The 135,396-nt window shown below is 41.5% G+C and overlaps 5 protein-coding genes across 5 annotated transcripts; 3 read left to right on the plus strand and 2 right to left on the minus strand.

The window, feature by feature from the left end:
* Positions 1-1,016: 1,016 nt before the first annotated feature.
* LOC306932030 (protocadherin Fat 4) lies at positions 1,017-11,800 on the minus strand (the record flags this gene model as incomplete). The annotated part of the gene is made up of 5 exons (XM_079513735.1): positions 1,017-1,061; positions 2,748-3,974; positions 9,397-9,743; positions 10,224-10,310; positions 11,428-11,800. 5 exons carry the CDS (start codon positions 11,798-11,800, stop codon positions 1,017-1,019), a joined length of 2,079 nt encoding a protein of 692 aa, XP_079369861.1.
* Positions 11,801-14,643: 2,843 nt separating this feature from the next.
* hmgb1b (high mobility group box 1b) lies at positions 14,644-17,700 on the minus strand. The gene is made up of 5 exons (XM_079513920.1): positions 17,547-17,700; positions 16,108-16,269; positions 15,838-15,983; positions 15,572-15,746; positions 14,644-15,199 (listed from the first exon to the last, which is right to left on the minus strand). Exons 2-5 carry the CDS (start codon positions 16,258-16,260, stop codon positions 15,065-15,067), a joined length of 609 nt encoding a protein of 202 aa, XP_079370046.1. The 5' UTR covers positions 16,261-16,269; positions 17,547-17,700; the 3' UTR covers positions 14,644-15,064.
* Positions 17,701-19,874: 2,174 nt separating this feature from the next.
* On the plus strand, positions 19,875-24,932 carry tex26 (testis expressed 26; the record flags this gene model as incomplete). The annotated part of the gene is made up of 6 exons (XM_079513737.1): positions 19,875-19,887; positions 19,969-20,050; positions 20,338-20,500; positions 22,276-22,420; positions 22,874-23,018; positions 24,899-24,932. The coding sequence occupies 6 exons, from the start codon at positions 19,875-19,877 to the stop codon at positions 24,930-24,932; spliced, it is 582 nt and encodes a 193-aa protein (XP_079369863.1).
* A 114-nt stretch (positions 24,933-25,046) lies between these two features.
* Positions 25,047-40,602, plus strand: wdr95 (WD40 repeat domain 95; the record flags this gene model as incomplete). The annotated part of the gene is made up of 29 exons (XM_079513738.1): positions 25,047-25,114; positions 26,139-26,397; positions 27,824-27,907; positions 28,039-28,104; positions 28,570-28,776; positions 30,292-30,377; positions 30,483-30,575; positions 30,652-30,697; positions 30,810-30,856; positions 31,994-32,111; positions 32,248-32,317; positions 32,923-33,163; positions 33,254-33,359; positions 33,465-33,616; positions 33,721-33,823; positions 34,150-34,256; positions 34,343-34,422; positions 34,517-34,571; positions 34,653-34,698; positions 35,050-35,109; positions 36,619-36,781; positions 37,159-37,239; positions 37,329-37,387; positions 38,252-38,390; positions 38,524-38,560; positions 39,119-39,207; positions 39,674-39,828; positions 39,971-40,071; positions 40,281-40,602. 29 exons carry the CDS (start codon positions 25,047-25,049, stop codon positions 40,468-40,470), a joined length of 3,108 nt encoding a protein of 1,035 aa, XP_079369864.1. The 3' UTR covers positions 40,471-40,602.
* Positions 40,603-44,458: 3,856 nt separating this feature from the next.
* Positions 44,459-108,346, plus strand: b3glcta (beta 3-glucosyltransferase a). Its single transcript, XM_079513567.1, has 15 exons — positions 44,459-44,652; positions 50,583-50,626; positions 62,995-63,034; positions 74,826-74,935; positions 90,755-90,831; positions 93,046-93,157; positions 94,972-95,108; positions 95,255-95,318; positions 96,680-96,811; positions 97,547-97,616; positions 99,396-99,509; positions 105,430-105,529; positions 106,055-106,174; positions 107,357-107,501; positions 107,746-108,346. The coding sequence occupies exons 1-15, from the start codon at positions 44,589-44,591 to the stop codon at positions 107,911-107,913; spliced, it is 1,497 nt and encodes a 498-aa protein (XP_079369693.1). The 5' UTR covers positions 44,459-44,588; the 3' UTR covers positions 107,914-108,346.
* Positions 108,347-135,396: the final 27,050 nt, after the last annotated feature.

The following is a 135,396-nucleotide window of genomic DNA, read 5'->3' on the forward strand; positions in this document are numbered from 1 at the left end:
AGAACAAGGTGATGGGATGCAGAAACCTGCAGAGCCACAACTTGACTCGATTAGAGCCAAGCTAGGCCATACCTCCACCACTTCACTATATCCACTGACAGGCAGATTGTAACCTGTCATCTTGATATAAGCCACACATCCAGAGAGCCCTGTCATTTAGAGAGAGAAAACATGCTATGCATTAGTATACATTGATGATGGAATAATGCAATATTAATATATTGTAACAGACACAGGTTCAGGTTTATATCATACCTGAAAGTTGTAGCTTTGAAACCCCTGGTGGGCCTCCCCCAAGAACAATCTTATCCACATTGACAGGTGTAAAATCAAGAGTTCCATTTGTGGTGTTCATGACTTGTTGTCCATCTAGAAGCAGAAGAGTGTGCTGTCCATTATTGACCAGAGAGATAAGGTGCCAGAGACCATCTGCTACTGGTGTGTTCACAGTCAATTGTGACATGTGTCTTGACGTGTTGTCTTTGGACACGTACATGGGTTTTCCATCCTTTATCTGGATGGTGGAGAGAAGATAAGGGCCCCGTGTTTCAGACCACAACCATAAATGATACTGACATAAATACACTGCCACAATAAGTATATGTTTCAGTGTGCATGCCCACCCAAATGATGGAATATCCTTTGCTGCTGTCAATAAACAAAAGCACTCCATTATCACGAGTCTTGAACTTGATGTCAATATCTATTACATTTTTGGCATTTGAATCTTTACTAATTTCGTCTTTCATCAGGTAGTCTCTCTTGAATCGCTCCTTAATGACATACTGAATGTTACCATTCCCACTGAGTCGCAATGCAGACTCCTCTGGAATTTCTGTTTAAAAACAAACATAGATATTCATTTTTGAATTATTAAAACATACTCATGGGGAGAATCTATATGAATCAACCTCATTGATCACTTTATCTTACCTGTGGCACAGTTGCTACCACTGTACCGACTCCTGCAATTGCAAACATAGTGAGACCAAAGGTCATGGCACACACCACCGTTCTTACATGGATTGCTGTGACAGGGTGGAACTACTGCACGAGAGCACCTGGGAGAAAAACAGGGATACAGGGAAAATAACTAAATAGATCTCCTTGTCATAGTGATTGATATCTTTGTATGTATAGTATACACAATGTTATATAACGTTACCTATCGTATTCGTACTGTACCTCTCAAAGATGTTGAATGTTGCCAAGGCCATGGAAGGCCTCAAGATCACACCATTCACATTTAGATTTCTAACACAACCAACAAAGTCATGGGTTTTTATCTGAGCTGGATGCAGTAATATAGATTCAATTGACCTTATTCCTCCGAATGTCATATTGGTTCTGCCAACATCTAATCTCCTAAATGAAATGACAGACAGAAAAAGAGAAGCAATAATATTGTGAACAATGCAAAATCACATGTTGAATAATGCAACATTAATGACTCATTGCCACCTTTTTGAGTTAATTCCGTCACTTTGAGAGAAACACAATTTGTTATTGTCCACATCTGCACAATTGTCCACAAGTAGAGAGCCAATCTGTTAAATTGAAAACAAACAAAAAGAAAAAAAGAAAAGAAACATGAAAATGCCATATTCAAAATATGTAAATGACAAATTACATAGCCCATTAAGAAGTGCTGTTAACCACTTAAAAACCATAACATCCTGAGATTTGGTGTAGAGGGAATGAACCAACTACAGAGCCAACTCAGTTCAAGTTTAGTAGATGGTTGTGTGTGTGTGTGTGTGTGTGTGTGTGCGTGCGTGCGTGTGTGCGTGCGTGCGTGCGTGCGTGCGTGCGTGCGTGCGTGCGTGCGTGCGTGCGTGCGTGCGAATGCGTGTTTTTTTTTTAGAACTCACGTTGCCAATCCTTCTGGTAGTGATACGATGAAAATGGCCATCTGCCACTTGCTTTTCTGTGTCCAGCCTGACGGGTCCTGAGCCCAGGTCATATGAAACGACTGCTTTTCCTTCCAGTATTTCTATTGCAAAAAATTCCTGGCTAGATACTGCTCCTGGATTGTAGAGGAGCAGGCAATTTTGTTGCACTGTTGCAAATTCCATAGAGATTATGTTGCTTCTAGGATCCAGTGGGGGGAACTCCATAAAAGACAACTCCTCAAAACCATAACTGTGCTCCTCACAGTGGATGCCGCTAAGTCCTAAAGATGAAGCAAGCAGTATGATGTTTTAATGAGATAAACTTATATATATACAGTTATAGGAATTATAACAGGAATTACCATTAACTTGATCAAAATTATAAATCAAAAATAATTATTCTTACCAAAAGGACAATGGCAAGAGAATCCTGTTAAAGAATTAATGCATCTTCCATGGACACAGGGGGATGATGTACAGTGGTCTATCAACTTCTCACACATTTTCCCTAAAAGTATAAATTTCAGAATGATGATTCCTGTTGTGTTTTAATGCATAATAGGATTGTTGATCATGTCAAGGTCTACCTTTATATCCAGGACCACAATGACACTGAAGACCTTCTGGCATGTTTACACAGGTCCCTCCATTTTGGCATTTCACCTGCAGGCATTCAACTACATCAGCAGAGCAGAAAGGACCAGAGAAGCCTCCCTGGCACTGGCAAAAGAATCCTCCAGGATTATTGACACACCTGCCTTTATTTTCACATGGATTTCCTTCACATTCATTGATGTCTGCTTCACATAGTCTTCCGGTAAAACCAGCAGAACAGGAGCAATTAAAGATCTCCACCTGTGGTGACACAAAGATGACCGCAAAGCTTTCCAGAACAGCAACGTGCTGGCCTATGTGAATGTTTTTATTGCATGTTGCCCCATTTTGACAAGGGCTGACAAAACATGGGTCGCTGGTGATACGAGATATTGTCACATTGCTTTGACTCTCAAGTGATTTCTTGTGGACTGCAGATATATCAGTAGCAACCTCTTTACTGAGATATTGTCCGTTGTATCTTTTGACAGCAGCCAGCAAAAGTATTTCAGTGCCAGTAACTTTCATTCCAAATACATGAGTTTTAGAGGCCTGCAAGTTAAAAAGACTATCCAGAGCTTTCGTGAACCGCAAATACTTGTGAGATAAGAAGTCTTCCACTGAGGAAGAAGACACATAGAATAGTATACAGCTGTCCATAGAAGCATTGGTGAAGCCTTGGTAGTGTACATGGACACTGTTGTTGACTGGGAAATGAAGCTGGTCTGTTGCTTCAATTGTAATGTTGTATTTAGCCTCTCCTTGAAAAGGAAATGACCATAACTCACATGTGCTGTAAGGAATCGTGAACATATTCAAATTCCCACTTATGATGCTGCAGTTAAATGTGTCAGATTCATCCTGATCTTCGGGACGGACATTACCAAGCATGCCTCCTTGAAAAGAATTGCCATAATATTTCACCTCAATGTAGATTTCTCTCTGAACTGGAGGGTTATCGTTTTCATCCAGAACACTTATGTGGAACGTTGTTGTGGAAGATAATGCAGGGATCCCTGCATCCCTAACAGCAATGAGGACTTCATATAAAGTTTTTTTTTCCCGATCAAGAGCCCTTGTTGTAAACAAAATGCCATCCGCCGTCAATGAAAAAGTATTCTCCAGTGTAGGCATCACAAGCCAGTAAGTAAAAGGACCCTGGTTTGAAGGCAAATCAGAATCGGATGCATTTAACTTGGCCACAATGGTACCTTGGGGCTGATTTTCCTTTACATTAGCCTCAGTCAGCATCAATCTGGGAGCATTGTCATTAATATCCCCAATTGTCACAACTACATTGGTGGTCCCAGTGGCAGGTGGAGAGCCATTATCAGTGGCTGTAATGGTCAGATTGTAAAGAGGGCACAGCTCTCTGTCTAGTGGAGAGTTTACTGAAATTGTCCCAGTAAATGGATCAATAGCAAAAGAGGAGTTACTGTTTCCACTCGCTATACTAAAGGTGAACTGATTCCAGTCCATGATAGTGTCCTGGTCCAAAGCATTCACTGTTATTACAGATGCGCCCACACTACTGTCTTCACTCAGATTAGTTAAATAGAGAGCAGAGGTGAACTTGGGGGCATCCTTTGGCTCTATAACAATGATCTGAACAGAGGCTTCATCTACATTTTTACCTGTGATAACACCCCAGTTTTTCACCAGAATCTTTAAAACTGTATGACTATTGTCTTTATTTCTCAAACTGCTAGTTGTGTATATTTCTCCAGAATGTCCATCAATTTCATAGCCTATGTTTTTGTTTGGGCCAAATAGTAAATAAAACACTTGTCCGTCTTTGCCGTAGTCAAAATCTGTAGCTGTTACTTTTCCAATTCTAGTGTCAATAGGCACATTTGCGAATACTGAAAAATTGTATTCTTTTGACTTGAAAGTAGGGATGAACTCATTGACACCTAAGATTTGGATAATTACATTTGCCAAAGAAAATATAGGGTGTCCCATGTTGGATGCTTTGATTGTTATATCAAAGTTCTTCTTCTCTTGTTCAAAATCAAAAATATCTGTAGTGGTGATTGTGCCATTTCTTGGGTCAATTGCAAACTTTGCAACATAACCTGCCACTAAAGAATAGGTTATATGTGCGTTTGCACCAGAATCTGCATCAGTGGCCTTCACTTGGAGGACAGTTGTTCCAATTCTGGAGTTTTCTGGCACTGAAGCGATGTACTTCAAAGCTGGAAACATTGGTGGATTGTCATTCACATCCATAACATTCACTGTAATATTTAATGTTGCTGTTTTAGATAGCCAACCTGCATCCATAGCACTGACTTGAAGATGATATTTGACTTCTTTTTCAAAGTCAAGTTCTCCTATTAGTGTGAGCAACCCAGAATCCTCCCCTATGGAGAATGGTAAGTTCTTATTTTCTGTTGTCATGGAATATGTTAGGACACCATTGGTACCATAATCTTCATCTTCTGCTTGAATTCTTCCAATAACTGAACCTACTGGCAAGTCCTCCGGTACAGAAAAAAATGCATCTGGCTCTCTAAAGTGTGGGGGAAATTGATTTGTCTCCGTAATCTCAAACGTAATGGTAGTCTGTGATGTCAGTGGGGGAAATCCCTGATCCTTTGCCATAACTATTAATGTTAAAAATCCATTGATTCTTTCACTCAAGCTTTGATTCAACATTAGTTTTCCATTGTCAGCCTGGATCCAAAATAAATCAGAAGCATTTCCTCCATTCAAAACATACTCAACATCAGCAGTGCTTTGATTAAAATCCGAGTCGATTGCTGAAAACTGGACCACCTCACTTCCTAAATCCATGTCATAGGGGATGGCCAAAAGAGCCTGAAAGGGCAAAAACGTTGGTGGATAGTAATTAAATGGAACTAATTTCACAGTGACAGTCGTGTTGTCATACAAGGGATTCGTGCCACAGTCAAATGCAAAAACTGCAAAGCTAAAGGTTTCAGAGTTCGAATTATGCAAAGTCATCGGCTGCTTGGTGTAGATATCACCAGAGGATGTATTCACCCAAAATGCTTCATGTTGGGGTTCAATAAAATATAGAATGTGACTGTTTGGTCCCATGTCTGCATCTGTAGCTAGAACTTGCATAACAAACACATCTTGCGCTTGGCTTTCAGGGAAGTCAGTAGTATAGAAGTGATTGAAGAATATTGGTCCATTATCATTGATGTCAGTAATAACTATGGTGACATCTGTGCTAATGCTCCATGCCGAATCATTTGCATTTACTTTCACCACATAATGGTCCTGTGTCTCTCTGTCCAGAGGTCTTACAACAGTTATATAACCACTGTAACTATCAATATTGAATGGCAGATTCTCCGTTTGGTCAATTATTGAATAGGCAATCTCAGCATTGGCATCAGTGTCATCATCATTTGAGATTATTTGTATGACAGTGTGCCCAATATCTACATCTTCTGGTATCTCTTTGAAAAAAATGTGCGAAAATTGAGGTGCGTGGTCATTTCTGTCTAAAACAACTATAGTGACAGTAGCTCTGTCTATATGGAGAGGGTTATCTTGTTCTGCTGATTCAATTGTTAAATTGTATTCAGGTATATACTCTCTGTCTAAACTTATAGTTGTGCTCAATATGCCATTTGAGTCAATATTAAAAACACCATCAACATCTCCCTCTATAATGCTGTATTGCACCATGCCATAACTTCCAAAATCTGCATCAATGGCAAGAACATCACAAAGCCACATTGGTGCAGAATTTTCAAACACTTCACACCTGTACTCTTTTTGAGTGAACTGAGGATAATTATCATTTATATCAGTGATGTTTATATGAACTTCAGCAAACGATGAGAACGGTGGAGCACCAGCATCTCTGGCTTCTATCAATAAAAGAAAGTCCTTGTTGTTCTCATAATCCAGAGGATTCTCAATTGTTAGCTCGCCACTTGATTGATCCATTTGAAAAATGCCATCAAAGTCTCGAGAGATCAGATAAAAAGAAACCGGTTCACTTCTGGTAGATTCTGCTGAAACCACTGCCACCAATGTTCCCACCGGCTCATCCTCAGAGAGTGAATAATTAAGAACATCCACATGTATCACCGGGAATTCTGAGGCATTTTGAAACCTGATGCTAATTGTTGTCATGTCAAATTTAGGATTTTCTCCACCATCTTCCACATGTACATTGATTGTAACATCTTCTGTCCCCCTGAGACCAGTTGAAGTAAACAAAGTGCCACTGTGTGGATTTATGGAAAACATCTCTTCAATTTGTCCATATAATGAAAAATGAAGTTCTGCATTCATGTCAGTATCTCCATCCGTGGCTCTGACGGCACAAACAACCGAGTCTGCAAAAGATACCAGAGTAAACAAATGTGTAAAGTGTCACTAACCTACAAATCTACAACTGTCAAAAGTGAATACCCTCACCTGGAGCCACTTCTGTGGGCACATAGGCCACATACGGGCTGTTTAGAAACTGGGGCCAGTGGTCATTGACATCTCCAATGAGCACAGTAACAAGCACTGAGCTTGATAGAGGATGTGTAGGATGCTTATCACTGCCAAAGACTGTCAGTCTATAAAAGGCTATTGTCTCCCTGTCCAGAGTATCAGTTGTAAACAGCTCTCCAGATGATTCTTCAATGGAAAAGGGTGCATCAGTGTTCTCCATGTAATACCTTAAGTACAATCAAATACAACAATATCACTTTATTCACACACAACAAATAAGTATCCTTGAAAATGCATTGCTCAGTGGCAGTGTTTTTTGATTTCTCCTTATACTTTAACTAATGATCCATTCTAATGTGTACTAGTCAAGTTAACTATCCTCCTTCCTTTCCACTGTAATTTGTACTAGGCTATAACACACATTGCAGGCACTAGAGATTTGCAGAAAATGCTCTGTTTAGTTACTTTAGGACATGACAGTACAGTACCTACCTAATTTCTCCACTTATGCCATCATCAATGTCAGATGCTGCTATCATAGCAAAAACTGTTCCTACAGGGCTGTCCTCGGATACTATAGTGTTATAGACATCCTCAGAAAATTCTGGTGTGTTATCATTCACATCATCCACAATGACATGTATCAATGCAGTTCCTGTTAGATGTGGCAATCCTTAAGATGACAAAATAAGATTGTGAAAAGGCGTTTATGTTACAATAAACTACTTGGGTTTTATTTTATCTGCAATGATCCCTTAATAGTAAGAAATACTACATTCTTATATAAATTATAATTACCTGAATCAACAGCATTAATATGTATGATGTACAATGATTCCTTCTCCCTGTCAAGATTGTGTACAATTTGAAATGTGCCATTTGGAGAGATGGAGAAAAAACCCATATCATTTCCTTTGTGTATGGAATAGGTTAGCTGAGCATTGACACCTAAATCTTCATCCACCGCTGAAATCTTATCAAAGAAGACAAACACAATCACAAAAAAGAAAGAAATGCAGAGGCTTTAACTACAAATATACCTGCAATGTTGCCACTGTTATATACTGTAGTGCATATGACAAATAAATGAATACATTAAAGGGATATTTCATTTAAAAATGCATGCCAGGGCAAAATCCACAGTGAGAGAGTGCAAAAGTGCTGGGGGACAGATGGCATATACCCCCATAAAGCTGCCTAAGCTGGAGACCTCTCAAAGCCAGACAACTACAGAGGCATCAGCCTCATGTATCACTGGCTGCAAAGGTTTACAATCGAATGATACTAAACAGATATGCATGCCATCAAATGGCATTCGAGAGGGGGGAACTACCGTAGCACAGATCTTGGCACTAAGGAGAATGATCGAGGAGGTCAAAAAGGATAACCTGACTGCTGTACTCTGCTTCATCGACTTCAAAATGGCATTCCTCTTCATCATAGTCCTGGATTATGTGCTCATGAGGTATTGTGCTGAAGGAAGTCAAGAACTTCCAAGTAGCTGGGCTCATCACAGTCAACTCAACCGAGCAAGATCTGAAAGTGAGGAAGGCAATTGCATGGAGGGCCCTAAACAGTGAACAGTGAACCAGTGTATGGAACTCCAAAATCCCCCGTCAAATCAAACTCATCTTCTTCTATGCAACGGTGGAGTCTGTTCTTGGCAGCAAGAGCGTACATGTTACATCATGTACGCTCTTTGGCAGGACACTGCCAAAGACAATTGAAGTTCCAGACCCACAGGAATGCACCCAGGGTGCCGACCCAATTCCGGCGAGCCGCCACGCGTCCGAAACAGTTGAGAAATGACAGCTACCGTGTGGGGGTCCCTCTACTGTACCCTGTACTGTACTGTACTGTACTGTACTGTACTGTACTGTACTGTACTGTACTGTACTGTACTGTACTGTCACTGTACTGACCCACAGGAACGCACCCAGGGTGCCGGCCCGATTCCGGCGAGCCACCCCGCGTCCGAAACGGTTGAGAAATGACAGAGTTACCGTGTGGGGGTCCCTCTACTGTACCCTCTACTCAGTACTGTACTGTACTGTACTGTACTGTACTGTCACTGTACTGTACTGGCACACCCGAAATCACCATATATACAGTTAATATGTGCGTGTGTGTTTGTGTGTGTGTTAGGTTGCGCACAGGTGGTGAAAAACAACCATGCTGTTTTCGTGCTCAGACGCACCCAGCCACCCACACACATAGCTCCGTAAGGGAGTGGTTGCACCACTCAAAAATGGAGTTTGAAGTTACAATGGGTTTGTATAGGAAGGGAGCATGTCTGATCAAATTAATATCAAATATCTAATTACTGAATTTACTTAAAAACTATCCAGGGTGCTCCCAAATGCCTGAGTAGACGATAAAATGACCCCAATGTTTTTTTAAGTGAAATATCCCTTTAAATATAATAAAATACATATATGAATAATAAAATATAATTTGACCAAATTCAGTTAGACTGTAATACCTGATGTGTCTCCTGAGAGAGGTCTTCTTCATTCTCTCGCACATGCATTACCAGCATTGCCGGAGAAAAGAGAGGCGTGAAGTCATTCACATCCAAGACAGTGACACTGACAACAGCAGTGGCAGATCTGGGTATGCTTCCCTGGTCTACAGCCACTATAATGAATGTGTAGTTAGCATTCTTCTCCCTATCCAGTTTATCCATGACTCTGACCTCACCTCGGATAGCATCCACCACAAACGGAGTCATCAAAGACAACTCGTACCGCAGCTGTCCATTAGGTCCGATGTCTAAATCATGCGCTTCAGCCTGAAATAGACTAGCCCCTCTGGGAACATCCTCTCGTACTGTCAGGTTGAAGACACCCTGAGAAAATTCAGGGTCATGATCATTTGCATCATCAACATACACTGTGAGATTCATAGAGGATGCCATCTGGGGTGATCCGTTATCCATGGCAGCTACGGTGATGGTCAGCATATCAATCCTTTCCCTGTCTAATGGCTCCCGAAGATATAGATTTCCACTGGTGTTATCTATACTAAATCCACCAACTGATGTGTCCTTTAAATAATATAAAACTTTTCCATTGGAACCAAGGTCTGCATCCTCAGCATGTACAGTCATTATGACCGAATGAATAAACGTGTCCTCTGGTATAGTGATACTCCTGGCTGACACGAAGGATGGAGCATTGTCATTGACATCAACAACCAAAATCATTACACGTGTTGTGCTTGTGAGCTGCATAGAATTTGGCTGGGCACAGTCATTAGCTGTAACAGTCAGATTGTATGATGATCTTCTCTCTCTGTCTAACTCTGTACTCAGGCATAAAACACCAATATGGTTCATGAAGAACATGTTCTCCTCATCTCCACTGATCACGCTCAGGTCCAAATCACCATTTTCACCTAACAGAAAGGAAGAGAAAAGGCTTGTCTTGGACTATGATACTGCAGGGGACAGGGGTGCAAAATCTCTTCTAGATCTGCTATTTTTGATCGGGAAAAAATGAAAATGTGTTGCAAATCTTTGAATATATATTCTTTCACGCTGAACGTTTTTAACTGAAATACCCTGGAACAACATATTTTCAGATGGGGGTCTGGTGGCCAAATATATACTGATATAGAAACACATTAAACTGTTAGGATTTAGAAGACATTTGTAGAATCGGATCCTCAGCGCTTGTTTTTCTTACCTCAACATCCTTAAAAGTGAACAGTGAAATAGCTTCTACAGTGCTTTTTATTTTTTACCCCACTTTGAACAAAATGTGCAATGAAAACATTTGTTAGAGTTTCAAATAGCCTATGTATATGGGGTTAGTGGACATATTTTGATGCTATATTAACCCCTGGAACCCTCTCAAGCAGAGCCGGACTTACCGTTGGGCTAGGGTGGGCTGAAGCCCGGGGGCCCCCGACTAGGGGGCCCCCGGGCTAAAGTGAAATCCAATTCAAAAAGTGAAATCCAATTCAAGTGAAATGTGTGTATTGTTATTGTATTTAGTTGTATTATGGTTAAACCATTGAGAGCTTCTGCCTGCCTGCCTCTCTTTTTAGGGGCCTGGGTACCCCAAAATGAAAACAAAATAGCCCAAAATTTTTTCGGCCTCGCGGCTGCGCCGCTCGGCCAAATCACGGGAGGCGCGGCTTCGCCGCGCGCCCCAAGGGGGGCCCTGAAATTTGCTCCAGCCCGGGGGCCCTCAGTAAGGTAAATCCGGCTCTGCTCTCAAGGACCCCTGGGGATCTGCTTTGAGAACCACTGACCTAGAAGTTGGTTATTGTTCAAAGTTAAAACAAATGTAGTTTTTCTACAGAAATTTCGATTGGTTTTTCGAAACGTACGTGATAGGAATATATAAAACCGAACCATGAATTTTGTGAACCGTTGTACCCCTATTATATACTGTATACATACTAATAGTATGTATTTTATTTGTTATTTTCTTTATATTTATCACATGACAGTTCCCGGTATTCTAATACTGTATGAAAAGTTGAATACTGTAGGTGTTTCACTTACCATCATCTTTATCTGACACATTAAGGGAGAGGAAACAAGTGTCAGTAACTGTGTCTTCCAGTAGTGACACAGAATAGGTGTCCTGACTGAAAACTGGTGGATTGTCATTAATGTCCAACACATTGAAGTAAACTCTGACACTTGATACGGCCAAATCCCTCAGCTGCACCACCACTGTGAGAATGTAGAATCTTTGTGTTTCAAAATCCAGAGTGCGGGATAATAGGAACTCCCCAGAGTGTGGACTGAGTAGGAACAGGTTTTCTCCATCATCCTCCTGCACCAAGTATGTGATAGGCGTGAGACCCTCGTACATGGCCTCCACCTTTCCCACGGCTGTTCCTGTTCCATATTCAGAGGAAAGTTCATTCATTCTGTTACAATTCATAGTAGCATATATGTTGTTTAAAAAGTTAAATGAAACAACACAAGGCAAAAGGGTATTCAACAACATGTGTTTTTTAATAATGAACTTTCCTATTCTGAATAATGGGGGAGTGAAGAATATTTCCATGACTTTCCATGTACAGTCGAGTCAATAGGCTACACTTGGTCTAAAATGTAAGGAATAGCACCAAAAAAGTCCTTGTGGTCTTGTTTCCATGTAGGCCTATATGCAATCAATTCATAAACATGACATATAACATATAACAACAAATTTCACTTATCATAAATAATAATAATCAATCATATAATATTGTTGTCTAAGAATCTTGAATTAATTATTCCAATTAACGGTTAGCATCTGCAATTGTGATTGAGATATTAATCTAAGGACTAAATTGCATTAAGGTCACATAGTTGACGTCACTGTGGCTTACCTGGAACTGTGTCTTCTTTCACTTCAAATGAATAGACAGATTCTGTGAAAGACAGCTGGTTGAGTTGTCTGTCATGAGGGTGCACACTGGCTGTGCCATACTCCACGGCATCACTAGATGTAGCATACCAAGTGGAAAGTGCATTCAGCCCCTGGATGGTATCAGGATACTGTTTGTTGTAGTTTGCATTTACAACATTTGTAGATCCAGTTCCCATAGAATATATAGTGTTTAGCACCTGTTGAAGTACACCATAATAAATTAATGTTATAGGAAGAAGAAAATAATAATAAACAAACAAACAAACCTTAGCATAAAGATTGTGCAGTTAACTTAAGTTGTTCTCACTTGTCTCTGAGATTCTAAGCTTAAAATACATGCCAACATACTGCCATGCAATGATTGCAATCAATCAGATTGCAATAGATGCAAGATAGGGAACGATTGGCAAACTCAAAGATAGATTTTGTTCCATAAAATCCCACATATAACCTAATTGCCGCTGAAAACACACTTGAACATACCCATCAACTTACCAGAAGATGAAATAACAATTCTCTGTATTTTTTCCATTGTCCAGAAATGTCCATCATCATGTTTATATAGCAGATACACTTTCTACTCAAATCTAAACATTCATATTTATATATTCACATTTGAGAATGAAATCCTCTGCATAATATAGTAAAACAAGACAAAAAAGTGAAGTCCCAGGGACACCAGTATCAGTATCCATGCAAGACCAGTGAAGGCAAAACTATAAAAGCTGTATCCATAGCAATTACTCAATGCCGTTGCCTGTAATCCTGAGTGGCACGCCCCTTTGACATCACCCGACACAGATCCTGTGTCACAAAACGTTCCTTCAGTAGCCCTAAATGAAGCAGTTGACTTGAAGAACATTCATTTGTCACCATTCTAGACTCATTAATCTCGCTTACCATCAAACTGGCAAACACACATTTGCAGTTAAGAATATAAATCAGCACGAATTGCAAGTATCTGCTATCAAAATGAAAATAATGATGTTGGTTGAAAATAAAGTGTTTCCCTCCCTGGATTTTGCAACTTCAGCTAATGGGTGTCCTAACATTTTTAAAAGTGAGATAGCCATGGGTGATCTTTTCTTGCTGCATGTGAGCAAGGAGGTTCATTCATTCAGACAGAGCTTGCAAGGCATTCATTCAGTTGGTCAAAGGAGAGAGTAGACAAAGAAAACAACTGGCACAGAGAAACATTGATTTCAGAAGGGAACAGACAGAAAAAACATATTGCACATGTTATATTGCTCTGAGCAATAATCAACACATGGTTTTAATAAGCCTGTGGTGTAGTTATCTTCTTGGAGCACATAATTAAAAATGTATTAAAACTTAATAACCAACCATGATTAGTACACCTTTTTGTCTTAAATGTTTATGAAGTTTGAGTTCATAAAAATATACACACAAGCATCAGCTGAAAAGCTTTATTGTTCAGTCATATTTGCAAACACCTTTAGAAGTATACGGGATGTCTTTGTATAGCAAAGGGCAACGCTACTGGGGGAAAATCTGATCAATGAATAGCCTATGTGAACACCCTTTATGTGATTGTGTGAGACTACTCTGTGAGAATATTCAGTTACAGGGAGAAGAAACTCTATCCCACCAGTAGCTAAATAAAAGCACTCTACTCAGCAGGCTTAGAGAAAAATGCTTCTCTCAACACTTTGGCAACATTAAATTGTTTGTTTGGTAAATGTCAGTAAGCACCACCATGCCTTAATCACTTAACCTTTTTTTTTAAAAGCATAAATGAAGTGTCTTCTAATAGTTATCTTCAATTATGGCGCCACCTTCTGGATTTCAATTTATCATGCACCAATAAACAAAGGGGCACGGTCAGTTTCTAACAGGTCTAAAGAGCAGCCATCCACATTTTGGCAATGTAGTTATTTTTACAGTATGTAACACAGCATAAGATAGACAGCAATGAGGAGATAATACTTTTAAAGTTGGGGTGAGAAAACCTGCAATTCCATTACATACAGGAACTCTTGCTCAGCACAAATGCAGTCAACTACTAGTGGGTTCTTTGTAATTTGACCATTAACCCTAATCTAATGGTAAATACAACGCATTAGTGTTCAATATTTCTGATTAATACAATAAGGGTACCACCTGTAAAATAGTTCATGAGCCAGTGTGCGACTGTGCGCATCTATTGCATACATTTCTCAAAGAAATTATACACATAGCTAGAGAGCAAAGAGCTCCAATAGAAAATTAAGTGGAAAAATATCCACTGGTGCAGACCACACAGCATCTCATGGATTATATGCCAACAGCAGGGCTGGTTGGTATATTTTTATTTTCTATTCAATGATGCACACTGGAGTCAGACAAATCAAACGTAAGTTTCTTAATAAAGAAAAAAAATCTTTATTGAAGCTGCATCCGATATTAGAGTGGTATTCAAAGAACAATAATACATAAACACATGAAAAAATATTCTTTAAAACAAAGAAAAATACACTACCAACTCTCATGTTCGAGTTGTACACCCTAAAGTCTAGTTACTTCCATACTGATATTATAATCCTCCCAAATTGTTTAAGAGTATGGCAGGAATACAGAACTACCACTAGAAAAAATTCTTAACTTAAGATATGTAGTGTTAACTTTACAAAAAAGGAGGGTAACACTGTACATCTTAAAAACATTAAATATACACATGTTCTTGTTCAATCTGACTTGTTTCAAGAAAACTGCTGAATTGGATATAATAGGGTTATATGGCATAAACAAGAAACCAGACCATGGCACCTCCACACTCTACTCATCATCCTCTTCATCATCATCCTCTTCATCCTCGTCTTCATCATCATCCTCTTCCTCTGCAGCAGCAGCAGCAGCAGCAGCTGGTGGTGGTGGTGGAGCAGCACCCTTTGTACGGTAGGCAATGATATCCTGTTGAAGGTGAGAGACATTTGTATTAATTGTACAGGCCAATTGGGGTGTGAGATATGGCAACCCTAGGCATTCATCAAACTGGCCATAACAAGTACATTAGTATTAATCACATCTACAAAAACTTTCAATATTACCCTGCATCATTAACAATTTGTAATTGGTAATACATTACAGATGATATAATCACTATTGTCAACAACAGAATGTGGAGGGGTGTTGTCCATTGGGTTTTTGGTTTTTTTGACTGCTAGTTGTGTTTTGTTTGTTTGTTTTTCTTGTCTTTCTTTTGTGTAAGTCATGTGTATTTTGTATGCTTTATTGTAAAATCAATAAAAAACTTTGATGACAAAATATTACCCTGCATCCTACCTTATCATATTTCTCCTTCAACTTAGCAGCATTTTTCTCATATGGCTTCTTTTCTTCAGCAGCCGACCTGTTCCACATCTCCCCCAACTTCTTCGCTGTGTCTCCAATGGACAGCCCAGGAGTCTCACCCTTCACCTTGCCACGGAAGTCCGCACAGAACAAGAAGAAAGCTGACCTGTAAAACAAACGGTATACTTTGCTCATACTTTTGACAATTGTGGGCAGCCGTAAGATAATTATGAGGATGGTTTGATTTTGTCACATACGGTGGTCTCTTGGGGGCATTAGGGTCCTTGAAACGCTTCTTCTTTTGGCCCTTGGGAGGAATATAATGTGTCATTTCCCTCTCATAGCGGACCTTGTCTTGTTTTGCCATGTCTTCAAACTTTCCTTTCTCTTTAGGTGACATTGTCTGGAAATAAGAAGAAACAAATTTTACTAAAGAAAAAAATTGCACATGGGAATTCCCACATTTGTAATAAAAACAAACAAAAAAAACAAACATAACATCACAGTAAACATGAATATGAACCTACTCTCCATCGCTCAGAGCATTTCTTGGAGAACGCTGCAAAGTTGACACTTTCTTCGGGATGTTTCTTCTTGTGCTCCTCCCGGCATGTTTGCACAAAGTAGGCATAGGAGGACATTTTTCCCCTCGGTTTCCTCGGATCTTTATCTTTCCCCATCTTGAATTACTGCATGGAAGGGGGGGAAATATTTGAGTGAAACATTTCCAAATTCCAAGTCTATTACTCAACAGCAATGGTTATGTCTAAATATCCCTCTGCCCAATTGTCTTGATCTGCTTTGTCAGTTCCATCTATTGTCTAGGCCGGTGGGAAGGAGCAGTTGGGAGGAGGGGGAAGAGGAGGAGGAGGAGGAGGAGGGAGGGGGTTGACTGATGAGCCATTGTATTAAGAGACCGTCATTGTGCGTAAATTCCCTAAAATAGTGTGCTTTGCTCTCTAACAGGCTAGCATTTTTTCCAGGTGCAACATCTGTGCTGCACAGCGCCTAAAGGCTGGTTAGAAAATACATATGCATTTCACACCAGTCTTGCTGCATCCATTAACATGCACCGTAAAAGCCTCCAGACAGCGTTGTGGATGCACAAGATTTCACGTTAGCATTAGCTACAACCTGCCATCTTTGCTGGCTAGCCATCGTTAGCCATTATGGCTTCTTGCTTTGTGTCTTCACTCACGCCGCTAGTCACGATTGCATTTAATAGGGCTCTAGCTAACTGGCTAATGTTAGCCCGCCTGCACGGCACGTATTACGATGGGGCGGTGGGGGACTAGACAACACTGCGTGTGGCTGGCTACTGGGAACACTGACTGGTATAATATTATAGTTATGGTTAAGACTGGGATAGCTAAAATCACACTGGTTAATGTTCCATGGGCCATTAAAGGGTTACATTACGATTAGTTCATTTATACCAAAGTATGGGGCGGCCCCTTTGCAATGTGTCGACTAAAAAAAAATAACATTTTCAGTTGAAAACACGTAAATGTTATTGTCAGACACGGCTTCGTCTTTTGGTATAAAAATAAGCCGTGGTGTAATTTTGGAAAGATGCTGCAGCCAGCATCATTTAATTCGCCGTTACCTTGCAGGCGGTAGGTAGCTGTTGTCTTTATTTGTCATTAATGGTCAATTAAACGTACAATGACACTTTGATGCGCGTTACGCAAGGGCCAAACGTTCTAAAGTGGTGCTTGGAAGTGATGTTCATCACTGCCGTCCCGTTACTATAGCCCAGTCGTAAGCTAACCCGCTAGCTGGCATCACAGGTACTGTTTAACCTTAACGTATAGCGCTTCACACAACGACCAAAAGCATAATTTTGCTCACACGTTCAAAAATGCACACTACCGAAAATCACACAATTATGCATTTCAACAGCGTATTTCATTCATACATTTTGCGCAATATTGATTTAATTCGCTGTCAAACATTTGATGCTTACCCCCAACGCACCAGGCCAGTTCAATCTGAAACAATGGGATGAAAACCTAAACCTCCCTCTCAATGCGCGCTCTTTTGGCTGTGTGTGTGAAAAGCTCGTGCTGTGTATTTTGGGCTCCAGCTACTAAGGATTCATCAGTGACGTCACCTCAAAGCGTCACCTAGCGGAAGTACTTCAGATTAATGGCTGGCTATGAATAGCCTGGTTTGCGATAGTCATGACGTCACTCGTTTATCCTTGATTACTGGTATCTTTAGATAACAGACGTTATTATGTCTGATACGTAACTCTTGTCTCTCTGCGGCCAGCTCCTTGGAGTACGTGCACTTCATGCGCTCCAAGTTCAGGTTCAGCATGTTTTGATTGGATGTCGACTGAAAACACGATGGCGTGCGTTGATGATGGCGGCAAAAATTGCACGACACAGACACAAAATCACATACAGTTTTACTTTTACGGACTCCTTTGACACCTAATTTTAAGAAATGTTTTGCTTTTGCATAGCGAGCGCTGTTGTTGCACTTATATAAAATGAACACCAACGCAATCAAAAAAGTCAACCAAAGAACAAGATTCCTTTACAGGATCTCCTCACTGGTCAACAAAAACACCTTGAAGACCCTAACAGGAGCCCTCGTACAAGCTAGGTTTCACCTCTTGGTACCACAGCACCTCAAAGGCCCTTAAAACAAGGCTCCAGACTTCCCAAAACAAACTGGTCAGGCTCCTACTTGGCCTCACCCCCCGAACCCACCCCACCCCTGCCCACTTTGACAGGCTGGAATGGCTTAGGGTCGATATGACAGAGTAAAAGCAAAGCAAAGCAAAGTTCTTTGTTTACCCAGGGTGAATGGACTAAGCTCGACGAACTTGTTTACAGCCAGACCCTGCTCATAGAACATTTCATGGTAGGGGTTCAATGCCTTGCTCAAGGGCACTTCAGCGGTGGTAATTTTAACGTGCCGGTCCGGGGATACGAACTGGCGACCTTCCGATAACAAGACCGCTCCGCAAACCGTTCGGCCACCGCTGCCCCGAGTACAGCATCTTGCAATGGGTCTGGTCCACAAGATTCGATACACCACCAAGATACCCATGTTTCGACGAAGTCCACACCCACAACACCAGAGGGAGTGCAACAAACCATGTGCAACCCAGATTCGGCACAAACAAGGGACTAAATTCATTTCGCTCCTATGCCACCAAAATGTGGAAGGCCCTACCAACAGTCATTAAGACATGTGAATCCCTTGACTCCTTCAAAACCGCTCTCAAAGGGCACCTACGGACGGCTGCAATTCGAAACTGGCCCCCGTAAAAAATCTGAATCCCCCACCACCCACCCCTTTTTCCCCTCACTGTATATGTTTCTTTTCCCTTTTTTACCTCCTTTATGATAATTCCTGTTCTGTTCTTTTTGGCTATATAGAAGTGTCTATTTGTACGTCTCTAAATGTTTTGATGATTTGAACAAGGTGGACCCTCTTGTAAACAAGTGTAATGCTTTATTGGGTCGTCCACTCACAGTTAACAGTCTTTGTATTGAGTTGTGCTTGAAATGTACTGTAATTCTGCAAACTGTTAATACATATTTCAATCAATCAATCAATGCAATCCACCTTACTGAAGGGTTGCTGTGCGCCTGCCTGTCAGTGTCAAATGTCAATTGTCACTATTATGGACTGGAGCTGCATGTCCACGATACCTGGAGTCACTCTGGACTCAGAGATGCAGCCGTCAGTGATTGTTATTATAGGCCATTGTCCCATATGTGACTTCAGTCCCTAGCTCATTCTGTAGTGTAGATCCTACCTACTGTAGATGATCATCTCAGAGCTACAGAATGAGTGTTGGCAGGGACTGAAGTCACATCCATATGGGTCTATGGCAGACATTGCATCTATTCTTTCACACTAAAAGTCGCACAATTTATTTTTATTTTAGTGCATTAGAAACTGATTCGATTAGAAACATTGCATGTAACTTTCTAAGTGGGTAGCAGCCACGTACCGGTATGTGCTATCACTTAATTTTGCATGTAAACCCCCCTGCAGAGTGTTCACGTGATGTGGAACTGTTGTAAGTTTCCATAACAACGTGTGGCCTATTGTCCATATAATCTCACCATTCATTTCTGCTTCTGCATGTGGTGTATATGTTGTGCTTTATGCTCAGTAAAAGACAAATTCACTAGTCGTATGGACTGTCACAGCTGTCAATTCTTGTGTTTTATGCGCTGTAGAGTGTAGGCAATATCGTTGGGATCTTTTTTGTGAACAAAACCCAAACCCAAAAACAGTTAAATCTGTTGCAAGTAATTGAAGCTCCATGGCAGCCAGAGGTAATGTTAAAACGCCATGCCACATAGCACTCAATTTTAACTAGTCCATTTGTAAGAAGAAAGTAATTGTTTCTTTTGTAGATGAGAAACCATGGGACCCATATGAAACATCTCAGAAGAGGGACTTCATCTACCGGCCAAACTCAACAACAGAGGGTCTACGGTTTGTAAATACTACTGCAATAGAATGTAGGGTGTTTCTGACTGCGTTTAGAACTCATCATCTAAAATCTGTGTGTGTGTGTGTGTGTGTGTGTGTGTGTGTGTGTGTGTGTGTGTGTGTGTGTGTGTGTGTGTGTGTGTGTGTGTGTGTGTGTGTGTGTGTGTGTGTGTGTGTGTGTGTGTGTGTGTGTGTGCGTGCGTGCGTGCGTGCGTGCGTGCGTGCGTGCGTGCGTGCGTGCGTGCGTGCGTGCGTGCGTGCGTGCGTGCGTGCGTGCGTGCGTGTGTTAGACATGCAACATCACAGGCATATAGAAACTCTTATTCACTATCTGGACCTGTGGGTTCAACTGCATACACTGAGGATTTTTGCTGGAAGCTGACTTCTAAACCTGAATGCATTCGAACAGGATCAGCTTCAGGACAAAGGAGAAACAACCCACATCCAAGTGAGGTTGGTATTTATTTATAATTTTTATTTTATATGTGTGTGTGTGTGTGTGTGTGTGTGTGTGTGTGTGTGTGTGTGTGTGTGTGTGTGTGTGTGTGTGTGTGTGTGTGTGTGTGTGTGTGTGTGTGTGTGTGTGTGTGTGTGCGTGCGTGCGTGTGTGTGTGTGTGTGTGTGTGTGTGTACTTAGCTATTGATTTAACTATTGATTTAGCTATTGATTAACATAGTGGTTTTCAAAGTGCTCTTCAGGGTTCTTTGAGGCAGTGTTAATTTTGTCGACTAAGACTAAAGACTAAGTCGACTAAGGTTTTTGATATTTCGTCGACTAAGACGAAACCCAGATGACCTTGGGATACATCACTGAGGATACGTCCCAGGTGCATCCATGCGATGTATTTTTGTTTTAGTTATTCTATTTATAGTGACTCATAGGAATAGACTACGTGACAACCAGGAATAGTCTGGTGACCACCGGAGAGACGGGTGGCAGCCGGAATGTAGACGGCACCCGGGAGCAGTATGGGTTGGCGCCCCAGCCTGTGTCTTCCGTGAAGAAGAAGCCCAACAAACCCACGGTGAGGCCTTTAGAAGGGCCATTCAAGCCTCAAGCGGAGCCTGCGGCACCACCAAGGGCAAGGTGGAGCCTGCGGAACCATTGCGGCTCGAGAATCCACCATTCCTGAATAAAGTGCCTGGTGCTGGGAGTCTGGTGCAACGCACAGGAGCTGGACATGGTGAGAGCAGGAGTGGACCTGGTGAGACGTAGGAGGGGCCCGGACAGGAGTCAACCCACAGAGCCTAGTCCTTCCACGCGCCAGAATGGTACCTCCCAGTCCCGGCAGAGTAGTTCAGGAGGAACGGATTGTGTGGCCCTGGTTTTTCCCTAATGGGACTGATCGAGGGTAGCTACTGGGACGTAAGTCAGGACTTGATCACCCCGGCTGGGTCACCTGAGTGAGGGTTATGATGTTGGGAGACCCGAAACCCCGATGACCTTGGGATACATCACTGAGGATACGTCCCAGGTTTTCAGAAGACTAAAATGGGACTAAGACTAAATTTGCGTTTTCAAAAGACTAAGACTAAATCATAAGACTAAGACTAATGAATGACATTGTATTTTCAATTTTGAGTTTTTTTTTAGTTGACAGTAGAAGACAATAATTTTTTCAGTTGTTCAGACTTCAGAGTTATGTGTTCCGTGGATCTATTTTTCTATCAGGCCATAAGATCAAGGCCATGTACATGAAACATGTCTTGTTTTATTTTTTAGTATCAAATTACGTTTATTTCTTTTTGAGTCATTTGATACTAAAAAAAGAAAAGAAAATCACACCCGTGTGAAGTAAGTGGTGCAACTCCGTGTGGGACCCAACATGTATTTGACTAAGACAAAAATACCTAAAGACTAAGACTAAAAGACTAAGACTAAACCACTAAGACTAAAAGACTAAGACTAAATTATTTTGATATTTCGTCGACTAAGACTAGACTAACAAAAAATAATTTCAGAAGACTAAATGGGACTAAAGACTAAATGTGTGTTATTCAAAAGACTAAGACTAAATCAAAATATGCAGAAAAAATTTACACTGCTTTGAGGGAGTTCCCGATGGACCTTTACAGGTTACTTTGAGATTGTATGAATGGACCCATACGGGTCCATTTGGTTGGAGTTACATTGGGGTCCTTGAAATTAAGAAGTTCAGGAACCTGTGTGATTTAACATTCACAGTATAACAAATTACCAACTCACAATTCAGCCTATTTTTCTTAAGTCTTTCATGGTGTGGAGATTGCCTAAGAGCTCCATAAGAAGCAGTGCAGATAGAAGGGTTCTACCAATTGAGGGGGAGATCCAAAAGGCTCTGACAGCACAGTACTGCTCCACCTACAGGACAGACTTCCTGGGAATACCCCAAGGTAAGAAGAAATCTGTTGAATTATGTGCCAGACTCAGGAAATGTGTCAAATCTCTGGTGTGGCACCTCTTTAACCCTGGCTGGCATCCTAATTTGGGGCAATTCTGAAATATTTTGTGGTTAAGTGGTAATGTCGTTAAGTAATGACATTCACACATGACTGAATTCACAACTTTGTTTTGGAATATGTTTTACAGGGTTTTATCACATTCACAATACCGGCTTGCACCTTCACATAGCCAGCATCAAGGGCCTCAAATGTTCACAGACACAGAGATGAGACACAGTTACTGCCAACGGGAGCAAATACCTGAAATGCAAGGCAACAAGACCCGATATGGGTCTAATTGCAACCCATGTGGTACTGTAAAGTGAAAACTATAAAAGCATTGTATGTGAACCATAAAACTCTCATTACATTTCATGAATACCAAATGTATTTCCTCTATTACAGTACCCAGTGGTCTTCAAAGTAACATTTGCAATCAGCGTGTCAAAAGGTTGGACATGACTACTACCTATGACATGTTCTTTGGAAAGAAAACCTCAGATGTCACATCTGTGCTGGAGTCTCTGCAGCCCCAGAGCCTGCAGCAATTGTGCAGAACTTTACCTGAAAAGGGTCAGTATCTAATACTTTGAACTGGTGAACACTGACCGCTTTATGATGTTTACTAACTGTTGATTCCTGTTGGACCTTTTTAATAGCGTACTTAAACTGCTTATTGATGTGTTTGACTTTGCAGGCAAAGAGCTTGTACATGCACATTTGAGCAGAGCTGCTCATGTAAACCATGGGGAGAAATGAAAGACTCTTCCTCCTATACCCCATACCTACCATAGTGGATATCAAGTCCTCAATGAGCAGTCAATGTAGCATCGCATCAGAAACCGTTTTTGTGTGTCATTAGATGAGCGGAGCCATGTGAACTGAAGCTACTGATATGCTGTCTACCTAACCTGGCTGTGTATATCACACTGTTTGCATTTTTGCCCACCAGATGGTGCTAAATGTATCATGCAAAATGAGTTTAATTTATGCTCCCATATTATGCATCCCACTATCCACCTATATTTGAGTGGTGCAACCAGTCCTATAGACAGCTATGTGTGTCCCTGTCTGGGTCCCTGGGTCTGTCCCTGGCTGTGCCCGAGCATGGAAATAGCTTTTGGTTGGATTTCACAACCAAGTGTCACTGTTGCGCAGCCTAACACACCCACACACACACACACACACACACACACACACACACACACACACACACACACACACACACACACACACACACACACACACACACACACACACACACACACACACACACACACACACACACACACACACACACACACACACACACACACAGTACAGTACAGTACAGTACAGTACAGTACAGGGACCCCCCCAGAGTTACCCACACGGTAACTGTCATTTCTCAACCATTTCGGACGCAGGGCGGCCCCCTGGGCGCGTTCCTAGGGGTCTCGATTTTCCGGGGACCCCCACACGGAGTTGCACCACTCACTTCACACAGGTGTGATTTTATTTCTGAATAGAGAAGTTACAGGAGTGATACTAGTAGTGTCTTCATCTGCCTTTGCAATGTATATTGCCCCTGCAGGCAGATTAATTGATATTAGTGCCGGCGTCCGCTATGCGAGGCTAAGTAGGGCTAGCTATCCCTCAAACCACCGGTGCTCATGTAAGGGAATAATATTCAAGAGAAAGGAAACATTTTGATTAAAAGGGCACAACAAATTCAGATACTCAAGATAGGTTTGATAAGTAAAAGACCTTTAATTCAATGTGCTTGAAACATTAAAATACACTGTGTCAGGCTGTCAGTCAGCTTGTGCCTTCTTCAGGTTGTAATGAAACAATGGAGACAGAGTAACCTATAATTCATTGTTTCACTATAGCCTGAAGAAGGCAAGCCGTTAAAACGTGTTAATCATAAAAAAAAGAATGCAAAGCCAACCTGCGTTGGTATTTTAATGTTTCATTTATTTTCTATTTCTTCTATTGTTGAAACATTTTGTCAACATTTGTGTCAATGTGAAACATATTACATTATGAATGCATAATCGCTTTACTCAAGTGTGAATTTCTTTGTTTTTGAAAACAAATGAAAATAAACAATGCATGACTATCCAGCATTATCTTTTTAAAATATGATACGGTTACTGTATAAACTATATAAAATATGTTTATAATAGTCTACTACTAATAATCTGTTTTTATTTTTTTTTTCCTCCCTTTGTTGGGTGTGTGTGTGTGTGTGTGTGTGTGTGTGTGTGTGTGTGTGTGTGTGTGTGTGTGTGTGTGTGTGTGTGTGTGTGTGTGTGTGTGTGTGTGTGTGTGTGTGTGAGCGCGTGCGTGCATCATTTTTCCTTTCTTTTTTTTCCTTTCTTTTTTAATTTGAAATGCAAAAATCTCTCTTTGTTTTATAGATTGAGCTGTTGTACATGTGTCTCTTAGTTACCAGAGAGCCACCCTTCTTGCCCAGGTGTAACGTTAGTATCAGTGTCAGGTAGCCTAATATCACTCCTGACAGGTCAAGGTCTGAGGAGTTGCTCTTAGCTTCATCTCATCTGTGTAGGTAAAGGCACACAGAAAATGAACAGAGATGTCATTGGGGGACAAAGTTCGCCCTTCCTCAGCCTCAGGAAAAATAGAAACTCTTCATGTTCCCAGGTACGCTGCTCCTTTACTTTACACCTTTTCAGATTTGAAGTTGAATCTCCTTTTTAATATATTTATTGATTTATTGAAGTGAATTTACAGACTAGTAACTTTAATCTTCTATACAGGGTGTGATGTCAAGCTGATTTAGTTTGAGATGTTTGTTTTTGTGTACAGTATCTGCCATAAGTCTATCCACAAGAGAACATCCTTATCACTCAGAGAATGTTTACTGTTGCCAAGGCAATGTTGAGTTGCCTTCAGTGGCAACACTGACTAGTTAGTTGCTATGAAACATTGGAAGTCTGGTTATATGTAACTCAATATAATCATGATAATCACATAGATTTCCTTGCCGGTTTCTGTCAAACAAACAAAGAAAGAAGCGCACACTGGTATTATGGAAGTGCTGACCAATTGTCTGCTATATTCCGGTAGTTGACTTGATATAGTGGTATACAAGGATGTATGGCAGTACAATGCAGAATTTGTTGTTACATTGGCTCAATGGTGTCAAATTAACTGTATATCTTCACAGATAATTTAGCTATTGTGGACTTCTGGCAGTTAAGCAAAGTATTGTGTTTTGATTGATTGATTTATTTATTGATTGATTGATTTATTAACAGTTTGCAGAATTACAGTACATTTCAAGTACAACTCAATACAAAAACTGTTAACAGTGAGTGGACGACACCATAAAGCATTACACTTGTTTACAATAGGGCCCACCAGTGTTCCGTTCACATCCACCATCTGTTCTCTTCCCTCCAGGTAGGATTGCATCCAGCTCACTGATGTGCTATCAAAACCAATTGCTTTTAGCTTGTTAACCAGTATGGAGTGGTCCACGGTGTCAAAAGGACACACTTTCTCGAATGAGATTACATAGATCCAAATGCTATTTGTCTATGTAAAAATAGGACTGTTTTATTATAGACGATAATCTAAAAGCAACAATAATAACTATTTCATTTAAACCCAGTGTAGACAGCATGATTTGTCTAAATGAGTAAGACATTTTCAAATTCCATAGCATCCTGTCTGAGCTGCGGACTCGGAGCAAGGGTGAGAGGAGAGGAAGTGCTTCTGGTCCTGAGTGTTGGGGGGAGATAGTCAGCAATGAGTTCCTGGCAGCAAGCAACTCTGAAGCTGGCAAACATCCACCTGAATGGTTGGAGCGAGAATTGTTGAACCTGGACAGACAACGACATTCTGTCACTCTTGGTGATAAAGCTCATAATACAAGACGACACCACAGTGCTAATCCATCTCCCAACCTACGCAACCTTAAGGTACAGAATTGTAAAGAAATCTGCCCCTGTAAGAAAGCATAGTGTCAATTCAACCTGTTTCAATTTCAACTAACACATCTCCTTAGTGATTAGTATTCTGCATGCCATCTCTTTGTATTGTGTATGTAGTAGTAGCCTAATGTCATGTGTAATGTTTATTGGGAATGTATTGCCGTGTAACTTTTGTTTAACTGCTTGTTTCCACCTCAAGGTGTCACTAGAGTCACGTGTTACATGTAGTCTGGCCTTGTTAGACAATAGACATACCATTGTATTGACTCAGATCATCATTTACACTACAATTGACACTCATCTCAAGCAGAGCCATAGTGAAATCAAGCAAAAATATTCAATTCACTCGTTACCTGACTGGTGCACTAAACATCCAGACAGCCCAGGCCATGTTTCATTTAAAATGAAAACAAATACAATTACTGTGCCATCTCCTTATACAGTTACAAATTATAGCTTTTAAATTGACAGGAATGACACAGGAGGGTAGTGCACATAATGTATGTTGAACTTTAGGCATTGTCTGTCAATGTCAATGTTAATCATTACCTTGGTTAATCAATTTAGACATTTTCTGCAATGGATTAGGCACACAATAAAATCGTCATTGTTAATTTGATTCTAAGCATAAAAATGGACCTATAGTAAATGGGTCCATAATGGTAAAGTCTTAAACTCAGAGTAAAATGAACACTGACGGTTTAAAGAGGATTTGGATGCTTGGGGTTATATTACCACTTTCAGGTTATTCATTATAACACGCACACTGATTAAGCAATTATCTCAACAATGCATGAGATATCAAGGGAAAACCATGACTCCAGTTGCATCCTGGAAGGATTAGGCTGTTTATCCCTGCTATTTATTAGTGATAGATCAAAGCGTCTTCATGGATGAAAAGGCTGTTGCTAGGAAACTATGTCAAGTTGAAGAGAGACCATTAACAGATAGAGCATGGCATGTTGTCTGCCCTTGCGTGCACTTCTCATGGACACTTCCATGGGGGTCCTTTCATCCTCACAGCTATAGGCTATCAAATCTGCAAATACTCAAAGGTGCATGGGTTAGGTGGCATACAGCCATGTGGAGGGCATTGTTGGAGTCCATTCTTAATCACCTCTCTCTAACCTTGTGTTGTATTTTTAGCATTCAGAATGTATTAACTGGCTGGTAAGTGAATGTAATGGACTGCAAAAATAGGAGCAATTTTTTCTATCAAGCTCGTCATTCTCACACAATGTGTATTCATCCTCTCTCCCCATTAAGATCGATCAGAGGGTATCCCTTGACAACCTACAGAAAATGAAATTGGCATTTGAGGTACATAATATACAGTTTCAAATATTTGACACAATATACTGTATGTATTTCATGGGCTATACGCTGCTAAGTTATTGTGTTTCCCTTCATGGAGGAATTTGAAAAGGGTGGCTTGAAAACCCTTGATGAGACACATTTTGGACTAATAGTGAAGAAGTGTTTGGGGTTGCAAAATTTGGTAAGAAGAAATTAATCTAGCCTTGCTCTCTTTTTGTCTCTCTTTCACTCACTCAGACTTGTGTATCTTTACAAATTTTCAGTTTGAATAATAATCATCTTATTTAAAGTGTTCATTTTTGAATTTCACAGAGCAATGCTCATATTCAAGAGTTATTCATGAAGATTGATTATTCAAGCCAGGGAATGATTGCATGGGTGAGGTGAAATTCATTAATATCTTCTGTATGACATATAGATTACTTTCATTTGGCAGTTTCCAAATGACTTGTAATTGCAGATTCTACAAGTGAAAATGAAGAATCCTAATAAAATGAAAGTGGATTACTTGAACTAATTAAGTTTTAAGGTTGTGCCCGGGCCCGGTACCGATCAAGGTCAAGTTAAACAAGCTAAATTACTTTTACTTCAATTTCAGTGCACATGGAGTTTTGCGGAAGTGTCATCCTTTTCTATTTCTTTATTCTTCGCTCCCAACTTTACTTGTAGCTGCTTGCAGCAAAATTTTGGATATACTTCTCTTTCATGGCCATTTTGATTTACCGTATCTCATGACATAATTTGTGGATACATTTTATATCCTCAAAACAAGGGCTGGATTGGCTGCATTATAATGCAGGGATTTGGAGCTTGAATTTGAATTGCTTCTTCATTATGATGTAGGATGAGTTCTGCACATACATGCAGCTGGAGTACACAGAAAAAGAAGAGTCTGTAATACGCAGTAAGCAGGTGGCATTATCTCTGCCAGCCACCATTAAGACCATGTGTCATGGAGATCCAATTGTAAGAATACACTCCACTCCGGATGGTACCATCATAACGGTACGAGAGGGTGGGACAGTCTGCTACTGGAACCCTGAACTTCAAGTAAAGAGGACCAAAAGCGTGTTTGTATGTTCCATCTTGTGTATATCTACATACTTTGGTAGACATGCATGCCTAATGTTTTGTTCTCTATTCATGATGCTCTTTATTTCTTCATGCATGCATGCATGCATGCATGCAATGATGCAAAGAAATTGTGAAAAATGGCAGGATAGATAAATGTGCATTATTTCTGCTATTCAGTCAAAACAACGTCATTATTTCAAATTGACCTGTGTAATCCTTAATCCTAATCTAATACATAATACTAATACATCTAATATATCTAATACAGCTTTTAGTTTTACTTGCACTAGTTTAGTATTCATTTTGTATACTTGTATAGTTGAAGGAGAAAATAAATTTCAAATAGTAGATAGTAGATTTGACAAAATAAAGGTTGGTGGCACCGGTTATAGATGCTATCGTAATACATATTTGAAGTAGGCCAATAGGCCATACAATGGTTCTTCATGTTTGTTTTTGTACCTTCTCAGATCTCCAAAACAAATGTTGAACGTCATGGACTAGTTTGTCCCTACTTTGTTATTTATTCATAGGCCATTTAAAAGTAGCTGTTGATTGTCTCCACCAGGCCAAAGGCATGGGGGGAGAGTATGTTTTGCACTCCGTCCGTGTGTCCGTCCGTCCGTGTGTGTGTGTGTGTGTGTCTGTGTCCGTCCCTCCGTCTGTGTACAGCTAATCTCCGGCACCGTTAACCCGGTCGATGCCAAATTTTGCACACACACGATGAACCTCTGCCCCAAATTTTCCAAAACGGCCTGTTATAGTGCCACCAGGAGGCCGACTTTTGAAAGACACATTTTCTTTATATTACTCCTCCAGATTCTGTCCAAAAATCCCGCAAATCGTTACACACTATGGGCTCCATTTTCGTCACTGCTAAACCCCTTATCCCTAAACTTCTTTGCCCTTTTTTACTATTTTGAAAAACATTTTTGAATAGTTCAACTAGCCAATCTACATTGACACGTTGTGAGCTTGTAGACTGGCCATTTTAACTACCGGTATTCAAAAAAGGCAAAGAAGTTTAGGGATAAGGGGTTTAGCGGTGACGAAAATGGAGCCCTATCTCTATAGTCATGTGTTCAAGCCCGATCTGTCCGATATTTCATATTCCATGCTAATTGGCTAACATTGGTTTTCAAAGTGACTTTCCTACTAGGCTGAAGAATATATCCCACCCTTTTCACATTGGCCTGTTATAGCGCCACCAACAGGTGGACTTTTGCAAAACACATTTTTGGAACAAAATGCCTCAAATCATCCAATTGCCACCCTTTTCACATTGGCCTATTATAGCACCACCAGGAGGCCACAACCTGACCTGCCCTGGTGGAGACCTGTGCCCCGAGGGGCACTTTATCTAGTTTACCTTGATTCAGATCTTTTATGTAAATTGTGTGTTGCACTTGCCTGCAAAATGTCCTACCTTATTGCACTTGGAGGATATGTGCATTGTTCATTGCACTGTAACTTTTTGTTATTTTATCACAGCATGAAAGACCTCTAAACCGGAAGCCAAAGTGGGCAACTGATTTTATTCCAATGATGCAGTATAACAAGCTAATTATTGGAACGGGGTAATACATAAAGAAATTCTGAAATTTGATCATGCAAACCACATCAATACATTCACCATAATTATAGACAGCAGTTTGTTTATAGCTATGATCCTCTCTTTGCAGGGAGAGAGAAATTCAACTTTATGAGCTTTCTTCTCTGGAGGCTTACTGCCAGATTAGTGCCCTAGACACGGTGCCTCTGACATTAGACTTCTGGTAAGTATTGCACTGACACTGTACTGTAGGTTAATATCCGCCTCCATACAAATCTGATGCTTAGCTGTTTCTACAGTTACACTGGCCCTGATGAATGTTGCATTCTCTATGGTGATGCCCAGGTACAATGTTCCTCTTGTTGACCACATTCATAATTCAGCAGACAGATCACAATTATTGATGACATCCATCTCATTGTGTTATGTGAGATAAATGTTTCTGTTTGTGATCCAGGGCTGCATAAATGTGATATTAATTTCCTGCGTTGGAGAAACACTGAGGTAATTTAGCCATTTTCAAAAACCTGAATTGAATTATGAATTGTCATAGTTACACAATCTGATGATTTCACAGTTATTATTACTTGACTCTTATTTGTGCAGTATGAGGCATCAAAAGTGTATTAAAAGGTAACAAGCATTTCATCACTGTCCGGCAGAAACCAGCTAACTAAAATGTTCTGGTTATTGTCTCCCCCGCATAAATCAATGCCCTTTACGTCTGTGTGTTGGTTAAAACATATTAAACCAATGAAAAGTATTAAAAAGTGATTCTGACAAAACCAGCTAACTCCATTGGACCCTCAAACTGTATGCTAAAGTCAAATAGTGATTATTACCGCACATTTCCCCAGAAAGTATCCAATCTCTAAATTGTTTCCCAAATTGTTTGTATTGTTAGCATGCAGTAGCCTATCGTATGATTATAAAATCATGTTCATCATAATGAAGAAGACTGGAAGCACTAATCATTATGAGGGGTGGCGGTGGCTCAGCGGTAGAGTGGCTCGATGGTAACCGCAAGGTTGCCAGTTCGAACCCGGGCTCCCCCAGAGTTAGTGCCGAAGTGTCCTTGAGCAAGACACTGAACCCCTAATTGCTCCTGATGTGCTGGTTGGTGCCTTGCATGGTTTCCGCTGCCATCAGTGTATATGAATGTGTGTCTGAATGGGAGAATGTAATGCACAATCTATGTAAAGCACCTTGAATAAAGGCGCTATATAAATGCACCATTTACCACGAGAGGAACTACAACAAAGGACAAATATTAAAAAGGCAACTGCATGCAGCAATGGGTGTGGGTTTCAAGCATAACAGCCTTAATGAGCAGCCTTCATGAATCCTAGTTTCCTTAGACTTTTCATGCTGGACACCATCAGAAGGATTAAGAAACAGGTGGTTAATTTTATGCAGGGCCCCATAACCAAAGACATCTCTGCCAATTTCTCATCAGTCAGTCAGTGTCTCTGCATGCATGACCAAAGTTAAGCTTTTTGGCAGAGATATTGATGAATGCATCATGTCCTTGTCTCACTGTGAAGATATTTTGCATCCACAATGTACAATAGTGGTTGATACAAACTCCAGAACTGCATTCCTCTTGCATGCATGATAATATTTCAACACATTTATTTGTAGAATATGGAAGAAATTACCAAAGATAGAGAATGTGCCCAACATAGCAATAGACAACGCAGTGCTTTCTCCAAATGTGAGTTTTACCCGATGGAAGGTTCATGGAGACTGGGTGACAAAGGTGAGATTTTACATTTCCAAGCAATCCAAGTCCAACCATCTGTTTCCTTAAGTTGTGCTGGCAGTAACCTTAAAATGAGCGTGAATATATATAAAGGAAAAGGCAATGCAATATTTCTATTCTACTTTGATTTTAGGTGAAGTATTTCCAAAACATTCGTGCCATTGTTTCTACCTCAAACCATGAAGCGACTGCTCTCGTCATAGGTAACTATTGTAATTGCTCATTCTTTCAGCCTTGGTTTGTGTTTTTATTATTTGAGATATATGTTGATATTAATTCAAAAATGTAAATATAGATCCAAATGCTCTCTAAAAAATATCACATACATATATATACACAGTACAGGTCCCATTTTCTGGAAGGTGCAGTAATGCTATTTGTGTTGATCTGAAGTGCATAGAAGGAGACTCAAACCTTATTTGTACATGTTGTTGCACATGTGTCTCTTAATGAAAATAGCAGATGTACAAGCTCTCAATGCATCACGCTGTGATGCGTTTTGATTTTATAGCTTTAGGCTATTGTCGGTGCGTGACAACAGTGTGCAACTACGTATAAATAAGCACCATTATGACTCATCCATCATCATCTCTAATCTAAAGTCTACCATTGTGTGTGTGTGTGTGTGTGTGTGTGTGTGTGTGTGTGTGTGTGTGTGTGTGTGTGTGTGTGTGTGTGTGTGTGTGTGTGTGTGTGTGTGTGTGTGTGTGTGTGTGTGTGTTGATATGCATTCAGGCATTCGCTTATGATTAATTAATATAACAAACGGAAATGCTGGCTTCAAAATGAAAAACATTTCCCTTGCCAGGTAGTGTCCTACCTTCAACTAACATTGAGAAGGAAATGAAAGAGATCAAAGAAGTCTATCATGATGGCAAGTCCAAGAAGCTCCAATCGGACTGGACTCCGCAACCGCGGGCATCAAGTGACCAAACAGTCTTCCCCATCTACAAAGGTGTGAAGACGTTTGACCTTTGCAAGAAACACAACTTGTTGGTGACTGGAGGCATGGACAGACTCATACGCTTGTGGAACCCTTATGTTCCTGGGTGAGAAATTCTTAGATAGTCTTCTTACAGTAGTTTAAATATTGGGCTGTCTGATATCACATTGTTGTTGGGTTTGCTGGCCTTCCACAGGAAACCAACTGGCTTCTTGGAGGGCCACTCTGCCCCCATATTCTACCTCTGTATTTCCTCAGAGGACAATCAGATCTTTTCTATCTCCATGGACAACACTGTTAAAGTGGGTCAGGTGTCATTCTATCATTCATCACTCATTAATTGCATCCTGTATGAAATTCATTCGTATTACTGTAATTTGAAGCCATTTTATTGAATCTTCTTTCAGATATGGCATATTCAAGATCAGTGTTGCTTGTTTACAGCACACCCGGAAGCCAGCCTGATTCGAGGTGACATATCTGCATCCTTCTATGCTCACTCAATGAAAGCCCTTTACATTGCAGCAGACTCAATGGCTTTGCTCTCTCTTAAGACAAGGTTGGTTATATGGCTATGGTATAAAAACGATTCCAGATTCATATAAATTACAGTATGTTCAAGTGGATCCTGTTATTGACTTTATCTTATCTCTTGGATGTAAGGCCACGGGCCCATGGCCGTGTGATTGTTTCACACAATGAGCCCGTCATGTGTTGTGGCTTTAGCAAAGCCTTTCGTCAAGTCGTCAGTTGCTCTGAAGGATCTGTGAGTAAAACAAATGTATCATGCAATTGACTTTTATGACCAACGAGATCTTTTAAAAAACATTTCTACCCTATTCTGGGACGAATATTCTGTGAAAATAGCCTTGTGAGCTTGTAGATATAAGCTACAGTATTTTCAGAGAAGAGCTTTGGTGTAAATATAGAAATCGTTGACCCTTGGGTCAACGATATAGGCCTCAAGTTGTTTTAAAAGAAAGAATGTAGTCTATGTTAAAATAATACCTAAAATTGATAAGTCAGCTACATTATGTCTGCAACAGTAATATCATTGTGCACTACTGTATTCTAAACAGTGTTTGGCCTTAGGTGGTAAAGGTCTGGGATTTCAATACCGGGCATCAGGTTTTCGAGTTTGGTGGTGCACACGGCCGGTCTGCCATTACATGCATGACATTTGACTTCAAAGGAACGAGGTACTGTACATGGGATTTGTAGGTTATCAACTGTGTATGAATTCTATTTAGCCTCTACATTATGATGATGCTGTCTCCTCTTACAGACTTTTCACTGGAGGAAGAGATGGCTGTCTGAAGGTTTGGAACTTCAACAATGGACAGTGCCTAAAGATACTAAAGAAAGGTAGATATTTTAATGTCTTTATCTCAATACAGCAAGTAATGGAGATACTGTGTATATCCCCCATTTCTATTATAACTTGAAATATTTCTTGTAGATGGTAAATGTCATGAGGTGTGTGACTGCGTCTATCTGACAGTCCACAGGAATGCGTAAGTAATGATGGGGTATCTGTGAGTTACTGACTCATTAGAAACTGTCACTCCTATTAATTGTGTTCCTGTCTTTTGAAGCTATGTGATATCTGTTGGCTGGGATCAGATGATTGACATTTACACTGTAAGTACATACTAAAAGACAACGATTTGTGGACCATGCAGATCATATTTTACTGTACATAATGTGAGAACATCTTCAGTTCTATTCCATATATTTTTCAATTAGACCGCCTCCCACTCTCCATGCATTATCATTAGCAGTTGGAACACAATGTATTAGCAAAACGTTTTAGGTATGTAGTCAAGCAGTGGAAACCCTTGAATTCTGTGAGCTATAGTTTGATTAATATCTTCATCGTTTATTATCACGTTTGAAATCATATTGTCAAACAAGCAAATACAAAGGTTTATACGAAAATAAACAATTGATGTCTATTGTTTGTTGACTTGTACTTTGCTCTAACATTGTTAGGACACACCAGAGGTACCCCATCATGTCCAGAGGCCGCAGCCTGCATGGCAGGATAATCAGGTAGTCACTGAATTTCATGACTAACAATAGGAATTGATTTTGATCATATCTTCCCATCCCAACTCATCTTTTGAAGTGTGATGTATTCAGTCATTATCTCTGCACTTTCTCACATACTGTATCTGTGGTGAGAATACCATGGAGATCATTATAGCTATGGAAATCGTTTTTTCTTTTTCTAATTTAGTATGAACAGGTGAGAATATCTGGAGTTTCCAAATATTCTCTCTGAATAGGTACTGCTAGCTACCTCTGATGTGTAGCACTATCCTCGACAAATACAGTTTCAATTCGAAAATTACTTATTTGGTTTTATGCTATTCAGCTTCAGTCGATCAATTCCCACTATAGACCATACAAATTAAAGCTCTCTCTCATGTTCTTGATCTACTATAGAAAGGGCCACACTACCGCTTGCATTGATCCATCTCATAATGTTGACAGATAAGCCCACCTCTAAGTAGCCCTTCAAGAGAGCAGAAAATTACATTAGAGTGGACTAGACGGAAACGTGATCACTTCTGATTAGTAACAGTACCACTTCTTTAATTTGTTTCTCACTAATGGGTTTCGGCAAGATTCTTGGCCTATGTGTACCGATAACGTTAAAGGTTACTTTAGTAACCACGGTTGTATAGATAAATTGAACGAAATACCTTTCGTTTATGGGTAGGTTTTTTTCAAAAATAGCAGACCTACAAGCTCGTAGGAAACCTACCCATAAACGAAAGGTATTTCGTGAAATTTCTATCTAATACAACCTTAGGAATTATTTTGGTGCTCGAGTCTAGACAGCCTGCTATTGCATTTTACAAAGGTTTTAGCTTTGCTCATCTTACAGCGCCTTGTTTAGCCGCAGAATACAGCATAAACTGTTTATTGATCGATTTCTGTAACCTTTGGCAAAATGTCACCAAATTCGCCTGCTCTGTTTACTGTGGAGAATGGGATCTTTCAGTGGAGGAACTTGTCTGAACAAACATCACAGCTGAGTTAAAAGTGAGACATCAGAGTAAATGTGCTAATTTGATTCATGCTCCTACTACGCACTAGCAATTGTGATTCATTCACAATCATTAACATTATGCAATAGTGGCACTAGAATTGTTTGTTTATTTATTTATTTTGCTTGCTCGCTTCACGCTGAAGGTCTTTTCCTCCATCATCAGTTACAGTAGATATGAATTGTGTATATAATAAAACCAAAGATTTTGCCAATTAAGAGACCAATGTGTATTGCTTCCCTTTTCTTCTATTTGTGCAAAATATTAGTGTCATTATGATTAATAAGACTGAACACAGGTTGGCACCAGATGTACATACTGTACATACTGTACATACACTTGCCAGGGTAGAAATTTTAGGTCTAGCTAAAATCACACAAAAGGACTCTGATGCAAAGACTGACTACCAGGTGCACTGCAGGTGCACTACCAAATGATTGTGTTAGATAACCTGTTAATAACCTTTTATTCTCCAGCTACTCAGTACAATCAATTATGTTTCCAGAAAAAAGGCCATAAGGACGACATCCTGTGCATTGCCCAATGCCCTCCATCTCTTCTAGCCACCAGCAGCTATGATGGTGAGATCATCGTTTGGAATGTGGTATCTGGACATATACTGTGTCGATTTATGAGCCCCATTCCACCTGAATACCAACATGTTCAAGGTGAGTGCATATTTCACATTATACTGACCCACTGCATGAGCATTTTACAGGCTATTAGACGTGTAAAATACGTCTCAATGGCCGTCTAGACATGGGTTATATAACTGGTCTAGAAATTAACGTTTAGTCTATAGGCTTAGATTAGATGTTGAAACAACGTTGTTTCAACAGCTATAGACATTTTAAAACGTTTTAGACCAGTTATAGCCCGGTTTTAGATGGACGTCTAATGTCCGACCATTGCTCAGTGGGGATGTACATAAAATGACTGGTGAAACTAATGGTTTAATTCACAGCATATCTCCACAACTGGTAATAACAAGCTACTCTATCAAAATTCATACACAGTTACTATGATGTTTGCCTCTGATATTCAGGACTCAATACAAGTGTTCCCAGCATCATCTTCCTGAAGAATCTCACATCACACACAGGCCTGCTGTCTTCTGGAATCAACGGTAAGGGCTAGTAATAACCGATGCATCAATTACAGCATGCATGCAGTCCTTCTGATAGAGTGATAATTATGACTTTTCTTTTGTTAAAGGTTACATCAATTTCTGGAATGTGCTCGGTGGAGGAAAATTTGTCAGCAGTTTTGAAGCAGTAAGATGTCTCAGCTATTTAAATTAAGGGATTGATCACTTTTTTACATTCATTAGTCAAAAGAGAGTGCAGATTGCTCTCCTAATTTATTTACGGTGCTGGCTGGGTAACAATTAACTTCCTTGCAGACACACACGGAGATAACGTATACTGTACATCAGTGTTTCCCAAACAGTGGGTCGGGACCCATTTGTGGTTTGCTTCGCCCCACGTTGTGAGCTTGTAGATATGCTATTTTCCCTAGTTTGGGTACTGGGCAAACATCTAATTTCTCTTTTGGGTCAAGAGCTAAAACGTTTGGAAACCACTGCTGTAAAGTATATCTTCATAGTGTACAGTATATCTTCATACTACACAGTATATCTTCATAGTTCAATGGGTAATGAATGCGGCTTACTCTAAGGTTAGGTCTTTGATTCCTGCTGGCCGGGCTTCGAATGCTAATGAAGTAAAATGTTACAGTAAAAAAAGAACGTTAGATAACTGCACCAAGTGGCCTCCTGCTACTTGAGGTTAAATATTATAATTGTCCTGTTACATAACATTTTGTTTCTGGTGTATTCACATCAAGATGAAGGGTGGGGTGAGACGAAGCCTATGACCCAGAAATACCCAATTCATTCAGATATGTTATAAAGTAGTCTTGTCTTGTATTTCCAAATTAATGTAACCTCAACTTTGTTTATTTGCAATCATTAAATAATAATTCCTTCTTCAGTTTTTATTTGAGATATATCTTTAGGACATAGCATGCAAGGTTTATTAGCAGAGGGTGTGCTAGGTTGCAGAGCTTCAGTAAGTATACTGTATAACCGAAATGGATGTAAAAGCAAGAAATAATTATTGTTTTTATTTATTTTTCAGTCTAGATTCCAACAACAGATAACAAAACTGGCAACAACAAAGGCCAACACATTACTATATGCAGCTGACCATGTTGGGTACATCTATATTTATGACATGGTGGCATTTGTTCTTGGTACAGAACTAAGGCCACAAAGAGGTAGGTTCCACAGTATCTTCCCATAACCAGTACTGTGATAAAATATGAACCAAAAGCAAGCTAGCTCTTCTTTGACATTGTTCACTGTTCCACATCAATGAAACACATCTTTCTTTTTTCAATAATTCTGCAGAAAACTATTGGCGAGCCCACACCAGCAGAATCACTGGGTATGTGTAGTAGTAGCCATGGTTCACAACTTCACATGACGCTCGTACAACAGTCATGTTTCAGGGCTAGTGAAGAAATTATTCTGCACTGTTTATTTACACTGTAAAATGTCATAGGCAAAACCAACGTCCATCATACATTTTTACATTCAATGCAGTCAAATTGCCATTCGCTTTTGCTGTATTAAGTTTTGGTTGCACTGTGTTGCTACATTATAGAATAATGCCATATAAGCATACATTATATTCCACCATGCAGGGAGCAGTTGGCTCCAAACTCCTGATGGATACATATATACTGAGTGGAACCAAATCCGTCTGAGGCTGGTAGTAGCAGGGCACAGTGTCACTTGCAGCTGCAAGGGCAGTAGCCAAATACAACACACTATAGTACAGGATGTGTAGGATGATCTGAAATATAGAGGGTCAAATCAGTACAGGTGAGATGCTGACTGAGGTGCATCTGCCAGTGAGTCAGGGAGCCCTACACCACGGCTGTCTTGACATACTGTAAATGGATTTTCCCATTTCATCATGTCTTTTTTTATTTTGGTGCAGTCTGCAGATTGTTGACAATGATGAAGTGGTGCTCACCTCATCCACTGACTGCACTGTACGCCTCTGGAGTGCCTCTGGAGAGTTCATAGGTGTGTAAATATTTTCTGGTCATTACTTCGGCTGTTAACATTATTAATATTAGGACAACAAAACCGTTAGGTTAGGTGATGGCGCGCTCTACTCAGCGAGTCAAGTTGAGTCTCTGTAGCTGATGGGTGCAGATTCTTGAAGATCAATAGAAAAAGGGGAATATCCGCACTCTCTTAATAAAGTTTGAGTTTCTTTATTTCATGAAATCACATGCAGCATGTGGACTGCTCATGCTGCATGTGATTTCATGAAATAAAGAAACTCAAACTTTATTAAGAGAGTGCGGATATTCCCCTTTTTAACATTATTAATAGACCATATTCACATGGTGGTTATTTTGCTCCAACTTCATACACGGGGTGGCAAACCATTCTCCTTCAGGGTGAATATGGGCACTGTCCAATGCATATAAAATTAATGTTAAGAATAGATTACCCACACATGCTGTCCTGTCTCCATCCACAGGCACATTTGGCCAATCTGAGGACTGGAGCGTCCATGTCTGTTCTTCCTGGAAGCATCCTGCTGTTCCATATGAGATTTTGATTGATCCTCTCAGTATGCCGGTTCATGACGTTCTGAATGGAGAAACAAGTTACTCTGAGGCTGAACAAGAGGTGGTGTGACGTGTTGACGTTTTAAGTTGTTTTTTGTTGTTTCTTCACAAATCACAATAGCTTGTCATTGTGCAGGGAATATTCCCCTCTCCCTGCTTTGCATGTTAAACTTGACTGGGTTGTTCCTCTCTTGGCATGATTGCAGTCAGATTCACATAGCAAGCTCAGATTTCATCCATCATCCATCACCGATACTGACATTGAGGAAGAGATCAAAAATGTTTTTCACCCAGAACATGGAAAACGGTGAGTCAACCACTCAAGATATACAAGCTCTCAACACGTTTGGGGGGTCAGGATTTAGAAAAATGTTTCTATCAATTAAATGCTCAAAATAGGGATTCCAGGCTGAAAGGTATTACAACTGTAAGATGTGATTCACCAGACTCAGCCATGAGAGCCAGAGGAGATTAATATCTGACTATAAAGAGAATATGGCCTCTGTTGCATTTCAGATTACGTCACGAAATATTCAAGCACAGCAACAAGACGCCAAATCATGGAGGTCCAAAGGCTTATCACAGTCTGAAGTATTTTGATATCGTTGATGCACCAACTACCTGCACAAGACCCGATCTCTCCCTGGCTGGGATCGATCCCTTCATATCTAGCGTTGTACAACTGGAATCTGATGAATACAATTAAGCAAGACATATGGCATTGTATTGTACCTTATTGCATGTACCTTAGTTTTCAGCTTGTCCGAAGGCAACAGAGTTCTTCTGGCTCAAGACAACATGATCTAAAAGGCTTTCAGGAGTGCAGCCAAAACCATGATTGCCAAAACCATAATTGATTTGGGCTGCGTCCTGTTGCAATTTGAAGTATGTATCTGTAGTGTACATGTTTGTCGGTTGGCAGAAAACATGACACAAAAAAGAGGTTGAATATTTGTTAAAATATTAGGGTTAGGGTTGTAAAATACAGGGAGTCATTTTATACAAAAATATAATAATCATTTGTTAAATAATATCACCATTTAAAACAAGATAGCCTTTCCTGATACAGTAGCAAGTATGAGCTGGATTCTGAAAATCTGCAAATAAAAGCTTGTGTTGTAAACCATGAGGGGATGATTATTAGTTTGTGCAAATAATTTATTTATGCATATATATATATTTTTGCATGTGTAGTGATGCGCAGGAGTGGGCATTGAACCCCGGTCTCCCACTCGCCAGACTGACACACAACCTGTAGTGCCAATAGGGCTGAGCCTGATTGGCAGGGCTGTTGCAGGCCGGGTCTTGGCTCAGTTGGCTGGGTGCTACACATATTAATATTTTGGTGATCTTTTAATTATGGTACACTGTAAAAAGTGTAAAGAGTGTTAATTTAACATGCACGCACACACGCACCACCATAATTGAAAACCGCAAAACAAATTGTAAACAAATATGGTATCATATATTTTGTCACATAATCAAATAAATAATGTTCTATGGTCATGATTCACCAGTATCCTGGGTGGCTTGATTGGACACTCTATGAGTCTGGAACGATCGAACCAGAAAATATGCATTCCAACCATTAGGCAATATACCTGTGTGAATCTAGCCAGAGGGATGCTGTTAAATACTTATTTCTTGATAAATATCGACATAGGACTTGGCTATAGTCCATAGCTCAATTATCCACAATAACTCAACACAGTGCATGCTCAAGGCACTGGCTATATCAATTATTAACCAAACCCTGGAGAATAAGTCTATACGTGCCCTTAGCAAAATCATGCTTCTTTGATTAAAAATATGCCAAATGTTTGCCTCAGAATATGGAAAACTGAGCTCGTGGACTATCTCTTAGATTTGGTAAACGGATCATTATCTGGCATGCAGCAGGAACCACCGTTCTTCGTTCTCAATTAAATAATGAATTACTTCAGCGGCTATTGTTAGCAATTCAATTAATCAAAAGCTAACCAAATCCCTTTGTGACATTCTGTTCATGTACTGCAGTGTGCACAGACCTGATAGCCAGGTGGCACCTGAATAGCCAAGATAATGGATATTCTCAAAAATATGGAAAAGGTTTTTTGTTTGTTTGTTTTTCATACTTACAAACTACAGAGACAACATCAGTCACATCACATCACACTGATGGCCTGGGGCTGCTATCCAGAAATTTGCCAAGAATGATCAAGGCTGCATGGCAACAAACTCTCATCTCCAGAGCTTTGGCCTCAAAATACTTTACCCAGAAAACTTTATTACCTGACATCCTATTTGTGGCATGGAAATTACAGCCTGCAGCTATGTCTCAACACTCAACACTGCAGTTACGCCCAGGGCTGGCTCTGGGGTTTAAAGAAAGACACAAACCATACAATAATTGCGACCGTATGTCGCAGATTGCTATAAAAACCTGCAAAACCTGTCAGTCCGTCGTCCGTCCATCGTTCCGTCAGTCACACCACCATGGCCGTCACCTGTCTCCCTTTGGACTGATACCTGTTCATTCAAACTCTAGATGCCCCAAAGTTATTGCAGCCACGACGGCAGCCGGTGAAAACTAGAGTTCTCAACAGGCCCGAAAATGAAGGCCATCAAACCCTGTACAATCAAGAGACTGCCCCTGCTGCCACCCTTAGAGCTGACCTGTTCTGACATTCCATATGTTGATCTGACCTCATCAAACCCTGTATACTCAAGACACTGCCCCCCTGGCACCCTTAGATCTCCATAGGAGCTGACCTGTTCTGACATTCCATCATGTTGATCTGACCTCATCAAGCCCTGTACACTCAAGACACGCTCCATATGGCCAGTACAGAATTCACTCCATATGTTGATCTGACCCCCCATGCCAAAGCGCCAGTGCTCTCCCAGCAGTCTGCCGTCACCCAGGTGGATGCGACCTCGCCCTTAGGGCGTCTTACTGGTATATAGGCTGTTATTTATTTCGTAAGCACTTTATTTTATGTATTTTTACTTGACATATTTGTATTTCAATGTTTTGCCTGCTATTGTTTTTTGTTTGTTTCTTGCCCTTGTTTTGACATTGTTGACCACTGTTGACCACATTGTTGACCACTGTACAGCACTTTGTAACATTGTTTCGATTGTGCTCTATAAATACAATTGACTTACTTACTTACTTAGCCTACTTATTATGATATATTATTAATTTATTTGGTATCTATAATATATATTACTGAACATGATTCACTTTTAACTGACAATGTATCAACCTCTTTGTTGGGATACTTTGGGCTCAAGTCAACTTCAAGTGAGATATGCAGTATAGGCCTAGCTGTTATTTTAGAAAATATATTCAGCTGTGAAACATCCTCATTATGAAACCATTCTTATTTATATATTATTTTCCTTGGGAAAGACTTAAATTGCAGCAAATCTATGGATCAAAATTCAAAACGGTCCACTGCACTCCAGCAATTTGTAATTTGCACAATGATGGGTGCACACTTCCTTGGTTATTGTCTCCACCATGCCAAAGGCATGGGGAGAGAGTATGTTTTGCACTCCGTCCGTGTGTGTGTCCGTCCGTCCGTCCGTCCATACGTCCTTCTGTCCTTCCGTTACCAGCTAATCTCCGGCACCGTTGGCCCGATCCATGCCAAACTTTGCACACACACTCCCTGGATGCTAACGACGAACCTCTGCCACAAATATTCCACAACGGCCTGTTATAGCGCCACCATGAGGCTGATTTTGCGAAATTATATTTTTCCGTGAAATTATACATGCACATTTCCACTAGGCCGAGCTCGACATATGCCACTTTTTTCCCTTCAAATCAGGCTCACGGTGGCGCTATAACAGGGCAATTCCTGTTTTGGCATCAATCTGTGTACAACGTTGTACGCACACTTAGAGGCCATGGATAAACATTTTTCCTGCATCCCTCCACATCTGCTGGTTATAGTGCCACCATGAGGCCGATTTCTGAAAAACACATTATTATTAGTCGCACAGATTTCATCCAAATCTCACGCAAATCGGTACACATGATCTCTGTAGTGCAGCGGTGGCCGAACGGATTGCGGAGCGGTCTTGATACCGGAAGGTCGCCAGTTCGAATCAGTGGTCCGACACGTTAAAATTACCACCGCTGAAGTGCCCTTGAACAAGGCATTGAACCACTACGATGAAATGTTCTATGAGCAGGGCCTGGCTGGAAACAAGTTCTTGAGCTTAGCCTGCAGATACCCTGGGTAAATATAGTAATCATTTCATTTGATCAAGACGAGTCTGTTGGATTTCTCAGATTCTACACTGATTGGCTAAGATTGCCTTCCAAAGTTTTCTGAGTGGCCCATTTTGTACAAAATGCTGCAAATGTCCTGCTCATCCAGAATTCTATCCTCAGAGATGCTACTTGATCTGCCTCTGCATTTCCTCAACAAAATGAAGAAAATGTATGCAAAAAAACAAACAAAAAAACATGTTTATATTACTCCTAAACATTTTGCCAAACATCACACACACTCCTATCCTCCCGGTGGAGACCTGTGCCCAGAAGGGCACTTTTCTAGTTACTTTCTAAATTGACACTGTAGCCTACTTTTTCCTCCGAGGTGGAAAGCCTGGTGAGGCGAGGTTACACTGTACTGTATATTCAGCCAGCAGAGGGCGCGCCTACGCCTTGTACAAACCAGAACACACTCCCTAGTTGTCCGTGAAATTGTGAGACAGAAAAGCCTTTTCCAACACTGTCAAAAAGGCTGAACGCACTGCAAGGCTGCAAGCAAGCCTCCTTCCTTAGTTCCTTTATATCCGTACAGGACCGACCGGGACTCTTTAAGGATGCTGTGGAACAGTGTTGTCACCGGGCACAAATTGGCACGGTGTATGATTATCCTGTCATTTTGTGAGTATTCAATTACTTTACCCTCTATATGTAGGACAGGCAACACTGAACACCTACAACAATGTGGGACTGTCTTTTAGATATATCATGGGACGAGTAGTGTTTAGCGATTGAACTGTGGGTGACAATGTTTGGGTTGGGCTTAAGAAGAGGCAGCGCTGCGCGGTTTCTTAACTGTTGAGAAGTGGAGCCATGATTCTTTTTAACTTCCTGATGAGTTGAAAGGCGAAGCCCAGTGGAACTGTGGAACAGCACGAATCTTCTTCTTTACCCGTTTTATTTTACGGAAACGAAAGCTTGCAGGTTATTTTGACCGCCAACAAAAAGTGACTGATGAAATCGGAAGTGTATGTCATTTGATGATCAATATGTACACTAATGTTTTGAATTTGACGTGTATTCTAATACCAAACACGCATTACACATTCTTCGCGGACACACAGTGGACACATGCTATTTGCTACTTTGCAGTTTGCACCGTATTTCAGCGGTGATTTCTTTTCTTTTATTCACACATTTTACTCGCTCGGAATAGCCCTGGAAAACGAGGTACACTCTGTTCAAAATGTGTTTTTGGAATAAGAATGACTTTAACTCTGCGAGTTCAAGAATCGTATTTCAGCTGTGATTTGTTTTATTTTATTCACACATTTTACTCACTCGGAAAAGCCTCGGAAAACGAGGTACACTCTGTTCAAAAATACTGCGAGTTCAGGAATCGCGAATAATGAAACGACTGAGAATGAGATTAATGTGATTCAATGTGTTGCACAATGTTGACACACGTGGCTGGCAATGCAAAACAACGGTATCAATACACTTATGTTCAAGGCAGTTTCGTCACACATTTACAGTTTACCGTGAAACAACGATGTTTCTACTGTAGTGACAGCGGAACAGCCTGGGAAGTATAGTGACCAACCACAGGAAACTAGTAGTGAATATAAAGAATATTCATTAATCAACGTCATTATGGAAAAAGGGGGATTGGATTGCAGACATATTAACGGCGGCGATGCACATTGCACACTACACTTTTAGTGCCGATATTGAGGTACCCCCCCCCCCCCCCCCCCCCCAACCATCAAACCATTTGATGGATGCATCTAAACTCACATAAATGTTATTTGCAGGCCATGTAGCATAATTTCCCATCACAGTCATCTCATTTATTTTTTGACTTGCATGATCTGGTTAAATAAGCAAATTGTTTGCTTATGATGTAAGAATATATAGAGCCAAGCAGAGCCACATTATTTATTAGGAAATGAAAAATCTATCCAAAACAATAAAACACTACACATTTAGCTGTCTCTGATGTCAATGGATTCTAAAGTGAATGAACAACATGGTAATGCGTAGTTTAACAGTAACAAACAAGGACAGCGAATAATGAAGTTACAGTATGTACCCCACATTTTTGTAAGATGGTTGTGTGTACTGCGACGCAATCTGGCTAAAGAGCATGATTTTCCCTGGACAGGTCTTTCATTCAGATCCTTTGCTACAAATTGGACAAACTGATAGCTGGAAATACAGGAATACACACACACACACACACACTCACTCAGACCTTTCGCAGATAAAATGTCTGGACCATTTCAGTAAGTACCGGTATTATTGTACACTGTTCAAAAGGGCAAATTAATCACAACACTACTGCATTTGTAGTGCATGCATTGCAAAATAGGTCAATATTGTTTGAGTTAATAAATTAGTCTAACACAAGATTTTGCACTCCTCTAGTCTATACAATCAAATTAGTCTGCTATAAATAGATGAACTAACTAATTTCTGTGAACAAAATTATAATAGGGTTAATAATAATAAAGCAAGAAAGTATGTAGAAGTTCTTTCCCACTGTGCCATTAGGTTTGCTACAACCGACTGTAACAGACACATCACAAGCAATCTATAAGCATCTGTAAACTTACCATCTATTTCTAAGCATTGTAGAGATTCCTGCCATGTCTCACTCCTACCCTAAACAATTTTCATTTTCATCTACACAGTAAAATATGCAGTACCTCTGAGAGTTCTAATGTATCAGAGTGCAATACAGCCGATAGAGTTGTGTTGTTACTTAGCATATGGATCAGATTAAAATGCTTTTTATTGAACATTACGGAAAATACGGGCCCATACAGAATTGTAACATCCGTGGCCATGGGGTAAGCAAGCGCCTTTATGTAGATGTACTACGTAGGGGTGGGTTCAAATAATCAATATGGCGATACGGCAGGAAATGCTGTGTGTTACGCTTAAAAAACCCATCGGTTTCTGATATATGTTACGATATATATGATCACATCTTTTGCATTCATCCATCAAAACATTTATTGTCTCCACCAGGCCGAAGGCATGGGGAGAGAGTATGTTTTGCACTCCGTCCGTGTGTCCGTCCGTCCTTCCGTCCTTCCGTCCGTCCGTTATCAGCTAATCTCCGGCACCGTTGGCCCGATCCATGCCAAACTGTGCACACACACTCCCTGGATGCCAACGACGAACCTCTGCCCCAAATATTCCTCAACGGCCAGTTATAGCGCCACCATGAGGCCGATTTAGGCAAAACACATTTCTGTAGATAACTAATACACATTTTATCCATACATCACACAATTCGGTATACACTATCTCCATAGTCATGTGATCAACACTGATCTGCACCATTTCCTATCTTCCATCCTGATTGGCTAAGATTGGCTTCCAAAGCTCACATGATTGGTCCGTTTCGAACAAAATGCCACAAATCACAAACACAGTGTCCAATTTCCATGAAATTATACACACACATTTCCACTAGGCCGAGGATGACATGCCACTATTTTTTCCCCCAAATCAGCCTCACGGTGGCGCTATAACAGGCCAATTCCTGTTTTTACCTATAACTGCATCGATCTGTATACAACTTATGTATGCGCACTCCCTAGAGGCCATGGAAAAACATTTTCCCTGCATCCCTCCACATCTGCCGGTTATAGCGCCACCATGAGGCCGATTTCTGCAAAACACATTGTTTATGTTAGTCGCACAGATTTCATCCAAATCTCACGCAAATCGGTACACATGATCTCTGTAGTCATGAGATCAAGACGAGCCTGTTGGATTTCTAAGATTCTACACTGATTAGCTAAGATTGCCTTCCAAAGTTTTCAGGAGTAGCCCGTTTTGTACAAAATGCTGCACATGTCCTGCTCATCCAGAATTCTATCCTCAGAGATGCTGTGAGTGATCTGGCTCTGCATTTCCTCAACAAAATGAAGAAAATTGTTGCAAGAAACAAACAAATCACACACTCCTGGTGGAGACCTGTGCCCAGAAGGGCACTTTTTCGAGTTTATTTTTTAAATGTTATGTCTCAAATTAATTTGGAAACTACATTTTCTGACAATATATTCGGCAATCGGTGGTCTAGGACTCTGCAAAAGTGAATTTAGTTGACACATGGTCATTATTTAAAATCAACGTGTATGGTAATACATATCGTATCGTGGCCTGTGTATCGATTGTGAGGTTGTTGGCAATACCGGCCAGCACTGGATGTACGGGGCAAATATGGAGACTGTGCAAAAACCAGGTTGAAGTTCATCCATGATGCTCGTGACCGACAGAGCGTAACTTGTGTGATCCATGGCTAATATCTTTCCAGCCGAGTCCGCATTCCAGTATGCAGCTAGTTAGTGGAATGAGCTACAAAGGTTCTGCTGGTTAACTAACCTCATCCTCTATCAAGGACTCTTCCTCCTCCCAATATACAGTAGTACCACCTTAATTGCCTCAGTCTGTGCCAGTTATAATAAGTGTAAACCATGTTTACAACAAAAAGAAAATCTGTTTTCTGCCAAACCGGTGAACCCGAAATGGATGAAGCATACCAACAGAACCAACTGCCAACAAATGTGCTGGGACAGACTCTGTGTATCCCCAATGCCTCTTGTCAGGCCGTTATTGCAAATAAGAAATTGTTGTGTTAATTAGCAATTAGCAAATCCAAAAAGGGCCATTAGTACCCCTTTCCACAAAGTGCTGCTCCTCGCACAAAATTACTAACACGTGAGTTCACACTAAGGCAAATCACTTGTTCCTGCGTTATTGTGAAAACAGGTTATTTTTTAAATTTTGTGCTAAAATCAAAGCAGCTGATTTGTCCTCTGTGTTCAGGGTCTTTAATGAACAGAGAGAGTACAGACTAGAAGTTTGTGACACTGACAGATGTCGCAGATTGTGTTGTGACTTGTGAACGTGGTTGTATTCCTGCAGGAAGCTTTGTTTGAAGCCAAATGTTGCATTTTTAATCTTTCCTGACGGAAGCTGTGAGACTTCAGACCTGACAAGACCACACTACATGCTCTGAAAAGCAATTCAGCACATTTCAGCTTCTGATCTTAAGCCACTATGGAAGATGATGAAACATTTTTTAAATCCTGTTAATGTCATATTGTACTTGTATAATTCTCCTTTGCCAATATGCACTATATTACTGAAATTATTCTGTGCTGTTGGAGCCATATACTGCGGTACTCTGAGACACTCTGGTCCTGTTTTTAGTCTAAGATGGTTAATTAGAAACATGTATAGGATCATCTGACCGTAAGAATTTCTCATATGCCTAAATGCTTTATTGACTCTGCATACATCAAACCTATTCATTACAGTACTTTGGTCTGACAGCTATGGATTGCATTCATTTTGGAAGGGAAGGGACATGGGGAAAATAGATGTCTACAACCTAGTTTATAATTTTGGCCCCTGTGAAACAAGTGTTCTGTTTCTCTGTTGTCTTGCTGGTATTTTCCTTACAGTCTCCAAAGTACTTTCATTATATTATTCAAATTATGTTTACAGTGTTCTGCAGATTGAGTCAGAACACTGGGGGGGGGGGGGGGGGGGGGTCAGGGGTAGAGTGGCCGGATGGGAACAAGGTTCCCAGTTCGATCCCAGGCTCCCCCAGAGTTAGTGTCGAAGTGTCCTTGAGCAAGACACTGAATCCCTAATTGCTCCAGATGTGCATGTTGGTGCCACTGCCTTGCATGGTTTCCTCCACCATCGGTGTATGCATGTGTGTGTGAATGGGTGAATGTAATGCACAATCATGGTAAAGCGCCTTGGATAAAGGCGCTATATAAATGCACCATTTTATTTCTGTCAGTGTATTTTCATAGTATGCCCCCTTTTCCTAGTAGGATATTATGTTGTGACTTCAGTCCAAACTCTATTGCCCACTGATGACTATTTTTGTGTGATTTTTCTATAACACAAATATGACTTTGCACTGTGATATTGTAGTATAGTATAGTCTAGTACAATACAGTATGAGTAGTACAGTACAGTATGAGGAATACAGTACAGTACGAGTAGTACAGTACAGCACAGTACAGTGTGAGTAGTACAGTACCCGTGCAGTACCAGTACAGTACAGATTACAGTTTTTTGCGTGGTGCTAGCCAACTCCAAGGAACAGCAATGGGTCCCTCCCTATGTATGTTTCCATGTCCGCTTGATTACAGTGGCCTATAGGTGTCACTGTTGAGTCGCCTAACTGCGACTCCCCCCCCCCGCCCCCCTTTTCTTTAAACGCTGCCATTTTGAGGTATTGATTTTAAACCCTGGGAATCCTTGTGTGAAGATTTTCAATAGCAATATAATTGGATAGAGGCTCTCTAGGCTCCAATTACAAATATGCTAATATATGATAGGAATGTGGCGCTTGAGGCATTTTGTACATCCTTTTCCTAAAATAAAATAAATTTGATACAATGAAAGGTTGTTTTTTTCCCCCCCTCTCCTTGCAATGGCCCTATTTAGGACAAGCATGACTGAACTAGCCCTAAGGCTGTATGTATTTCACCTCTCTCTATAGAGCCATATAGCTATATTTGTATCATTGACTAAAATAACATGTTTTCTTCTGCCCTATTTTCTTTCTACAGTTCACATCAACATAGGCAATGTCAACACAGGACAAGGCTCACAGGTAAGAATGTGTGATATTTGGTGGAATTGTGGAATACAGTAAATGTGGAGGATTCTTTTTATGAAAAAGGAATAAATATGAAAGGAATAAATATGATCTCCCAAATAAAGATTATAAATTAGAAATAGATTAATTTGTATTAAAGCAATTAGAAAATTAACAAACTTACTGGGAGCAGGTCACATTCCAGTGTGTGGGCGTTTCTTCTTTTTACCTGCTATTTTCCTATATTTCTAGTGAATGTGTAAGCTCATTTTTATGCTAGCTCACACTGCAGCCTTTGTAACTTTGTAGATTGGCTGTTTTAGAGGTCCAGCTTTGAGGGTCTGTGTAAACAAACATTGAAGACAAAAGTGTGTAAACACAAACATTGAAGACAAAAGTGAAGACAAAAGTGATTGGCCAGAATGAGATGATGTATGATAAGAGCGGCCCTCACTTTACATGGGTGTGATTTTTGAAACATATAATGTTATAATCAATTCAATTTGATTAAAGTGTCAAATCAAACAAGTTGTCTCAAGACACTTTACAAACCAACAAAGATCCACCCAGAGCAAGCAATATTGCGACAATGGTAACGAAAAACTCCCCTTTAGGAAGAAACGGCAGGCAGAACCCGACTCTAGGGTGGGCGGCCATCTGCCTCGATCGGGGGGGGGGGGGGGGGGGGGGGGGGGGGAATAGGAAGAAAGAATAGAAGAGACATAGAACAGGGAAAGAGATACAGGCAAATGTTTGTTGCCTTTGATATGATAGGATAGAAAGTTTTTGACTTTCTATCCTATCATATCCTATCCCCTAACCCCAGAGGGTCTTTGGGGCACCACAAATGAACAGTTGACCAGCTCTCTCCATCCCCCTCTGTCCTCTGCAGCTCATTGCCTCGCTGCGTTTCAAATGAGTCCATTCACTGATGTTTTCCTGTCCTTGTGTGTGTGTTGGCTCACCCATTTCATTATGTTAATGAAATGCCGCCTGGTTTTTTGATTGATTGATTGAAATATTTATTAACAGTTTGCAGAATTACAGTACATTTCAAGCACAAACTCAATACAAAGACTGTTAACTGTGTGGACGACCCAATTAAGCATTACACTTGTTTACAAGAGGGTCCACCATGTTCAATTCATCAAAACATTTAGAGACGTACAGATAGACACTACTATAGTCAAAGAACAGAACAGGAATTCATGAGGTAAAAAGGGAAAAGAGACATATACAGTGAGGGGAAAATTGCAGCCGACCGTAGGTGCCCTTTGAGAGCGGTTTTGAAGGAGTCAGGAGTCAAGGGATTCACATGTCTTAATGACTGTTGGTAGGGCGTTCCACGTTTTGGTGTCATAGGAGCGAAAATAATTTAGTCCCTTGTTTGTGCCTAATCTGGGTTGTACATGGTTTGTTGCACTCCCTCTGGTGTTGTGGGTGTGGACTTCGTTAACATTAAGGAAGTATTTAGACAGGTACATGGGTATCTTGGTGGTGTATCGAATCTTGTGGACCAGACCCATTGCAAGATGCTGTACTCTGTCGTCGACCCTAAGCCATTCCAGCCTGTCAAAGTGGGCAGGGGTGAGGGGGGTGAGGCAAAGTAGGAGCCTGACCAGTTTGTTTTGGGAGGTCTGGAGCCTTGTTTTAAGGGCCTTTGAGGTGCTGTGGTACCAAGAGGTGCATGCATAGTCAAAGAAACCTTGTACGTACGAGGGCTTGGGTTTGGGTTTGGTTTGGGTGGCATTCCTTCCCAACCTGCAAATATGACGTGAGAGCAAAATGGCCACTGTGTGAATATAGTCAATGCCATTCAAAGGTTGTGGAAGAGTTGTGTCTGACTTGAGAGACTAATGACATGCCCAGAATAGGGATGCCACTTTGTCTTCCAGTTTCCCTGGTTTTAGATTGGCAGAGGGACCTGAGGGAGGGAACTTTCAAAGGATATGCATCCTTTGAGAGTCAGGCAGGTTGTTAAAGGTAGGCTAGTACGTAGTTCATGGTTCAAGATTAGAGACTATTGAAAATTGGCAAGAAAATGTGAGACATTCCCTTAAGCAGAATGGACTAAGACTTGGACTCTTGGGGCGGACTCACACATGGGATGATAAGACAACGAAGGAACGATGACGGATCCATTTCCTGTGTTGCCTTGCAGAGCACTGGTTTCCGGTGTGTGTAGTTTGTTTGACTTGTGTTAACGACTGTTTGCTCACTGCTAGAAAACTACTGCACAAGCCAAAATGACTGCAAAGGAAGTTGAACCAACGCTTCATGTGCTGCTGTGCCTACAACAGCATGCTGCAATGGGATGGGATGCTCTGCCCCGTTTCCCCCATAGAAAGTAGTTGGATGAAATCCTACCTTGAGGTAATAATAATAATAATACCTTGAGGTAGTGGTTGACATCAGCCATGTCCTCATCCCTCCCAGTGAACTGTGGGGTGCCCCAAGGAAGCATTCTTGGCCGGTTACTGTTTCTGCTTAACGACATGGATGCTGCCTGTAACTGCAAATTGTTCTCGGGCGAGAACTTGATGCAAGTTGAGGAGGCTCTCAGTTCCGAACTTAAATCCGTACTTGGCTTATCGATAATAAACTCTCACTACACCTTTGTAAAACATAATCTATTCTTTTCGGATCCAAACATTCCCTCAGCAACGTCGATGTAAATGATTTCAAGGTGAAAGTTGATTACATGGTAATCTCCAGCCCATATTTGGGCTGTATTCTTGACAACAAGCTGACAGGTGAAAGCATGGCAACAAAGGTGATCAAAAAAGTAAATCAAAGAACAAGATTCCTTGGCAGAAGCTCCAAACCTCCCAAAACAAACTAATTCGACTACTTCCCGGCCTGGGGCCCATGACCCATCTTTTTGCAACCTATTTTGATAGTATAGGTTGGCTCCGGGTAGAAGACAGAGTGAAGCAATTGAAATTGGGATTGACATTTAAAATTGTAAATGCAGCTTTACCCTCTATGCCCTCAGTACCCGCATACCTGACTAACTACTAGGGGGCAAGAACAACGATCTGGTACCACTCACTTTTAAAACAAACATAGATTCTCCTTCTACAGTACTGCCACCCAAGCGTGGAATGCCCTGACCCCATTCCTCAAAAAATGCAAATCACTGGCGTCCTTTAAAACAGACCTTTCAGCAGGCCAAAGGGAGAGGAAATGACCGCTCCTCCCATAGTCAAGTGATTACCACCCACCTCTTTATGAACCCCTTCCTTTTGTCCCCAACCTGTACATGCTTTTATTATTTTTTGAATGATTTGAAATTTTCTGTTATTTTTCAATTGAATACCCAGGACCTGAATGGAAACAAGGACTTTCTTTCAGTGATATCATTTCAGATTAAGTGTTTGACTGTACTCTGTACTATTTACATTTATGACTAATAAAGTATTCAATCAATCAATCAATCAATCAATCAAAGGAAGTGGATGGGGATGCTGCACGCGGTCACACTGCGTCTGGCCACTGCGAGGCTAGGGCCCAGGCCACACGTATATGGGTCTTTTGCAAAACGCACATTTCTCTGTGCGTTTGGGCCTTTCAGCCACACGCAAACGGCGTTTTCGGCCACTCAAACGGAGGTTTTTTTAAACGGATAAATAAGTGAAGATTTTCGAAAATATCCGGATCAGTGGAGCGGTGTAGTCATGCGAAACGGAGTTTTTCTGAAACGATGATGTCACCGCCACCGCCCACATGCAGCTTGTCAAGCAGAGGTCCTCACAAGTATAGGTAAAAAAAACACTGCCAGCCCAGTCCTCAGCGCAATGGCCCGTTGCGCAAAGAGGTTGAGATTTTACTCGTGCTATATTCAGATAATCTTCAACCGATTGTTATAATTCGAAGTGGTATATATATTCCGTGAAGTTTATATTTTCATTGGGTGTACAAGTCATGTTTTTAATATGCCTTCATCAAATGATATAGAGAGATGGTAGGGTAGTGCCCAAGCCCGTATAGCCATGCAGCCTATATGAGCTGTGGTGCGCTTGCTAGGTCTACACTCTCAATTAGGGATTTTCCCAGAGGTTAATTTCACTGATGTGTACAACCTTTATTCAAATAGTTTCATTTGTATTGAGTGCGAAGCCAATAGGTTCATTGCGGACCGCTACAGATAAACTGTGGATATTAACCTACCAATAAGGACCCAGGCCAAATGCCATTGCGCAGTAGCCTACACCAACAAGTCTATGCGTGGTGTGTGCATAGCCGCATGTGAAACTATATCGTGCTGTATTTTGCATCATGGTCATGCGAGGAGAGAGAGAGAGAGAGGGTGCAGAGAGAGAGAGAGAGAGGTGTGAATGGGATCGCATCGTGCGTGCGCATTATGGCACATCTCTCTCATGTTTAGGGCGCACCATTGACTGCATGTCACTGTGCCTACATGCTGACAATGTGCGTGTGAACTTGTATTAGCCTAAAATATAGCCACTCTACAAGCTCACAACTGGTTGTGGACACTTCTATAGGTCTGACTCTGCTATTAATTTCTGTGCAGGACTTGCCAGGTCGCCAGAGCAATGGTAAAGTGTCTATCATTTTTAAATTATATGGAGAGAAAAGTCGAGAGTCGGGATCTGGAGATTTACGCACAGACATAGTGTGACATGCTGACAGACAATGAAAGAAACATATACTTCCACTCACAATTTAGGTGGCTTTTAAAATGCGGTACTTATTCCTTCATTAAAAATATGATTGGCACCTCATAAGTGTAAATATAAAATCAAATATAATATAGCCTACAATTGAAACCTGCTACTGCAGTGATTTTATCCAGTGTTCAATGCGTTTCTGCGTTTGGGTGTGGACATAGATATCTCTGTCGTATGGCCAGGGATTTTTTCTAAAACGGAGGACGAAAATATCCGTTTTGCAAAAGATCCAGAGTGGTGTGGCCTGGGCCTAAGTTTGTATGCTTCTCATCCATTTTCTAGTTGCCTTAATTAAGGTCTTTATTACCTGAACAACCCAAGTGAAGCTCTGTCTTTTTTAAATAGATGGATCAACGTTTCAATGGGTTCCAGATCAAAAGGTTTTTTTGCTCTGCAATATAAATCCCTGGTGCTCAAGTAGCGGATGGTCCTTTAGCTGGTAGCTGGTATTCCATCAATAATTAACGTTTGTGGTTGCTCTACTTATTGGTGTGAGAGAACTTTGACAGTAAAGCTCTTGACAGAGGTGCTTAGTGTTACTGTAATGAGAAATTACTTTCCCCTGTCAGCTGTTTCTGTCATCTCAATGGGGGGTTCATACCTTCTATTGACACTTTTTCATCTTCCACATATCAGAGAAAAATGCTGTTAGGCACGCACGCACGCACGCACGCACACTCTTCCAGTATTGAATCTAAAAGAGAGGCGAAACACCTGCACTCACTCTCACTTTGCACTGAAAAGGTTCAGAGGTTTCTAATGATGTAGATGTGTTGTAGATGGATTTCTAAAGCAAAATCACTTTCTGATGTCCTTCAGAAATGTCTTTACTAGAAGGCATGTCTTTCCACATGTCAATGGACACAGTCTTAAGAGGTTCTTTTTTCACACGACTACATAGTTCAGACAACATAGTTAATTATTTTTATGCCCCGGAATGTTTCAAAATAAAGGCCCAGCAGATGAAGCAGATTTTACTCTGAAAAGCCCTGCATTCCATTTCCCCCCAAAACCGGGAGCCGGGAGGTATAATGGAATACCGGAGAACTCGCCAGTTTACCAAGTCGCCGCGGCAAAGATTCTTCATCAATGTCTTCATCGTTATGCTAACATTCTGTCTTCATCAGTGTAGTATGTCAAACTCACAGATGTTATAGTTATCCAGCACCTGGCCTACTTAGGGTTTGGATGTGCATATGAATATTCCATAAGCATTACTACATAGATCAGACATTTGAAACTTTTAATGAGGGAAACTGTCCTTACATGAAAAACTTGGAGCAGTTCAATGGCAAACGTTTTGCATTTATCTACCTTTCACAAACTGAACAAATAAGACATTTTCCTTGCAGATTCTTTCAACGCTACCATAGCTGTTTAATAATTTGGGGCATATGATTTTAATATTTCTCAATGGTGGCCGTACATATTTTCATACTACATTTTACAAAATAACCTGCGACTGAGCTGAATAATAAGAAAACCGTAAGATATGGAGAGTTGGAGACGTACTGCTGACTTAAGCCAGAGACATACTATTAGCCCAATTTCAGAGCCGACTTGGCCCTCCTGACTCCTGAGTGTTTTGTATTTTTTTTTAGATCAGGGCCGGCCGGGGCTGAGTGCATTGACGCAGCAGATTTCGGGGCAGTTAGCCCTATCATGCATGGTCAGCATAATCTGAAAGTGTGACAGCTAGGGTTAAGGACTGCCTCTTACCTGCACCAATTAGGTCCTGCAAAATTTGTGTAAAGTCCTATTGTGTGATTTGGAATTAACTGCAGTAAGCTAAGCAGAGGTAGGGTGAAAGTTTGCCATGAGGCAGAGAGAGGCGAGGCGGGTATGCCTGGAGACTGACAGACTAGCCTGTGTTTGTTTGTGAAGCAGTAGCCTGTTTGTGTCTGACCTTTTTTAAAAAGTGTCAGTGGTACATTGGTTCAGCATATACGATTAATGTATCCTATTCCTGCTATGTGTTTTTTCTGGGGAAGAACTGGGCCATTAGTGGCGCAGGAGGTAGAGCCGTCTGGGAGCATGACGGTTCGATCCCTAGCTCCTCTTGGCTGTGTGTCTATATGCGTGCACAGTAACACAATGTGTTCTGCTTTTGTGGCTTGGGTGAATGTGAAGGAGGCTTTTTTTATTGAGGATTCCACTTTTACAAATTATAACCTAAGCCTATTCTTGATTTTACATCTCCTACCTTACCTAACCAACACAACATTAAATTGCAGCAGAAACTGTTTCAAACTAATTCTAACATGGAACATAAACCTAACCTAACTCACACAACAAGAGTGAATGTTATAATAGTGAATAACAGAACATGACGAGATTATGGGCAACCAGACAAGCGCTGCAGGGTGCCACGGGTGTTGACGGCTCTTAAGTAGATGCATCTTGCCTCTGATTGGTCAATCGGCCCTGGAAGCAATAAACCAATCCACAACAGCACTCTGCACAGAGTCTGCAGCATATGAAAATAGGCAGCCAGAGAACAATAAAACAGATTAACAGACCCATACAATAATAAAACAGAAAGCGCATTTGAGTGGTCTACTAAGACTAGACAAAGCAGAAGGCTATAAATGCAGTTCATTTACCATTTAACTGTCACACTGGTGCTGAAAGCCTTCGATGGAAGGACACCAGTTTAGGACAATGAAATAACCGCTAGGGAAGAACTTCCCCAGGCTGATACCTCAGTCTGACGACTCTGACCTCAGGCTGTAATAGCAGCTACAATGGGCCCTGTGAGAAATCATGCAGGAGCAGGCTATGGTCATGCAGGGCAATAGTGAGGAGATACTGTAAGTGCAAGTCTAATGCAATATGTTTTCTTAGTTATATGAATAGGAATTATTGTTATATGTCAAACCAGTAAAATGTTTCCCAAAATATTTCTTTAAATCTGGGTTAGGCCTATAACCGGGCCTCACAGTGCATGTTAAGTTATCAGCATTAGTTATTGTATGAATATGCTTGGCTCCAAATTACTTCAGGGAATGGTGGGTTAAATGGTAGAGGCTTGGAGTTCTCTATTCACCTTAATATGCAGTAGACAGGTATCGCCAGAAACAGGTCAGGTGTAAAGGAGCAACTTGGACACTCAGGCATGAAGGAAGCATGAGTTCAAGTCCGTTGCTCTCCCCATATATGGGGACTAGGTTGGCTGAGGGTGTGTAGAGCCCAGGATCGCATTAGTTAATTGACACAGGGGTGAAAAATGGGTTACAAAAATTGTGGGATAAAAAAAAATATTTACAAAAAAAAATAAGTGTTAGTTGGTTGCAGTAGAAAGAAGTGATATCCTTGGCGTGTTGTTTGCAATAATCAACATGTGAAATATCTGTGTCCGCCAGTATGTTTGCACAAAACGACAATTTAAGTTACTGTATGTCCTGTGACGGTGTGCACAAAAGTACAATACGATTTGGAGTTTGCGAACTTTGCGTGCGAGGCATTCAACTAAACTCATCCCACACAGCCATCATTTTTATATATTTTTTTAAGATATTTTTTTGCGGCTTACGCCTTTTTATTGGTTTTTGAAGGGACAGACAGTAGGCTGACAGGAAACGGGAGAGAGATGGGGGAAGACATGCAGTAAAGGCCGTGTCGGGCTCGGGAGTCGAACCCGCGGCACACTGCGACTGGATTACCAGTCGGGTGCCCAGACGGTTACGCCACCGCCTGGGCCACAGCCATCAGTTTTTACTGAACCTTACAGTGGAGTGGACTACTGAATCAAACTACCGGTAGTGATTACTTACTGAAACAAATCTCGGAATGCAGCGAAGCAGGCTGGAACCCAGGCTAATAATGAATGCCCTTACTGAAAGGAAAGGTACCGTGACATGATGATGTGGTCACTGATATCAATACTAGAGCATCAGGGGCTTCATGGAGTGAAAGATGTAGCATAGGGCAGCAAGCCATCTTTATAACTTACAAGTCAAAGGCAGGGGTCTAATTGTTGTCCCCACAGGTGTCCTCACTTGCATACCAATCATTATATAGACTCAGCATTGTTACTGATGAGTGTGCTGTACAGTACACACAATCAAAGAACTCACCATGGTGCAGGCCATGTTGCCATGTTCCACGAGGGAGCTGTCAAACGTATTAAGATGAGCTGTCTGTCTCCCTGTCTGTGTGTGTGTAGTGTGTATATCATTAGTGCAGTATCTCTTTCCTGCTCAGATCTAAATCATTCAATGAGGAGAGTAAGACTAAAGCTCAATATGGACAGAATAGAGGCTGCACCCGGTGTAATTTATTTTTTAACACCAGTGGGTTTGTACTAGACCTCACTGCAAATGGCTGACAGCTTGCTGTCAAATGGGATTAGGGAGAGCCCTGCATGGAAGCACTACGTTGGTACAGAGGTGTATGTAGGGCAAAAGGAGACGGGAACAATTCATCTCTCACTAATGGTGAAAATGATGCCCAACTTGTTCTGAGTACTGTAAAAATAATTTACAGAGAAAAGATTTATAGACTAACGCCTTGTCAAGCGTGTGCGTGTGCGTGTGCGTGTGCGCGTGTGTGTGCGCGTGCGCGTGCGTGTGCGTGTGTGTGTGTGTGTGTGTGTGTGTGTGTGTGTGTGTGTGTGTGCATGCATACGTGTGAATTCTATGCTAGCAATACAGATGGCCAAAGTGAGTATGAGAGCCCTGAAAATCTGTTTAATTGGCTACGGCTTCAAACCCATTCAGTACATCACATTAGCCACCAGCCACCTTGATTCATTCTGTTGGACAGCAAATTTTGACAGTGTGAAGGACTGCTGTGATCTCCTGAAGACTGCTGATCCGATCCTGTTCCTGCCTCTCTTCCTGTCACAGTTGCTGTCTTTATCTGTAGATAAATGGCTAAACTTAGTATCTACCGATCACCTCAGTATACTGTAGTTTGGTAGTAAATTAATGCATTCTGTTGTCACTAAATATTCTGTTAAATTAACCCTTTGCATTATAGTGTCCAAACAGCTGACATGGTATTTGCCTTTTGGTGCAATGATTGGTTTCATGATGAAAAGTGTGGTTTCAAACTTTCAAAGGAATTGATTATGAAAAGGAATTAACAAATGTATGCTCTCTCATGCTCTGTCCAATTACAGTGGGTTTAATAGTAATTAGTTGCTGCGAGAGTGAGGTCTAGCCAACACGAACTTGGGATTCCTGGATCGCTGCCCTCCACAAATTCCTATCCAACATCAGGTTCTTGAGCTCTGCAGTGTTGTTAGCCAAGCTGTCGCGCCGCAGCACGTCTATATAGGTGGTACGCTTCTTTCCCCTCCTGGCTTTGCCCTGGGTTGGCTCCCATAGGGTCAATTTACTTGCCTCAAGTTCTGGGTGCCTGACACAGTGCCCTGCCAGCCTCATCCTTCTCTCTCTGACTTTGTCCGTGATGCGTGGTAGGTCCCCATAGAGGTCCACATTTCTGATGCGGTCCGTCCATGTGACACCTAGTGCCATTCGTAGCATTCTTGTGTAGACTCCATCCAGGGCTTTTTCCTGTTGTACTGTGAGGGTCCATGTCTCTGAGTAGTACTCAGTGACCATGTTGACCCTGACAAAGGACTACTTCACCACTTTTCAACCTACCTTCATATAATTGGTCCTCACTAAAATGTCTGTCTCATGGGAGGGCTGTGGGCAGTTCAGAAACCCATCCTCCAGTAACATCATCGATGGGGAATCCAAGCTAATAGAAACTGCAGGCTTTCTATTCCTGAAAAGTTGAAATGCGATAATGGAAGCCATGTTTCTCCCGATAATACAAATCTAAAAAAATAATAATAATCTTGTTAAAAAAAGAAAAATCTTCCTAACGATGATGTCACTGGTGGACGGGTTTCTGAACTGCCCACAGCCCTCCTATGAGACACAGACGGAGATTTGTTAGTGAAGACCAATTATATGAAGATATGTTGAAAAGTGGTCCTTTAACTCCTTTGTAGCCAAGACCAAGATCCCGAGATTAATTTAATATTGCACAGGTAGCCAGTGACGAGATCCCGAGATGTGATCAATTAGCCTTAATCCAGAGTTTAAAAACATATTATTTACCTTATTTTAGCCTTGTCGCTAGCCAGCGCTAGCGTCCATGTAAGAAACAGCCGTCTTTAGTGACATCTCATAATGAGATGGAGTACCATGATCGGAACCTAATAAAACATTAAGCAGAAGGGAGAACTGCGCCTCTAGCCTATGGCAGGCCAGTCTGGTGCATCTCAGAGGCAGGACAGGTTACTGGAGAAAGGGAGGCACTGGAGCAACTCAGACAGTTTAAGCCCTTATTTTTATATCAGGGTGCAAGTAAAAACCTTTCGATGTTTCAGTTACATCTTCGTCAGGTACTGACGAAGATGTAACTGAAACATCGAAATGTTGTCGCTTTTTTACTTGCACCGATATTAAAATAAGGGCTTAAACTGTCTGAGTTGCTCCAGTGCCTCCCTTTCTCCTAATAGAAATTGGCAGAATTGATGTGGTTTTTTTTTCTTCATATTGGCTGACCTTATAGTTAGATACTGTAGTGTTACTAGTGTACTGTAGATTGATCAATTTGATGACCACCACCAATCCCTATGGCCTAAATATGTCCCAAACCGCCCCCTAAGGTCTTCTTCCACTGCGGGCCTGCTCGCTTTGCCTAAAAAAATGGCAATTAAAAAATACGGGGAAGCAGCGTTTTGCTTCTACGGGCCGACGGCGTGGAACAAACTCCCACTGTACCTTCGACAGGCAGCCTCTGTAGACATTTTTAAAGCGCAGCTCAAGACTCGCTTTTAATTGATCTTTTAATTTTGTTGTTATTCATGTCCTCACTGTATTGCATTACTGCTCTTTTTTTTTTTTTATTATGTTTATGCCTTGCTTTTCTTTCTTTTTTTTCTCCATTGCTCTGTAAAGCACTTTGAGCTGCATTTCATGTCATGAAAGGTGCTATACAAATAAAGTTTTATTATTATTATTATTATTATTAATGTCCTGTGATGCTGTTGGAAATACTCGTGTCCCAAACCTGACTCAGTTTGAATGTATGGCTTAGTTAACTTATCTCTAAAGCTCTCTGAAGCTTTGGTGTGGAATGGTTGTTAGTCTAGAGAAAGTCATAAATCAAAACATGTTTCAGTTTGTCATTATCTATTAATACTCTGCAGTTGTGTGGAGTTCTGGAAACTGTAGGAACTGGCATGCTTTCCCTCTTTCCAAAGACTGAGAGACTTCCTCTGTAAGATTGAGGTGAAAAGACAATGCTTCAAAGTTGTGATTGATTTACTCATCCCTCTATGGTCTGCTGCCTGCACTGACGGCGACAGCTGTGGAGGTGGAACTGTGCTCAGTGCTTTAATTGAGCCGAGTGCTCAGAGCTTAAATGCTGCGGGCACAAAACCCACACAATTAGGACCGGCTAATGAAATGGAGTATTAATCGTTCTTTTTTCCAAATAACCCAGTGGGGTTTAGTCCCACAAAAGACTAAATGAGTGACAAAATGGGCCTAGATTTTCTATTTTATGATGTCTCATCCAAATCCATTTCAAACCATTTGCACGCCAGCTTTTAATACCAAGAGGTGGATGTAGCGAATATGTAGGGTAGGCCATTCTGTGAGTGTGAACATGTCTGATACTTCTTTTGTTACTTTAATTGATACAGAATCATTCTGTCTGGCTTTTCAGAATCAAGACGATATGCATGCCATCTATGACAGTCAACTGGGTAAGTCTATTTTTGTGTTAATTTGTTAATGTAGAGTAAGGTTTGACATAAACACATTGCTTATGATTGATTGACATTAAGCTCAGCCCTTAGATATCATTTATTTTAATGCAAACATTAATTTATGTGGGTGTCATTTTTGCTATCTATTACAGTACCATGTTTAATATTCACATGCACTAGAGCAAATGAGTCTGCTTGTGGAGAGAAATAAAAGCTCTACATCATGGCATGACTATCCTTTGTTATGAACAAGTTTGTAAACATCAAACATGCCTACCAGCATGTTCATTCATCAAGCATCATTATGGTATATATTTAGACGTTTGACTATATGGCTCAAACAATTGTTGCAGAATTTCAATTCTGTTAAGCCCAATATATACTTATATGATTATGATATATAATCATATGATCGGCATACATTAAGCTTACTGAGAAGAGCCTTTAGCATTGTAAAAGTAGTGTTATCCTAAATTATGATAATAATAATTATTAGGGCCCGAGCACTGTGCACAGTTGTGCGAAGCCCTATTGAAAAGGCAAAGATTGCTCTTTGCACAAATTAAACGTTTTTTTTTTTTCAAGTGGCTATCATGGCTCAATAGCACCCCCTACAAAAGTTTGTTACTGTACTGTACTGTACTGTACTGTACTGTACTGTACTGTACTGTACTGTACTGTACTTTGTAGTGCTGTACTGTTCTTCGTAGTACTGTACTGTACTGTACTGTACTGTACTTCGTAGTACTGTTCTGTGCTGTTCTTCGTGGTACTGTGCTGTTCGTAGTACTGTACTGTACTTCGTAGTACTGTGCTGTACTGTACTTTGTTGTACTGTACTGTACTGTACTGTACTGTACTGTACTGTACTGTACTGTACTGTACTGTACTGTACTGTACTGTACTGTACTGTACTGCTTGAATTTGGGAAAAGTGCAAAATGGCATGTACAACTTCAGATCAATTGCTGAACCCACAGAGGAGAGAAATGGCTTTAGATAGGACAGTTTCTTGGTATATTGTACAGATGTCACCCTTCAGCAGCAGTTCTTTTGAATGAAAATAAAGCTAAACACCCACTATTTAGTTCATGTTGATATCGGACATTTTTAAAATGAGATACAAAAAAAAAGTGCTTTGAAAAAATCCCCAGGGCCCTTTCTCCAATAATTGGTATAAACCTCTCCCAAGGGCTCTGCAAAGCATTTCACACAATGAGCTCCATCTTGCGCCACCCCCTTATCCCTAAACTTATTTACCATTTTTGACTATTTTCAAAAACCTTTTAAAAATACTAGCCGATCTACATCGACACTTGAACGACATTTGAACTATTTAAAAAAGATTTTTCAAAATAGTAAAAAATGGCAAATTAGTTTAGGGATAAGGGGTCATATTGCTCAATATGTGTTAAATATATTGTGCTATATATTTAACACAACGCGTGTGTCAAATTTGAAGTCGGTGGAGCAAACGGTTCTCAAGTTACCTGCATTACAACCGCACAGACAGACAGACAGACAGAGATAGAGAGAGACATGGCGCATTTATAGTTGGATAGTTTCCCAGGAAATTAATTTGTGTTTTTTTAAGATAATTGCCTTCGTTGGAGCTACATACTGTGTAGGAGCAGAGCAGACACATCAGGGCTTATCACGTCCAATACTCTGATCAGGAATTACACTTAGGTTTGTGGATATAGAATTATCCCCATAGACTTTATCTGTACTGAGATCTAATTATTATTTGAAACACTCTTGATATGATATTATATTACTAACACAACTGAAAAATAAAACCAATAGATAATGATGGCATTAAATGTAAATCCGAGGTTATTCATAATTGTTTATGGAAATGAGATTAATACTAAAACCTTGGAATATAAAAAGAACACTACTGTAGTTAGGTTAGATGGTCTTCTTAGTTACATGCTGTAAAATATATAGGAAAAAACCCAAATCCTGGAAAGCTGGGCTGCTTGCCAATCCCTGCTTTTCAAAGATAAGCATTTAGATGAGGCCGCCTTAATTAGGATCAAGCTCGCTTCACCCAGGCGACAAAATCTGTAATGTAAATTGCCACTGAAGAGCATGATTGTAAAATGAGATATCGTCACCTTCTCTAACAAAATGAAAGGCATTACATTACACTGGCTTTATTCCTGGCATTAAATCAATAGAACTGTCACGGTGTGAATGTCATCAGACTCGGACAAGTTCTTGCTTTGCACTTAAAATGTTTTTTTATTTCCTATATGTTTAACAATACTAAAAATAGGGGAAAGGGAGGTGGAACAATAGGTTGGCATCAAGTTATGTTCAAACAAACCTGCCTAATTAGCACAGGTAGCGATGACACTGACTAGTGTGACAATATTGTCCTATTGTCTTAAAGTGCAGTTTTTTTTCCCGTCAACAAGAACACTTTGTTGTGTAGTTACCTTGACACGATGACATGAATTAGTCCAATTGGCGAGACTTTGTTGTACAGTAGATGCAGTGCTGAGTCATCAGGAACAGGAACAAGTTGCAGTCATAAGCTGATGTCATGTCGTTTACATATATTAGGAACAGTAAAGGCCCTAGTATGCTTCCTTGTGGACCGCCACAGCTTACTGGGAGGGGGGGGCAGTGTTCCGTTCACCTCCACCATCTGTTCTCTCCCCTCCAGTTAGGATTGCATCTTATGTGCTATTAAAACCATTTGCTTTTAGCTTGTTAACCAGTATGGAGTGGTTCACAGTGTCAAAAGCCTTTTGGAGGTCAAAAGCCTTTTTCCAGCATCCACCTTGTGTTTAATGTGGTCACTCAAATAGAGGAGGCATGTGTCAGTGGAGTGGGATGTTCTGAAGCCAGATTGGAATTCGTACATTATATTTTTTTGTGGCAAGATACTTTTCAACCTGTTCATAGACTATTTTTTCCATCACTTTCGAGATGGAGCTTAGAATAGAAATAGGGCGGTAGTTGCCGGGTTCTAATTTGCTCCCTTTTTTGTGCAGGGGGGCCAGTTTGAAATCTTGGGGGACCTGTCCCTGTTTGATGGAGAGGTTTATTATCATGTGGGTGATGATTGAGGCTATAGAGATGGCTGAGTCTCTGAGAAATTTGGAGGGAATATTGTCATGGCCAATGGCCTTGTGGGGTTGAAGGGCACTCAGTTTTTTAAGTACCTCCTCAATTGTTACCATTGCCAGTTTAAAATCATCTTTACAAACACCTAGGTTTTTGTAGAAGGCTTTGATGTCACTTGTGCTCTACACCAAAACGCCCAGATTGGGAGGTCAGTTTGTTAACCAGCGTTGTTGCAATGTTTGTAAAGAAGATGTTTAAGTAGTTGGCTACATCAAGCTTTATGTTTGTTTGTAAACTTGGTTTTTAGTTTCTGACCGCAGCCTAGTTGGTTGTTTAGTAGCTTCCAGAGTTCCCGAAGATTGTTTTTGCTTTCCTCGGCTTCATCATTGATAAAGTTACTTTTTTGCGGATTTGGTCATGGAAGTTACAATGTTTCTTAGCTTGTTTCGTTGGGTTTTTAGGATGCCCAGTTGGGTTTAGAGATCACTGTCGATGCGCTTGGCTAGCTTGGACTTGCATTTAAGAAGTTTAGAGCATTTTTTGTCTCTGGCTTTCATTGCAGTCATTATGTCCAAATTCATCCATGGTTCCGAGCGGGTTTTGTCCCTGATGGTTCTCAAAGGAGCCATGTTGTTTGGTACTGATGTAAATTTGGTTTTGAAGCCAAGCCATGCTTCTTCGACTAGTGAGCTCCTGAGCTCATCGGACCAATCCAGATTCTTCAGTTCAAGGTTAAAGGCCTCGCTAGAGTAAGTTTTGAGGTCCCTAGATATGACTGTTTTGTTTTTTGCGTGTACAGAAAATCATAAAATTATCACTAAGCCTGTATACAATAACACCTTTCTTTGAGATTTTGTCTGAGGTCAGAATGAGATCAATGACAGTTTGAGTAGAATCACACACTCTTGTAGGTTGGGTAATTAGCTGACTGACACTAGGAGTAGCCTTCCTTGCCTGAAGTCGTGTCATCACGGGGCCAGGGTTAGGCTGGATTTCGCCAGCGAGTTGTAATATTATAAGACAGAAAGATCTTCTTACGTTTTTACTAAGCTGGAGTCTGTTTCTTTGGGCTAGCAATGAGTGAATTGCTCCAATGCCATGCCCAGGATGCTTTCTGTTGGTGTTTTTGTTGTGGAATCCGTACACCATAGGAGGAAAAAGAGAAAATTGGTAAAAATCTGTGTCTTTGAGTCAGTTGACAGGCCAGAGCGAAGAAAAACACGTCTGGTCATGATGAAAGCGGAAGTTGCATGACCAAGCGACCAAGCGAGCTGTGTCATTTTGGATTAATTGGAGAGGCTTAAGTGCGCATGCCGGTAGGCCAGTAAGGAGGGAGTTACAATAGTCAAGTTTTGACATGACTGCTGGGCTGACTCCTGGGTGAGGAAGCAAGGGTCTAATTTGTCGGATGTTATAGATATAGAGTATAAAACTACAGGATCGAGTGACGGCTGTAATGCGTGCTTTGAACGAGAGGTGACTGTCCAGGACAACACCAAGGTTCCTGGCTGTTGGGACAGAGGTTACCAATGCGTTGTCTATGGAAATAATTAGCCCCCACATGGGGCAGGACTTATCTGGGAAGAAGAGAAGCTCAGTCTTGTCTGGGTTCAGCTTGAGGTGGTTAGAAGACATCCACTGGGAGATGTCAGCCAGGCATGCAGTGATGTGCTCTTCCACCTGAGTAGCAGAGGGGAGATGGATAGAAACGGTTGAGTGGCATCGGCATAGCAGTGATAAAATAGATTGTGAGTAGAGATGACAGTGCCAAGAGATTTAGTTTAGTCCCAGACAGTTAGGAGGGTTGGGGGGATGACAGCAAACCTTTCCAAGAAACCTGGTAGGTTAGGTAGGAGGAGAACCACTTTAGTGCCGTCCCTGCCACATTTGTGACAACACAACAAGCATGTAACCGTCCACAACAGAATGCATGTTCTCAATCTCATATATTATGGAACTCGTTTTCCTCACCTGAAGCTGACTTGGAACTATTTTGTTTGTAGGTCCTTTTTTGGTCCTTTTTAGACAAACAACAGTACATCAATAAGGCACTTTAAAAATGGTCTGAAAAGGTGTAGGCTGAAGCTAATTAAAGCTTTTTTGCCTAATTTTGCCTATCCCATTTAGATCCAAAATCAAATGTCAAAACAGATCAATGAACATAGTTTCATAATTTGATATAAAAGCTGAAAAACAATTTATAAATATATTTGCTAATCAAAGTAAGGAATCACTGACATCTTTCAAAACATATTTTGGAAATAAAGAGTGACAGGATATTATTATATAGTTCCATTAATTAATTATTGCAGATGTGTCAAGTTGGAACGCAAGACAGTAGAGCATTGTTTTGGTGCTGGTATCCTGCGAGCGCTAAGGATCATGCTAATGAGTCCACATGCTTTGCAGGGGCATGCATTTGTAGTCAAGCAATGGGAGTAAGCATTTGGAATCTGTTAAAACTTGATTACCTCTGGGCCCTGAATTATTGATGCAAAGCAGGGGTTTAAGGCTGCCTTCAACTCTCATTAGTCTTAACCAGAGTTGTCCACGGAGTCATGAACTCCAGCCTCTATAATGAGTGTCATTAAACTATTGCAGACATTCTTTCTGAACTTCAGGTATTGAATTTGGTGTGTGTGTGTGTGTGTGTGTGTGTGTGTGTGTGTGTGTGTGTGTGTGTGTGTGTGTGTGTGTGTGTGTGTGTGTGTGTGTGTGTGTGTGTGTGTGTGTGTGTGTGTGTGTGTGTGTGTGTGTGTGTGTGTGTGTGTGTGTGTGTGTGTGTGTGTGTGTGTGTGTGTGTGTGCGCTTACTTGGATAGAATTGTGATGAGGTAATTTTTACTTGAGAGCCATCTCTCTGATGGCCTTCTCTACCTCCCCCATTCTCTGTCTTCCTTTGGCTCTCTTGTGCCCTCGCCCCTGAGTCTCTCTTTCTTGTATTCTCATTCTCCATTCTGAGTACATCTCTCTGACTCTCTCCTCTTCATTTACCTCCTCGCTACGCTCCCTATATCTGTTCTGTTCCTCTGCTAGTTCTTTTTGTCATATTACTGAGATTCATTTATGATTCTGAACCTTTCCATCAATGAGCTGCAAGTTAAACACACCATGCTTCTATTGATCCTCATGAGGGTAATTAAAATGCTGTACACTGTAAAATCCTGAGTGTCAGTTTAACTCTGTGTACCCTTAAAGGTCAAATTCCTACTCTCAGAGCTAAATGAACGGATGAAAGGATTTTACAGTGTATTCTTATGAAAAGGAAGCTGATAGGAAATATTTCCACTTGCTGTACCACAGGAGATTGCCTACAGAGAATATACATAATTCCCATTTCACTATAAAAATCTTTACAGCCCTAAAAGTTGGTTACATTCAACTTGTGCTTTCAGATGGAATATCACTTCATTTCTGCACATTCAGTTATTGAATTCTGCCGCTGTCTGGTGTGACGGTCATGGTTAGTTTTTCAGGACACTGCATCCCAATTCTCTCCACCTCTCAGATACATTGTTTGGATGGGGATGGGAGAGATGGAGTGGATTTTTATGGAACGGATGATTGTAGGCCAGCTTGTCTGCAGGGGCCCGTTGAAATTGAGTCATCGAAGCGTCACAGGTTTTACACCAACGCAATCAGCTGCGAGACGAGGATGCAGGTCCGTTGCCAATGGAAATGGGCCATTTACTGTAATGCTGCCGTCTCTTCCTGATGAAAAGCTCAAGCTTTCATTGTCCCCCCCAACAATTTCGGGGTGCCTCTTGTGGAGTTGCACATTATTATCGTTTTTTTTTTAATCAAACTAGAGCAGTGCCCGTGGGGCCTCTACAGCGGTGCCCGTTGGGCACTGGCCTACTTGGAACGATGCAAGTTGGAAATGCATGCCCCACCCAGATATTATGCGTTGGAGCCTCTACAGTGGCCTACTTGGAACGATGCAAGTTGGAAATGGATGCCCCACCCAGTTATTATGTCTCTCTCCCTTTTATGCCTATGTATGGAGTTCTTTGTGATGCATGCCCAAATATGGAGTCTATGCAGACGTCAGAATGATGTCAGAACAGGCCATTTATACTGCTATGTGGCACAAATGTTATGCAAAGCTTGTCCATCCAGTTCAGCTTTGGGGTTAGCCAATCAGGGGCTTTTACTGGCATATGCTGCATTCACACTGGCAGATGCTAAGATGCGAAGCTAGCTTTGTATTTTTGAGGGGCACTAGCCCCTCCTATACACAGGTTTAATGTTTGTCTTTAGTTCAATGTTTGTTTTGTAAACGCCATTGACAATGAAGGGAAAATTTACGTCATAATGTAACTCATTACGTCATATTGTCACTTTATTGTTAATGGCGTTTAATGTTCGTGTTGGTTTGTTTTATATCACCATTACATCACCTAATCAACATGAGTTAGACTGTAATATATTAGCGCCCCTCACTTCACACGGGTGTGATTTTTTTGTAGCTTTTGCAGCAGCTACAAACGTCGGGTGTATCTTTGTATCTTCATGTCGCTGACTTCTATTGAAAATGCATGGTAGACTGTAGCTTTGTATCTTCATGTCGCTGACTTCTATTGAAAATGCATGGTAGACTGTAGCTTTGCATCTGCCCATGTGAACGCAGCATTAGTAGCACAAACGTGACATGACAGTCTGCCAATCCATGAAGTCGACGGTTTCGGTTGGCCAATCAGGGAAGCCAATGAATACAATCTCCCGAACAGTACGAGAATTTCTGCCTCTTTCTCAGATCAGATATTCGTCAGATGTGTTTGGTGCCATTCGGCTCTGCACACCTCAGTATATGAGGCACACACTCATTTGGTTTAATTTGATTTGCACAGAGCATATCTCCACATACTAATTCTTTCCAATGGAAAGATGACCCATAGTTGTTGTGCTGGTAAGAAACCCTAGAGGGGCTTTTGTGAGAACCTCACCATCTAATAATGAATTGCATTATTATGGCGCTTTTCTATGCACTACGTGCCTACTCAAAGCCCTTACAATGGTTCATTCATTCATACATTGGGAGGTGAAGCGGCGAACAGTCGACGCCAGCGTCCTCACTTCCCACATTCACACACCAATGGTGGCAAGCTCACACCGACCGACTCATTGGAGGCAATGTAGGGTTCAGTGTCTTGCCCAAGGACACTTCGACATGTGGACAGGAGGAGCCGGGATTCGAATCGCCGACCCATGGATCATTGGACGACCTGCTCTACCTCCTGAGCCACAGCCGCCCCCATTTACATTACATACAATTAGATTTAGAATGTATTAATATTAAAAACAAGAAAACAAAAAGGTATAAAAACAAATGATCAAGTAAATAGCACAACAAAAATATAAAAGTACATACTGAGGAGAAATGTTTTGAACAAAGCAAGAACGTGATGCTCATGCTACTATATAGATTAGTAATGTTAAATAAGAAGTACACATGAATAAGAAGAGGTTTAGAAAACCCACTCAGGTATTCAATTTAGAGCTGCAGATTTTTGAACATCTGAATATGTTGCCTGTATCATGTAATGTGCCTCAGAATTCTCCACCAGACTCAACCTGCCTCTCACCCAGGGAGCTGTAACCTTTTTTTATTTCAATTATTTTCACCCCACTTGTGTTACTATATATACAGTATGTCTGTTTATCTAAATAGCGCTGGGATATAAATTCCCCAGGCTGAAATGAAAAATTCTGTGACCGTAGCGAATAGCGAATCCACACACCTGCTCTGGCGACACTAATGGAGATGACGGAGCTGCAGGTGTGCCCATAGGTCAGTGGGCCTTTCTGCCGCTCTGCCGTCTGCAACCCTGCTTTAAGGAACTGTCATCATTGGTTTGTGTCAATTAGGTGACGGCACTGCAGGGCCAGGCCAACTCATTCACTCACACAAATGCAGGTACCACATCCATGTGGAATATCTATTGCATGCATTACTGTACTGCTTGCTTTTTAAATTGTATTTATCGAGGGTAGATTTGCTGAGCACGAATGCTCTTTTTTCAGCAACGCCCTGCTTCACAATCATATGGGAACTACCCCACAGTCTACTGAGTTGGATTCTGAGCATCTCCGCTGGAGCAGTTGGGGGTTTAGTGCCAATTGCTCAAGGGCACTTCAACAAGATTTATTCTGCTGGTCTGGGGAATCGAACCGGGAACCTTTCAGCCACAAGCATGTTCCTCTAACCTTTCATATTGGTTCCTTCCCTTCTCTCTAGAGTTAGAGACATGTAACCACATAGATTCAAACCCATGATTTCTACATGGGAGCCCAAACATCTGCCGCTTAGCTAAATGGCTTCATGCGCTGAGAAAACATCAGAACAGAGAGAGACAAAAATTCTCCAGTGTCTCATTTTATCCAATATATTTCAAGGCTGATGCAGTCTTTTTTATCTATGGAGCGGCTCCGGTGGAATACTGAATGTGTGAGAGGAGATAAACGAACACTAGGCTCATGCTTTGTAGCTCCATGATCAGACAACAGGCCAGCAAAATAAATCATGTATTGCCGGGTTGACCAGAACCAGGCCTCTGGGATTATCTCCCCAAAGCCACCTTTCATTTCTTTCACTCTGCTTAGAGGCGTCTCAGCCAAGAGACGTCATGGGGCTAATCTCCATTTGTCATTGAAAGGTGCTTTGCAGCAGTTTTGGCACCAGAGGTGCTGTTTCAATTCTTTGCTCTATAATTCAATAGATGTATTGATTTCATTCTTTCAATGGGAGGGCCAGCCCTGAGTGGTGATGCAATGTACAAAAGTGATTGTGACTGGAAAGGAGATAGGGCACAGGAATGATGGAGATGAGAGAACACAGACTGTAACAGGATTCCTCCGTTTCCTCTCTTTCCATCGTCTGATGATTAATCGAAACCCATTAATGGGATCCGAGGCCAGTGAATTCAGTCTTAATTAGTTTCTTTTTTTACCACTCGCTCTCCTTTGCTTTGACAGAGGGTATGCATTATCTACACAATGAGGGATTGGCAAACCGCTTATCTGATTCTTCCGCTGGTCAGAAGCGCTTGTTATTATTATTGCTGCACTTTGCAGGATCAGGAGGCTTGAACCTCACCTGGGACTTGAAAACACACTGCTTTATGTCAGACAAAATGCACACTCACGTATACGTTCTCTCCCAAGCACATTCAGCAGATTCAGCAGCAGGACATTTAGAGGTGATATAGGGGTGTGAGAGACATACCTTCTGGTTCTTCTCAAAGCTCTCTTTTCAGTTGAGGTTAATCTGACGTATATATGTTGGGGTTTAGTGAGTAAATCCCAGGCATCAGGATCAGGGGAGCTTTGTAATGTGGGGAGCAAGGCAGAGAAATATACCAACACTAAATAAAAAATGATATGACACTGATGCAGTGTTTACCCCTGACCTCAGTGCTAATAATAATCAACTGGGGGTGATGAGTTCAAGTAGTGTAATGGAAGAGCGGGCGATGCATCTCATGATTCGTGCCATTGTCAGCATTCCCCTTTCGTCTCCTTGTACAGTATTGGTTTAGCACAACTATCCCAAAGGGAACATTATAGACCTGTCAGCAGGGGCCGGTTTATATTTATATTATTTTGAAATACTGAGGAAAAAAATATCTTAGTCAGCACAATTTTAAAAGCTCCCCCCCCCAAAAAAACAAAAAAACACTATATTATGGTCATCATAATTTATGACAAGCATTATATTCTTTATGACTACATTCTGTGCAAATACTTAAGCAGGCTAATTAAAATGTCCGGAGCTTGTGAGAATGTGACAATGGCTTGGCACCATGCCCTTGTGTTTGTTTGAGCCCAGATTAATGGGGGAGTATATACAAGACGAAGACGGCTTGCACAACTCATTAGAGGGAGTGTTTTAGTCACTTATCATAGCAGGGAAACTTTTAATTTGGCTTCACTCCACTTAATCCTCAACTTACTTCAAACATGACCTGCCACCTTCCTGCTTCAAAGTCTTGCCTAAAAACATAATTTGCTGTCACAATCATCCCAGCTACAGTAACCTTAGCTACGGACCTACGGTAGACTTTATTTTAGTGTGTGGACTCAAAACTTTTGAAGATGTTGTGAGATCTCAATCTTGACCCTTAGGTATGCCAACATTCCTATCATGTACAGTATTTCCCAAGAACTGCATTATCGAAGCCTGTAATATGGTCTATAAAGATGATTTAAAAATTGTATGTAAACATGTTGTTGACACTTTGGCAGCTTCATGGTGAAATGGACACTTAAACTGACAGTTTTGAGCTAATGTACTTCACCACACGAGCAAGTGGCTTCCTGTTAACCTTAGTCTCAATATGTAGTAAGGGTACTCAGTCATATTTACAGCGCAATACTGTTGCTGAGCCAGAAGTGGACAGCTGGGCTATTTGCTACGTAAGCATTTTGAGGGTGTTCGATTGCAACTGTACCCGACTATAATCATTTAATTAAGTAACACAGTCTGGCCTGCGACATTTACACACCCTGTCCCAATACCAATTAAGTTCTCTGTGCTAGCAATTATCACCAAACCAGTGACTGAGATCAGAAGAATAATCTGTCCAGATGTGACTTCATTCTTATACAGACTGTCCCTCTTATCTAGTCTTGTTCAGAGAAGGTCATCGATTGCCATGATCCTTTACTGTGTGTGAGTGTGGCCTCTGATCTCTGTCCTTTGTGTTCTGTCAGACCTGCGGGAGATAGTGTTTGTCATCCAGAGCCAAAGCAACTCCTTCCATACGACACAGGCAGAAAGGCGGAGAGCAGAACTACTCAAGCAGGCAGAGAGTCTTACAAAGGTACGTAGTTAATACACACACATGTGCATGCGGGTACACACACACACACACACACACACACACACACACACACACACACACACACACACACACACACACCTTTATCAGGCATAGATAATTGACCTGTTGTTCAAGAGAATGTTTGAAAATACACCTCCATTTCCAATCTTTAGCTATCCATAATAATACTGTGTGTGCAGTAACAGTTTATAGAGACAGACGGTGCCTACAAATCCACGCCCCCCACGTCTGGTCCATTAGAACGGTGTACTGCAGGCCAGCCATAGAAACCCATTGAAATTCACCTGTAGTTAGCCTACTTTTAAAATAATACGAAATGAACTGAAGACTCAATGATTTGAATTAAAATGTTTCCAAATGTATTCTTCTTGTTTTCTCAATAGAGGACGTGTTTCACATTTAATTTACCACTTGAATGAGTTACCCATAAGGTTAACAGAGCAGAGGTGAGCTGACAGACAGAGAACCTGTCGCTTGTAATGACATCACTGTCTTTACGAGTGCCAACATTGACGAGTGGAATTCTCAATAATACAACCCGATCCTGACAGGCATTGGCCCGGTTTCCTATTTGGACTGCTGGACAGCTGACAGTAGGCTCTCTTTACTCTTAAAAAAAACCTTTACTCTTAAAAAACCTGAGGTCTACCATACCAGGCCTGAGGCCTGAAGCCTACCATTGCGTGGCACATCTATGCACGGAATGTCTATGTTCACAGGCTTCTGTGTGCGGCCTAGTGGGCATCTGAGCATGTGCTACACCATACCTCTTACACCATGTGTCCTTTGGGAAACCGGGCCATTGTCCATGACTATATTTTGACAGGCTTATATAAATGTTCTTCACCACAGAGCTCCGACAGTACATGAGAAATTAAAACGTGTGTTTGTATGAACTTGGCTGAATGTAGTTGGGGAAATAATCTCCCAGAAGTAACATTTTCAACCACCTAGTGAATTCTCCAGATTAGTATTTATAATTAGTTTTGCGAGATGCTATTTGGATAATTTTCCACAAATAAATAGCCTATAAAACAAAACAAAAGTATCTGGGTATTGAAAGCCTCAAGGGATGCGACCGTGATTTATATGCTAGCACTTTTGACACACTGATGTAATATATTATAGTACATTGTGGGTTGTATATTGAGGTGGCAGGTAGGCCTATGTGACATTAAAAAGGACAAATCAAACATATGGGACATTTTATTAGAACACAAAAAAATTGCTACAGCCTCAGTAATCAACCAGTGAAATGACAGTATTTTATGATAACTCTCATAGGGATTGCAGCTGCAGTACACCGTTTTAATCTAGCGGACCAGAAGTGGGGCTGCTGTCTCATTTTTCTACAAACAGAGTTGCACATTTGTCATTTGTGAATAGAATAGAATAGTCCCCACTCCTTGGGGTGTTTTTTGTCACATTATGTGTATATTAGGGCTGTCACGATTCGCCTAATCCACGATTCGATTCGACTTTCGATTGTAAGGTCAAAATTTGATTCAATACGATACGATATTCGATACGATTCGATCGATATTTTTTTGAAACCTCGTATTTTCAGCACAGAGTGCTACATATACATTTATATTAATTTAGGCTAACGTTTTGATTTGTAAAGAAAAACACTTGTTTCTCTGCAATAAGTTACTTTTATTTGACTAATAACACATGAGAATGAGAATAATCAACAATATAAACTTTGGGTTTTATGCCCTAACATCTTTCTTTAAGATGATGAGATGACAACATTATTGTTAAGCTCTACTCTAAGTAACTAAATAAAATAAAAGTAAGTAAATAATTGGGCTGGGACTTTATTACTTTATTAGGGTGGAACATTAGAAAACATCTATTTTGCTTCAGAGGACATAACATCCATAACAGATTTACCAATACCAACATTTTGTAACTTCTACTTGGAGTCGGGACTCGGGACTAACATTAGCCCCACATGATGGAACCTCTCACTCCCATAGAGTTATAAAGGAGCTCACTCTTCTATAATGTAGCAGCCTCTCAGCTGGACTGGCGTTAGCCTCCACGCTGACTGCGTCAGCATGTCTCGCACCGAACACAGCTTTGTTCGCACTGCCGTGATATTATGCTCGACTCGATGCGAGACACACTGAAGCAGCCGTAGCGTGTAAACCAGCGTAGACTCCAGGCAGCCCCATATGGAACCTGTCACTCCGCTATTGTACACAACTATATGCTTTTATCTACGCTTTTCATCTGTTTTGAAATCTAAATGTCCCATCCACGGGACAAAAGCGATATAAACGGCTTCTTCATTGAGTGAATTTGTTGTTGTCTGCTCTCTGCTGACTGACTGCATGCAAGTGTATGTGTGTGTGTGTGTGTGTGTGTGTGTGTGTATATATATATATATATATATATATATATATAGGTGAAATTTGTCCTTCATTTGCCCATCCTATAATAACTAGGAGCACTGAGCAGCCATTGGATTCCACAACGCTCTGGGAACAATTAGTTAAGAGACTTCCTCAGGGACACACATCAACATTACTGTCCTGGCCTGGAATCGTACCTGGGACAACCAGGGGCTCTGGCTCCCCATAGCCTGGGCACCATTTCATTTCAGGTATATGATCCGGTCGGGAGCGGATTATATCGTTACGTCATGTTGTAGTATTGTTTTGTAGTCGACAGGCAGGAACAATCAAACGGAACTTCCTTTTCCCTCAAACCGATTTTTCTCAATAAAAGCTGCAGGCTACGAGAGCTTTTATTGTTATTCTTCCGGTTTGAGGGAAAAGGAGATTCTGTTTGATTGTTCCTGCCTGTCGACTACAAAACAATACTACAACATGACGTAACGATATCATCCGCTCCAGACCGGTTCACACAGCACTTTTGGAACAGAGACCAGGCTTTCCTCCAAGGTGGAAAGCCTGGTGAGGCGAGGTTAGGCTCCCCAGGCCGCCCCCACATTATACCAGCCACATTATACAAGAACATTGGTCTTCATCACTTTGACAAACTGGCTTCTTGTGGGCATGTCAACTAATATTGTGACGGTATGGGTCCCCTTTGGCCAAATAGAAATGTCAATCATTATAATTACTTCACAAAGTACAAACATGCATAGATTATCAATTACTTTCACCTACTATAGTATATGGCCAGAGTCGGCTGTTTCATGTCATCTTGCACAATCAACTTTTGAGGGGGCAGGCATACTTATGGTATGAGAAATGTGTTTATTAATAACATAAATACATGACTGCATTATTCTCCATTTTATTATTATATTACCTTTTAGCAATTCAGATTCATTTTATATAATGATCTGCATACTGTAGGTTTAAGTGCAAAGCAATAATGAGATATATAACGGGGCAGTAGCAAGTAGCAGCAATAGCATATGGCTGTTCGGCCTCGTGGTATGAAACATCTTCAAAAGTAAATGACATCCCCATTACATAAACGACCCAGCCAACACAACCCAGATATATATAGCCTATTATAGTTTCTGATTTAAGGGCTGAGCGACACTTCAGATCAATGTGCAATCAAGTTGTCATCCAGATATAGCAGACTATCTTCGAGGTTGGGGTATTTGGCAAATATCTTTGCACATATTTCTCTTCCTGCTTGGAGGGCGGCCCAGTCCAATCTGCCCATGTTCCAAGTTTTCTTTTTTTGTTCTCAGTGGTTCGGCAGAGGTCATCAATCATGTCAAAGCCTTCATCCTGTAAAACCCCAAATATGGAATGAAAAGTTTTAAGCAGGAAACAAAATTCTACGCTGGTGGGCAGTGTGATGTATCCAATAGCCAACAGCACTGTGAGTTTCTTCATCTAAATTGGCATGTTGATCTAAATTGTACTCAAAAGACCTGGCATAATCAATATTCGGTTCTTTTTGTTTTTGCTTTCATTTTCAGTTTATCTGAAAACCATTATTGGTCATTACATAAACTCTTGTATAAAGTCTCATTCAATGAAACAAAGTCCCATTCAATGAAACAAATGATTAGGCTTACTATTGTCATCAACATTGTTCTTGTCATTAGGACCACACACCCCTCAGTTCCTCTGTCATCAACATTGTTCTTGTCATTAGGACCACACACCCCTCAGTTCCTCTGTCATCAACATTGTTCTTGTCATTAGGACCACACACCCCTCAGTTCCTCTGTCATCAACATTGTTCTTGTCATTAGGACCACACACCCCTCAGTTCCTCTGTCATCAACATTGTTCTTGTCATTAGGACCACACACCCCTCAGTTCCTCTGTCTTCAACATTGTTCTTGTCATTAGGACCACACACCCCTCAGTTCCTCTGTCATCAACATTGTTCTTGTCATTAGGACCACACACCCCTCAGTTCCTCTGTCATCAACATTGTTCTTGTCATTAGGACCACACACCCCTCAGTTCCTCTGCCTTTAAGAGATGAAGTGCCAGTGTGCTGGGTGTTTTTAAGAGATGAAGTGCCAGTGTGCTGGGTGTTTTTAAGAGATGAAGTGCCAGTGTGCTGGGTGTTTTTAAGAGATGAAGTGCCAGTGTGCTGGGTGCACTTGAAGCAGTCTGCTGGTATGTCATCCAGTATGTCGTACTGTAGCTTGGTGCATTTGGCCTATCAGATGAAACAGGATGCCAAGCCACTGTGGTGGGAAGAAGATATTTTGCAGTCTTTAATCTTGGCAGTTCTCTGTGACATGACAAGATTGTGCATGCGTGCGAAGCCTCTCATAAAAATCAAAGGACATCATGGCTATCATTTGCATCCTCATACACGTATCTTAAAAATCAGAGTGGTGAGTGGTGCAACAGCACCTCCGTTTGTACCTTAAATGGACGGACGGACATAGGGACAGACGGACGGACAAAGCTGGACCTTTGGAATGGCTGCACCCTATGGTTGCACCACTCAAAAATGCACTCTATTCTTTATAATGTAGTGCAGCACATTCGTACATTTGGGGTAACATTGCTGATTTTATATTGATGAGTGTCACCTCATCCTTCATTATCATCCATTATTGTGTCTTTGACCGTTTTGGTTTGGTTCATCAACATGCTCACCAACAAGGTGAGCATGTAAGTTATTGTAATTTGCTGATAAAAATAGCAAATAGTGGTTTAACCGGTGCGTGGAGATGATGTAAGCCAATAGCCATCAGCACTGTGAAGAGTTTCCTCTTAGTGCAGATGGCATCATGGCTGCCGAATGAAGACGGCCACAACTGACTTTGTTGTTGTTGTCAGAGTGCGACTGTGCGAGTGTCCTGGCACGGCTGCATTGTAAAATTGTCAATTGTTTGATTTAGTGTATTTCTCTCTTTTGATGGTGCTGGACTGATTTGGACTAACTTGCCAAGTAGCCCCGATGCCACTCTTTAATAGCTTCTTTCCATTAGGCAATAGGGCACGAACAATAGTGTTGTACAACAGAGACTCACTGCAGTATATTACAGCCGCTGGCTTTTGGCACTTCCTGTCATCCATGGATAATTGGGTATCACTGGTAATTGCTATCCTGGAAATGCTTTTCAAAACCTTTAGCCCTTTATACGAAACAAGACTCTCCCATGCTCTGTAGCATTAATCTTATCATTCTTTAAAGGACAACTTTAGTTTTTTTTCAACCAAGGTTCATGTTTTAGGTTGTTATTAGAGAAAGTAAAAGATGAGTGTTTTTACTATAGTCCTAATAGACCCCAGGAAATTACATCTGGCCACAGAAGATCGCAGGATCTACTGAATGTAAAGGAGGCCTACTGGGGGGCTGCCATACTGTGTCATAGGCTCAATATGTCAGTTTGACACATTCAGTAGATCTTGTGATCTTTTGTGGCCAGATGTAATTTCTTGGGGTCTAGTAGGACTACATAGTAAATAATAAAACAAGAAATCGCTATAAAGTTTTGTAAAAATATACACATTTTGCCCCATGCTCGAATGCCCCCGCCCCCCTGTCAAAAATCCCTAAAACGAAAGAAAGCAGCAAATGAAAAAAAAGAACACTCATCTTTTACTTTCTCTAATAACAACCTAAAACATGAACCTTGGTAGAAAAAAACTAAAGTTGTCCTTTAAGTCAATGCCAACAAATTAGCAACAATACCCCACATTCTGAAGCACAGCAGTGACTTATGACATGGAAATTAGAGGCGCTCCGATCGATCGGCCACCAATCGGTGATCGGACGATTTTCACTCCAAATGATCTGTGATCGACAATTTTCCCGATCTGGATAAACCGATCTTTTAATTTATACCATTTAAGTGGTATAAAAGTCTCCCCTTCTTCCCCACACAAACAGGAACAGTTTTGACGTGGGTTTTGGCATACAATAATATTTGACTACTAGAAGTGGAAATAGCGTTTGCTCAGAAAAACAGTGGTTCAAAATTGTGATTGTGGTAAATCACCTTTTTAGGCTGTCAGTGGGTTCCTATTTTGTTCATGTGACATCCTATGTTCTATGTAATTTACTGTTGCGTAATGTACGTTTATTGGACTATTCATATTTATTCATGTTACAGGACCACCTTGTGTTTCGTTACGCTTTATGTGTTTAAGTTATATTGTAATTACTTCTATTTATTTTACCCAAATCAAAGACATTGGAGTTACTAGTAGTTCAGTCAGACAACTCATGAATAGATGTAACCAATATTTATTATAGAATGAGAATACAAGTGTGCATATGATATTAGACTTGGCGGTCGGCTCTGCTGCATTTTCTCCCTGATCGGCGCGATTAAACACTGTAAAACATTAAGAGCAGGGAGATAGATATACAATAAAACCCCCATGGGGAGCATAAATAACAGAGCCCACCGGTGGTGGTGGGAGCAAACATCACATAACAACCAGGAACCATATGCAGAGGAAGGCAGGAAGAGCATGCAGACTGGTGAGCTTAAGTAGCCCGCCTAATTGGTCAGCTGACTGCCACATCAGCGAATGACGTGTGGGACTTGCACACGCTTATACACCCACATAGTAATGCAGCATGTTAACCCCTTGAGTATAGTATGTGCCTTTGAGCATGGCATGAACCCCCTCGAGTATGTCTGCCTGAACTAACTCCGGGCTACGCATCATTCCTGCGTAGCCATGCAGTCAACTATTCTACAATCTCCGAATGCTACAGTATATAGAGTCTGGAACTACACAGAAATCCCAGGCGGTCATCTGTTCGTCATTTCCATTCACGAAAATATATCTTAAAATATCTTTAGATAAAATTTTAATTTCTGCTAAGTAGCCTCTGGCTTTTGGCACTTCCTGTCATCCATGGGTAATTGGGTATCTAGCTAAGTAGCTAGATATACATGCCAAGCTGGAGGAACTGTGGAGCAGAGCATGTGAGCGGCGTGGAGCACGAGCAGCGCGAGGAGTGGAGCGGGTGGATTTTGAATTGAGCGCTGATCGGGTTTTAAAATGGGTCAGAGCGGCTTCAGGAGCGAGAACTGTCCTCCGCTCCGAGCCGCTCCGAGCTGCTCAGTGCACACGGCACACGTGTTTAGAACCTAAACGCATGGATTTAGTGGGTGCAGAGTGCACAAGTATGAAAGTGTGCTGAAAAATTGGAACATTCATCAACGTGTGATTCGTGTGGCGACCGACAGTGCCAGCAACATGATCAAGGCATTTAACCTCCTCCCTGACGTTGAAGAAGAGGAGAAAGATGATGATGATGAAGTGGTGGTGGAGGAAGAGGGGGAAATTGCGGAGGAGGAGGAACCTGCGCTCTCGCAAAACCAAGTGGACGCGGTTACTAATAATGTAGACTAGAGGCTATGGCAAACCAGTAGCCTATACTTAACCATGTCAAGTTTACACCTGCGATGCCCAATTCATCTGCTGCAGTTAGCTATCAAAGACGCAGTTAATGATCATGATGATATCAATCACCTGTTAGTAAGTGGGAAAGCTAGTGAACGTGTCAGTGTTTAGATTATAAACAGAAGAACATGTTTAACACTTTTTAAACACATACATGTTTATGCTCCGAAGGCGTGTGTTTAATTAGCCAATTTCAGGAAAACAGCATTTTCTTTTCTTTTTTCACGTCATTTTTTGCTGCTGAGCGGCCAGATCTGAGCGTAGTCTTGCACAATGGTGGGCAGGAACTTTTAGCCCTGTGTCACCCAAAAGCCTTCAGGACAATTTTCTGAAAACATGCAAACAGGGTTTTTAAAACCCGAAAAAAAGATATAAAGTACATATATTTCACAATACCATGGCATCATTTCATTTATTCCAGTGAGTGGGCTTTGCCATTACATCCAAATCATACAATACATATTTGTGTTAATGTAAACGTCTTAGTTTTGTCTCCGCCAGACTGGAGACTATGTTTTTGACCTTGTCCATCTGTCCATCCGTCCATCCCTGTGTCACTGTCAGTGTGTCTGTGAGCAGCTAATATCTTGTCCATCTGTCCATCCCTGTGTCACTGTCAGTGTGTCTGTGAGCAGCTAATATCTTGTCCATCCGTCCATCCCTGTGTCACTGTCGGTGTGTCTGTGAGCAGCTAATATCTCGCACTGTTGGACCGATCAGCCAAGGAAGAACCTCCATCCCAAATCTTTCAAATTTGCCTCATGGTGGCACTATAACAGCCCACTTTACATTTTGGTCTATAACTCTTGAATCGTAGGACGTGCAATCATAAATATTTTTTTCCCCATGGATTCCTTGTATCATGATGCAACTCCGCACATAGGCCGGACTAGATTTTCCTCCATTTCGGATTTTGTTCTTCACACGTTTAGCCATTACTCCTACAGATTTTGTCTAAAACTCACACAAATCGGTAAACATTATCTCTGGGGTAATTTGATCGCGTGGGACAACCAAGGCAATGATGCATTATGTAATGACAACTAATTAACAGATTAATGAAAAAGAAAATCACTTTTGTCCACAACAAATTGCTTAAGTAGCAATATGTCTCCACTATGCTATGAGTGCTGCTGGGGTCATTTGGGGGAACTGGGCGACAGGGGCAATTCTGAAAATAATAAACCCCATTGCAAGTCATTTGGTATCAATATAAGTAGAGAAATAACACATGTGATTGATTTGATATAAGCTGATCTAAGGAGTAGATTAGTCTGTTTTTATCACATCTATTAAATGGAAACCGCGAATCAGAATCAAGAAATGGGACCATTTTAGAATCATTATTATTACCCTCTGCATTGTCAAAAACTGTCAAAACAACCCATAGGCTTCTAAGTCATCATCAATCATTTGTCAAGAGTGCCGTTAAGTATTTAAATGAGTGAACATGAATGCATATAAACACAACAGTGTAGCTCAATGATAGAAAGGGGGGAAAGCAGAACAAGGAATATCTACAGTGCCCAAGTCAGACATGTATTTTGTTCTTTACTTTCTGTTGTTTCTGTCTCCCCTTAAGTCACCGTCACATACCCTAGCAGCACTCGTTTATCAAAAATAAACTAATCAGAAACTATCTGAGGATCACAAGGGGACAGAATTGACAGAGTGGATTGACTTATGGTATATCAATTGAAAATGAAGAAGTTGGACATACGGTACATATGGGGCACATACTACATGCTTTGTATATGACTTTGCAGAGCACAAGGCTCGCCAAATGCATTTCAAATAGTAGTGGTGAGTACTTGATGAACTGACAGGCCGCTGTGCCAATTTTTCTATTTACATTAGGTATTGCTCATTAGTCAAAGGCAAGCGGGTTCCGAAATGACATTATCGCTGCTATAAGTGTTGTTGAACTCTGCATGCTGTTTGTGCTGTGCAGGCAGGCGTGCCCCGTTATGTTTCTCATGTTTCTGTTGTAACTAATCAATCATCAACAACATTAAGTAACAAGTAAGACCTATTAAGCAAAGTTTATAAATCATTAGTTATGGGCCAAATTTGGTGGTTTGTAGATCTGCTTTTTTGGTGGCCTTTATGCCCAGGGCGAGTGCTCATAGGCGGGTAGGAGTAGCGAGGAGAGGTACAGTAGTTGTTCCAAAGGTTCCATGTGGTGCAGTGCTGTGTTGGGCTGACGGGGGTTCCCAAGTTGGACCACCAGGTGGGTCATGGCATGGGTTTCATCATGAAATAATCATTACGGACGTCAGACCTCTTCACCACTTTTCAACCTATCTTCATATAATTGGTCCTCACTAATGTTCATGATAAAATAGCACCATTTTGTTCTACCCAGTCTGTGTCTTATAGGAGGGCTGTGGGCAGTTCAGAAACCCGTCTAAACTGCAGGCTTTCTATTCCTGAAAAGTTATACCATGATAGAATATAGAAACCATTGTTCTCGCAATAATACAAATCTAAATATATTAAAGAAAAGAAAGCCTGACAAAGATGTCTCCTGCCCTTTCCTGTCTTGCCTTGCACTTAATTTGAAAAATTGTTGTAGTTTATGTCAAGCTGTTTTTCTGTTTTTCTTTGGGTTTCTTTTGTTGTCTTTGTTTTTGTCATGTTTTGTTTTTGTTTTTATTTATTTATATTTGATCTGATTTCTGTTCATTCATTATTTGGTGGATAAAAAATTGAAATAAAAACAAAGTTGTTGCACCCCTCTTGAGCAGACCTGGAGGAGACCTGTGTTGATCCAGGCAACAACGCCTGCGTTCCTCGCTTCCCGTTTACAAGGCCCTTTAGTCTGGCTGTATAGCGTCAACAGCTCATTATGGGGCTTGTGAGTGCTACAACGATGCTGTTTGCAGATACATCCAGCTATTGCATGAACCCCAACATTCTCATTGAGTACATAATTATATGCAACTTGCAACCTTTGCATACTAGATCTTTTTTACAACATGACCACCGGTGAGCATAAATACTCACCGACCCCTTTTGCACCTTGAACAGTAGTATCTCGTATTTACCATCTAGTACTCAATGACACTGTCGACCTTGACAAATGGTGATCTTGAATTATGTCAAACCTGAGGATCTTGCAGTGAGGACACGCGAAGGAATCATTTGTAGGGGTTATTTGTCGGAACGAGTGACGTACCGTCTGAATCAAAATCTTTTTAATTATTGGATACTATTTCCACAGGCTATTCTAAATTCTACCCTCTATGGGATGCAAAACACAAGTAAATAAAAACGAGACACGAAATAATTTTGTTTTTAAAGGTAAATACAAACGAGTATGACATCACTCCTCTCTATATAACATTACTTGTTAGACCTATTGCAGTCACTGTAGTTATTGTATCGAGTATCAAGTAGTATTTTGCTACTAATTAGAAGACAGACATTGCGTATTGTCTATTGCTTTATTACTTGTATGGCCTGACTCTGTCTTATTGCTGCTTGCAGCTATATTTATTATTATGTTTGAAGGAGAGTGATTATACACACATCACATTAAAGGACTATAAATAAAACTAGTTCAAAATACGCATTTGACCGCTTGTATTAACTGATGAAAATTGAGATGCTTCATAGAATCTAATCGTTAACAGTTGAATCGTAATTGGGTGAAATCGTGAGACCAACGCTCTGCATGTTCTGAACCTTTTCCAGCTGCAATGATAAATGACCTGTTCTGGCTGCTGGGGGAGCTGTTTTCAATCAAGGCACCTGTTGTGTGTGTGAAAGGGCAACTCCAGTCATTGTCTGGAGTTCATACGTGGAATAGTGGATATACGTTTTTCTTATAGGCTTGTTCAAATTCCACTTACAGCCTTTAAATTCACTTGCTTCTAAGGGGCACGGTGGCACAGTCGGTAGTGCTGTCGCCTCACAGCTAGAAGGTCCTGGGTTCGATTCCCAACATGCAGTAATCCTAGTCTCTAAAACTACCTCCCCCTGGCCAGCCTGGTGGAGGGGAAAGGAACTGGTCGGAATAAACGTGTTCCTTCCACGCCCTACGTCCGGCCAGGGACATTCCCCCCTGTAAGGTGAAAAGAAGCAGCTTGGACTCCTCATGCATAGAAGGAGGCATGAGGTCAGTCCGCTGCCCCCCCAGGTTGGCAGAGGAAGTGTAGCGCCCAGGATTACATTAGATAATTGGCACTGGGTGAAACAAACTGGGTTACAAAATCGTGGGATAAATTTTTTAAAAATAAAAACAAAAATCACTTGCTTCTAATTCCAATATTTTAGATGGCTTTGGGCTATTCGCTATTGCACAAAATAATTATTATGGCATCTGTAAAGAATACAAGGTAGCTTGAATCAATTCCATTTCAAGCTACCTTGTATTTCTTCTTAGTACGCCTCCTGGAAAACTAGAAATGATGGAGGTTTTACTAAAACAAACTTCTCCCACTGTACACTGGTAAACCTGCAGATTCTGACTCACATCGTTTCAAAATTCCACTGCAAAACAAAATATTTATATAAAGAAATAGTCAGTGCCTAAGCAAGCACCACGGTCCGCAGGGATAATTCAAGGTAACAGTCAAGGGTGAGCACACATTTTAGCTAAGACAGTGTATGAATAGAATTATACTGCATGAGTAGTGGCACTGGCACGTAAGGTGATGAGGCTAAGCTGTGGTAACAGTAGTTGTCAAGTTGATAAAAGAATTTATGACCAGGAATTTGTACCATTAGGCGTAATGTACTGTAATAGTACCAAGTCCAGCAGCAGGAAGTAAGGAATGGTAAGAGAAGAACCGTGTTCACATAAACACATTCTTTATATGGCCATTGTAAGCTGATCTTATAGGCTATTGATTAATGCAGCACATCCCTGAGTTGTTTATATGCATATACTATGTATGCATGATATAAACAACCTACTGTACGTCTGGGGAAATAACAAGGCATCCAAATATGGTAAATAAATAATTCAGTGTTAATCAACAGACATGTAGAAGAGTGTGTTAAACCAAGAGGGGGAGGTTGACAATGAGCGTGGGGGAACGGGGGTTGATAGCCCAATGAGAGCTTTTTTTTTTGCTGCTGTGCGGACTGGTCTGAGTGGAGCACGGAGCGACCGGTGCGCAAATCGGGGTGGATCAATGTGAGCGAGCATGACAACAGCCCCCCTGGAGCAAGGAGCGGCATATACCCCTGCTCCACTCTCACACACTAGTGTTATTACTAGGCATGTAACGATATATCGTATATCGATATTATATCCCGACGATATGTATCTATTTATTAAAAATAAAAATCGAGATTTTTTTGTTTAGGGGTGCTAGTGTGTGATATGAAATGTGAGCTGTAATCATATTCCATCATATTCACGTGCTTTTGGAGAGAAATGAGACAGACTCCATGCAGTCACTTCCAGTAGTAGAGGCCTGCAGAGGGGAGCTGTATGTGTCTGTGACTGTGCCCAGGTGATGGTCGTTATTGATGCTCATTAATACATCAAGGAAGGCAGTTATGTTTCTGCACTGTCAAGTTGAGTGTATCGTTACATGCTCAGTTATTACCGGTAACTGCGTTAAGGATGCATATGTCAGTCCTTCCACCACTATTCCAAAACATGATTACATGAAAACTACTGGCTGGATTATCAATTTTTAATGCCACAGAGGATGAACCACCCTACTGATTTTGATGACCCTATATGGCCTTTCCTCAAGTGCCACCCTTAGACTAAAAGGTCCACTTATATCTCAGATTCTAACACTTTCATGCTCCCTGGAGAATGAGCCATGTAATGACCATGTAATGAACTACTTAATATTCACCAAAACCAGACCAGAACTCCCACCATGGGACTCGGGCAATCAATTCATACTTTTGCAATGACTATAAATGGCAAGTATTTCCTATACAGCAAGTATTTCCTACAGCTTTAAGTCCAAAAATCTGAACTAACCCTTTAACTCAAGGTTATTTTCAAGCAAGTACTACTGTCTCTTTGAATTCCATCAGGGTTCAAGCTTTCACTAATCACGTAAAAGAGAAGTTAAAATGGCAGATCTGTGTAAACAACTGCTAATATTATGGTAAATAAATGTCTGTTAGCATAGCTACAATGAACCTGTCTCTAAGGACAGGTTGGCTTCACTACAGTATGAATTGCACAACCCTTAAAAAGAGTGAGTAAAAGGTTTCAACAGAGAGAGTTACTGCTGCCAGCATAAATTGGGCCTGGCCTTGTATTGACTTTTCTTTTCTCTCCGGCTCATTATTTGAGTGGTTTTGACAGTTTGTTGTTGGATCTACAGTACCAGTTTTTGATGATGAAACACACTGTCTTTCAATTTTAATAGAGTCTCTGTGACCGCAGTCTTCTGTTGAGTCATTGTGCAATCAAGTGTCCCATTTGTTGCTACTGTATCCACCGAAGAACAGCCTGTTTTTCTTTAGATCAGGAGTAGACAGTGCAAACCTCATGGCTATTATGCATTTTCCCAGTGCATATGACATGAATTATGTATGAACAATCAGTACTAATTTATATTAGTTTTGGCTATATTGCTGCATTTTTCCAACTAAACTATCAGGCGTCTCGCATTAACTGCTCTATTGTTGGCACATCAGAGACAGGTATAGAATGTTAAACGGGGGCGAAAGTACCTGTTTCTTATGCTGCAGCATGGCTGGCACCCAAGCTCTGGTGCTCGCCATCCTTCGTGGCTGGCTCTGAGGTTAAGATAATTCAGGGTTTTGTTAGCTACGGTAGGTAGCAGTCTCAAACAGTCCTGTGGTCCACTAAGCGATCGACCGGCTGCCTTCAATACTCTTCCCAACCATGACGTTAAACACATGACGTCGGGGCTGTTTATAGGTAGTATTAAGCAAGTATAAGTGTAGTATAAGCAAGTAGTATTTCTGAAGCAGTTTTATGTAAAAGACAAAATGTCATCTTGACTTTTTTTTTAGAGAGTTTATACAAATGCAGAAAAACATCCAAAGTGTCACCATGTCATTAGCTTTTTAGATAAAGCTCATCTGAGATGAGTGCTAGCAAACCCCAGGTGTTTTCAAATTGCATGCAAGCTTAGGCCCATTGATTAAATCAGTGTTGCAGTAGGCTTGTTTCAGTGAAAAATGTTCCCCCTGGGTTCCTGCATGATGAGTGAATCATGTAATAATGAACCACATGGTCTTGCACTCTACTGCTTTCATCACAGTGTGAAACATCCGTGTTTCACTGAAACCCCTCACATGCCTTCTGCAGGGGTGCAGACGTTGGTCCGACGTGCAACAGTCCGACACATGCGTCGCTGGTTAAGACTCACCCGTGGCTCCCGACATGCGTTGCTCGTTAAAAACTCACCCGTGGCTTCCCTGTTAGGTTAGGGTTTGGGGTAGGGCAGGGGTTCTCAACCCGTGGGGCGTGACCCCCCGGGGGGTCACCAAATTATTTTGGGGGGTCCCCAAATTATTTAAAAAAGAAAAAATATATATATATTTTTTTTTGTTGCACCTGAATGGAAATGAAGAGTTTATATAGTACACATAGTACATGCATACACCTTCCCTAATGATTATATCTGGTTTCAGTATTTATTTACGGTATGGTGTATTGTCTCTATTATTAAGGTTATTGTAGCAGTCAATTTATATTGGGGGTCGGGAGGGGGCGGGGCGGGGGTCCCGAGACATTGACAAGGAATTTCCGGGGGTCCCCGGCCAAAAACGTTGAGAACCCCTGGGGTAGGGTGTCGAACTAATGCCTGTCGGACTCTTAGTGTGTCAGAAAACAAACGTATGCTGCACCCCCTTCTGCATTCTTCACTGTGTAAGGAAATTGGAAATTTGATGAAGATATACGTTTTGCCAGTTGTTAACTTCTGTGTACCGGATTAATTATTGGTCTCAAGAATCTCAACCTGGTTACAGAAGTTTGAAGAAGAATGTTTTCTCTTGTCTCTTTCAGAATCCACCTCTGGTATTGCTTCTTCACAGTCTGTCAAATAATGAGGGAGACTGGAGTATTCTTCCTCTGCTACCATAGTAAGTGCTCCAAAATGTGTGAATGAGTTCATATTAGTCAGATTCACTACGACATGGACAGAATAACAGTAACCCACGGATAGTCTTCCAACAACGTAGGGTGTTGGGTTTCTTTTATCAGTGACGGGTCCATTGAACAATACTCAGTCACTAGAATAGATCATCATTACTAACAATGTAAATCCTTCTTCCCATGATGCATGCCTGTCCTGTTGGTTAAGATGACCCAGTTTGTCACTCAGTAATCCAAGCATATACATTATGTTGATTATAGGCCTTGTAAATAAACATGTCCATATCCAATTAATAATGTTGATCTGATTCCAAAGTGGCGTCTGGAACTGTTTTCCATCACACAGGTGATTAAAACACACACTCTGAGCCTATACTGCACATACATAGGCTTTGAACTACTGTAATGGATCATGTATTTATTGTTAATCTAATATTTGATAACTGACTGTTATTTGATTTATCGCAAAAGAGACTGCAGAACACAGTCACACACTTTGATGTACTGTACATTGGATATTGATTTTCATATTTGATACTTCACTTTTATTTTTGATCTCCACCAGACCAAAACCAAAGCGAAAACCAATCAATCATGTTTTTGCTCATGTCTGTGTGTGTTTGTCTGACCGCAGCTAGTCTACCCTGTCCGGACCGGTGATAAATGATAATGATGTTAAAGTTAAATTAGTTAGATACTGTTTCTCCCTCTAACATTTCCCTATATTTTAGTTTATTGAAATAATGCCTATGATTCCTAGCCTACTGCGTACTGAAATTTTTGCTCCTGAAACGATCGATTATTTACATTGAGAAAACCCGTAATTTACATGCCTCTCAATAGGTGACAAGCACAGCTTGCCAGTCCTTGGTCTGGCAGCGTGGAGTGGGTGGGGCTTAGCGAAGGGTCAATTTCAAACTCAATTTTAACCATGTTAGACTCATTGAAAACACACTCCCCTAGTTCTGGTGACTGATATTGGCCCGGTTTCCCAAACGCATATGGTGTAAGACTTAGTGCTGCACATGCTCAGATGCTCCTCTAGGACACACACAGAAGCCTGTGAACATAGACAATCCGTGCATAGATGTGCCACGCAATGGTAGGCCTCCCCTAAACGTCTTTGCCTTTTTTTACTATTTTAAAAAACACTTTTGAATAGTTCAACTAGCCAATCTACATTGACACATTGTGAGCTTGTAGACTGGCCATTTTAACTATTCAAAAATGTTTTGCAAAGAAGTTTAGGGATAAGGGGTTTAGCGGTGACGAAAATGGAGCCCGTACAAGTTTTACACCATATGCGTTTGGGAAACCGGGCCATTGTCCTTCTAATGTGTTCCTATCTGATTGCATTAGACGATGTTAAGCGACGTTAAACTCACTTTGCCACTCGATTTGCCACTCGATTTCCCATTCACGTTATGCATGCGCATACCCTCTATTTAAAATGTTGGGGCCAAGGCTATTAACAAGTGCGGCAAGAGCTTTGGGGAGGCTGAAGTGACACTCGAGGTTCTGAAGTACTGAAATGTTGGATTTTATCAATCAAGCATACACGTCTTGAGAGCTGCCAGAGCTGTGGCCTACAATGATCATCGTTCCAATACCAAAGACAGACGACCTCACCAAAACGGACAACTACCCTGGCATCAGCCTATAAGCTTGCAAAATCAGTGTTGTCAGTACTGCTGTATAGGGCTGAAACATGGACACTCATAAAAGGGCCCTGGATGGTGTCTGTCTACACAAGAATGCTACGAATGGCACTTGGTGTCACATGGACGGACCACATCAGAAACGTGGACCTCCAGGGTCACAGACAAGGCCCGTGTGAGAAGGATGAGGCTGACTGGTCACTGCACTGCATCAGTGCGTCAGGCACCCGAAACTGGTGGCAAGCAAACTCACACTGTGGAAGCCAACCTAGGGCACAGCCAGGAAAGGAAACACCACCTACGTACTGCACTACACCTACGTACCTAAACTGCACTCTCGTAACTTTATTTAATGGAATTGCAATTTAAGGGCAGCTTTCACAAAAGAATCTCACCCACTCCTTTATATGTGGTGTAAACTTCTGATGTGATGATGAAATTGAAGTTTATAGTCTATAATAATACAACAGACTTCTGTTCGTTCATCTATGTTTTATTAGAGAGTAATTGATATGTGTTGTTACCTTTGTTTGTTCCCCCCAGCTTTTCTAAATCCTTTGGGCAAAACTCCTCCTGGATAATTTTTCTTGAGGAAGAAACCAATGTGAAGTTGTCCAAACTGGTTGAGGTCCTCACAAAGTTTGACTGGAGAAAAGTGAGTATGCTCTCCACTGCCTTGTATCTCTCTCTCTCTCTCTCTCTCTCTCTCTCTCTCTCCCAAAAAAAGTAGCAAGTAATTGGCCCTATTAGAAGTATCATATTGGCGCCAAGTTTCAGAACCTCTTCCGACTTTCACAGCTCATTCAATTAATTGAGGAAAATATCAGACATGTAAATCATTCCAACAATTCCTTCCTAAAATCCCTATTTAATCAGAACAGGGGGTATGTGGCAGGCTGTGCTCTCAGCATGCGCCCCCAGTATTTCATGCAGCACTCGTCTCAATTAAGGGATGTCCCGTTGTCATGAGGACAATAAAAATCGCGGTGGAACTATATTTTTATTGTTATAGTTACTGTGTTTTATAGTTACATAGTGACTGTGTGTTATAATACTTATAGTTCAGTGTGTGGTGTGTGTGTGGTGCCTTGGAGTGCTTTGGAGCCAAGCACAATTGTTAACTTAAGCAGCTGCAGGGTCAATAAGTCCTACTCAGACAGGACACACACACACACGCTCATGCAAAACACTGTTTAAATGGCTTAAGCATGGCCTGGGCCATGGCTCAGTGGTCCAGGCACCTTGGCTGGCAATCCAGTCTGGCAGTGTGCCGCGGGTTCGACTCCCGATCCCGACGGCCTTTACTGCATGTCTTCCCCCCATCTCTCTCCCCATTTCCTGTCAGCCGCCCTACTGTCTGTCCCTCCATAAAAAAATATAAAATAAAGGCGAAAACCACCAAAAAAAACATTTAAAATGGCTTAAGCATCTAACTTGCAACATTGTTTTTAATTGGAAATATCCTACAAATTTCATATGACATGCCATTACAAAATATATTTTTTTATATCTATTAGTTTTATACATTTTAGGAGTGAAAACATATGTTTAGATGCCTGTGACAGCATGTCAGGACAAAGCCTACGACAGCTCCCGACCTAACGTGATTTTTATCCTGGCTCACGTTCAAGTTCAAGGTTTTGCGGAAATGATAAATGCCGGAAATTGCGGGAATTCCGGCGTGCACCCATATTTTGGCGTACGCCGCTTTGATAAATGAGGGCCTTAATCTCTTGAGTGAACAACACAGCCAACGTTTTCCTGCACATGGATGTTGCACGACTCCAGTCAACCCCACTCTGTGCAGGGCCTCGGTTGGAGAAACATTATCTGTGACATAATTGAGTGGCCTTTGGTGGACAATTCAATAAGACAATATAAATTAAGTGCTAATTGAATCAAATCAGACAAATTTGATCATCAGCTCATAATCAAGTCACCATCTGATTTGGTCTATACTTCCCTATTAAATAAAGCTCTATTAAAGCCCTATTAAAGCCCTATTAAATAAATAATCACAGTTGAGAAAAACAATATAAAAAAATCCACAAGTTACAATATAGTAATAACCGTCCGTGGTTCTCAAAGTGGGGTCCATATTGACCATTTAAAAATAGCTGATCTACAAGCACGCAATGCATTGTGAGCTTGTAGATCTGCTATTTTGTGTGTGTGTGTGTGTGTGTGTGTGTGTGTGTGTGTGTGTGTGTGTGTGTGTGTGTGTGTGTGTGTGTGTGTGTGTGTGTGTGTGTGTGTGTGTGTGTGTGTGTGTGTGTGTGTGTGTGTGTGTGTGTGTGTGTGTGTGTGTGTGTCAACATTTTTTAAACATTTTAGCAACACAAATCTTGAACGAGGGGGTACAACTTATGTTGAGATGGAGGTTCCAGCCCAGGCCAAATACTGTACATAATCATTTGGGAGACTTTGACGTGAAAAAGTTGCACTGATATCACTATTTCCATTTATCAGGAGTTGTTTCTTGGTAAGCCCCTCCATGATGAGGAATCAACAATCATCCATCACTATGCCTTTGCAGAGAATCCCTCTGTCTTCAAATACCCAGATTTTGCTGCTGGTTGGGCCTTAAGTATCGGCCTTGTTCAACGGTGAGTACATATAATGTCTCTGATTTCCATATTTTGGTTGGTGTTTAGTTTTGTTCACGCTCATGGTTTTCTTTAGATTTGCAGTACATACTACATATGCACATCTTTTTCAGGAATGGGTGCTAATCAGTGATTTGTTATTTCAGGCTTGCAAACAAAGTGCGTGATGAGCCACTTAAATCTGACTTTACCATTGACCTGAAACATGAGGTAAGATTGTGTGTGTGTGTGTGTGTGTGTGTGTGTGTGTGTGTGTGTGTGTGTGTGTGTGTGTGTGTGTGTGTGTGTGTGTGTGTGTGTGTGTGTGTGTGTGTGTGTGTGTGTGTGTGTGTGTGTGTGTGTGTGTGTGTGTGTGTGTGTGTGTGTGTGTGTGTGTGTGTGTGTGTGTGTGTGTGTGTGTGTGTGGTGTGTGGTGATTACATCTAGGCCCTGCCTTGTTTTTAACATCTTGATAAAGCTTCAAGCTCTTCAATCATTTTCTCAAGCTATTTTCCCATTTGTCACATTTAAGCCAACACCAGTCTAATTTATTCGTTCATCAACAAGAGTATCATATTCATCCAACCTTGAAGTAAAATCTCATTACTTCCTGCAATGGTCGTGTTGCAGCGTACATTGTAATATGTTTTCATTTCTTAAAGGGGAACACCACTAATATGGGGTTTTACATAAAGTCAACATACTTCAGATTCCCAGAGGAAGAGGATTACTGAAGAAAAGGCAGCGATCCGAGCACTCAAAAAGGTCTACAAATGAGGAGAGGGTGGATACAAATCAAGGTACTTTATTAGAAAGAGTTTCAAAAGCCAACATGTTTCAACTCGCAAAGGAGTCTTCATCAGGGCAGGCATGCCCTGATCATCAAGGACACTCATACCTGCCCTGATGAAGACAGCTCCTTTTAGTCGAAACATGTTGGCTTTTGAAACTTTCTAATAAAGTACCTTGATTTTTATTCACCCTCTCCTCATTTTTGAGTGGTGCAACCACTCCCTTACAGAGCTATGTGTGTGTGTGGGTGGGTGGCTGGCTGGGTGGGTCGGTGGGTGTGTCTGAGCACGAAAACAGCATGGCTGTTTTTCACCACCTGTGCACAACCTAACACACAAACACACACGCACATATTAACTGTATTCATGGTGTTTTCGGGTGTGCCAGTACAATACAGTACAGTACAGTAGAGGGACCCCCACACGGTAACTCTGTCATTTCTCAACCGTTTCGGACGCGGGCGGCTCGCCGGAATCGGGCCGGCACCCTGGGTGCGTTCCTGTGGGTCTGGAACTCCCCCCCCCCCCCCCCCCCCCTTCCCGGGGACCCCCGCACGGAGTTGCACCACTCACTTCACACGGGTGTGATTTTATACTTTTTTTAGTGCTCGAATCGCCGCCTTTTCTTCAGTATTCCTGTCCCATTGATCTTTGAAGCACTTGTTTTGTTGTGCACATCCATCGAGCACCTGGTTGATTTTCTCTTTGGAAGAGGATTACTGTTGTATTTACAATGACGACAAAGACGTGCGTGTCCAGCTGAGCTTGTTATCATGGCAACATCAATTTCCATCCCTACAGGTTGCATTGTATATATGGGACAATGGGAAAGGGCCACATCTTACTGCTGTCCCTGAACTGTGCACTTACCAAGAGGACTCTTCTAAAGCCCAGCACTGTGCTACAACTCTCAGCAGCCTTCCTCCACTGTGTGTGGGTACCAGAATGCTTTTTGCGCTGTCAATGGAAGAATAATAACATTTGTATAGTGCGCTTAATCGAATGAGAACACAGTGATATTCAGTGGTATTCACAAGAACATATAACTTACATAATCAAGCAGAAAACATTATTAATGTAGTGTATATATTAATGCTCTGCCTTATGCCCAGTGAAAGAGACACAGTCTTAACATTTACATTGTGCGTATCTGCAAAATGTCCGGTAATATCTTTAGCTACAGAGACATACACAGCATGGCACAATGACTCAATGCACTCACGACATCACGGTAGGCTATTTGAGAATATTTATCAGGAATAGCGCCCAGTGAACGATAGGACCATAGGTCTAAAACATATTTTTCCCTCTACTTATATACATACCTACCATATAATTTTACTCCTTTTCAATGTTTTTCCTATTTTTGGGCTTGTCATAGGTGAACTTTTCCCAAAATGTCTAAAACATTTCTAAAATGTATCTACAAGCTCACAACTTGTTAAAATAGCTTATAGAATTGCTATTTAAGAAAACCATATAGTATTTAGAGATTATAAGTGGAAAGGTTTCTTGCTGTGCATATATCCTGACATTTATTGAGAGCATTATCAGCAGGTTGCATGTGTTTCCCATTGACAGCACCTGTTTTCTTCTCACATTTTGGGTAGCAACCTACATGCAGTGTTTTCATCTTATATTTGAATCTCCCTCTGCTTTTTCATGAAGGGAGCCCCTGTTAATAAAGAAGATATTTTTGTGGCTGTGAAAACATGCAAGAAATTTCACAGTGAGAGAGGTGAGTTATAGACAAACTTTGACCAATGAAAAAACATTTGATTCCCACATAGTGTTTGTTGTTGTACAGATCCATTTGGGTAATTCATTCATTGTTAAAGTAACACTGAGGATTCTATTGTACATTAAGCAAATATTGATATTGATTTAAACTAGCAGTTGTGAAATTAATCCAGATTGGGCAACTTCGTGGCCTATTTCTTGCCTAACATGAATAAATCATAGAAACAAGCTGCCAGAGACAGGCAGTGTGTGAGCTCCCCAGTCACGCACATCTGCTCGCTTTGACCCCGGAGCTCTCGCTAGAGAACAATACGCTTATTTACGAGGGTGTCACTCATAAATCATAACCTCGGACACTCCCAATTTATTGCATTTTGTGAATTTGCTTGATACTGCTGGTGTGAATACAGCATTACAGCTGCATTGTGCTATATTTTTGATAATGAAGAGGCCTGAAAATAATATGTGATGTATTAAGGTTTCTGACTCAAACCACTACTGTTACTACTTTTATTTACTCTAAATGATACTGCTCATTGGTTCTTTTTGATTATTTTGAAAGGGGAAAAATGCTTTATTATTCTCTTTATTATTATATGACAAAATATTTCTCAGCAAAAGAAGCAATATTTTCAGTAATTCACTATTCCGAGCAAAGCAGTCAAAAACATTTGAATTCCTGCAGTTTTATTTTGCTCTTCCTTGATACTAAAATGAAACACAGTCCCGTGAATTCACATTATCATCTGCAGACCAGTCTAGCCCCAATCGATGGGTGGGCGTTTTGCAGTAACCAAAAAGTGGAAGAACCAGTCAGCATGCGAGTATCGCCCACGCATCACTTGGGGCCAGACCGGTCTACAGAAGACACATGATAATGTGAATTCACACGACCCGGAAGGTTCACCAGGCTATGAAGACATGGGGGTCGCTGTCATTTACATTCCTGCCCTCATTTATGTTCCAAGTCTGACCCAGTACAAACATAATTGATACATTACCGATGCATTCTTTATCATAGCCTTTCTCCACAACATTAAAAACAGTGACTCATCACATACACCACACAGACACAACGATGGAGGGAGAATTGTGCTCCATTGAGCACCCCTTTTTTTGTTTTGTTTTTGTTAATCTGATCAATGACAAATAAATGAGAGGAATCATTATGCAAATATAATTAAGATTAACACTATTCTTCAAATATCAAAGCATCCTTGTTTGTCATAAGTTTGATACAAATGTAAAATTAGTATTACCATTATTTATAATTTGGTAGCTCTGGGTAATACATTTCCGCTAAATGAGCTAATTGCAGGCTCAGAGGAATGTGAAAATGATCAAAATGCAAATGTAATGTTGTTTATAACTAATGGCAGTGATTATCTGGTATCTAGATTTGAATCTAGAACTGTCATCTTGAAGATTCATTGGTGGGGTGGCATTAATTGTAGTCAAGCATTCCAACTAATTTATGTGCATTAACCCATTTTGGGCGGGAACCCCTTTTGGAGCTATTGAAAAATAGCAGATCTACAAGCTCATAGCGCGCCACCGAGTGGCGCGCTATGAGCTTGTAGGTCTGCTATTTTTAAAAAATCGTGAAAATATTTATTTCAGAAAACTGGAGGATTTAGAATATTTTTTTTAAATTTTGAAGTCAGGCCTAAATGGGTTAATGATCCTTTATGTATTCACTGATTGATATCTAGTTTGCGCTTACTCCTTGGTTTGTCTGTTGTACAAGTTTTGCCTTTACCTTTTTGCTGTGCTGTAGTCCCAGTGGTGAAGAAGACCTGGGAGAATGAGGCCACTTTTTTGGAGTACTACAGTGACCACGCTGATTCCTCTATACCAACCATAGACTTGGGAATACCTAATACAGAAAGAGGTAATTGATCTCATTGTTGTCTCACCTAGCCACTAGTGTTGCACATGTCATGTTCCTGGTCATTATTAAGAAATAAACCCCTTCAGGAGTGATAAAGACCCCTCCACTCAACGTCGGGGTCTATGGCAGCCTGTCTCTGTTTAGTTCCTAATGATGGCCAGCTCCCTGTTGATTAACCCCCTTATTACACAGCTACTTAATAAAGTAACAAAAATAATATTTGATAGATATTAAAAGTATTTAATTGCTTATGGTAATAAATTAAAGTAGTCCATTAATGGACCATTCATTTATGCCAGGTGCGTCCAGTGCAAAACTGGTAGGAAGTGTTGTCAAAGCAGCATATTTATACAGGTATGAATATCATGTACAGGTTTATTGGTTTACATTTGAAACTTAACAGTGCTTTTGAGTTCAATAAAGGATTTGGATTCTTTCTTTTCAAAATCTTTGTATTCAGGTTTTTGTAACAGTAGCCCAGGGGCAAGTATTAAACAGACATAAAATATAAAAATAAAACTCAATCCCCTATCCCACCCTCCCCCCACCCACAATCCCAAGGATAGTCGGAAAAACAGTCTGGAGGAAATAAATTAAATAAATAAATATACACATATACACAAAAATACATGCATACATAATTACAAAAAATAAAAATAATAAAAAAGATAATAAAAAGCAGATTTTTCATAGCAGAGCAGATTTTGTTTCTGTTGTGGTTTGGTGTTGGACGAGACATAGGCACGGCACACTATGCAGTTTGTGTGTTGTGGTAGAATGTCATAAACGGGCCCCAGGTCTTGTAAAACCTTTTCTCAGAGCCGGCAATTGAAAAGGATTTGGATTCTGCTAGCATCAGTCTTGTTGATGGTCTTTTTGAGTGGCCTATCGTTGCACCCCTCTCATCCAACCTGTGTATGCTCCAAAAATACAGTAGAAAGCATTTCACGTTTGCTAACCACCATTAACCATTGCTGTTTGACTCTGAACACTGTGACAAGTGACAAGTATATTCTCCAATAGTCACTTACTTGAATCATCTAATTTATTTGAGACATAGGCCTACAAGCATGAATCATGAGGGTCTTGCTGTCATGATATTCTCAGTCTACAGTAACACACCAAAGAAATATGTATCTTAAACAACATTCAACTATCAATTGTCCGGCAGTGGCTCAGTTGGGAGAGCAGCTGTCTGGGAATCAGATTGTCCCCCGTTTGTTGCTCGGCTCAAATAAAGGATAACATGATGGCTTCAAGTGACTTGAAAAATGATTTGGGCAGAAAAAGAGGAAGGTTCTGAAAGAGAAAATGGAGGGAGGCACAGTAAAATGTTCATTTGAATTGTTTTCGATCCGACCCACAAGAGAAAGGGGTAAATTGTTCCATCTTTTAAGATCAATTTTCATCCTGTCAATCAGTTTACCATTGTTCTCCTTATGTATTGAGCTAGAAGTGTGAGAAATGGCAACGCCTAGGTTTTTTAAACCGTTTTGAGAAAGGTGAAATGGGAGCACACCAGTGGGGATGGATTTAGTCAGGTTGTTGATAGGGTAACATACGCTCTTTGGAATATTCAGTTTATAACCCGAGAATTCTCCAAAAATCTTTCTAATGATTATATCATTAGAAAAGTTTTTGGAGAATTCTCTGGAGATATCTCAGGCATCTGAGGTAGAGTGAGACAGAACAACACACTGCATGGCATCTGTCAGCAGGGAGTGTTGGGTGGAAGGAGTAGGACAAAGGCTCTAACAGTTACCTTAAATAATTACATGCATTTGTTAGTAAGCAAGATTTAACAATAGTGCCGTAATTCATATCAGAGGCTTGTGTGGATGGATGAATATGGATAGTTAGTGGTGAGACAGGATAATAAAATGAATAAGCAAAACCTCACTAGAATAATCTAGACAGTTTGAAGAAGTAGGAAAGGGTGATGCAAAAACTGGAAATGGGATGCCAGCAGGTGTTTTATACTGTACTGTTAAATTACGGTGTACAGTATGAATACATAGACTTTTGGAACCTGGCCATAAAAGTGACCCCAACTGCCATTCTGGAGAAATTCCTGATGAGCTCTGTTGACTGAGTGGTGTAAATGTAATCTTATCAAGGCTTGTAATGTTTTGTTCTCTTAAATGAAAATATTTTCAGCATGTGTCGGGAGCAGAAAAGAAAGTCACTAAATATCTCATAAGATGCCCTTTGTATGTATGTACCGGTACGGTATGTGATACACTGTTAATACCTTTGCCTCGATTACCATGATCTACAAGCTCACAACGAATCGCATCATGACAATAGATAGATGTATCTATTAGTTGCTTTTGAAAGACCTATTTGAATTTGTTCATATCGACAGTTGCTTTTGAAAGACCTATTTGAATTTGTTCATATCGATAGTTGCTTTTGAAAGACCTATTTGAATTTGTTCATATCGATTTGTTGATATATAAGACATAAATAAATCGGTTAACCTTCACCATCAGCGAGATTACCGGTTATTGGTTGCAAAATATAGTTTTCGATAGGCCTATATCTTTGGTTAATTGCCCACCCCTAGAATAGAAATTATGAATTGTATACATTACTTATCATGCATGAGTTATACATATCTGTCATAATGTGGAAGGTGCCAAGACCCCTCATTTAGTTTCCCCAGCCAAAAGCTTTCAGCTATTTTGTTAAGAGATTCTGTTTTTGAGTTGGCTGGTCTCACTCGTCCCATCCTATTATCATTCCCCAGTAACCCCCCAGTATTGCAATTCAAAATGAGCGTACAGAACTGGTCTGATATGTGCCTCTAAAAGTATGTTTATTTTTTTATTCCAGTCAGCATTTCAAGGTGTCCTAACTTATTTTGTATTCACATTCTGAGAAAAACACCTTGAGGTGCCTTATAAATAAAACAGTAAGCCTCAGCATTCTTTGTGATGGTTGCCACCAGGGATTTCCATGTCTTAGCTCCTAGCTGAGTGGTGTCTAGATATTTGGATTCTGATGGGTACCTTTCTCTCTGTTCCTTGTACTTGTTGAGTAGTTTCCACCCTACTGCTGTTCATTTCAGGCTGGTGGCGGAACATTTTGTTCAGTCTGGCCCAGCATGCCACACATACTTTAATAGTTCTTTGCTCTTCCCGGGCCCAGCATGCCGTACATACCTTACAGTATTAGTTCTTCAAGATGTCATATGAAGGGTGGTGCCTGGTGGCTCAGCCAGTTAGTGCACTTACTATATAACATGGTCATATAGTGAGCAAGAGGACCCAGGTTCAAATCCGACCCCGATCTAGTCTCCAATGTATCTCCTCTCCGCCTGTTTCTCTGTACTCCCCTGACTGAAGTAAAGCATAAAAAATATGTCATACAGCAGCCATTCCACATGCCGACACAGATTTGTCTTTTCTCTCTTTACTTTACTTTCCTCTCTTGTCTTGATGTTGGTTTAAATGAAAACACATCACAGACACGACATGCATCTCAAAATGTTTACAGCATAAATAAAATAAATGATACAATTACCATGTACCACGGTACTTTTTACAACATTTCTACACACATTCTAAAAGCCAGGAATTGACCTTTTTAAAAGATTTAGTATTACTCTTAATCATCAGGGGTAAAGTTTTCTAGTTTGCTTCTCCTTCATATCGTCATCATTTTTGGGTCAAGGCCACTTGGCCTTTGTTTTGAGGGTACTTGAGGGTACAAAGACTAAATGCAAGGCCATAAAATGTTTAATACATATCATTCCAGTTGAATAAACAAACAAACAAATGGATAAATAAATAAATAATAGGCCTAGCTTATTTCACAAAATAGGGCTAATACATTACTATTTACAATTTACCAAAGAGTTAGTGGACTTGTTTGAAAATGGCGATGGGGAGTCTAGTCAGGGCCAGGGGTATTTAAGATTTCAGAATCTCAACAAATGACAATGTGGAGGGAAATGGGGAAATGCAGGGGGATCCACTGCGGCCTTGGTTTTAAAAAAAGGCGAATTATTCGCACGAATAATTCGCGTCGCTAATTCGCCAGTGTGTAATGACCTAAGGCGAATTAGCGACGCGAATTATTCGTGCGAATAATTCGCCTTTTTTTAAAACCAATTGAAGTCAATGCAAGCTTCCACATCAGTGGCGAATGTGCGAATGTGCGAAAATGCGACCGTTTTCGCTCTTTATTTGTTCGCTCCGGTGTTCGCTCCGGTGTCGAATTTTTAATTCGCGTCGCTAATTCGCCAGTGTGTAATGACCTTTAGGTCACATTCTCACCTAATACTTCGGTAGACTCGATGCGAATGGGCGGAGAAGTTGCGATTCTTTTATATTTGCTGCGGTTTGCCTTCACACTGGCTGTGTCAAGTGCAGCAAGGAAACGAAGCAGGGAATTTTATCAATGTGTTCAATTCATAAAATACACAGTGGAAGCTATGGTGTTAAAAAATATACTTTGAGTAATAGTTAGGACTTTTGACGTAAAGTGAGGGTAACGGATGTGTCGTCGGGGACTGTGTGTGTGTGTGTGTGTGTGTGTGTGTGTGTGTTTGTGCCAGCCACTGTTCTTTTGGGCACATGAACGAGGCACTGCGGAGAAGGGAGCGCAAAATTATCCGAAGTTTACAATAGCTACTCCCAGAGTCCCATTGATGATCATCCGATCACCATATAGCCTACAATTATTATGCATATGCCATGTTAGCTACAGTTTAGAAATCATGCTGAGTATGTATTTTAATTTTGAGGTATTTATATTTAAACGAGATGAAGAAAGTCTCCACTCGGATCCCCACACACAGTGACAGCCCTCCATTTTTACGCATGACAGACAGACAGAATATTCTGTACACTGCAGTGTTTTTTATGTTTCCTTAAGCAATAGATTAATGTGCTCGTCCTCATATTTTGATGAGGGCTTCGGTCTCCTTATTTGACCACATCACATGGTAACCTAATGGGACATCTTTGTACTGCGTAAAATGAATATCCCTTCTCCACCTCCAACTGTGCAGCTCCTTATCCGCCACATAGTTTGCTTCTTTTCCTTTATTTGCTACGGATTGCATTCCCACCTGCACCGAATCGAAATCAAGTGCGTTTGGAAGCGAAGCGAAACCCCCGTTTTTTGGCAGAGTAGAATGCGGTTCTTTGATGCGCATTAGGATTCGAATGAGCCTTCACACCTGCCAAACAAAGCGCATTTTCTGACAATACGCAGCAGGATTAGTTTTAATCGCAGTAAAGCTTTCTGGTGTGAATGTCACCTTATAGTGCATATTTTTTTGAGGGGGCACGGTGGCCATGACATTTGTTAGCCTGGCTAATAAGCCAGACTAATATCACACGGGCAGGCTTTTTTTGTTTTGCCAACGGCTGATTCGTGTCTGGCTTATTAGCCAGGCTAGACATTTATGGCCTCCATGAAATTCCTGTCCTGACATATCTGTGGTAAAACACAGATACTCTGCTATTTAGCCATAATAGCTTCTCTAATTTTCTCAATGAAGCTATTACAGCAGCTCATATATCAGCAACGTCCTTGATTCATTTGAACTTGGCACAGTGCAGGATTAAGATGTAATTGATTAGTAAATTGCTTGTTTCCCTGTTTCGAAACCGAAATGCGGACAGTACAGTTAGTTACATTAAATTATTTAGATTCTTTAGCCTTGTACTAGTTCTGGTGTTGACTCTGAGCCATTATGAATGCCTTCACGTTATTTGACTTATTGATATTAGCGTTACAGTTTTTGCTTGTGCATACTGTATGTGCAGAGTGTGTGAGATTTTATATATCAAGACTTTGTGCAAGGTCTGCTAGTATTTTACTTGCAGGATAATTTATCTTCTTGGTTTGGTCAATATCTGTTTCATTCCAACAAGGCATTCTGTTGCGATCATATCTCCTTTTGCAGGACACTGTGGGAAAACCTTTGCCATCCTAAAGCGATATGTTACCGATGCTGTCCCAAAGACCAGCTGGCTTCTTATTGTGGATGATGACACACTCATCAGGTATCTTACATGCCATAAAATACGACCATTCTTAGTAACTATCCTTAATTTCCCATAATTGTTTTTGTTTTCCTGCTAAAAAAATATGTTTAAAGTCAAACAAAGAACAATTTAGACACAAGATATTTTAGAAAAACCAAGTCACCATTCTGTAAAATATGTGAAATCCTAGGGATATAGATTTATTGGATGTTTCACATATCTAACATTTCACTTTATCTCTAGCAGATTGCTTTTCTATGTGACAGTGGGTTTGCGATACTGTGTGTGTGTGTGTGTGTGTGTGTGTGTGTGTGTGTGTGTGTGTGTGTGTGTGTGTGTGTGTGTGTGTGTGTGTGTGTGTGTGTGTGTGTGTGTGTGTGTGTGTGTGTGTGTGTGTGTGTGTGTGTGTGTGTGTGTGTGTGTGTGTGTGTGTGTGTGTGTGTGTGTGTGTGTGTGTGTGTGTGTGTGTGTGGACGTTTGTGTGTCTGTACAGGCATCACTGAATGATGAGTTTATGATGAGTTTGATCTGTGCTTCTTGCAGCCTTCCCAGACTACGGGTCCTGCTAAGCTGTTATGAACCCTCAGAGCCTGTGTGTCTAGGGGAAAAATACGGCTATGGGTTGAGCCAGGGGGGCTACAGTTACATCACAGGAGGTGGAGGGTGAGTTACATGGCTCAGACACTCTGGGATTATCTCAATGAAAGAGGCAGATCCTCAGCAGAGGGACTTGGTTTGTAATGAAATGCCCCGTGACTGAAAGTTAATTAATAATTGCCAGTACTAGATTAAGATACGCACTCTGAAAGGTGTAATTTAAATGTAAATGTCAGAATGTAAATGTCAAGGCTTCCAGACAGGAAGTATAGCTGAATGTCTGCTTTCCTTTTAAGTGCGTCTGTACTCTGTAGGCTGCAGATTCTTTTTTTGAATACCTTTGAGAGTAACATCAATAACTCTTGACATTTTACACTGCTCCAGGTTTCCATTTTTATTAAAGCATTCTCTTGTGGAAAAAGGATATCCTTTCACTTTGAGTGACATACGTACAGTATTTTCTGCCATCCCAAAGATTGTCTCTTCTAGCGCAATTACCTCTCTTCCCTACGAGATGCATCAACATTCATCCGGGTGAAAAACTGCACAGTATTATTAGACTGAAACGACGCTTACGTCTCAGCTTGACTTCTATCATTTCACTCCTTATTTTGTTTCCTCCGCAGTGGTTTCCTGAAAATCAATAGACAATAAAAATATTAATATAGAAGAATATCTACAGCAAAATACATGCAGTATGACAGTGTTTTTTTTTTTTGAGTTTTAGAATTAGCCTCTGCACTGTATTGGAAATGAGTGTGCACAATGTAGTCAAATTGTAAAAAACACATACTGAGGGGCAGCAGTAGCTCAGGAGGTACAGCAGCTGTCTGGGAGCCGGAAAGTTTCTGGTTCAATCCCTGCCTTCACCTGGCCATGTCTCCAAGTGCCCTTGATCAATACACTGATCTTGCCTTGCATTGTGTAATCCGCCAAAAGTTTGTGAATGTGTACTGCATGAGTATATCATTTGTAATGATGCATCTCTCTGCCTTTGCAGTGTGTGAGAATCAATGTGTAAAGCGCTTTGAATGGTGGGAAAGGAAAGACAGCCACTATATAAATTCAGTCAAAGACAATAAAGTGCATTCCCCAAAAATCAATATAAAAAGAGCTGAATTAAAGAAGATATTGTTGGGGTCACTATGAAGCCTGCTCCCAAGATGACAATGAAAAGTAAATCCCCTGACTTAACTTTTCATCTACTGTATATTTAAATGTATAATGTCAGTCCCTGTATTCTTGCAGCATGGTGTTCAGCAGGGAGGCGGCGGTCCGACTACTAAATAGTGGCTGCAAGTGCTATAGCAATGATGCTCCTGATGACATGGTGTTGGGAATGTGCCTCAATGCCCTTGGACTTCCTGTCACACACAGCCCCCTCTTTCACCAGGTTATTACACCGTCTGTCTTCAGATCTACACTCTGTCAGTGTCTATCTCTGTTGGCATGCATGTCTGTTTCATCCCTGTCGAATTGACAAGATTAGAGTTGGCAGTGTTCAGCTTAAAACAATTTGTGTAAATATAGCAAAAGATGATATTCCTGCATGAGTGTATCTTCATGTAGTTCTGTCTCACTGTGCAACACAGTGAGACAGTGATTGATTGAAATTAAAAATTGTTTTTACATTCCAGGCACGACCAGATGATTATGCCAGAGACTTCTTAGCTCACCAGGTGCCAATCTCCTTCCATAAGCACTGGAATATTGACCCTATTGCTGTTTTTAACAAATGGCTAAAGAACGACTTGGAAGCAACAGTAGCTGATGGACTCGATAAGAGCACCAAGACAGAGTTATAATCATGTAAGCAGTGTGTGTGTGTGTGTGTGTGTGTGTGTGTGTGTGTGTGTGTGTGTGTGTGTGTGTGTGTGTGTGTGTGTGTGTGTGTGTGTGTGTGTGTGTGTGTGTGTGTGTGTGTGTGTGGTCATTGATGGACAATGTTGTAAGGATGTATTCTACATTGATGATTGTGTTTGTTTGTTTTGTGAATCTTCAAGAATGATAAAATAATGACTGTTCAAGTGTGTGTCCATGACTTGATATTTGAGTACATTCATGACTGCGAGATGTTGCATGTTGAGGTTATTGGTATGTTTGGAAATATGAATCTCATATATTATATGGGCATATTTATATCAAAATGCTTTTTGTGTTGAATTTAGGAGATCCTCTTCTGAAGGATGTAACTTTCAGTTACTAATGATGTATATTGTGCTTACTGTACGTATTTTGACATAAAATTATCCATATTTGGGAATGTGTTGTCTCATGGAGTGTAATATGAGTCCTATGTTAGATTTTGTTTTGTTCACTAACCATAAAAAGCTAAGACCAAGTTGTCAGACACACTAAGTTTTACTTTGGTATTTGGTATTCTAATTCAAATGAATGTGTTGGTGAAAAAGTGTCGTGTTATATATTTCGCTCGGCAAGACTTTTGTATTTGCAACTGAAGAAAGTGTTGACATGAGTCATCAGATAAGGCTTTAACCATCGTTTTATTTTTGATAGTTGCTTACAAATTGCAATCTATTGTAGGATGATCAAAAAAATCCTTCACTAAATTCACCTCTGGGGGCACCGCAGGCTTCCACTTGTAGAGACCCGTTCACTCTCTTTTAGCGCTCCATTTCCGGCTGCACGTGTCTTCATTTACATTCTTGACTACACGTTGTAACAGGAGTTAACGCTCTGAATCTGTCTTGAGAGATTACTACAATACTAATAATGTTAGAGATCCATGACCAATTTAGTTGTCTCCACCAGGCCGAAGGCATGGGGAGAGAGTATGTTTTGCACTCCGTCCGTCCGTCCGTGTGTGTGTGTGTGTCCGTCCGTCCTTCCGTCTGCGAACAGCTAATCTCCGGCACCATTAACCCGGTCGATGCCACATTTTGCACACACACTCCCTGGATGCCAACGATGAACCTCTGCCCCAAAGTTTTTGGACAGTACACCTACAGATTTTGTCCAAACATCACGCAAATTGGTACACAGTCTCTCTAGAGCCATTCAACGAAACGGGTCTTTCAGATTTCTCAGACTCCATCCTGATTGGCTAAGATTGGCTTCCAAAGTTCGCAGGAGTGCTCAGTTTCTAACAAAATGCTGCAAATCATGAACACATTGTGTGACTTCCGTGAAATTGTGCACGCACATTCCCACTAGGCCGAGGAAGAAATGCCACATGAACATTTTCAACTCAGCCTCATGGTGGCGCTATAACTGGCCGAAAAGTTTTTTTACCTCTAACTGCACGGATCTGTGGATAACTTTGTATGCCAACTCCCTAGAGGCCAAGGAAAAACCTTTGCCTGGATTTTTTCACATCTGCTCTTTATAGCGCCACCAGGAGGCCGACCTATGTAAAACACATTTTCTAATATTACTCCTTCAGATTTTATCCAAATTTCACGCAAATCGGTACACATGCTCTTCATAGTCATGTGATCAACACGGGTTTGTTTGATTTCTCATAATCCACCCTCATTGGCTACGATTGGCTTCTAAACCTTTCAGGAGTAGCCCGCTTTGTACCCGTTTTGTACAAATCGCCACAACTACTCAACGCAGCGTCCGATTGTGGTGAAACTGTCCATGCATATTCCCACTAGGCTTTGGAAGAAATGCCACTTGACAGTTTTCAAATCAGCCTCATGGTGGCGCTACAACAGGCCAAGCCGCGTCACACACACACGTTTATATTGCTCCTAAACATTTTGCCAAACATCACACACACACTCCTATCCTCCTGGTGGAGACCTGTGCCTGTTTTTCTAGTTAACGCTCTGAATCTGTCTTGAGAGATTACTACAATACTAATAATGTTAGAGATCCATGATCGATTTATAAATTGGCACAGATGCCAGTTCCCACCCATGTCCCACCCATTCACCCACCACCATATGACAACGGACCAATTATGGGGATACAAGGATCCCTGACACTGAAAAACTGCTGATGTCGTGTTGATGACATACAAGGGCATAAATCGGAGACAGACCGACCTGAGTTTGAAAGTACACGTTACCACTTATATTCATGCAACGGCACAAACATGATGCAAAGATCAACCAATCGAATCGATAATTAACGTGGGGAGAGCTCTTTAAATCATTACATCATAGTATTTTTGAGCTAGCCACTCTTATGAACAGTTATGTGTGTGTCCCTACAGTATGTCTGTCCCTGTCAAATCATCACATTTAGAATCTGTGAACAAGTAAAATGTTATGTAAGTTGAGAATCTGTCATAAGATATCAGTAAACATACATACTGTATATGATAACGGGTGCAGACACAAAAGAGGCACATGCTAAATATAGGCTCTGGCCTGACAGCACGTCACGTGTTCGAGTCCCGTTCATGACGACCTTAGCTGCACCCCTTCTCTCTCTCTTTCCTTCACTATAAAGGCACAAAAGGTTCTATGGGATGAGGTGTGAAAAGATGTGTTTCCTGATCCAGGTGCGCCAGAAGGGTTGTACTGTAGGCTGGTTTAGGTACCAGTTTTCATTCAACGGGGAAAAATATGGACTAATTTAGCATTTTTTGTTAAAAAGAGGGACAGAGTTAGTGTAGTTGACTTTGATTTAAAATTAAATTATAAAATTGTGGTATAATCGAAGAAATATGAAACAATCAGACTTGGCGACTTTGGTCACCTTATACTGTGGTTCATCAACAGACCAGTTTTTTTTTTAATTGGATGTGACCAGCAACTTGTAACCAGCCATGCTGTGGCATTCTGGATCAGTTGTAGTGGTTTGAGAGAGTAGTAGTCCGATTGACGATTGAAACTTTAGGAGCCGTCGGAAAGGTCTGATCCCACTGATGTTACAAAATACAAACCTACAGGAGCAAGTGATCGCTGAAATGTGGGCCTTGAAGGACATCTGACTCTCCAGGATCACTCCCAGACAGGTTCAGGCAGTTTGAGGAAGAGGGTGTTGATGGAAGTGAAAGGATCCTACAGGGGGCAAGAAGAGAGGCTCTGTTCTGTCTATTGAGCTTGAGGGGGTGGGAACTGGGAAGGCATTCACTGTGAGATGTCATTCTGACATGCAGTGATAAGAGTAGAGTTGACAGAACCAAGGGATCCAATGTGAAAAGGAGAGGATAATGCAGTGGATGGTTACTAATTTATGTCTTACTGCGAAAATGTACAGTAGAAGACAGTGCTGTCTGGGGCGCCCGCTGGCCCAGTTGTCCAGACGCATGCCACATAATAGGCTTTGGCCTGACGACACTGCATGTTTGAGTCCCGTTCATGACGACCTTTGGTGCATGTCTCTCCCCTTCTCTCTCTGACTCCCTCTTTCCTGTCCATCTTCACTTGAGCCTTTAAAAAAAAAAGAAGACAGTGCTGTCTCAGTCTCAATGGGGCTATTAAGGTTGTCTGAAAAGACCACATATTTGACTAGGAACATTAGTAGTTTCCCACGTGACCCACACACCCGTGTGAAGTGAGGGGTGCTCTTATCATCGTACATCATCCAATAAAATAATGCCGCAATAAATACATTTGCTCAGACACATATGATGTAAATTCTCCTTTCATTGTCAATGGCATGTTTGTCTTAGCACAAAAAGCCGATTTGGTAAATTGTATGCACATTTATAATAATTATTCAAATAATAATAAATTAATAATTTACATTTGGGGGATATCTTTCACAATAATAAGTAAAACATGTTCTAGACATTCTAATGATCACAAAAAATATATATATTACAGGCATTTTACTTACTTTTTCAGGGTTAAAGGTTTTTTAAGTTGTGTGAATTTCTGCTTCTGTGGGGGTATTTATATGCAAATATCATGACTAATGGCATTGTAAGACTAAACAATGAACATCAATGATGATGTTTAGGTGAAAAAAGATATTTGTTTTTGATAAATATAAAATATGAATGTTGCCCAAAAGCATCGCTGGGGCCTGTCAATGGCAAATGTGACACGAGTTAGGACAAAGAGCTCGCCCCTCAACAAGTTTGGCTGAAATATCTTCCTATAGAATACTATTAACAAAAATCACACCCGTGTGAAGTGAGGAGCGCTCTAATCATCATACATCATCATAAAGAATGGTGGTCCCTTATTGGCCAAGGGTGGCCATGTCGACATACCTAGCCGATTTGCTCAGACGCATATGACGTAAATTCTCCATTCATTATCAATGGCATTTAATGTTTGTGTTCAGACAGAATCTACACTATAGCTGTTTATAGGAGGGGCTAGCACCCCTCAAAAATAAACTATGGCAGAGTATGACATGTACAGTACTATGGCAGAGTATGACATGTACAGTATTAAAAGTTCAAACCCGGGGGCACGGTGGCACAGTTGGTAATGCTGTCGCCCCACAGCTAGAAGGTCCTGGGTTCGATTCCCGCTGGGGACGCTGTGGGTGCTGGCGGCGTGTTTCCTCCTCCGTGCCATCAGTGCCAATACCTGAGGCGGGGTTGGCGAAAGGGCCTTTCTGTGTGGAGTTTGCATGTTCTCCCCGTGTCCCCTAGGGTAGGTACCCTCACAAAAAACATGCAGTAATCCTGGACTCTAAACGGCCTCCCCCTGGCCAGCCGGGGCGCCTGATGGAAGGGAAAGGAACTGGTTGGAAAAACATGTTCCTTCCACGCGCTACGTCCAACCAGGGAAACTCCCCCCTGTCAGGTGTAAAGGAGCAACTTGGACACTCAGGCATGAAGGAAGCATGAGGATCGTGGGATAAAAAATGAACTGATTGGTGTGTGTGTGTGTTTGTGTGTGTGTGTGTGTGTGTGTGTGTGTGTGTGAGAACAGTGACACCTTCTTAGGTCACTGTGCAATATTTCCGTACTCAATCGGACATGGAGATATAATACTGTAGGGACCTAGCCTGATTATCAGACTGTAGCTGTCCACTAAGAGAGTGGGCGGGTTCTTTGGGCTGGATCCAGGCTAGTAGGGACCCACATTGCTGTTCCTTGGAGTGGCTAGTACCTACTACTCTATACTGTAATGGTTTGCATTTTTATAGCTCGTACTGTGCTATCCTGTACTACTCGCACTGTACTGTACTACTCATACTTTACTGTACTGTACTACTCATACTGTACTGTACTATGCGTACTGTACTGTACTACTCGTACTGTACTGTACTGTACTACTCATACTGTACTGTACTACGCGTACTGTACTGTACTACTCGTACTGTACTGTACTGTACTACTCATACTGTACTGTACTACTCATACTGTACTGTACTATGCGTACTGTACTGTACTACTCGTACTGTGCTACTCATACTGTACTGTGCTGTACTACTCATACTGTACTGTACTACGCGTACTGTACTGTACTACTCGTACTGTACTGTGCTACTTGTACTGTACTACTCATACTGTACTGTACTACTTGTACTGTACTGTACTACTCTCACTGTACTATACTACTCGTACTGTACTGTACTGTACTGTACTGTACTGTACTGTACTGTACTGTACTGTACTGTACTACTACTCATACTGTACTGTACTGTGCTGTGCTGTACTACTCATACTTGTACTCTGTACTGTACTGTAGTGTGTTGTACTGTACACCATACTGTACTGCACTGTACTCTGTACCGTAGTACTGCACTGTGTGTGTGTGTGTGTGTGTGTGTGTGTGTGTGTGTGTGTGTGTGTGTGTGTGTGTGTGTGTGTGTGTGTGTGTGTGTGTGTGTGTGTGTGCAGTGTGTGTGTGTGTGTGTGTGTGTGTGTGTGTGTGTGTGTGTGTGTGTGTGTGTGTGTGTGTGTGTGTGTGTGTGTGTGTCCGCCCAGTGAGACTTGGTGGTCAAACGCCATTTCCGTGCCTGGACACAGGGACAGACATACAGTAGCTGACATCTTCATCACATGACTCCAGAGATATGTGTACCAATATTTGTATGGGTTTTGGACAGTATTTGTAGTAGATTAGTAGCAGAAAGTGTCTTTTGAAAAAGAAAACTGACTAAAATCTAGCACAAATGGCAGAACCCTATGGGGAGTATCATGATTCAAGGAATCCAGGGAAAATATATTTTGATTGTACGACCTACGGTTTAAGAGTTCTAGGGCAAAACATAAGGTCCCACCACCAGGCTGATTAAAGAATTTGGAGGTGGCGCTTCTTCCTTGGCATAGTGGGAATGTGTGTGAAAGTTTCATGGCAATCAAACACCGCATTCATGATTTGTTGCATTTTGTGCAAAAGTGGCCACACTTTAGATTAGCTGCATGCTCACATAATCATGGCTGGATGGACACTGGACAGACAGCCTCACTGTCACTCACAGGACCGCAAACATTGTCTCCGGCCTTTGGTCATCCGACATAGTGGAGACTGTCCGTGACACACATCCTTCTCTGCATCTGTATGGAAAATTTGGAAATTGAGTATACATTCATTATTTACTGTAAAGAACCATAGATGAGAATTTCCATATTGCACTTTAAAACAGTTGGAAACTAAAGGAGAGCTTCTGGTGTACAACAAAATTAATTTATACTCAAATCCATCAAAATTCAAGATTGAATAATGTATTACCATTTCTTTGAGTAATTGATTTAAATTTGTTTTGGTGTGTGCTCACTCAGTATAATGAGACTCGAAGGAGCCTCCTGTAACTAAAAGGATATACTGTTGTGGAATATTAAGTAAAGATTGTGCATAGTTTATTCATCAAGGCACACTTAGGACGTCCAAAACATGTTATTGCTACATCTGTGTACACAATTCAACAAGTGCAATAATTCATATTTATCTAACCATGAGCCCAGATCAGCTCACATATTGTATATTTTAATTCTTTTATCCTTTCTCTACCTTTATATATTTGATTATACTTTATCTGTATTTCTTTAATATTGTTGTAATTCATCATAATGCACCAAGCTTTTCTCATATTTCTCAATTTCCTCATATTAACCTAACCACTCTGGCAATACAAATATCTTTGTGGGTGGTTTAAAAAAAACTCAGCAGTAAATTAAAGGTATATTCAGTGATTTCACTTAATTCAAATATCACTTCTTTTTTGTTTTGTTGTGATAATCCTCCCTACTATAGAGTGTGCTGACCATAAGGAGTTCCTCCCTGTCCCCAGTTAACCCCTGGGGTTTTTAGCTAGGTGGCCCAGCCTTCATCCAATCAGGATAGAGAGGGGCCTTCCGCCAATCATGATCGAGCGGGGGTGGGCCTTGGTGTGTGTGATGTTGGCCTGTTGCGTGTCCCCCCCACTGTAGTGTGTGCATGTGCACATCTTGTTACCGGGGCGGACCGGGGGGGGTTTCCAAATCACCAAAATCACTGAATGCTCCTTTAAGGACCATGATCTGTAAATGAGCTTCAGCGTACATAAGCTGGAGAAAACCAACCAAAACTCCATCAGCCAGGATGTGAAGAAGAGAAAGTGGGGGTGGATTGGACATACCCTCCGAAAACCTACTGACAACATCACTAGGCAAGCACTGGACTGGAACCCACAGGGCAAAAGAAAAGTGGGGAGGCCAAAACAGACCTGGAGAAGATCAGTGGAGAGTGAGGCAAAGACGATCGGATTATCGTGGGCCCAGCTGAAGAAAACTGCTCAAAACAGAGTCCGATGGCGGGGTGTGATTGCGGCCCTATGCTCCACCTAGGAGCATACAGGAATAAGTCAAGTAAGTCAAGTACATAAGCTGTCGCCTACCTTGTCCTTCACAACCACTCTCTTGAATGCTTTTGTTTTTGCGAACGCAGTGAGCATTTACTATGAGACCCAGCAGATCCTGTCTGTCTGTCTGTCTGTGTGTGTGTCACGCTGTAACACCAACCGCCCGCCACCAGAGGGCGCAGCTGTATCACACACGCACGCACGCACACACACACACACACACACAAACAACTTAACTTAATTAAAAAAAACTTAACTTAAAAAAATCTTTAAAAAAAGAAATAACAAAAAAAAAAACTTAAAGTACGTAATTTATTCTAATTGTTGTTATTGCAATTTACGAGCTGCGTTCGCTTCCCGCGTTCGCGCGTCTTACTTGTAATATAGACAACATATTGTAGTAGGTGGGGGTCTCATTCAATATGTTCATAGCACATACAGTATGCACACCAAAACAAGTTTCAACCATGGACGGACAACATGCAAGATCATTCCATGCCAACAGCAGTCCATGTAAGTTTTCAATGTGTTTACCTGAACTTCTGTGACAAAACTGTTTTCATAATGAAAGTCCAGAATTTGACTTCATGGTCCTTTTAACTCGCTTTAGAATAGCATGCTTGTTTGTACCTGGATTGAAATGCTTACCCTTGGAGACACTTTTCAAAGTCAACATTCGTAAAGAAACGACTTTAAAGCATATAGCACCTTGGTGCACGCCACGGTGCACACTTAAAATCGGCTGATACAATTTGGCATATTAAGAACCTTCTACTTTCTTGTTCCACTTTCCCCACCCATCGTGTGTCTTCTGCCTGGAGAAAAGACTGTTTCAATCTTTCTCCCTGGCCCTGTCATAACTGTTATGTTGCCTTTTACTGTACCAGGTCAGTGGAAATTGGTTTCAACCATCTCTCATGAACTCTTTGAAGTTGTAAATAAAAATGTATTTATTTATCTTTTTGGCTTTTCGACTTTATTGATAGACTTTATAGTAGATTGACAGGAAACGGGGAGAGTGATGGGGGGGAAGACACACAACACACGTCGTCGGGGATCGATTGGGACTCGAACCAGTGTGGATTACCAGCCTAGGTGCCTGGACCGCTAGGCCGGCCTGGGCCATCAAATTCTTTCTTAAAACAATTTCTTGTGATTCTCTTGTTTAGAGTATTTGGTTAGTCACTGCAGCTGCACTGGTCTACGTTGGGAGTTAAATTAATTGTCTGATTATGTTCAGTTCAGTTCCTAGTGTGCACTGTTCACCAAATGTCTATTATTACCATGCTCTCCGTTTGGAGGCCAGACTGATGATTATTGCAGTGCTGAATCTTTCAACATGTCAGCACAAAATGTGGAAGGAGGTAATCAAGCATGATAGTTGAATAAAGCTTCATTGTTCTATCTTTGTACAGAGACTTTGATGGTAGTGAGATCCAGGCTGCCTCCACTTTTGATGTGGTTGGTTATGTCATATGGCTGAATAGAATATGCACTTGTAATGCTCAGCAATTTAACTGAACTTAATGTTGAATTTGCTCATTTATTTCTACCAGCTGTTCAGACCAAGTACAATGAAAAACGAGTTCTTACATTACAGGAGTTTAATTTCATGATATCACATCTTCTATATTGCTTGTGTTAACCTTCCCACCTAAACATGATTGCTCTTGCAATGCTGTAATGAGTTTTCATTGTATTGCAGACAGTTATATCTAAAGAAATTGCTTGTTTAATGATGACTCATCAATGTCATCCCCAGTTAGTGTATCAAAGGTGCAAAGCAAGGGTCACATATTTAATTAGCAATTAAGATTATACTGTTAATGGAACAGAACATGGGTTTGTTAATGTTAATGAGACAACAGATTTCACATTGGTGCGAGTGTTTTGCACACCTACAGTACAAAGGCGTAGGAGTAGACCAGACAAGCTGGGCCCCCACATACTAAGAAAAACCTTTAACAAATACGTTTAATGGGAATAACAACTTCCGTCATCATGACGAAGGTATAATACTAGACCTAAACTTTGTTATTACAATTAAACTTTTTCTTGTGGGGACTGTGTGTGAGTTATTTCTTTTGGTACATTGGTGCAGATAAAGTACTTTTCGTGCTGGATATACTCTAATGGAATTTTACACCATTTTGACAGTACTGGCTCAGAATATACTGTACCAATATTGCTTTTTGCAGAACCATATGGCGTAGCTCAATCTCTTCATTCATTTTGTTACAGCTTTTATTGAATTTTGCTATCCATACGAGATTTAATGTAACTGATAACATCTTTGATTGAACTTGACAAATATAGTTATGTGAGGAAAATGGGTGTAAAAGACAAAGAGCCAATACATATCCCCATGGTAAGTGGTTTAATTTCAATGTCCTCCATCCTTGTTTCTTCAGATCACAGCATGTCAATCAAATTAAAAGACTGCCAGAAGAGATTTTCCATTCCTTCCATATATTGAGAGAGCTGACCAGCTTTAGACCGCAGTTTGCAATCACAAAGACTTACTGATGATGAATAATACCGAAAAAGTAAATTGTGTTAAAATGTCTCGTTTAAGTAATCTACTTGTCAGTGAAATCACTATACTTCTGTCGATGTCCTCATGATGCACAATTATATTAAAATGATTTTTTTTTCTCACATCACATCATACAGGGATGTGGTAATTTAAATTAAACCAAGCCCATTGGATCACCTACCCTACAGCTTCAATCTGGGTAGATCAGAAGTCTCCATTATAATTATAGTGCATGCCCAACAATAGCGCTCATGCACAGTACCTTTGATTGGCCCATCTGTCGCCGCTGTTTGCATTTGCAATTTTAAGAGGTATTCTTTACACAAGCCTTGTGACATGAATTATAGTGTTGTCCTGTGGTGGTGTGTTATTATTTCTGGGGGAAACAGATTGCTGATAAAGGCTATAAGGCAAACAAACAGCCATCTTGCACGCATCTGTGCCAAGTCCAGCTTTCTAGCCCTCTGAGGGGAGATTAGAAGGTAAAAGAGATTGAAACAAGACAGAGAGGGAATGATGAATTGGTGCATCAGCTCCAAGATAATGATAGGCAGTGCTTAATGGTGGTTTCCCTTAGGGTCCTGGGACTGAGACTACAGAAATTGTGCAGATGTTCCAGACACATTCTGGCGGTCATATCCTTGTCCTCCCATTCGGTTCTCTGCACTTGTATACTTGTATACTCCATAGCCTACTGCATATTTTCAAATAATTGTTCCTCAAGGATAACAGCAGGTTACAATGTAACCCAAGTTCTCTGAGTGATCTCTCCACCATATGGATTACGTAGGGCAAAGCAAAGCAAAGTTCTTTGTTTACCCAGGGTGAATGGACTAAGCTCGAGATGCTTGTTTACAGCCAGACCCTGCTCATAGAACATTTCATGGTAGGGGTTCAATGCCTTGCTCAAGGGCACTTCAGCGGTGGTAATTTTAACGTGCCGGTCCGGGGATTCGAACTGGCGACCTTCCGATAACAAGACCGCTCCGCAAACCGTTCGGCCACCGCTGCCACTGGGTGGACTGGAGAGATAGTCTTGACATGATAGAGAACAATCGGATGTGGTGTAAATTGTAATAAAAAAAAGAAGGGGGAAATAGTTCATCTACAAGCTCACCACACGTCACAATGTGAGCTTGTAGATCGGCTATTTTCACCATGCAACACTGAAGTATAAATAATTAAATATGGCTTAAGTTGTTACGGTAAAAGCTATGCTGCAAAAAGAGGTCAAGAACAAGACAAGAATCATACTGTAAATAGTCTCTAGACTCTACTGAGATAGAGATGTCCTTATTGTATCATGGATTTTATTTTTGGCAACTTACTGTAACAGTTGCAGAAAGTGACATGCAAACAATAGCTCAATCTCCTTGAGGAGGGATTGTGAAGGCAGTCCAGCATACAGAATGCATCCCTGAAGGCTTGCTTTCCTGCTAAAAATGTGCACTGAGCCATAATACCCACCCTACTGACATTACTAGCAACTTTGACAAGCCTCCCCAGGCTGTTCTTGTTAAAGATTCCCAAATCCATCCACCAAAAACTTTCAAGTAACATATTAAATTAAATTCATTGTATAACAGAGTCAGCAATTGATTTACACACGAGAGGAATTAATCATCATCTTTAGGACTAACCTTGCGTTACTCCCTTTTGCATATGGCATCGATGTTGGCAGAAAACAGATTATTATGAGTGACAGTAACTGATTCAACCTCCTCCTCTGAATGATTATCTTACCCACTGATGAAATCATGCACCATATGCTCATGGTCTTCTCCAGTCCCCACTTTAATGCCAACAATAGCAGTGTCATCATAACAGCTATGTCAACATCCGCTGTTATGATATTCCAATTTGCATAATTTTAAAGATGGTTTGCTCGCAAGATATAGAGAAGAGCAGAAATATCATCTCTATACAGTATACACCCAAGGTTCCTCTATTCAACACCCAATGTGGCATTGTATCCAAATTATAAAAGATGATCCATATACTTCCAGCAGTTGCATCAACCATTGTTTGCTTGAGATAAACCATCCAGAATAACTTCTGGGGTTTTTTACCAAAGTCAATATAACTACTCATACTGACATAGATATTTCTTATATTTTGTAATATTTCTTCCTTCATTTCTAGGTCCCCCTCACAGCAATAATAATACCATCACCTAATCCTTTTACACTGCAGGATTTTTACATTTTATGTGGATGCATCATTAGATTGTTGGTAGGATCTAGTTATACAATGTGCCGGAATATCATTCATATTTGCACATTGACAGTTTCTTCCCTTAACTTAGATGGTCTTTTTTTCCCTTGAGTGATATGAAAAAAATGATGGATCCAAACACTAAAGGAGCCCAAATATATTATTCATTTTAAGATTATACTCATAAAGCATAATAATTTGAGACTCCATCTCATTCTATCATTTTGTATCCAACGCAATGTCTGTTGTTGAACCAAAACATCAAACGATTTGACCTTGGTCGAATGCTAATTGGGCCCACAGCACAGAATGTGTTCTACATCTGTAGGTTCATCAATACTAATGGAGGGCTCCTGAAACAAAAGTCAGGAGTCGAAGCAAGTCAAAGAACCCTACAAGACATTGAGAACAACTATTGATGCGGTCTCTGACCCCGGCCCCTGCTTTGCTGCTGCATCAGTGGGTGGCTGATGCTGTTGGTCAAGTTACCAGAACGGAGCTGTAAGCTCCTTCAGCGGGTATAGATTCTGGGTCCTATCTTGAATCATGTCTTGAACTGCATGCGTTACACATTGAGGGAAACTGTGTTATAATTAGCCTGATTGATTGATTGATTGATTGATTGATTGATTGATTGATTGATTGATTGATCGATTGATTTATTTTCTGTGGGGATCCATGTCTCTATTTTTGATATCCCATCTCCGGTCTTTTTTTACTATTTTGAAAAACATTTTTGAATAGTTCAACTAGCCAATCTACATTGACACGTTGTGAGCTTGTAGACTGGCCATTTTAACTATTCAAAAATGTTTTTCAAAGTAGTAAAAAAGGCAAAGAAGTTTAGGAATAAGGGGTTTAGCGGTGACGAAAATGGAGCCCATTAAATATGTTTTATCCCTACTTCTGGTCAGGCTGAATTCTCTGTGAATTAAGTACATTGCCATTTCTTTTTGGGAAAGAGACTGAATGTCTCACTGAGTTTTTGATAGTATCACAATGTAGCAGTTTATATATATTTATTGTTTTTGTACAAAGAAGTAGCTTGCAGGGCTTACGTGAGAAGAAAATGTCACTTTCTTTTTGCTGCTGTGCATGGCAGCCCCTGACCATACCTGTCTGTTTGGACCATGGCACTCAAAACGTTAAAGGTTACTTTAGTAACCACGGTTGTATATATAAATTGAACGAAATACCTTTCGTTTATGGGTAGGTTTCCTTCAAAACCTAGCTGCAGAACATTATTTTATGTACTCCCAGGACAGAAAATTCTAGAATTTTCGCTGTCCTGGGCTCTAAGGGTGACGTAGGAAGCCACGCCTATCCCGTATAGATACCTGCGTGGCTACGTCAGCCCTCATTCGGAACTTTTCTTCTGCTTTAGAGAACAGAAGGGCGTTCCACGAAAGGTATTTCGTTCAATTTATATATACAACCGTGGTTACTAAAGTAACCTTTAACGTTGTATTATATAGAAATTTCACGAAATACCTTTCGTTTATGGGACTTTATGAACTCCCGTGACCTGAACTTCCAGTGGGTCCCAGGTAAACCTTTTGGGAGGGGCTCGGACCCTTTTGGGTCCAGAACCTAGTCCTTGTGGAGGGCAGGAGGCAGCGCTATGCTGCCCTGATGCCTTACTGAGCAGCGGCCCCCAAGACCGCGTGCGCTAGCGAAGGCGCTGCCACATCTAGGTTATAGTATGTGGCGAAAGTCGAGGGTGTAGACCAGCTTGCTGCTGTGCAGACTTCCTGAATGGAGACACCCTTGTAGAGTGCCCAGGAAGCTGCCACACCTCTTGTGGAGTGGGCCCTCAGGGCTTGAGGGGAATCCACGCCTTGGCTAGTGTAGGCCAGACGGATGGCTTCCACTATCCAGTTAGAGATAGTGACCTTCGTGACGGGCTTTCCTTTGGTCCTGGCACCCCAGGACACAAAGAGTTGGCTTCCTTGTCTGAAGGGAGCCAGTCTATCCGCGTATATGCGTAAAGCTCTGACTGGGCAGAGGCAATTAAGCCTGCTGTCTTCGTCAGAGGAGAACGGCGGGGGATGGAAAGCCTGTAGGTTCACTGGCACACACACTGAGAGAGCATTTTTGGGAATGAAGGCGGGGTTTGCCTTTAGGGTGACCTTGGTCGACCCCTCATCGAACCTCATGCAGTCTGGAGAGATCGAGAGCGCATGTAGGTCGCTGACCCTTTTTGCTGTCGTGAGTGCGATCAGGAGAGCCACCTTCAGGGTTAGGAGCTTGAGGCTCACGGTTTGTAGTGGTTCAAAGGGTGCTGTAGCCAGCGCCTTTAGAACCAGGGACAAATCCCACGAGGGAACGAGGGATCTGCATGTCCTATGTTCCCTGCGTACACCCTTCATGAATTGTTTTACCAGCGGGTGCTTCCACACCGTCTGGTTATCAAAGCCTGGGTGGCAGGCAGAGATTGCCGCCAAATGGACCTTGACTGAGGAGAGGCCTAGACCGTTGTCTAGGAGCTCCTGCAGGAATGACAGGACGTCGATCACTGAGGCCTGGTAGGGGACTGTTTGGTCTGGTCTTCGTGAGCACCAATGCTCGAAGACGCGCCAGGCTGTGTCGTAACGGTCCCTTGTTGACTGGGCTCTGCCTTTCTGAATCGTTTCGATTACGTTCGGAGGTAGACCCACGGCAGTCAACATCACCCTTTGACGGGCCAGACCCATAGGTCTAGGTCCTGGGGGTGAGGGTGGAAGATCTCCCCCCTCGCTTGAGAGAGGAGATCCGCTCGAAGGGGAATTCTCCACGGCTGGTCGTAGAGGAGAGGGGTTATTTCCGACCTCCAGACCCCCCACGACGGGGCTATTAGGAGCACCTTCAGACCCTGAGTCCTCACTCTGTCCAGAGTGGGGCTGATGAGGGATAGCGGGGGAAAGGCGTAGAGAAGGGTTTTGGGCCATTGGTGTGACAGAGCGTCTAGCCCCAACGTTGATGGTCCCCTGATTGCGAAGAAGAGGGGACACTTCGTGTTCTCCTCTGTGGCAAAGAGATCCACCTTGGATTTCCCAAACCTGCTCCAGACCTGGGCCACTGCATGAGGGTGTAGTGACCAGTCTGAGTAGCGGAGAGGTCCTCTGGACAGCAGGTCTGCCCCTGTGTTCAGAAGACCTGGGACGTGACACGCTACTATTGAGAGGACGCGTGTGTTGCACCACAGGATCAGTTTCTGAGCCAGTTGATGAAGACGAGGGGACCTGAGTCCACCTTGTCTGTTGATGTAGCACATGGCCGTGGTGTTGTCTGTCCTGACTAGGACATGGCAACCCAGGATGCGCTGCTCGAAGTATTTCAGGGCGAGGAAGACTGCCATGAGCTCTAAGTAATTTATGTGAAGGGCACGTAGTGGCCCCAACCATAAACCTCTGGCTGTGAGTCCTTCCATCGTGGCTCCCCAGCCTGTCATGCTGGCGTCTGTAGTGATGACTTTCCTGATCAGAGGCTTTCCCATGGGGACGCCCTCTGAGAGGGTTTTCCTGTCTGACCACCATTGAAGGGCTAGTATGCATTGTGATGTTACTGTTACCTTCTGGTGCCGACGGTGCATTGGTACATGTAGAGAGCCTATCCATCGTTGGAAAGGTCTCATATGTAGCCTTGCTAGGCGGATTAAATAGACCGCAGAGGCCATTAACCCCGCCATCCGGAGGCATGCAAGAAAAGGAATCGAGCGTCCCCTTTTGAATGACGCCACGCACTGCAGTGTTGCGTCTATTCTCTCTTGGCTCAGGCGGGCCGTGTAAGAGATTGAGTTCAGTGTTATGCCTATAAAGTCTATTGACTGTGTTGGCATAAGCATGCTCTTCTCGTGGTTTATTATAAACCCAAGCGAGTCGAGGTGGCTGAGCACACGATGTGTGTGCGACAGTGCTTCTCGTGGAGAGTCTGCAAGTAGGATCCAGTCGTCTACGTATGTAGCGAGACGGATCCCTTGCTGTCGGAGCGGAGCGATAGCTGCCGCGGTGCACTTTATGAAGACTCTGGGACTCAGTGACATTCCGAAGGGAAGGACTGTGTACTCGTACACTTTTCCTCTGAACCCGAAGCGCAGAAATTTTCTGTGCGGCGGGTAAATCGGAATGTGGAAATATGCGTCTTGCAGGTCTATCGACGTAAACCAGTCCCCTTCGCGAATTAGGCGTAGGAGGACTGGTGGAGTAAGCATTTTGAATCGCAGCTTTTTTAAGTGACGATTCAATGCCCTCAGGTCTAGAATGGGACGGAGTCCGCCCCCCTTTTTCTTTACCAAGAAATAGCGGGAGTAAAAACCGTTCATTGATTGGTCGAGGGCCACCTCTGTGATGGCGCCTTTCTGCATTAATGAATTGATTTCCTCTTGCAGAATGGCGGCCTTTTGCCCGCTCGCTTCTGAGAAAATAATTTTCCTGGAAGTGGGCGGTTTGGAGGCGAACTGTAGCCTGTATCCTGTCTGAATTGTACGGATTATCCACGGGGAAGCCCCGGATATCCGCCATTGTGACGGACATGGCCTGCCTAGGGGAAGACTTACTTTGTGTGAAATGTCTCCCTCTAGTGAATTTTTTCGGTATTGAGTTTGGAAAAAATTGGCGTGGAGTTCTTGGCCTGTGACAGCTAAAGCTGTCACAGTGTGGGTTATCTTTCCCACTGGGCCTATGCCCTTCAGAGTTGGTTTTATTGTTTTTTGTGTTTTTTGTTTTTTTGTTTTCTTTATTGAACAACGTGGAAAAACATACACATGTGAATTGCACATAACAATTTTCGGGGTCTGTACAACGGTGCTCACAGCACTGTGTACAGGCCCCCTTAAGCGCTTCAGCGCAGGCTCTGAGGTGAGATCTGTGATCCCCACCTCTGGCCTTGAACTCTGAGTGTGGTGGGGAAGATGACCCGGCCCGGGCAGGTCATTTGCGCTTCCCCTGGCCTCGGCCTCTGGGAGCGCTCCTGGCCTTGTAGGGCGGCGGAGAGGTGCGGCGGTCTGCTCTGCCTCGGCCTGCAGGCTGTCGCTGTCTATCTCCGCTCCGGTCCTGGGACCTGGGTTTGTCATCGGTCTTGGCCTTCCAGGGTGCCTTCTTAGCCTTGGGGCGGCCTACCGGGGCGGCCTGGTTGGCCAGCGGTTCGAGCGCCTTCATCGTCTTGGTGGAGGACTCGAGCTGTTGGATGGTCTCTGACATCTTGGCCAGAGCGTCCTTAAACATACTGTCTGGGTGGATATTTCCAGCCACAAACTCTTTCTTTGTCTCCAGGGAGATGGCGCTGGTCTGATCGACCCAACGCCATCTCTCCTGGAGGATGGAACATGCCATTGCCTTGGCGTTGTGGAGAGTGGAGTCCCTCTGGAGGGTGGCCATCTCGTGATTCAGGCGGCGTAACTCGGCCAGGTCTTCTGGCAGTTCCGCTAGCTGGACTTTAATGGACTTCTGTCCCATCTCAATGAGGAGGCTCTTCATGGAACCCTGGAGAAGTGCTCCTGCATTGAGGGCCTTCGCCACGAATGACATGTGTGCATACTGCCACTTGTTCAGTTTTGAGGCTTCCCTCACGCTGCTGGACAGGAGCTGCGGTTCCTTTACGTGGTGATCCACTCTAGGAGCTGCAGGGTTGGCCAGGTAGGCCGCTATAGCCTTGTCCATAGCTGGCATGAAGTCTATGGCGAGGGTTTGTTTATCTGGTATGTCGTTGGGCCCCTTGGCGCTGGCCTTGGGAAAATCCACCTTCAGGAGGGGTTCGTCCCAGGCGTGCATCATGGCCTCCTCGAAGCCCTGTGCCATAGGGAGCTTCTGTCTTCTAGGTGCAGGGGGGGGGGGCGGACTCATCAGTCCTGCCTTCCCATGGTAGTACCTTGACAGTTGACTTAGGCCATGTGTGGTTACAACGTGCACTAGCCTTCCTGTATATCTCGTAAATATTGGAGTCATCCATGGGGGGTACAGGAGGCGGGGGGACAGGAGCCCTGGCTTGCTGGTGCTCCTGTATGTCCATGGCATCCAGGTCGTCGAAGGGGCGACGAGTGGTGCTGACGTAGTCCCCGGGGGAGAGGTCATCATGGCCATCTCGCTCGTCCGCGTAGGCCTCGTCCAGGACGTGGTAGTCCTGGAGTTGCTCCTGGAAGGAAGGGAGCTCGTCATCACGAAGCTCCCCTTCCTCCCTGGTAGTCCAATGCTCCCCACCGGGAGACATTGCGCGGTCTGGGGAAGGGTCCAGGCGGTCCACCATATAGCTGGGTGCAACGGCAGGCTGTCTGCGTCTAGCTGTATGTCTGGGCGGGCACTCAATGGTGGCCTGCACGACGTGTTGTCGAGCACGTGGAGCTGGGGAAGAGCGGCGCGGTGCGAAGGTATCCCTTGGCCTCGCGCCATGAGCCTCGTAATCAGTGGCCTCGTGAGCCCTGGTTGCAGAGGCTGAAGTAGCGTACCTGTCTCGGCTAGCGCCGGCAGGTGCTGCTCTTGAAGAAGAGGCTCCGGTTGGGGCTCTGTTGCCCGAGTAGTCGAGCCTCTGTCTCGGGGTAGCTCGTTGTCCCTCTCCGGTGACGCGGGGCCAAAGCCCCTTTGGCGGGACTTGTATGCGAGCTCGTCGCGGGGGAGGAGTGGGGCTCCTCTCTCGGAGTCCGTGGGCGGCAAAGTTGTCATAATACCTTTGGACACGTCCGAGCCTGTTGTTTAGGACGTCGTCGTCCATTTTCTCACAATGGAGGCAAACGGGACCGATTTCCTCCATGGACTCACGGGTGTGGGTGAGGCCGAGACAATACATGCACTCGTCATGCCCGTCTTTGCCCGACATCGTGTTCCCGCATCCCCAGGTGGAGCACGTCTTTTGTTTGGGGCCTTCTTGACAGTCGGCGGGCACCGGCTGTCCTCGATGGCGTCTTTCCCCGGGCTGGGTCTCCCTCGTCAGCGACATGGTTGCTTGTAGAGAGAGGAGTCCGAGTGCTTAACAGCCACAGGTTTATCTTCCTCGTGGCGTGTAATAGTAGACCACAGGCGTATCTGCCTAGTAGCGCTAAGCTAACTATGGATAGCTTTAAGCTAACAAACGCTAGCTTTAGCGAGAGAGAAAAAGAGGCGCGAGCTGTTTTTTTCGACAAGCTAGCGTAGCAACAAGTTGCCTAGAACTCACTTGTGTCGAAGTTCGGCTTTTTTTTCTCGAGAAGTATCCTTCTGTTTGCTTCGAGAGTGTGCCAGAGATCTCACGGTCCTAAAGAATTAATCTCTCGGCCGAGTTTGCGAGATATATTACCCTGCACACACTGGAATGTTAAAGTTCGTTCTCGCAGCTTAGCAGAAGAAAAGTTGAATGAGGGCTGACGTAGCCACGCAGGTATCTATACGGGATAGGCGTGGCTTCCTACGTCACCCTTAGAGCCCAGGACAGCGAAAATTCTAGAATTTTCTGTCCTGGGAGTACATAAAATAATGTTCTGCAGCTAGGTTTTGAAGGAAACCTACCCATAAACGAAAGGTATTTCGTGAAATTTCTATATAATACAACCTGCTTTGAGAATCTCTTTAATAGATATATAATATTACATTTAATCCAAGCTGAAAACCACTAGTACATATGCTTCTGAATCGAGCACTCCATTTTAACCACACTGCATTTTCTGATTTGTTGGAATTATGATGTGTGTACAAAACCACTTTAATATGTGTTTGCCTGTCTGCTGTGACACCGTCATCTTATTCCCTTTAGTGGCAACATATATTATCAATCACCCTGTAATAAATGACACAACTATATTTATATATATGGTTGGATATATGGATCTGTTTCATATGGAATAGAACTTCTATTCCAGATCTATTCTGTATTCTGTGAACCAGATGGGTAAAGGAAATGTCCTTAAATCTCAAGCTGTTTTACCTGAACAGTAAAGATATTTCACCCACATGCCTGAATGTTTATTTTTAGGCATTTAAAATGTGTGATGTGGCCGTTGTTATTAATTCTGTTTTTATAATTATCTCTTTACTGCACCTGGTAGTCTATAAATTGCCACTGCGGTACAGCTCTATACTGTCACTGTGAAGAGCCTTGGTGTGCAAGTGCAGTTGACAAAGCCATTTGCTCTCTGAGCAAGCAAGCATCTTGAAAGAGTACTATGTCATCCTGAGTGGTACAATTTTGTCTGATAGGTTGATGGCTGGCTATTGAACACTGTCAACCCGGGTCAAGATATCCATGCTCCTGCCAACATTAGCTGCGTCTCTGTACTGTCTAGGTGGGAAATGCAAGCTGTCTGTATTTTTAAGTGATATTTCCAACACTGTTTCCCCTAGGAGGCACATGATAGACAAGGCCTACAGTAGTCTTAAATACCATTATAATTGAAATGATGTCTGCTTCAAGTTGAAGCCATATTTCACATACTAATTATACTTTACTCCATGCTGTAAAAGGGTGAATGACAATAAAGGACTACAAAATCCTGAAATTCTGTGTTCAATTAATAATTGAAAAGAATAGCCTTTCCCCCCTGCTGCACCTCATTCATTGTGCTGTCTGCATGATTGCCAGTCTTCACAGCTGTACACAAAATGTTACTTTCATCAGCCATTCCTTTCTTAACATAATTCTCTGATGCCCTCTGCTGGATCCCCAGCTTCTTGATCAAATTATTTTCTCTGGAAGTCTGAATTATGCCACTCTCAGTCTAGGGTCAAATGAGTGTGAGCCAACGTTGTCCCTACTGTATTTATTGTGTGTGTGTGTGTGTGTGTGTGTGTGTGTGTGTGTGTGTGTGTGTGTGTGTGTGTGTGTGTGTGTGTGTGTGTGTGTGTGTGTGTGTGTGTATGGTGGGTAGCAAGGCCTTGAGGCGTAAATGAATTAATGCAAACTTGTTTTGCATTTGCCTATACAATAAACAGTACCAATGGCAATTAAACATGTTATGTACGATTTTAATCTCTTCACCCCCCCCCCCCCCCTCCCACGCACACACACACACACACACACACACACACACACACACACACACACAACACAACACACAAACACACACACGTGAATATGATTGGGACTTGTCTTGGCCTGGCTGGGACATATGGTTTGGTACAAGATGGGCCCGCCACCAGGCTGAAGAAATGCAATGCCTTCCATGCTTTTCATTATTCAACGGTGCAGGCTCGGTCTTGTTGCTAGGGGAGGAGTTTGTATCATGGCAGGAGAGTTGATGGAGAGACGATATAGAGCAGAAGTGTGTTCCTGACCTGAACAAGTGCAATTTCAGCAGGGTCCACTCAGGCAAAACCTTCGACGCCACTCACTCCAGGAGATGGAATACAATAACTGAAGGTAGCGTCCTGAGGTATTTATCATTCTTTTGAATGTTTGTATTTCACCAGGCACCATCACATTCTCTAATCTCTACAAACGTACGTTGTTATCGGTGCGAGCGACCAGCAGCAGTAGGAACTCAACTGTTTAATTGGAATCATTCCAGAGCCAGGCGATTCCTGTTTCCTGGCCGTGACCTTAAGCCATTGACTGTATCATTAACTCTACCCTCAACATCAAAAGAGGTGAAAATTACAACCCAATGCTTTTTCAAGGTTTATAGCAAGCCAGAAAGTTAACCTTCATATGCTTTATGGAGATATTGTGGGAAGACTTGAATAAATTAAGTATAGCCTATACAGGTATGTTGTTGCAACACGATGTGGTGGCCAGGGAATTGAGGGAAAGACAGTAGCCTATTTTAATAATGATTACAATCCAAGCAAATTATTTATATTATTTGAAACCAAATATTTTTACTTGCATGCATTTTGTTCCTTGGCTATTTCTAAAGGAAATTATTTTCATTTTAACTTACCAGATAACTTTCCATTTGTCTTAAATTTCCCTTATTAAACTAGTTACATATAGGCTATAGGCCTACTGTTCATTTATAGGCATTACTAGGCCTATTATGCTATACTATACTGACTTTTTAAGTCACAGCTGTGTGGATACTGAAAGGTGGCCAGGTGTAACGGGTGTCAGGCATGGTTGACCTATCTATAATAGTCCTATACTGTCTGAAATATAGACATAATAAATGTGTCTTAATTGCTTTGCATTTGAATGAATATGACCTTTGCTACTTCTTCATTTACACTTCAACCTTGGTGTCCCTATGTTGGGCCTGTCAGTAGGCAAACATAAAAAACAACAACATTCAAATATATATTCTGTTCTTATAACCTTGCAGATCTCCAAGCTCACAACACGTAGCGATGTGCATGTTCATGTTGTGAGCTTGTAGATCAACTATTTTCAGAAAATGTTTGAAAAGAAAGATTTTTGAAAGTAGTGCAAGTGGTTAATATATAGTTATTAATGATTTCTCAACATAGCTTGGCAAGAGTAGTCTAAAGGCCTATTCATAGTCTGGATTTTCGGTGGTGAGGTGACCACCGCTCCGGTGGTGAGCTGACCACCGGAGCTGAAATAACGTTGAGTGGTGGTGAGTAAAAACAGAGAGAAGGGCTGGAGCGGTTGGCGGTGGTTTGCTCTTCACCGCGGCTCGTGACGTCATGTTGTAGTTCGGTGGTCACCTAACCACTGAAAATCCAGACTATGTATTCATGAGCCTTAAAGGTTCAAAGCAGTGTTCTGCTACCGCAGCAGTATTTATGTCTCCTCTCCAAGTGTCATAAAGCACCACACTAACCATACTGTACCAGCTCACCTATGAATTACCCTGCAATTTAACATGAGTGAAATATTAGTCCTCATATCACTTTTATGCTCTGCATCTGGAATAGATTATTGTAATTTATTAATTGTACTTTCTCCAAACATACAGAACCAATTTACTCCAGTATATGCAATATACTGCTGTGATACCGTTTTTTTCCGTGATTGTTTTCTGTGGTAGTGTGAGGATTCTCTTTGCATAAAAAAGAAAACAGAAACTTAATATAGACTTGGTTTTCAGTACGCCTACTACCTTATCAGTTACTTACATTAAATCATGGGCTATCGGCCCAGTAAAATATATATCTAATGTCCTTCAACTTAATAGCTACCTCATAATGTGCTACACAGAAATCATCTTTTGACAGGAGATGGATTTTCATAATGGATGGATGCAATGAAATGTTAATTTGATTGATGCGTAGTGAAAATGAACATAATCACCTTACTGTAACTTGATATATGCATGGTGTTCACCTCAGATTAGAAGACAATAAGACATGGATGAGACATGCCAAGTCTCCCATTTTCCAGACCCAAATAGGCACAGACTTCAGTTTGAAGCCCCTCCTCCAGGGAAATAATAGGCAGGTAGTGGAGGGAACAGGTGCAATTTGTGGACTTGTTCACAGGCAGTGAATGGTCCTATTGTGTGTGTTAACCCTGCGACAAACAATGGAGTGAATACATGACCCGTTGAATAATTTCTCACCATTAATTCTGCCTTTTGTACGGAACTTCACCTCATCTGATGCAGCTGGTGTAGTCAGTAAGCATTTTAATGATTTATTAAAACATGGACATTGATCCTTGTCTTTTTAATCCCAAATGGCATGTGGGTTGAGGAGGTTGTGGCATGCACCCTGTAAAGGAGGGGTGAGAAGACACCTTTGATCTTTTGTGGTATTAGGTTGTCACCATGGAATGCCATTCCACTCTGCATTCCAGGGATTTGTAAAGAGTTATGGCAGATGTATGTATTTGTTGTATGACCGTGTCGCTCGCCAAAAATGACTGATTTTCAAATTCAAATCATGAGGTGATTTGCCCCAGTATAGTATGGTGAGCTTTTGGTATGACTCTAATTTGAGAAAGAGTGTGCTAAATTAAATTCATGGGCCAAGGTTGAATAGATGTTCATGTTGTAGAAACAATGGTTCGCAACTCTTAAAACTTTAACAAACAATTGAATGCCAACGTTGAATACTCTTCTTAGTCCTGCCTGGGAGGATTACTGTGTGTCTGTGTGGAGTGTCACTTATCTGAATTCCACTGGTTACAGTTACAGTGTATCCATTGGCACAGCTGGAATAAACCCTAAATGAGCATACAACATTAGCCATTCATAGCTGTTAATTATTCATCAGGTTCTGCTCTGTGCGTTCAGATCCAAATGCTACTTCTCACCATGGTAACAGCATGTAGTAGTGTCTGCCAGAGGGTGTTGGTTTCTCTGGCCCTGTTGACCAGGCCTGCTTTTACTTAAGTAAAAGTACCAATTCTGTATTGTAGAAATACTCCATTACAAGTAAAAGTCTGGATTTTAAAATGTAGGGCCTATTTGTGTAAAAGTACAAAAGTATTGGTATCAAAATATACTTAAAGTACCAAAAGTAAATGTAGGCTACTTGTTGTGCAGAATGTCTCGTTTCAAACACAAGTTCAAAATGCATACAAATAATTTGAAAATAGCTGATCTACAAATCTACATTTGAATATAGCAATCACAATATTTCCAAATGGCTGAAATATATATATACCTGTATATGCTGAAGTGGTTAGTGTGTTTTGTAAAAAATAAACAAAATCTACAAAGCAACTAGTAACTAACGTTTTCAAATAATTGTAGTGGAGTACTTGGAGTATTGAAGTACAATATTTGCCTCTGAGATGTAGCCTAGTGCAGGGGTTCTCAACGTTTTTGGCTGGGGAACATTGCTTTGGCCATGTCTCGCGAAAATAATTTGGCGACCCACGGGTTGAGTGTGTGTGTGTGCGCTGGCACTGGCAAGCAAGTCCAGGTGAGGTGAATCAGGTATTGGAAGGTTTGTGTTTGTTAAGAAGCCTAATGGCATAGGGGATGAAACTGGCACTGCCCTTGCCTTCTTGAATCTAGATGCAGCGTATCTCTTACCCGAGGACAGGGCCTTGAAGCAGGTGCTGAGGTTATGAGTTGGGTCTCTCGCGTCGCTGCTTTCTTCACTGTCCTCTGGTCGTAGAGATGCTGAAGGGCAGAGCACTGCATCCCACAGAGTTTAGACCCCACGTGGGTTACCCTCCGCAGCCTAGCCTTGTTGGACTCTGAGAGCCCTCCATACCAAGCCAGGAAAGAAAAGATAAGGAGGCTCTTTATATGACAGATGTAAAAGCTTCTGCGGAGGATGGGGGGAGGGGGGGGGCAACATCCATATATCTCAGCCTCCGTAGGAGGTAGGTCCGCTGCTGGCACTTTGCGAAGATGGCCTGTGTGTTATCATTAAAGGTCAACCCACTCTCCACCACCGCTGCGGAATAGGGTCGACCCCTCGAGGCCTCCGAGGGCTTATGAGGAGCTGCTTGGTCTTCTTCACATTCAGCTGAAGGTAGTGCTCCTCACACCACTGGTGAAGCTTCTTTGCTTCCTCCTCAAAGTGAGCAGGGCTGTTTGAGGTGTCGACCAGAGCAGTATCGCCATGCTCACACTGTCCGAGCCCCTCAGGTTATTGGTATAGACTAGAGCGAGAACAGGGCTGGGGAAATCGCCCTCCCCTGCCGGGGGTTAGGAGGGGGAGCTATGTTTAGCTATGTTTCGAAATCAATCAGTCTACTCTATACCTTTATCTGAAGTTATTTGAAAATTAAATGAGTGGTGCAACAGTCTACTTATTCTTAAGATCAAATACACGCCCCTGACTTTTATTTTCTTCTCTTGTTGTAGTAAGAAGAAAAAACATCTTGGCTGTTATTACTTTTCAGAACATTTGTATACCAGTAGAGGGTGCACTAGCACCACATCAGTATCAATTGGCTCATGTCATTTAATGGAATTATACTTCTATGCTTTTTTAGTTCATAAATGTCTTTCTGTATAAGGTACAGGTTCTGCACATTGCCTAGGTTCAGTTGGGATGTTTACAGTGTTGATTTTAATTTTGAACATACAATCATGGTCAGTGGCAGAAATAAAAACAATGTTGGAGAAAAGAAAGTTGAAACCAAAGTTTAAATGGTTACAAATGTTAGTTTTTTACAAGAGATAAAACCATGGAGGCATTGGGCAATTCTGAATTTGCAGGACTATGATAATTACTGTAACGTGCATTCATTTATTTGTGTGCTCATGGAACACTGAGATCTTTCCTTTGATTTGTCTCATAGGATGAAATCAAACCTACGGAGCTGAAAGAGAGACATGGAGAGATCCTCCCTAAAGGGTGCTGTTGTAAAGGGGGCTTTGTCTGTCATCGCTCTCTTCATTCAGTGTGATCATAATGAGAATCCCTGTCCTTAAGGCAGACCTTAACTAGGTCAGAAGGAGCCTAAAAGGTTTTCGCTATTCCAACAGTTACACTATTGGTAGGAGCAAGAGGCAGAGACTAGTTGAACCTCTATCTTGTCTTTAAGGTGTACTCTATAGGAATTCCTGTAAAATATTTCTCTTGAGGCTACTGTTTTTTACTGTTTTTGACAGGTTCTTGACAAGTCAAATTACCACTGTACTGAATATAGTGCATGACAGGCTGTTGCCAGAGGCTTCCATAATAAATGTTTTGTGGCCTCTATAATGAAGTATTTTATGGCATATTTAGGCGACTTTAAAAGCAGTATAAGTTATCTGTGATTATTGATTGTCACATTTTCCCATATTTTGCAACTAATCCTGGGAAGACTTTTTATTGATAGAGAGGACAAGCGAGTATTGACTGGTTCTTGTTTCTTCCTAAAACACTCTAATGCCTTCTAGTACATACACACTGGGTGTTTGTATTGCTGATGTAGGTCAGCCTAGGAAAAACTGGTTCATGGAGTAGGTAGGTGTGTCCAGTTTAGTATGTTCATTTTGGGATGAAAAAGAATGAATTGGTACGGGGTAGACTACTAGCATTGTGAATGTTTTGGCTCCCCCCAGTCTGCTGTTGATTCTTTATGGCTTTGTGGTCATTTCTTGGGTGACAACAACCATAATGGTCAGGAAACTTTAGCGGACTCC

Source organism: Electrona antarctica (genome assembly GCF_951216825.1).
Source record: "Electrona antarctica genome assembly, chromosome: 11".
Classification (NCBI taxonomy): Eukaryota; Metazoa; Chordata; class Actinopteri; order Myctophiformes; family Myctophidae; genus Electrona; species Electrona antarctica.

What these genes read in the sequence shown, in the direction of transcription:
- b3glcta (XM_079513567.1), top strand. Translation starts at nt 44,589, where the DNA reads ATGCTGTGGAACAGTGTTGTCACCGGGCACAAATTGGCACGGTGTATG. An exon ending in ACACAGGACAAGGCTCACAG is followed by an intron (nt 50,627 to 62,994) that starts GTAAGAATGTGT and finishes CTGGCTTTTCAG; the next exon opens with AATCAAGACGATATGCATGC. An exon ending in CCATTGACCTGAAACATGAG is followed by an intron (nt 95,319 to 96,679) that starts GTAAGATTGTGT and finishes CCATCCCTACAG; the next exon opens with GTTGCATTGTATATATGGGA.
- hmgb1b (XM_079513920.1), bottom strand. Translation starts at nt 16,260, where the DNA reads ATGGGGAAAGATAAAGATCCGAGGAAACCGAGGGGAAAAATGTCCTCC. An exon ending in AATGCTCTGAGCGATGGAGA is followed by an intron (nt 15,984 to 16,107) that starts GTAGGTTCATAT and finishes TCTTATTTCCAG; the next exon opens with ACAATGTCACCTAAAGAGAA. An exon ending in AATGCCCCCAAGAGACCACC is followed by an intron (nt 15,747 to 15,837) that starts GTATGTGACAAA and finishes TTTGTTTTACAG; the next exon opens with GTCAGCTTTCTTCTTGTTCT.